Here is a 116,827-nt window from a genome sequence, read left to right on the forward strand (position 1 = left end):
CAGCAGGCGCCCGGCGGATTCGCCCTAGCGGTCCGGCGGGCTGAGTGAGGAGCCGGGGGTAACTCGGCGGAGGAAGCTGATGAAATCCTAGCCAACTCGCAGTGAGCTCATCCCGCCCGGGCGCCTCCGGAAGCCACGGGGCCGCCCGGCCTCCGCCTGGCCCGAGTGATAAAGCCCGGGTGCCGAACCAGGCGGGAAGTCCTTCCTGAAGTCTGCCCTGCGTGGGGCCTGCGGGAAGGGGCAAGGATGAAACAGAGAGGCCCGGGCAGTGGTTCTCAACCTTCTGGCCCTTCAAATACAGTTCCTCATGTTGTGACCTCCAACCATAAAATTATTTCCGTTGCTACTTCATCACTGTCATGTTGCTACTGTGATGAATCGTCCTGTCCATATCTGATATGCAGGATGGTCTTAGGCGACCCCTGTGAAAGGGTCGTTGGGCCGCCAAAGGGGTCGCGACCCACAGGTTGAGAACCGCTGAGAGAGGGGGGTCCCCTGGCTGTCTCCGCAGAGTGGAAAGTGAATTCTGAACATGGCTGTGGGAGTGAGGGCGTAGGGGGAGGGAGGTGGGGAAACTGAGGCAGAAGAAGGGGTGACAGACACAGAGAGGAGAGACAGCCTGGGCAAGGAGATGGAGGGACAGAGATGGAGAGAGGCAGAGACCGGAAGAGAGAGTTGGGGGAGACAAGGAGAGACAGAGATGGTGGAGACAGAGGCACGGAGAGACAGCGATGGGAGGCGGCGGGCAGAAACAAAGGTGGAGCGGGGGACAGGGACACAGAGGCGGAGAGACACCCACGGAGGGGCGGAGGGACCTGGCCCAGGGGCAGAGATGGGGCAGCAGGGGCCGAGGTGACCGAGGTGGAGTCGAGGGGAGCAGCGAGAGCAGGGGAAGCCAAGGAGGGGCGTCCGGGGTAGGGGGCGCCCACAGGAGCGGGCCCTGCGGGAGTTGGGGGCCTCTGCCGCCCAGCCCCAGCCGCAGCCCCAGCCCCAGCCCCGCGGCGCGGCCGAGCCCCGAGTTACCAAGTTACCGCAGGATTCGCCGGCTTCTCACTGGCGCGGCCGCAGCCAATCAGAGCGCAGCGCCGCTGTTCTCAGGCTGGAGGCCTGGAGACGCGCACCTTCCCCCGACACCGCGCGCACTGACACACACACACTCACACTCACACACACTCACGCACACACACACACACACACGCACACACACACACACACGCACGCACACGCACGCACGCACACACGCACACGGTCCCAGACACGCGGCATCGCCCCCCCCACGCAATCACAGTGACACACAGAGTGACATACACACGGTCCCAGGAACACACAGACACACAGCGTCACACAGACACCCCAAGTCGCAGGGACACAAATACAGTCCCGGGGCACACAGCACTGCCCAGACCCACAATCACAATACACAATGACACACACATGCAGTCTTGATGGTTTTAGTCCCTAGAAGACACAGTATCAGCTACAAACGTGATCACAGCGACACCCTCGTAAACCACAGTTTGTCCCAACACACACTATCACAATGACACACACAATCACAACAATGGATGATCACGGTGACTCGCTACACTGCACAGACACACAATCTCATTAATATGTCCGTGTATATAGTCCCATGGACACACAACATCACTCTGACAAACACAACCACAGTGACACACATTTACAATGACACGCAATCACAATGACACACAACACTGCAAGATGCACATACTGTATAACACACAATATTTCTGATGACAGTTATGCACGCAGTCCCCGTATACACAACATTGTCCACACACACACAATAGCTGTGGCACACATGCACATCTACCCCCTGACACACGGCAAAGCACAGGAACACACACCCTCATAATGCACGCAACATAACACAATTCCACTGACATACACAGCGACCCATGAAATCCCATGGACATATCGTACACACACCACCACCACCATGGCATACACACACAACCCCACTGACACACAGCATGACACAGACACAACCATCATGATACAAGCACATGGACACAGCAATACCCTGGTACATACAACCACACTAATACAATACAATGATACCCCATGTTCACAGACCTTCCTGCTAACACATCATTGCCACACTTATACAATCCCAATGTCACACCAACACGCTCACATGGACACACACCGTCTCACCCATGCACACCAGCACACCGCATAAAACAGCATGCTGACACAAACAACCCACAGACAGACATACCATCGCACTCACACACAAGACACCAGCTCGTCATCTGATAGCACACTGACACACAATCACAGTCACAACTGCCCATGACACATGGGACACACGTAACATGCTGACACACAACACCATCCCCCTGACACACCCAATCAACTGATGCACTGACACTATCATACACACAGCACCCTGACACAACCACCACCCTCCCTGGCATATGCCAACACCCTGACACCCAGCACACCCACTCCACAAACTTACAGAGGACTCTCCAACACCCAAACAGTCACACAAACACCCCCCCCCCTCCTGCCCTTGTCCCAGTAAGATGTGTGTGATGGTGATGTGGGATCCTGGGGGAGGGGATGCTGAGTGGACGTGTGTGTGTGTGTGTGTGTGTGTGGTGCATGTGCTCATGCCTCCCCCTCTCGGCCCTTCTCGGGGGGCGGGGCTGAGCGGCAGCCGCTGTTACCGGGTAAACTTCCCCGCCCCCCCCCAGCGCGGCCATTAGTCAAACCCCCTCTAAGATGATGTCATCGCCTCATTCTGGAGGCTGAGTAATCCTCGGCTCCGCCCCCCCAGGTACCGGGGAAGCGGCGGGCTGCACCTGGGCTCGCCGGGGCCGGGCGCGGGGGGAGCTGGGCGGCTTTGGGTCTCCCTGGGATGGGGACCGAGGAAGCCGAGCCTCCCCGGAGTGGCCCGGGGGCTCACACCAGGGACCCTTGAAGCTGGGGTCCCTGTTGGCCAACTAAAGGTTCTGGGGGACCGGATCTTCCAGACCCAGGGTCCTGGGCACCCCTGGACACACGTTGGACTACTATGAGAGGCTGGGTCACCTGGCCAGGTGTCTGGAGGGGGTGGGGTGGGGAGGCTCTGAGAGACTCAGGGCTTCGACTCCAGGGTCCTTGGCACTATGAGGCCTGGCACCCTGGGGTGGGGTGGAGGTACGTGCCACGGAGTAAAGGGAGTGGCTGTGGTCAGGCGCCTGGGAGATCAACAAGCTGGACCCTGGGGGAGGGGAGCTGGCGGGTGGGCACCCTGGGCCCGGCAGGTGGTCATCTGAATGAAATGGACTCCTGGGGTCTGGCGATGGCTGGGAGGGGAGGCCGGAGGGGGCGAGGGTCTCCCAGTATAAACACAGCCAGGGCTGGGATGCCGCTGGGACAGAGCCCGGAGACCCAAGGGCCTGAGTCCTGTTTCCGGTGGAGGCAGGGTGCTTAGTTCTAACTCTCACAGCATCAGACAGGCCTGGGTCCCCTTTCTGGGGGCACCCTCAGCCCTTGTGTCCTGGGGCTGGCAAATGAGCACCCCCTCGGGGAGGGAACTCACATCGTCTCTGTCACAGGTCAGGGAGTGCCTGGGTTCTTTGGGGAGGGAGGGGGCGCCCCTACTTTTATGGGGTCAGGACGCCTGGGTCCTTTTCGGGGGGGATCCTCAGTTCCTGTTTTCAAGAGCCACGATGCCTGAATCCTGTTTGGGGGTTCAGCCAGCTCCTGTCTTCATGGGGGTCAGGAGGCCCAGGCCTCCAGGGAGGGGAACGCTGGGTCCCCGTTTTCCCAAGGCCCACCCACCCCAGCGTACCTTCCCGGGGAGCGGGGCGGATATGGAGCCCCTGCTTCCCACCCATCCCCAGTGCCCATCCCCGTCCGACAGTGCGGGGCGGAGGCGGGAGCACCGCAGCCAGTCCGGACCTCACTCGGGCCGGCTGCAGGCTTGCAGGCCGTGCGCCCGGCAGCTCCCGGGGGCCCGGCTCCCCGCACCCCCCCCTCCCCGCGCCGAGGGCTCCCCCAGATCTGGGCATGCGGGCGGGCGCGGTAGCCACCAATGAGCGCGCTCGCCGTCTCCGGGAGCCGGGCCGGCTCTGCCCGCCTGGCATTGGGCACGCGGTGGGCAGCGGCGGGCGGGGCCTGGGGGGTCCTCGCGCCTGGTTGGGCCAGGCTTGTTGCTGGGTAACGGGGCGGCGAGTTTCCCCTGGCAACGGCGGCGGGTACCGCTCACTGGCTGGCCGGGAAGGAGGGGGGGCTCGGCGCAGGCAGGCCCCGCAGACCCCAGCAACAGCGCGCTGCCCCCGCCCCGCCAGGGAGCGGTAACCTTCACTCGCGCCGGCCTCTCGGACCCCGCGGACGCCGGCGCCCCCCGCCCAGCCCCCGCCGGCTCCGGTCCAGCCTCCGGGCTTCACAGTGGGGGAGTGGGGGGTAGGTGCAGGAGACCCCCCCTCCTCTCCGCGGAAAGCCAGGACCCAGGCCCTGCAGTGAAAAGTTAAGTCCTCCCCAACTCCCTCTCGCCGTGCCAAGAAATCCACTTTTCCAGAACGGCCCGCAGGAGCCTGGGGAGGGGCGCGGGTCTGCAGGGAAGTAGCTGGGACACTTCTTTCTCTAACTAGCACTTGGCACGGAGGCTGCTCCCGCCGGGGCACCGCGCCCCGTGCCTTACACAGGTGCACTCGTTTCACCTTCACATTTCAGGTTGGGTCCTATGGTGATCTCCTTTGCACAGATGCAGAAACTGAGGCACAGAGAGGGGAAGCGACTTGATCAAGACCAGCGTTTTGAACCCCCAGTGTGGACGTTTCATCACTTCGCTGTGCTGTGCACCCCTTTGAGAGGTGCTGCTATTCAAAATGAGAAGCTGTGCACTTCAAGCGAAACCCCACCGGTGGCTGGCCCTCGGGCCACGGGTTTGAACCCCCCCCCCCCAACCTAAGGGCCATAGTTTAAAGTCCTTGTTTAGACGCTCAGAGAGTCAGGAGCCCCCCTCTCTGGTAATAGGAATGCTGGGTAACGTGTATGAAGCACCCACTAGGCCCTAGTGCTTTATTTTTATTGACCTCCTCACTGCAAAATCCCCTGAGAAAGGGCCCTGTGTTGTCCCAATTCACAGATGTGGAAGTTGAGGCACGGAGACATGGCCACTTGCCCAAGGTCACACAGCCAGCAGATGGCAGAGCTGGGAATTTTAACTCCGGCCATCTAGACCCAGAAGCCTCCTTGGTGAGCTCAGCCTGTCGGCTGTGGGGGATGGGTCACAGCTGTGGGCCTGGTCCCGGAAGATAGTGTATCATCATTTGGAACAGGATCTGGACTAAATAGTGGGAAGGATCTTGACTGGTGACACTGCTTATGGCCTGGTGACTCTTGGCCTTTTCCTGATACCCCCTCCCCCCCATCCCCCTGCACTCCTACCCACCCAGTCAGATTCCTCCAGTTCTTCACACTCATTTTCTGCTCAGAAAATCATTCCAGCACATCTAGTCTACTGGTGTTTAGTCTTAGACTGGGCAGCTTGAGGGCAATGACCAGTGAGTGAGGGGTACTGGCCGGACGGTGAGCTAGCCCAAGGCTGAGGCCTGCCTCTCTCTTCACTTCATCACTGCCAGGCACAGAGCAAACACAATACCTAGTTGCACGAGTGATAAATGCTAACATTTATTAGGCGCCAACTACATGTCAGACAGTGCATTCAGTGACTTCCATGCATGATCTCAGTGGTTGAGCATTGACCTATGAACCAGGAGGTCACAGTTTGGTTCCTGGTCAGGGCCCATGCCAAGGGTTGCAGGCTCCATGCAGGAGGCAACCCATCAATGATTCTCTTTCATCACTAATGTTTCTATCTCTCTCTCCCTCTCCCTTCCTCTCTGAAGTCAATAAAAATATAATATATTTTAAATAAATACATAAAGCCGCATTTCTCAAATGCCTTTAAACTCATTCTTTAAAGTCAAAAATACACTTTGTGTTCTCTTTCGCAAAACAATATTTTCCTTTGACTTCATGATTTTTTTTAAAAATGACACTCTATTTCGTATTGTTTTCAGTCTGGTCAAGAGCCATTCAAGTTGCAGGTAGAAGGAACTGACTATTAAAGAGCACAGGGAAGTATTTGGGGGGAGAGAAATGTTCCGAATCTTGATTGAGGTGGTATACAAGAGTGTACATTTTTCACGCCTCACCAACTACCCTCTGAAAAAGTGAATTTTGTTGTGCGTACATATATCTCAATAAACTTGAATAAAAACAATAGGATCCACGAAAGTGATTTCACAACCCATGGTTTGCTCATGGCCCACAGTTTGAAGGAAGGGGGGATGAATGCATGAACGAATGAATGGGGAAAGGGAAGGAAGGAGGGAGGTCGAACCAGTCCCCCAAATCTAAAGTTGGGAGAGTTCAAGTGAGGTCTGCACATCCTGCGTCCCTTGGGAATTTGTAGGATCTGGCCCTGGTGGAAGCGAGCTGGAGCACCTGGGCAAGCCCACGATTGCTCAGGACTGGCACCTCTTCTTGGCCCGCTCAGTGCTAGGCGCTCAGATGCCACAGTCTGTGGTGACGTGGTTCGGGTAGGGGTGTGGCAGGGAGGGAATGGAGAGTTCGGGGGAGACAGAGCCCAGGGCCCTGGGGGAAGAAAGGACAGGGATGAGCCAGCCAGGCTGGGTGGGAGTGACCATGGGCAACTGAGAAGGAAAAGGGAATTGAAACCCACAAGACGGGGTGAGAGTCGGTGCAGGGGCTGCCCGGGCATGTTCGCGCCAGGTGCCTGGGGTTCCGTCTGGCCCTGGGTTCCCTGCCAGACCCGTGGCGAGTGTGACCCCGTGCGCCTGCTCCAGAGTGTGAGCCAGTGAGCAGCCACTTGTCACAGGTTGTGATTGTGACTGTGTGTTGGAGGCCAGTTCGTTTCTTTCCTTTTTAAATATATATTTTTTTATTGATTTCAGAGAGGAAGGGAGAGGGAGCGAGAGAGAGCTAGAAACATCAATGCTGAGAGAGAATCATTGGTCGGGGATGGAGCCTGCAACCCCGGCTTGTGCCCTGACCAGAATCCAACCATGACCTCCTGGTTCATAGGTCACACTCAACCACTGAGCCACACTGGCCGGGCATGGCCAGTTTCTTTCTGTCTGACTTGATCTATGTCTGTGAGGGTCAACCTTTTTTAAAAAATATATTTTTATTGATTTCAGAGAGGAAGGGAGAGGGAGAGAGAGAGAGAGAGTCACATCAATGATGAGAGAGAATCATTGATCGGCTGCCTCCTGCACGCCCCACCCTGGGGATCGGGCCACAACCCGGGCACGTGCCCTTGGCCGGAATGGAACCAGATCCCGTAGGCCGTCGCTCTATCCACTGAGCCACACCAGCCAGGGCTGTGGGGGTCAACTTTGGCCAGCGTTACTGTTTGTCAGCTGCGAGCTGGTGTGGCTGTGTCTGTGTGCGTCCCCGGGTGAGTGTCATCTAGGTCACGCTGTATGTCCAGGTACCCATGACAGCTGTGTGCGCGTGCGCGCGCACTCGCGGGCCCGCTCAGTGGGAATGTCACGAATGTGAACGCGCTCGGTCGGTGTGTGGTTCTGGATGCGCTCATCTGGGTGGGTGTCTGTGTGTACATATATCTGTGTGTGTCGTTCCCACTGGGCCCGTCTGCCTGTCCCGCAGGCAACTGTGTCAGAAGTCCGCCTGCGTCCCTGTGCCCGGCGTGTGTGTGGGCACCTGCCCCAGGTGAGTTGTGACTGTGTCTCCGCGCCCCTGTCCAAGGTGCGCCCGTGGGAGTCCCGGTCGCGCGTCCGATCGGCTGCTTCCCGCGGCCCTGCCAGCACGTGACTTTGTGTACCCCGGAGCGCGGTTCCGGGGTGTGTGTGTGTGTGTGTGTCTGTGGGTCCCAGTCAGTGTGTCAGTGTGTCAGCGTCCCTGTCCGGCTGTCCCGCGGCCGCCCTGGGCCAGGCCCCGCCCCGCCCCCGCTGCAGGGAAACCCCCCGCGCCGAGTTCGGGGGCGCGGCCCGCGCCAGCAAGTCCCGACTTGTCCAGGGCGGGCGGGCGGGGCCGTGGCGTCACGCGGGGGCGGAGCGTGGGACCCGCCGGGCGGGGCGGGGCGGGGCGGGGCGGGGCGGGAGCAGCCGAGCGGCCCAGGATCCGCCGGGCGGCCTGAGACGCGGCGCGAGCCACATGCGAGCGGGCGCCTGGCGGCCGCAGCAACAGGATCGGCAGCGGCGGCCACGACAGGGACGCGCCTGCGGCTCGAGCAGCAGCGGCGACAGCGACAGCAGCAGCCACTGCAGTTAGAGCAGCAGCAGCCGCCGCCGCCGCAGGGAGCGGCGCTTCGCGGGCGCGCCCTCCTGAAGGAAGCCGCCCGCCCCCATCACCGCCCCCTCTGGCGTGTTCATGCCCCCGGGGTGAGTGTGCTCACCTCGAGTCCCCGCGGGCCGCGATTGGCCAGGCCGGGTGGGCTCCCTGGAGGAGGTGGCGGGAGTGCACGCGGAGAGCACTGGGGGCGCACTGCAGCCCCACCGCCTGCCTCCCTCTCTCCCCACCCTCTACCCCCACCAGGGACTCTGGGTTGAGGTCGCTGGGCTGGGCTGGGGTCGCTGGGCTGGGCTGGGATCGCTGGGCTGGAGGCACTAAGGTCCAGGAGCGCAGGTGCCTAAGCGGTCTGGCGGGTTTGTTTACAAACAATGGGGTGCGGGCTCGACAGCGCCCCCTGGCGGTCAGTGCGGCCCCGGGGAAGTGAGTCGACCCCGACTGCCCCGTCCCCCGCAGTCCGCAGTCCGGGAGGGGTTGGGGGTGGGGGTACGGAATGGAGGGGCGGCCACACCCCGGGCGCGCACCCGCTGGGGGCGGCGACAGGGGGCGGCTTGCGGCCGCGGAGTCTGCGGCTCCTGCGGGCGGGGGCTGCGCCCCAGCAACAGCCGGTTATTGGCCCCGCGCTCGCCTGGCGGGCGGGGCGGGCGCACGTGGCGGCGGCGGGGTTGGGGGGCTGTGACAGCGCAGGGGGGCGTCTGGCCCCGCCGTGGGAGCGCGCGTGTGCGGGGTTGTGGATCTGCAGGTGTCTCGCCCGGGTGTGTGCGTGTGTCTGGCTCCGAGTTTGTTGCTGGGGTGCGCAGGGAGTGGTGGTGTCCGTCCGTCCGTCCGGGGGAATGTTGGGGCTGTGGCCGCTCGGGGTGTGTGTGCGCGTGAGTCCCCCGCATGTGTGTTTGTGTGGAGTGCTGTCTGTGTCTGCCCTGCCTGAGGGGTGGGCTCTGTTTATTGGGGTACCCGTGTGTGTGCTCTGTGAGTGAGAGTTGCCTGTGGATGCTGTTTGGGGGGGATTCTATGGGTCCGTGTGGTGGGGCGTGCTGGGCTGTTGTGTGTTGTTCTGAGTGAGCCGTGTCTGTGTGCTTCTCTGTGTGTCCTGCCCCGTGTGTTGTTTGTGTGTGCTCCTGTGTGGACTGCCTGTGACTGTGTATGTCTCCGGGGCATGTTTGTGATGAGTGCCTGCTGAATGTGGTGCCTGCTTTCCGTCCAGGTGTCTGTGAGTTCTGCATGGTGTGTGCGTGTGTGCGTGTGTGTGTGTGTGTGTGTGTGTGTGGTGGGGGGTTGTCTCCGCCTCTGTTTGGCTTGTATGTCTGGCATCGGTGTCTGGGAATTGAGGACCGCGTCTCTGTGGGGTCTGTGCAGTGCAGTCAGTGGGTGTTGCTGGCAGCCTCTTGCATGGGGCTTGTCTGAGCCCGTGTGTGTGTGTGTGTGTGTGTGTGTGTGTGTGTGTGTTGGGTCGGAGGGGTTTGTCTCTGCGATCGGCTGGCTCATGTGTGTCATGTGGGCTGCGTGTGTGTAGTGTTTATGTCGGTCACGTGAGACCACTGTTTTCTGTGGGAGCTTTAGGTGTGCGTGCTGCCAGGGCGGTGCGGGATTAGGGTTGGCTGGTGTGTGTGGTGTGTGTCCAGGACTGACAGTTGGTGATGGGGTTTTGAGGTGAGGGAAGGAGGGTGGGTGGATGTTCTCTCTGCTGTCGTGTCTGTGTGTCGTTGCTGGGATGTGTGGGGATGTGTCTGGGTCTGCTGACATGTGTCTGTGTGTGCCTGATTTACGTGTGTCCTGGGGGTCTAAGAGTTGGTGGGCACGTAAGCGTGTTTCCGTTGTGTTGGTCTGTGTGAGTCCGTGGGTGTCTGTTTTGTGTTGATATGTGTGTGCGTCCTGAGGTGGGCATGCCTTATCTCTTGGGTGTAGATGTGTTTGAGAAGTGTGTGTGTTTCTGTCTGTGCTTGTGTTGGCTGCATTGTGTGTGTCAGTGTGCGTGTGTGTCAGTGTGTGTGTGTGTGTGTGTCCATGGGCATATCAACAGTGGGTCAGTGTGTGAGATTCCGACTACTTGTGCATGGGGGAGAGAGGGGGGATGGGTTGTGCCAGGCAGCATGCATTGTTTGTATAGCTCTTGTGATGGTCTGTGTGTTTACGTTTGGTCAGTATTCCTATGTGTGTGTGTGTGTGTGTGTGTGTGTGTGTGTGTGTCCTGTGTACTGAGTAGCAATGTACGACACTGGGACAATCTCAATGTTTCTGTGCAAATGGGAGATGAAGTGGGAGGTCAGGCTGGCCAGTCCTGCCTGAGTCCGTGTGTGTGTGTGTGTGTGTGTGTGTGTGTGTGTTGGGGGAGCCATCCCAGTGCCTGGCTGCCCTCCATGTGTGCCCATCACTGTGTCCCAAAAGTGACCCCCCCTCCCCAGCCCATGTCCTGTTAGGTGAGTTTGTGTTATGGTGCCATCAACCCTCACACTCGCACACCCAACAGCCCCCTGCATCTGGGTCCCGCATCTGGCTCTTGAACTTGCTGTGAGAGCCAGCCTGTGCCGCCCTGTCCCTCATGTGTGCCCATCACCATGTGTTTGGGAGGCTGCGGAGCCCTGGGTCCCTCGGTGGGTGTGTATCTTGTGTGACCAGCACACATACCTCCCTCTGGGCCCAGTGTGCGTGGAGGGCGCCAGCCCTGCCCTGTGTGTGCCCATCGTGGTGTGCAGGAGTGGAGGTGCCTGTGGACCCTGTAGGGGGGTGTGTGTTGTGGGGCCCTGGTGACCCCGGCACTTGCCGGCTGACGGCACCCTTCTCTTCCTGTCCTGCAGGCCCCAGGGAGCACCATGGCCCGAGCACGCCAGGAGGGCAGCTCCCCGGAGTCCGTAGAGGGCCTGGCCCGCGACGGCCCTCTTCCCTTCCCACTGAGCCGCCTGGTGCCCTCAGCTGTGTCCTGCGGCCTCTGTGAGCCTGGCTTGCCGCCTGCCCCTGCCACCCCTGCCCTGCTGCCAGCTGCCTACCTCTGCGCCCCCACTGCCCTGCCCGCTGTCACTGCCGCCCTCGGGGCCCCCCGCTGGCCTGGGGGTCCCCGTAGCCGCCCCCGTGGCCCGCACCCCAATGGTGAGTGCCCACCCCACACGGGGACGTTGAGAGCCGGGAGAGAGACTCTGAGGAACTGGCCAAGTGGGAGCGGGTGGGGGGAGGTGGCGAGCTGGCCCGGCCACAGGGAGGGTGTGGCCAGTGTGGTCTTTGTGTTGCAAGAAGCAGGAAGACGGAGTAGGAGGCTGGGGGTGGGGGAGGCCGAGTGGGAAGTCCCTCCTGGAATCTGACTGCAGTCCCTGAGTGGCAGCCCGTGGCCTTTTCCGGGCCTGGGGCGACAGCTGCTTCCCAGCCCCGCTCCCCTCCCCTCGTCTGGGTGCCCTCAGTCCCCTGGGGTTGCAGTGAGAGAGCGTGTGGGCAGAGAGGGAGGATGGGCACTTCAGGACTTTGGGGAGGGGTCGAGGGTGGCCTTTGGCCATTATCTGGGTCTTTGGGGCCCTCTCTATGCGGCCCGCCCTCTATGCGGTCCAGGAGGAAGGAGGGGGGAGGGGCCATTGTGTTGGGAAAGTGGGCCTGTGTGTGGAGGGGTGAGCCTCCGGGCGGGAAGGGTTAAAGGTCCCCTGCCTGATGGGCCTTTAACCCCGTGGTGCCCGGCAGCCCCATCCCACCGGCACTCAGTTTTTTTTTGGGGGGGGGGGGGGGGAGACTGTCCCGGTTTCCCTCCAGCCCCACCCTGTCCCTGGAGCCCGGGGAGGCTCGGAGAGAAACTTCTCCAAACTCAGTTCCCTGGCAGTGAGGCAAGATGGGACTCGATTCCAAGACCAGAGTCTCAGGTGTGGAAACTGAGGCCCTGATGTTTGGCTGTAGGGATCCCCCCGGGCCAGGGCCTGGGGTGACAGGAGGAAGAGAGGTCAGAGGAGGGGGTGGGGCAGAAAGGCATCTCCCGCATCCCAGCCCCCTCACCCCCTCCCCGGCGGCGGGGGCGCCGAGCAGCCCTCCTGGCCTCTGGTCAGGGCCCTGCCACTTCCGGGGGTGTGGCCTCCCTGCGGTTGGACACCAGAGGGCAGGAGACCTGAGGCTTGTGACTCTGGGTGTAGTCAGTGCCTGTATCCCCGTGTGACCTTGGGCCACTTCTCAGCATGGGCCTCAGTTAGTCCATCTGTGAAATGGAGCAGGCAGTGTCTGCAGTAGAGGTGCTTAGTGGGGATCAGAGGAAGGTCCTCCAGGCCAACCGGGGCGGGACAGGCGCCTCCAGAGAGGCCGCCCCAGGACCTCTTCTCGCCCTATGGTGCCTGGGGAGACACATGTGGCTCTAAGAGCGGGAAACGGAACCCCTAGAGACGAGCCCGGGCGCTGGGGAAAGGGAGACGCAGGCCCCGGCTAACCGGTCCCTCGGGTGCACTTCGGGGCCCGCTGAGGTCATGGGCGTTGACCGTACCCCTCGGCTTTTCCCAGGTCCTCAGCCCTCGCTCTCGCCCGCGGAGCAGCACCACCTGGAATCGCCGGTGCCCAGCGCCCCGGGGGCCCTGGCGGGCGGCCCCACCCAGGCGGCCCCGGGCATCCGGGGGGAGGAGGAGCAATGGGCCCGAGAGATCGGGGCCCAGCTGCGGCGAATGGCGGACGACCTCGACGCGCTGTACGAGCGGCGGGTGAGTGCTGGGGGAGGGGTAGACGGCAGGTGGGACTTCCCGCCGGGAGGGGCGGCGGGCGGCCCCGCCAGATGTGCGGCAGCTGTTGCCCTGCGCGGCGGGGTCGCGCCGGGGACAGGCCAGTGGGAGGGGCGGCGTGGCCGCGGGGCTGCCGAGCGCCCGCGCGGCGGCTGGCACAGCCCGGGCCGGGGCGGCGGAGCGCTGCGGCGCGCCCGGGCCGCGGCCGGGGGACTGAGGGCGGCGCTCGCCCGAGCGGCTCATATATCCCGGGCTATTTATAGCCGGTGAGTCAGCAGCGGCGGCGCGGCCGCGCCCGCCCCGCCCACCCGCCGCGCGGCAGGCGGCGCGCACACCGCTCCCCCGGCCGCTCGGGGGCGGGGCCTAGGGCTCCTCCCCGCCGGAGGCCCCGCCCCCAAGCCCGCGGCCCCGCCTCTGATGAAAACAAAATATTGGAAGCCTGAAGCCGAGAATAGAGAACACGAAACATCAGGGCGTCCCCACGGCTCTGTCCGGCCCGAACACGACACCCGCACTGCCTGCTTATTCAAAGGAAAACAAACACCGGATGTTGTGAAGCCCCTTGTTCCCTCCGTGACCCCATCTCTTCCCCCGCTTCCCAAGGAAAACTCTTAGATTGGGGGTCCCATTCCTCTGCAGGTGTTGATTTTTTTTTTTAAATATGTTTTATTGATTCTAGAGAGGAAGGGAAAGGGAAAGAGATATAGAAACATCAATGATGAGAGAGAATCATTGACTGGCTGCCTCCTGCACATCCCCTGCTGGGACTCGAGCCCGCAACCCAGGCATGTGCCCTTGGGTGGAATCGAACCTGGGACCCTTCAGTCCGCAGGCCAGTGCTCTATCCACCGAGCCAAACCAGCTAGGGCCAGGTGTTGATTCTTTTACTCCGTATTTACCCGGCCACAAACCATGCTTAGGACTGTGGGGCGTTTTTGGCATAATATACGGGGTGTCCCCAAAAAATGTATACACACTTTAACCGCTGATAGCTCCATTTTGAAAGTGAAATGTATTTTAATAAACGCTTCCTTTATAATTATTCAAAGTGTGTGTATACATTTTGGGGGGGATGCCCTGTAGATATAGTGTGTGTTTCTCTCCAAACGTGGTCCCCTCTCCATTTATACATGAGCTTCACCCATATGGGCAGGAGAGCTTTGAGTCCCTCATTTTCCCTGGATCAGCATCTAGTGTCCGTGTTCATTTACCCATTGTTGGGTCTTTAGGAATTTTTTAAAATGTTTCAAGTTTGATTTATTGGCTTTCTTTTTGGCTGCCCTCCTGTGTCTCCACGGGACATGCCTGGGTGGTCTGCCCACCCTCAGCCTTAGTAAATTGGTGCTTGCTTGCTCACCCAGGTGGCTGTGGCGTGGAGCCCCCGGAAGCCGTGTGATGGTGGCAGGCCTTTTAACTGGTGCCAGTCTGAGGTGTTCCCTTTGCTGCCTCCTGCCCACAAGAGTTGGTGGGAAGTGATAAGGAGGCAGGTCTGGTACCAGGCACCCTACCCCAGGCCCATTAGGACCATCATTAGGATGGGTTTTTTTTTGTTTTTTTTTTTAAATATATTTTACTGATTTTTTTACAGAGAGGAAGGGAGAGAGATAGAGAGTTAGAAACATCGATGAGAGAGAAACATCGATCAGCTGCCTCCTGCACATCTCCCACTGGGGACGTGCCCGCAACCCAGGTACATGCCCTTGACCGGAATCGAACCTGGGACCCTTCAGTCCGCAGGCCGACGCTCTATCCACTGAGCCAAACCGGTTTCGGCCATCATTAGGATGGTTTATCTGGCCTTGTTCTCATCTCTGAGTTGGGCTTCTCTTCCCAGGTTGCGGGTGGGAGAGTGCTGTAACCTACCTTTCATTTTTACTGGTGGGAGTCTTGTGTCCAGCTTCCTTCTTCCCTAACACGAGCTGGGAGGGTCCTGGAGGCACCCCAAGTCCTCATGCTCTCCCTAGAGAGAGGGCAGGGGTCATGCTCTCCCTAGAGAGAGGGCAGGGGTCAGCTTTGCCTGGACGTACTTCTGTGCAGCCTCAGCGCAGGTGGTGAGCTGTTCCCAGCTCTCCTCCGTCCACAGATTGTTCTAGAATCGCTGACTGTGGGCTCCCTGCTCCCTTCTCTCCATCTCGCCAGCCTCTGAGGGGAGGGCAGGATGGGCTGCAATCCAGCCCTGCCGCTCAGCCCCATGGGACTTTGGTTGGGTGACTGTCTCACCCGGCAGTCGGTGACGAGATCACAGCTAATATGCACCGGACACTTGCTGTCCTTCCTCGAGGTGACGACATTGGCCCAGATGGGCAGAGGAGCTGGGATTTGGGCCCGACTGACAATAGCAGCAGCTGCTTCGCAGGGTTGTTTGAGGATGTAGCTCACTCGTAGACCCCCGTGCCGCCCTCCTCCCTGCCCTTGGACCTGACCACTTTCTACCTTCCTCTTCTCTCTCTTTCCCCAGAGGCAAGAGGAGCAGCAGCGACACGGCCCCTCGCCTTGGAGGGTCCTGTACAATCTCCTCCTGGGACTGCTGCCCTTGCCCAGGGGCCGCGGAGCCCCGGAGATGGAGCCCAATTAGGTGCCTGCACCTGCCTGGTGGACGTCGGGGACTTGGGGGGCAGGCCCCTCCCACAGCCTGACGCCCTGGCCAGCACAGGGGACATTTTCTGCACCATGTAGCATACTGGACTACGAGCCCTGCCTGTCCCAGGGGCGGGCCCGGGCAGCCACTCCAGACCCAGCCCCGGCCCAGCCTGGGGTGCACTGTCGGAGATGTGGACTCCTGGGTCCCTGGCCGAGAAGCCAGGGGAGAGAGGGCTGATGGACTCAGCGTCTGAAGGCGGCGGTGACCGAGGGGGTGGGGACTGAGCCGCCCGCCTCTGCCGCCCACCACCATCTCAGGAAAGGCTGCTGGTGCTGGCTGCCCGTTCCAGCTGCAGGGGGGACACTGGGGGGTCCCTCCCAGTGCTCCTTCACTTTGGGCCTGGCCTCAGGCCCCTGGTGCTTCCCCCCCTCCTCTTGGGGAGGGGGCCCGTGAAGAACAAATGAGCCAAACGTGACCACTAGCCTCCTGGAGCCAGAGAATGGGGTGCATCTGACGGCTGCCCCAGCCCGGCGCCCAGCCATCTTCCCTGAGCCAGCTGGCGGGTGGTGGGCATGCCTGCCTCACCTTCATCTGGGGGTGGCCAGGGGGGCCCAGACTGTGAATCCTGTGCTCTGCCCATGACCACCCCCCCCCCCCCATCAATCCATTGCATAGGTTTAGAGAGAGCACGTGTGACCACTGGCATTCATTTGGGGGGTGGGATATTTTGGCGGAAACCGCCCCAGCCTTAGTCCCCAGGGCGAAGCGCTGGGGGGAAGAGGGGAGTCAGGGAGGGGGAGTCTCAGAAGAGGGAGGAGTCTGGGAGTGGGGAGGGATGGCCCAGCCTGTAAATTACTGTACATGCGCTGCTGTAGATACCGGAATGGATTTTCTGTACATGTTTGGTTAATTTTTTTTGTACATGATTTTTGTATGTTTCCTTTTCAATAAAATCAGATTGGAACAGTGGATCCTCTCTCTGCTCTCCTTCCCCGCCCGTGACCTGGGCAGAGCTGCTGGGTCTGGCCGGGGCCCACGGGCACCCCTGTCCGCAGCTGCTCCTCAAGGAGCCGGGTGCCCTGTGTGAGCCCAGCCTCCTGGGCGCCTGTTCCGCTCCCACTCAAAGCAAAGTCCCGTGAGGGTGGGGCTAGGGGCACTTTCCCAGTGATCTCCCCCAGATACAGTAGGTCGTGGGGGCTCCGTATTTATTGAGTGAATGAGTGACCTGCAGCTCATTCAGCAGCACCACCGGGAGGAGTCCTGGGGAACTTGTCAGTAATGAGACGCTGTCCCTGCTCTCATGAAGGCACTAGGTGACACGGGAAGCAGCGACATAGCGAGACAATAGCGCTTCCTAAGGCCCAGCACACGGCCTGGCACCAAGAGCTGGTGTGGACCTAATATAAGAAGGCGGCCTGGGTTACCTTCCTGACAGCGGCACTGGCCCGTGTTCTTCTGTGTCCTCTCCGTGCAGGGCTGGCCCACACGTCGATGAGAGAGAATCGTTGATGGGCTGCCTCCCGCAAGCTCTACACTGGAGATGGAGCCTGCAACCTGGGCATGTGCCCTGACGGAGAATCAAACTGTGACCTCCTGGTTCATAGGTCAATGCTCAACCACTGGGCCATGTGGCCGGGCAACATTCGCATTTCTTATAATGAATTTCTGCTGGTGACGAATTCTCTTAGTTTTATCTGAAAATAGTACTTATTTTCACTGGTAATAGACTTCTACATTTGACTGTTTCCTTTCAGCATTTAAAAAAATTTTTTTATTGATTTCAGAGAGAAAGGGAGAGGGAGAGAGAGAAACGTTAATGATGAGAGAGAATCATTGATTGGCTGCCTCCTGCACGCCCCTTACTGGAGATAGAGCCCACAACCCCAGGCATGTGCCCTTGATTGGAATTGAACCCGGGACCCTTCAGTCCACAGGCTGATGCTCTATCCGCTGAGCCAAGCCAGCCAGGGCCTTTCAGCATTTTAAAAATGTTGTTTTGGTGCTCGCTCCGGAAGCACATATACTAAAATTGGAACTATACAGAGAAGATTAGCATGGCCCCTGCGCAAGGATGATACGCAAATTCGTGCAGCGTTCCATATTTTTTTTTAAAAAAAATGTTGTTTTGGGCCATGGCCAAGCAGCTCAGTTGGACAGAGCATCATCCTGCTATGCCAAGGTTGTGGTTTTGATCCCTGGTCAAAGCACAATCAAGAATCAACCAATGGCCCTAGTTGGTTTGGCTCAGTGGATAGAGCGTCGGCCTGGGGACTGAAGGGTCCCAGGTTCGAGTCCAGTCAAGGGCACATGCCTGGGTTTCGGGTTCGATCCCCATTAGGAGGCATGCAGGAGGCAGCCAATCAATGATTCTCTCTCATCATTGATGTTTGTATCTCTCTCTCTCTCCCTTCCTCTCTGAAATCAATAAAAATACATTAAAAAAAAAAGAATCAACCAATGAATGCATAAATAAATGGAATAACAAATCAATGTGTCTCTCTCCCCCTTGCCTCTCAAAATCAATAAATACAATAAATAGCACTGGCCAGTGTAGCTCAGTTGGTTGGAGCCTCATCCTGTGCACCAAAAGGTGGCGGGTTTGATTTCTGGTCAGGACACACACCCAGGTTTTGGGTTTTATCCCTGGTTGGGGCCTGTTCAGAAGGCAACTGATCAATGTTTCTTTCTCACATCAATGTTTCTTTCTCTTCCTCTCTCTAAAATCAATGAAAACCATATCGAGTGAGAATTAAAAGTGAAATAGATATATTTAAAAGATGCTGTTTCACTGTCTCCATTTATGATGAGAAAGTCAAGACCATTTGAATCCTAGTTCCTGATCCCATGTATGTTGGGTCATTTCGGATTGCATCCTGGGAGGTGATGTTGTAGACATTCTGGATCTTGTTATCGCCTCCCAAGGATGTGGCTGTTTTAGTTTCAGGGGACATTTGTGTTTGCTAGTCTGAAACTGTGGCAGTGGCCACGGCTCACCGTTCACTTCAGCCCTCCTGTCTGCCCCACGCTTCACAGTCCAGGGGTCGGCAGGAGTCTGGGCTGAGTTTACACACGCAACTTGTGTTTCTCCTCCCTTAGCATTTTCCTCCCCAGTAGCTCTGGTGACTCTGACTCCCTCCTCTGGTTCTTCAGGTCAGTAAGACTGGCTTCCTACCGCAGTCCTAGCTGCCTGGCGCAGAGCAGTGCCTCAGGCTAACGCGGTGGGACACACACACACACACACACACACACCAGAAGACTTACCTTGTGGCCAGCTCTTCCTGCAACTTCCAATTCCCCTCTCACATCCACCTGCCTTTGGCCACTCCCCAGAGCCATCTAATAGTTGTTCTTGGGTAGGGTTTCTGTTTTTTTGCTTTGCATTGTCTAGAATTTAGTTACTCACAAGCAGGGTTATCTGTTAGAAACTTACTCCACCGCACAAGAAACAGAACTTTGGTATCTTCTTTGGAATGAACCAAATCTGTCATATTTAGGAGGGAAAGCGGGGAGTCCTGCCGCACCACCCAGGTCAGACGGAAAGAGGCAGACACCCAGGGGCAGAGGCCACATTTTGTTAGCAAAGTCCAAAGGGGTGGTTGCTCTGGTCTGGGCGGCTTTCTCCCTTGGAACCGAGGTGCAGACCAGTTCTGCAACTTGGCAGAGCTGAGGCTGCGGACCTTGGCAGTGAGGCCCCCAGCTAAGCCCCTGCCCCTGCCAACTGCAACCTCTAGCAAGCTGACCCCAAACCACCTCCAAATGCTCTCCTGCAATGGCTGCTTCTAGAGATTTACTTCTCATTGTTCCTTTTTTTTCTTCCGTAAAAAAAACAACATGACCGTGTGCCTTTGTCAAACTTTCAATCCTGTGCTACATGCATGTCCTATCTGTGCAAACAACAAGTGAGTGGTACAATGCTACCAGCCCGCAGCCTTTTGGAAAGAATCACCATCTCAAATGCATGTATATACTCTGTAACCCGAGCGTCTGGCTTTGGGCAGTCTTTCCAAGTGTGTACAGTGAAAACAGGCTCAATGTCACTCAACAGCAGCCTGATTAAATAGCTTATGGTTCATCTGTGGTTTTGGAATTTGATGCCTGATGCACTGACAAGGATCTCCAAGGCAATGAGAAAAAGCAAGTTGCAGAAAAACATTTATAAATATGCATAATAGCAGGTAACATGGAGCAATTTCTACTCAGAGAACATAGTAATTCATTTAAGAGTTTAGCTGTGAAGTCAGCTGCTCTTGCCACATGGCCAACATTGAGCTGACAGGCTGTGACGCAGGGGGGGGGGAGTGGAATCTTTTTTACTCATATGCTGGTATGTATATGTGTGTGTGTGTATAATTTTTATTGATTTCAAAGAGGAAAGGAGATAGAAACATCAACGATGAGAGAGAATCATCAATTGGCAGCCTCCTGCAGGCCCCCCACTAGGGATTGAGCCCAAAACCCAGGCATGTGTCCTGATGGGGAATCGAACCGTGACCTCCTGGTTCATAGACCGATGCTCAACCACTGAGCCGGACGGGCTTATGCTGGTATATTGCTTGACAGTTTTAGTACAAACTTAAAAACAAAATCCACCTGCCCCTCTGGACCCAGCTGAAGGTCCTCCCCTCGCACCGGGGCTGCCCAGTGGTCCTCAGTGGTGACTGCTAGGCCTCCGGAGCTGTGAAGGCAAAGCCCGTCTCCTCGTCCTCACCGAGGTCTTAAGCCAGCCGTGGGCAAACTACGGCCCGCGGGCCGGATCCAGCCCGTTTGAAATGAATAAAACTAAAAAAAAAAAAAAGACCGTACCCTTTTATGTAATGATGTTTTCTTTGAATTTATATTAGTTCACACAAACACTCCATCCATGCTTTTGTTCCGGCCCTCCGGTCCAGTTTAAGAACCCATTGTGGCCCTTGAGTCAAAAAGTTTGCCCACCCCTGTCTTAAGCGGTGCCACGACGTGTTTCCTGCATGTCCCGCACGAAGGCCTTCCCTGCCAGCTGTTTGGGTGAAGCGGGTTCCTCATCTGCAATCTTGTCACAACAGTACCTACCCCCACGGGGCTGCTACGAGGGTTCAATTTAGCTAAAGCACAAGCATTTTGGAAAGCAGCAGGCAGGGCCCTAACCGGTTTGGCTCAGTGGATAGAGCCTCGGCCTGCGGACTGAAGGTTCCCAGGTTTGATTCCGGTCAAGGGCACGTACCTTGGTTGCGAGCACATCCCCAGTCAGGGGTGTGCAGGAGGCAGCTGGTCGACGTTTCTCTCTCATCGATGTTTGTAATTCTCTATCCCTCTCCCTTCCTCTCTGTAAAAAATCAATAAAATATATTTTTTAAAAAAAAGCACCAGGCAGGTAGTGTGACATGCTAGCATTATCATTAAACCCTTTGACCTGAAAACCACCACCTAAGCTTCCATTTTGCCACCTGTAAAAGGGCGAACAGGACACAGCTCAGTAAATAAACACATATTTACAAAAGAAACTGACCATGGCCCTGCACTGCAAGAACGTGGGGCTGTGACGGAACCCAGAGCTTCCTGCTCTAATCTTTCACCTGGTCCGCTGCCATGTTCTGCCTGAGCCCTCAGCACAGTAAGCACTGACCAGAATCTGGCAACTGCGCAGACAGAGCGGGGTGTGCAGTGGAGAAACCTGGCTGCCCCGAAGCCAGCCCGTTTCCCTTCACCCGGTAGCTCCGGCACCCCAACATGTGGCACTTTCAGGAGCAGAGCCTCCTTCCCACGTGGCTACATAGCTCCTGGAGGTCCTAGAAACCATGGATAACCACTGTGCACCTCCTGGAGACTCAGGGAAACCCACTTTATGATAATAATGATGTGTACTATGGGCGAATATGCAATTTGAAGAAACGAGAATAAAGATATTTCTTGCCTGGGGCTGGCAGCTGCCAGCACCACCTCCCTGATTCCCGAGGGCTCCCCTCTGGATGACTCAATCTCCGCCACGAGAGGTACCCGGCGGAAAAGTTTGAAAGCCTCAAAGATTCTACAATGACAATTTTGTTTTTATCCATCCGGACCCGCCTGCTCCCCCTTGTGACCAAGGCCCCACACTGCAAAGTAAAGGAAATAATTAGCTCACCGTTTCTAACACGGTGTGAAATTCACGCATCAATAACACCACTGACCTTAGTGCCTGACAGGCATGGGGCCCACAACGGGGCCCCTCCAGAAACGCAGCCCTCGCCTCACCCAGGGCAGGAGCAAAGGGGCAGGACTGAGTTCTACCTCCCAGAGACCAGCTCTCGTTCACCAGTGCAACAGGATTAAAGTAGGAAGGAGCCCTAGCCGGTTTGGCTCAGTGGATAGAGCGTCGGCCCATGGACTGAAGGGTCCCGGGTTCGACACTGGACAAGAGCAAGTACCCCAGTTGCAGGCTCGATCCCCGGTCCTGGTCAGGGAACGCATGGGTGGCAACCAATCGGTGTTTCTGTCTCTCCCCTTCCCTCCACTCTCTCTAAATATTAATGGGAAAATATCCTTGGGGGAGGATTAACAACAACAACAAAGGAGCCAATTTATTCATTCTAACTGGCCGGGCCCAAACCTCACTCATGTTTACATCGAGGAGGAACCACTCAGACGTGGTGTTCCGCGGACAGCTGACTGGTACCAGCCGTGGGAGTGGGGCATATTACTTAAGGTCAATTTCTAAAGGAGGCCACCGCCACGTTCACTCTGTGCAAGGCCTGGCAGAGGCGCTCCCCTAAAGGTGGCATCGGTGTCACGCTTTACTCCTTCCCCGATGCAGCTCCTGTCCCTGCGCCCAGCCACTAGCTCGCTGAATTGCTCAGCACACAGCTGGAACAGAGGCTTCCATGCACCTCTGTGCTGTGTTACCCAGAAAAAAGGTGGCAGGAACCATGTCGGAGGGGAGAAATCCTAGTCCTGTTAGAGTCCAGTGGAATTTCTTCAGGTTTCAAAAGGCAACTGCGGGGATCACTCCCTGTCAGAGGAAGTTTCAAATGTGGAAGAAAAACAAACAGATCCTAAAGCAAATAACTTTATTTCTACCATTCCTTCTTAAAGGACCATGGGAATCTAGAAAATATAAAAAAAATCAAAACACAAGCAGCTGCCACTCAGGGGTAAGAAGGACGACACAGCCCTTAAATGCAACAGGCTCTGCGCCACAGCAGCGCCGGCTGTGAACAGCACAGGCTCCTCCCTCCCAGCGGGCCCCACAGAACAGAATCCCCAGGGGCGGGGCCTTTAGAACAGTTTTCCTAATATTCAGCCCTAATATTCAACTGGCAAGGCCTCACCCGAATGCCCTAGAGGACCCGGTGCCGGTTCCTCTGTCCCGCAGCCCAGGCTGGACTCACTAATCCTCAACTAACACTCGGGACCCGCGCACCAGATGCCACCTGTTGTTTTTCAGGATTTCGAACTCCGGAGGAAATACACCCGCCTGCTATGTTTTTCCTCCCGGGGCACCTGTCTGCATTTGGAACTGCGGTTCCACTCGTGTTTCATGGGGCCTGGGCCTCATTCCCCCGAGGCTATGCTCCCCGCAGTGTGACAGCAGGCGGAGGAGAAGTCCAGGAAGGTGGCGAGAGGCTCCCACGCAACCAGGTGTGCTGATCCCTGGCGGGCATCCCTGGCGGTACCCAGGGGTGTGGCGATGCCGTGACGGCACCAGGACAGAGAGGCGCTGGAGGGCACCTGCAGGTGCTGCCCGCTCAGCGGAGCTGGCAAACAGTCCTGCTCGGTGCGGGAGGGAGGCCGCCGGGCCCTCTGCCCCCTCATGTGCAGCAGCTGTTGGTGCTCGCGAGGAGCACATCTGCACGACCTCATTGTTCACAGGAAAGGGTTTGCGTTGGTCCAATGACTTCACTCTTCTCTCGCCGAGAGGTGCCTTGGTGGGAGGAAGGGCAGGGAACGCAGGCGGGCACGCTGGGGGTCGGCATCTTCAGGGCTGCCGTGTGGTGGGTTCACTTGGGGCCGAGGCACTCCACAATCCCGTTTCCCTTCATGCCGTCAAAAAAGAAGAAGTTGTTGTGAGGTGGGTCCCTTTGAGACAGGGCCTGGGGAGAAAAACAAGAGGGTTCAGTTCACGTGCTTTAAAACGGACAAGATGGAGGGAAAAAACCCAGACCAGACCTTCCACCAGCGGTGTGGGCAGCGGTTTCTCAATGGAGGTCGATTTTGCTCCCCAGGGGCCATTTGGCCATGTCTGGAAACTTTTTTTTTTATTTAAATACAAGCGAAAGTTTATTTAGAGAGTCACAGAGGTAGAAAAAGTGAGCCAGCTGGGCTGCACAGGCTCAGGAAACAAGTTTCAGAGGCCAAAGAAGGGCCCCTGGAGTTTAGGAGAGAGAAGAGAAGGCAGAGGCAAGACGCCCAGGGGAAGGAGCAGGGAAAGGCTCCCGTGAGCTCGAGCATGGAGGCCTTCTGGATGGTCACGTTTCTGCGCTGGCCTTTGCCAGCGGTGTGCCCTTGGAGAGGTGACTTAGCTTCTCTGAGCCTTACTTCCCCATGTAAAGCACACGTAACAGATGTGCTATCCTAGGCACTGAGAGAGGTGAGCCCTGCTAGTGTGGCTGAGCGTCAACTCAGGCACCAGGAGGTCCCAGTTTGATTCTTGGTCAGGGCACATGCCCGGGTTGCAGGCTTGATCCCCAGTAGGAGACAATTGATCAATGATTCTCCCCTCTTCCTTCCCCTCTCTCTAAAAAAAACCCACACAACAATAAAAACGTTTTGTTTTTTTTTAAAGAAAAAGAGATGAGATCAATCAAAAAAACTTGTATGCATATATGCATAACCCATGGACACGGACAATAGTGTGGTGAAGGCCTGGGTCGGCGGTGGGCTAGATGGCCAATGGGGAGAAAAAAGGAGACATCTGTAGTACTTTCAACAACGAAGATTAAAAAAAGAAAAGCGAGGTGATCTACCTCAAATCCCTTCACCAGTGCCTGGCATGAAGGAGCAGCACCTGGCGAAGTGCAGGGGTAATTGTCATGGCTGTGACAGAAGGGCAGCGATTCCCTCCAACACACCTCGCTGCGGCTTCCGGAGCCCTCGCCTCCTGGCCGCAGGACAGGCCTGGGAGCAGCTCTTCAGCCACAGACACGATGACTGTCTCATGGGGTTAACAGAAGGACACGGCACTTTTTTTAATCCTCCCCCGAGGATATTTTTCCCACCAATTTTTAGAGCGAGTGGAAGGGAGGGACCCAGCACTTTTAAGGATAGAGTCAGACAACCTGAATTCACAAGCTGAGTCATGTGTGCACAGCTCTGGGCCCATACGTGCCGGTGACCTAAGGTTCTGAACCCAAACAGGGCTACCATCACCTTGGCCAGCTTCTAGCAGTGGGTCCCAGGGAGCTCCATGTTGTCACTCATAAGGTATGATCTCACTTACAAGGTTAGAAATTGCTCTAAACAGCCTGAACTTCTCCTTGAACTGAGAGCCAATCCCAATCCATTTCCTCATCTGTCAGTGGGGACAACTGTACCTACTTTAAGGGGCTATTCAGCCACCTGTCCAAGGAGATGTGTTAGCGTCTAACCTGCGTCAGGTGTAGTGCTAGATCCTGAGGAGGGGGCTTGGATCTGACAGGCTCGCTCCTGCCTGCTAGGGTTTCTGGGAGAATGAAATGTGACCAGTCTTGTAATGTTCCTGGCACAGAGCAGATGCTTAGTAAGTGGGAGCTGCTACGACTAATGGAGGCCAGCACCCCCTGCCAATGGCTGAGGATCCCAAGCCCTCAGCTGGGTGGAAGGCCCAGGAGCCCACAGCCAGAACTCCTAGAGCCTGGAAGGAACCCAACTGACGGGTTACAATGCGGCCTACCCTGGAGCCCGAGATGGCCACTGCTGTCACGGTCACCTGTACACTGAGTGCAGGGGCCCTACTGTGGACGGGGAAAGAAGGACGACTTCCACCTAAGGGAGCATGACACCGTGAGGACGTGGGCAGAACACATGGTGTCTGAAATGCAGAAGGAAGGAAACAGAGATGATTCCAAGGGGACAGAGTTTACATTTGTCCCCCACCTCCTAGTGTTCACTTTCTGACGGTCAGATGGTCTCTCAGGAGAGCCTACCGCCAGCTGACTGAGGGCTGACCTGTGTTAAGCAGGGGGAGTGGAGTGAGCGGTGGGGACCAGACAGCAGGGCACGGGGTGAACATGGGGCAAAAGGTAAAGTGCTTCCCAAGCCAGATGGGGGCAGGAGGAGATTCCAGACACGCCCAGCAACCGAGAATGCAGAGCGCTCTGGCTCGCTGGGATAAACAGAAACAAGATGCTGGCAACAGCTGTCCCCAGCAGGCGGCGAGGAGGGGGCTGCATTAGAGGTTAGGACTGGGATGCAGAGAAGCCGCTGCAAACAATCAGGTCAAGGCCACCTGCCTTGACCCCAAATCTCCATCCCATACGAAAAATCCAGGGAGCAGCTTCTCATGGGATGTGCAGAGTGAGCCTGGGGGTGCAAGGACAGCAGCCCTGGGTCCACACAGACGCAGAGCCGCTGGACTGGGTGTCAGTTTGGGACAGTGCCTGAGGTATGATGACCAAGTGGGGAAGAACACAGGCCCAGAAACCAGACTGCCTAGGCTCGAATCCTGGCTCCCCACTTCCCTGCACCTCCACCCCACTTTATACATCAGGGATCACCACACTTCTACCTCTGCAGCTGCTGGGAGGATAAATTAGTTCATCCATGTAAGGAACAGTCTCTGTATGGCACTGGTTATCTATTACTAGAGGCCCGGTGCACGAAATTTCATGCACTGGGGGGTGGGGGTGGAGGGTGGAGTCCCTCAGCCAGGCATGCGCCTCTTGCAGTCCTGGACCCCTGGCTCCTTACCACCCACTGCCGCTGCACTGGCCAACCGTGAGCCCGGCTTCTGGCTGAGTGGTGCTTCCCCTGTGGGAGTGCACTGACCACCAGGAGTCAGTTCCTGCATTGAGCGTCTGCCCCCTGGTGGTCAGTGCACATTATAGCAACTGGTCGATCTGCTGTTTGGTCGATTTGCACATTAGGGTTTTATTATATAGGATTATATAGGATAGGATTATCACTACAGGCCACAAGAATACCTACATTCCCATTCCCACCTTCTGATTCTCCGTCACTGCACTTTGTCATGGACCAGCACAACCCTGCCCACGGAGAGGACAAAACACTGCAAGTCCATGAGCACCTAGACCCTGACAAAGGCCACTCTAACGTCTTTGGGCAAATAGCAAAGTTCCCAGAGGAAGTAAAATTTTTTTGAGGGTATGCTATAGCTTTAGCAGCCCAAATGTTCTTCCAGAAGAAATGAAAAATGCTGCCCTAGCTATGGCCCCAGGTAAGACACTTCCCCTCGGAGAGTGCCAATGACAGCTACCCAACATGTCACAGGCCCCCCTTGCAGAGCCTGTGGGCTCCTGCACAGGCACAGGCACTGGTACTGGCTGTCCTCCTCCTCTGTAAATACTACGGGTCTACAGGTGGGATTAACAAGAAGGAACTCTGGGGCCATGGTGATGGACAGAGAAACCCTGTCGAGGAGAAGAGCATGGACTGGAGTCCCTCTCAGGGCCTCAGCAGTGTCCTTCCTTAAGAGGGCATCACGACAGCACCCACTTCCTAGAGCCAGGAGAAGAGAATACTTGGCCAACAGCATCAGCACCAGCCCCCTGGGCAGGTCAGCTGGGGTGGGGGGCAGTACTATCCAGCTCTGGGCTCAGCACAGAGCGGCACTCAGAGGTCATTTGCTGAATGCCCACCTGGATAGGCTGGAAAAGGGAAGGAAGGGGAAGCGCGGGGCATGAAACAAGGACGAGCGGGGTCAGAGAAACCAGGGAGCCCAGAGAGCCCAGCGCCCTCTCGGCACATCCACAAGGTGTGCGGGGGATGAACTGTCGTCTCCACAGCGACTGCTTACCTTCACGATTTCCTGGGCCAAGACCCCTCCAACCACTGCACACACAGGAGCCATCTCGGAGAAGCAGAACCTAGAAGGGAAGACAAGTGAAATGAACACGGAGGAACAGAAAGGGGTAGGACATGTAGAAGGGCCGGCAAAGGGCTGCCTGAATGAAACATCTGCCAGGGAGTCAATTCCGACAGCAGTGCTAATGCTGGCATCTAGGCATGAAGGTTAAATCCAGTCCAGGGGTTAGATGGTGGCTGGGAGACCTTTGAACCTTGGCAGGCAGGAGCTGTTTCACAACACTTTTTTTTTAGGTTAAAGGAAAGACTATATCTGTGCATCCTAAAAATAAGGTCCTTCAAATATCAGATGTGTCAGTGCCCCGGTCACATTCTAGCAATTCTATCCTTACCCACAATGGGCGGTGGGTTCCATATGCTATTCCCAGACACAGGTCAGCGAGAAGGCCTGTGTTAACATGCAGGAGGCATGGGAAATTTGGGATCTGATATGAAACTATGGGGATAGAAAACAGTCTTCACTACCCACATAGATGCCAGCCCTTCTTGGGCCAGAGGACAAATGTTAGCTGATACTGTCACCAACCCTTCAAATCACCCATCCTGGGGAGCTAAACCCTATCTCCCACCACTTCCCCGGTTCCTAGCCCTAAACTCAAAGATATTTCTTTTTTCTTTTTTTTTAAAAATATATTTTACTCATTTTATACAGAGAGGAAGGGAGAGAGATAGAGAGTTAGAAACATCGATGGGAGAGAAACATCGATCAGTCGCCCTCCTGCACATCTCCTACTGGGGATGTGCCCGCAACCCAGGTACATACCCTTGACCGGAATCGAACCTGGGACCTTTCAGTCCACAGGCCGACGCTCTATCCACTGAGCCAAACCGGTTTTGGCTCAAAGATATTTCTTAAATGAACAAACTGGGACATAGACAAGTTGCAGCTTCCCAAAGGAACCCTATGATCAAGAGACCACCTCCAGCCCTGGCTAGTTTGGTTCAGTGGCTAGAGCTCCAGTCTGTGGACTGAAGGGTTCCGGGTTCGATTCCAGTCAAGGGCACATGCCCAGGTTGCAGGCTCCATCCCCAGTGTGGGGCATGCAGGAGGCAGCTGATCAATGATTCTCCTTTTAACATATATACATATTTTTATTTCAGAAATGAAGGGAGAGGAAAAAAGAGATAGAAACATCAATGATGGGAGAGAATCATTGATCGGCTGCCTCCTGCACGCCCCCCACTGGGGACTGAGCCCACAACGCAACCCAAGCAAGTGCCTTGACTAGGAATCAAAGCATGACCTCCTGGTGCATAAGTCGACACTCGACCACTGAGCCATGCTGGCCGGGCTAAACATATACTATTTTAAACCAAGTAATATCAACTATTATTCATTCCACACTATAATCTGATGGATATTTAGACTGTTCTACATTGCAATCATACATCTGGGTTCTGATACATTTTGCCCCTTTAAAAAGGCTATTATCACAACTTCCACCTTCTACCCCCCCACCCCAACCCCAGCCAGGATCAGCACTCCCTCTGTTCAGCCAGAGGTAACTTTTCCTACTGTTTATCAAGGTCTATTATAGAACTATAAAACATAGAGAACTATCACAAAGAAACACTATCACTCAGAATTCTACTACTCAAAGATAATCAAATGGCCGAAACCGGTTTGGCTCAGTGGATAGAGCGTCGGCCTGCGGACTCAAGGGTCCCAGGTTCGATTCTGGTCAAGGGCATGTACCTTGGTTGCAGGCATATCCCCAGTGGGGGGGCATGCAGGAGGCGGCTGATCGATGTTTCTCTCTCATCAATGTTTCTAACTCTCTATCTCTCTCCGTTCCTCTCTGTAAAAAATCAATAAAATATATTTTAAAAAAAAAGATAATCAAATGCCAGAATTTCCCCTTTTATTAAAAAACAAAACAAAACACGTATTCTCCTGTGATCATGCCACACAATGTAATATTCTGCCTCTTCTCTCTTAAAAGTATATTATCGTGTCCTGGCCAGGTAGCTCAGATAGTTAAAATGTCTTCTCGATACGCCTAGGTTGCAGGTTCAATTCCTGGTCAGAGTACATGCAGGAATCAACCAGAGTGCATAAATAAGTGAAACAACAAATCAATGTTTCTCTCTCTCAAAACGATAAATTAAAAAAAAAATCAAATTAAAAAAAAATTAAAGTATATTATTATTATTATTTTTGTTCGTTAATCCTCATCAGAGGATATTTTTTCCATTGATTTTCAGAGAGTGAGTGGAAGGGAGGAAGGGAGGGGGAGAGAGAGAGAAAGAGAAATATAGATGTGATAGATGCTTCAACTGGTAGTCTCCCCACATGCGCTCCAACCAGGGTCAGGGAGCAAACCTGCAATCCAGGTATGGGCCCTTGACTGGGAATCAAACATGAGACCTTTTGGTGGGCGGGCCAATGCTCTAACCACCGAGAATACTGGCCACAGCTAAGTATATTCTCTTAACTAAATGCTAGCAAACCAAACCAGAAACATATGGAAAGAATTATTCACTATGACTAAGTGGGACTTATGTCAGGAATGCAAAGTTGGCTCAACAGCTGAAAAAAACACACCAATCAATGTAGTATGTCATATTAATTGATTAAAGGATATTAAACACATGATCATCTCAATAGATACAAAAAAAGCATCCACAAAATCCTGCACCTTTTCATGATAAAAACACTCAACAAACTGGGAATAGAGGAAAACTTCTGCAACTTGATAAAGGGCATCTATGAAAAAGTCATAGCTGTCACCGACTCAATGGTGAAAGACTGAAAGCTGCTTTCCCAAGGTCAGGAACAAGATACAGATGTCGGCTCTCACCACTTCTACTGGACATTGTACTGAAGTTCTAGCCAGGGCAGTTTAGGAAGGAGAAGAGAAATAAGAGACCTCAGATTGGAAAGGAAGAAGCAATACATATTTACAGATAACATGATCTGGTATATAGAAAATACTAAGGAATTCACAGAAAAATTACTTGGACTATTAAATTAATTAGCAAGGCTTACAGGATATAGAATAAATATACAAAAATCAATTGTATTTTTATACATTAGTACTGAACATTGTAAAAACGAAGTTAAGAATTCCACTCATAGCCCTAACCGGTTTGGCTCAGTGGATAGAGCATCGGCCTGTGGACTGAAAAGTCCCAGGTTCGATTCTGGTCAAGGGCATGTGCCTTGGTTGCGGGCACATCCCCAGTTGGGGGTGTGCAGGAGGCAGCTGATCGATGTTTCTAACTGTCTATCCCTCTCCCTTCCTCTCTGTAAAAAGTCAATAAAATATATTAAAAAAAAAAGAATTCCACTCATAGTAGCATCCAAAATAAAGTATTTAGAAATAAATTTAACAATAGATGTGTAAAACAAATTTTGAAGACTACAATATATACCTGGAGAGTATTATGCTAAGCAAAATAAGCCAGTGAGAGAAAGACAAGTATCACCTGGTATCACTCCTATGTGGAATCTAATGTACAAAATAAGCTGATGAACAAAATAGATCCAGAGACACAGAAGCACAGAACAGACTGTGGAATCTCAGAGGGAAGGTGGGGGCGGGTGGGTGGTAAGTGATCAACCAAAGAACTATGCATATATGCATACCACATGGACACAGACAATAGGGTGGTGAAGGCCTGGGTGGGGGGGCAGGGGCGAGCTAGAAGGGGTCCATGGAGGAAAAAAGGAACATACGTAATACTTTCAACAATAAAGATTTAATTAAAAAACAACAACTACAATATATTGTTGAAAGAAATAAATGACCTAAATAAATGAAAATATATCTCATGTACATGGATCAGAAGACTTAATAATGTTAAGAGCGCAATACTCCCCAAATTATATATCTGACAGAAATAACTATATCAAAATTCCAGCTGCCTGTTTTGTAGAAATGGCAAAATCCATCCTAATATTCCTATGGGAATGCAAGAGATCCAGAATAGCCAAAATAATCTTGCAAAAAGAAGAACAAAGTTGGTCCTGGCCAGATGGCTCAGTTGGTTGGAGTGTAGTCCCATACACCAAAAGGTTGCAGGTTCGATTCCCAGTCAGGGAACATAGTTAGGTTGCGGGTTTGATGCCCAAAGTGTGTACAGGAGGCAGCCAAACGATATTTCTCTTTCACATTGACGTTTCCCTTCCTCTATCTCTAAAATCAGTAAACATGTCCTCAGATAAGGATTAAAAAATAAAATAAAATAGAAAGTTGAGGAATTCATGTGTCCCAATTTAAAAACTTACTACTAACAAAGCTATAGTAATCAACATCGCATGATGTTGGCATAAAAATAGACACACAGCCCTGACCAGTGTGTTCAATGGTTAGAGAGCCAGCTTGCTCTCACATCGATGTTTCCTCCCCGCTCTCTCTTCCCCTCAACCTCCTCCCTTCCACTCCCTCTAAAAAGCAATGGAAAAATATCCTTGGGTGAAGATTAACAAAAATCAAAAAAAGCAACAAAACAAATCAAACAACAGACATACAGATAAATGAAATAGAACTGCGAGTCCAGAAATACATACATATATGGTCAATTAATTTTTGACCAGCGTGCCTAGACCACTCAAGGGGAATGAAAAAGTCTTTATAACAAATGGTACTGGGACATTTGGGTCTCCACATACAGAAGAATGAAAGGGAGCCCCTACCTCACGGCTTGTACAAAAGTTAACTTGAATATGGATCACAGACCTAAATGTGAAAGTTAAAACTGGAAAACTCTTAGAAGAAAACATACAGGAATAAATCTTTATGACCTTAGATTAGGCGGTGTGATACCAGAAGGATGTGTGAAAAAAGAAAAGTTGTATTTCATTAAAATTAAACTTCAAAGGATACCATTAAAGCCCGGCCAGTTTGGCTAAGTGGATAGAGAGAGCATCGGCCCATGGGCTGAAGGGTCCCGGGTTCAAATCCGGTCAAGGGCACGTGTGGGAGGCAACTAATTGATGTGTCTCCCTCACATTGATGTTTCTCTCTGTGTGTCTCTCCCCCTCACTTGCACACACACACTCTCTCTAAAAAAACCGATAATAATAATAAAAAGTAATGGAAAAATATCCTCGGGTGAGGATTAACAAGAACACACACACACACACACACACACACACACACACACCCCAACTAAAAAAACCCCCACACAGGATACCATTAAGAAAGTAAGAAGACAATCCACAAAATGGGAGGAAATCTTGTTAGTCATATATGAAAAGAGGACTTGTACCTAGAATATATAAAGAACTCTTGTAAGACCCTCCACCAGCAAAAGATTACAACTCACTTACTGTGATACTCGAGTTATTACGGTGGTCTGGAACCCTGAGCCCCCTATCTCTGAGGTATGCCTGTATATTATATTACTGGGAAAGGCAGAAGTACAGGAATAGAGAATGGATCAGCAATTACTGGTGGGGAAGGGGCTGACTACAACAAGGCACCACAAGGGAACTTTTTGAGGTGATGAAACTTTCCTATATCTTGATTGTAGTGATGGTTACATAACTCTATGTCTTTGTAAAAATTCATGAAACTGTAAAAATAAAAACAACACACACACACACACACACACACACACACACACACACACACACACAGAGCTCTGGCCAGCATGCTCAGCGGTTAGAACGCCAGCCCATGCACCAAAGGGTCTCGGGTTTGATTTCCGGTTAAGGGCACATACTTGGGTTGCAGGTTTGATCCCCGGCCCTGGTTGGGGTGAGTGTGGGAGGCAACCAATCAATGTGTCTCACGCTGATGCTTCTCTCTCTCTCCACCCCCCCCAACTTCACACCCTTCATTCTCTCTAAAAATCAATGGGGAAAAATATCCTCAAATGAGGATTAACAATAACAACAAAACACACATGGCTCATAGAACTGTGTAACAAAAATAAATAAATTTTGCTGTATATAAGCTTTAAAAAACACATGAGGAAACAAAAATGAATTTTAGCCCTAGCCAGAGCATAGGTCTTCGGACTGAAGGGTCCCAGGTTCAGTTCCGGTCAAGGGCACATGCCCGGGTTGCGGGCTCGGTCCCCAGTGGGGGGTGTGCAGGAGGCAGCCAATCAATGATCCTCTCTCATCATTGATGTTTCTATCTCTCTCTCCCTTTCCCTTCCTCTCTGAAATGAATAAAAAAAAGAAAAATGAATTTTACTGTATGGGAGTCTAAATAATGGAAATTAAATAAGACAAAACAAACATCTCAAGAAGCAACCAGACAAATCCAGAATATGAGATACTCTACAATATAACTGGACCGGAATAATAATAATAATAATAATAATAATAATAATAATAATAATAATACCAAAAAGTGGTAAACTGTTCTAGATCAAGAGTTGGAAAACTTTGTGTGAAAAATCAAACAGTAAATTTTTTTGATTTATAGGACATATGGTCTGTTTAAACTCTTTAAGTCTGCTGTTGCAAAGTTGTAAAAACTCTACAAAAGCTGTCACAGATAATACACGAGTAGGTATGAAATGAAACATTATTTACAAAAACAGGTGGCAAGCTATAGTTTGCCAACCCCTTGATTAAGAGACACAGAACCAAATGCAAGAGATGAATTTGGATGCAGTATATTAAAGCCTCGTGTCTGTATCATGCTCCTCTCCCCCAAAATAAAAGCAAAATATTAGCAACTGAATCTAGCTGAGCGGTATACAGGTATTCACTACTATACTAGTCTTTCATTTTTCTGTATGCTTGACATTTTCCATGGTAAATACCATTTTAAAAATTGATTTTAGAGAGAGGAAGGGAGAGGGAGAGACAGAAACAGAGAGAGAGACAGAAACATCAATCGGTTGCCTCTGCATCACAATCAGAGATTGAACCCGCAACCCTTGGATGTACGGTACGACACTGCAAGCAACTGAACCACACTGGCCAGGACAAAAAGCATCATTTTAAATCCATGCATAATATTGCATTGTCCTGCATTTCTATTTATTTATTTAATATATTTTATTGATTTTTTACAGAGAGGAAGGGAGAGAGATAGAGTCAGAAGCATCGATGAGAGAGAAACATTGGTCAGCCGCCTCCTGCATACTCCCCACTGGGGATGTGGCCGCAACCCAGGTACATGCCCTTGACTGGAATCGAACCTGGGACCTTTCAGTCCGCAGGCTGATGCTCTATCCACTGAGCCAAACCGGTTTTGGCTGCATTTCTTTTTAAAAAAATTTATTAACTGATTTTTAGAGAGGGAGGGAGGGAGGGAGATTGATTTCTTCTTCCACTTATTTATGCATTCATTGGTTGATTCTTGTATGTGCCCTGACTGGGGATTGGACCCACAAACTTGGTGTATCAGGACGATGCTCTAACCAACTGAGCTACTTGGCCAGAGCTATCAATAACTCTTTAATGCTTCTCCAATTTCTCTTTTTTAAAATATGATAATAAGTATGTTTTGTTCATAAAAGTTTGCTCAAATTATTTCTTTAGGGTATAATCTTACTGGTAAGGGGAAGAATTACTGTGTCAAACAGGGAACATTTTAATGATTCTTGATACATATTTCCAAAGTGTTAATTAAAAAGGTTGCACCTTTCCCCACCACCCTTGCTAACAATAAATGAGTCTTAAAAAAAAAAAATCTAGCCGAAGCCGGTTTGGCTCAGTGGATGGAGCGTCGGCCTGCGGACTGAAGGGTCCCGGGTTCGATTCCGGTCATGGGCATGTACTCGAGTTGCAGGCACATCCCCAGTGGGAGATGTGCAGGAGGCAGCTGATCGATGTTTCTCTCTCATCGATGTTTCTGACTCTCTATCTCTCTCCCTTCCTCTCTGTAAAGAATCAATAAAACATATTTTTTAAAAAAAATCTACAAAGGATTTTATTGATTTTACTTATGCTCTGATAGAAAATGTAAAAGACACAGTACCAGTGATCAGTAATTTTCCCTGGTTAATGGAATTACAAGTGATTTTCATGTTCACCTTACAATTTACTCTGTACTGATTTTTCCATAACATGTATATTATTCTGTATTTTTAAAAAACAGTTAAGTTCACAAAAGGACAAATTCATAAATGTATGAATCCATTTATACGAGATACCTAGAAGAGTCAAGTTTATAGAGGTAGGAGACAGAAGTTGCCATGGGCTTGGAGAAGACAGAAAGGGAAGTTAGTGGAAGGTGGTGGTGGTTGTACAGCAATGTGAATGTACTCAATGGTTAAGATGTTATATTTTATGTTGTGTATACTTAACCACAATAAAAATTTTAAACAGTAAAAGTTATATTTATATATATAATTTATGAATGTTCGTCATAAACATATATAATAGTGAAAAGATACAAACAACTTAAATACCCACTGATAAGGTGATGGCTGAATAAATAACCATGTGTCAGACAAGGACATGGATCTGTATTTTGACATAAATAGGCATGACATGCTGAAAAAAGAGGGTGATTGCATGGAAAATCTGATCTCATTTTGACTTTAGAAAGGAGAACACGTATGGGTAAATATACTCAGAAATCTGTGAGTCTAAACCCCAAAATGTTAGCTGTGGCTAGTTCTCAATGGTGGGACCGTGGGTGATCCTTTTCTTCCCTTCTACATTTTCTGGCAACAGGCATCTGTGACTTTCCTAATCAGAAAAGCAATAAAGCTCTCTAAAAAGAGAATAAATAAGGTCACATAAAGGACAGCGCAAGCACACCAGGACAGATGAGGGAAACGGAGACTTGTGCACAGCCTTCCCTACTCAAGTGCACAGCCCTGCTCCGAGCTGGCAGTGGGCAATCTGTGAGGGTGCCTGAGCGGCCAGACACCCCATCCCATGTCAGGCCTCGAAGAGCCACCAAACCCCTCTTACTTAAAGAGCAATAGCGCGGGAACACCTGAGCACACGAGGACCCGGACATGGGAAAGTGGTTTCCGCAGAGCAGGTGGGAGGGGAAGGAAGCACTTTGGAGAGAAAACCAGCCAGCAGCTAGTTAGGCTGTTAGCAGTTAGGTGGTGGCTTTCTTTTCTGCGGAGCAGGGCCGCGGCCACTTTCGAGACAGAGCCATGCCACTCACTCTAAATGCCCAAATTAGTCAGCTGGCTGCATACGCACGGCCAGGCGCGGGTCTGCTTGGCGGCCTGGTCTCCCTGGCAGCGTCTCCTGCAAACGGAGCCCTGCATGAGCCAGAGCAGGTACCACTTGCTTTCCACGTACTGTCCTCTCTTTACCAAGACATGCGTGCACGGCTGGGAGCCCAGCCTGCAGTGTCATTAGCCCTGAACTCCCCGTACAACTGACCAAAGCACCCCAAAGGCTACTGCTGGTCCTAAACCCGGTGGGGTCTGCTACTGCCTAAACACGGTGCCCAGACACGAGAAAGAAACGACAGGAGAAGGGACTCTGACTCACTTTATTGCTAGAAGAAAACCAAAGAAGCATGCTATGACCAGATTATATGGTGAGACTTGGGTGAGGTCTTGGTTGGCTACTTACTAAAACCTTGAGCAAGTGATAGAAAAGTCTTTCTGAGCCTCAGTTTCTTCATTTAAATGATGGGAAAATAATCACACCTCAAGGGGATATTGTGGCAATTAAATGTGGTAATGCATAGAACGTCTTCAATACGTGGTACTGTTGCCATTAGCTATATATATAAACCTTGGATGAGGCACTTAACTTTCCGGAACTTTAACTTTTTCTCACCTATAAAAAGAATTGTTGTGAAGAGAGAACATGTACATAATACATGCTCAATAAATTGCAGCCATTATTGTTACTCCTACAGGCTAGGCACAGCAAAGCAATTCAGGAACTTTTCCCTAAGACAATGAAAGAAAACAAGAGTCCACTGACGATCCCAGAACTGCCTGGAAGGGGCTCCTGGCCTAGTCACTGTTTGGACTTCTCCAATCAGACTGGTCACCAAGGTGAAAACCTCCAAGTGCCCAAGAGCGAGGATGCTGGGAACACAGTTGTCCTTGCTGCTGAGAGTAGACACTGGTGAGCCATCAGTGGAGGGCACTGGGGTAATATCTACCAAGTAATAAATCACTCTTCTGACTCAGCTACTATCTATCAATTTACCCTGCAGGTGCGCCTGCACACACAAGGCCATATACTGCAGCATACATGGTAACAAAAGCCTGGCCACACTCGAGGCTGCAGGGGACTAGTTCAGTGACCGCTACTGCTCCTGTGCTGGAATACTATACAGAGCTGGGGAAACGAGGGAGGAATCTATGTACTGACCGGAAAACACCCCAGAAGACACTGAAGTGAAAAAGGTACACAATAGAGCAGTGGTTCTCAACCTTCTGGCCCTTTAAATACAGTTCTTCATGTTGTGACCCAACCATACAATTATTTTCGTTGCTACTTCATAACTGTCATGTTGCTGCTGTTATGAATCGTCATGTAAATATCTGATATGCAGGATGGTCTTAGGTGACCCCTGTGAAAGGGTCGTTTGACCGCCAAAGGGGTTGCGACCCACAGGTTGAGAACCGCTGCACTAGTGCATACAGATTTTACACTACCTTGAATTCTGAACCATTTAACTACTGAACAAACAATCTGCACATCTCTTTCTCACACGCTGTGGCTACACCAACGGAGAGGCAGAGGCCTGCGAAGTTGGCAGAACGTGGCCCAGGGGGCTCCCCTCAGGGCTTTTGGTCTCAGTAAAGCACCTCCCCAACTTAAGGCAAATACGGAGATGTTTATCAATCCAGGCCAAACTAATAAATGCCGAGACCAACCTGACAAAGTCTTCAGGAAGCAGGTCAGGATTAACACCCAGGGAGTCAAGCACATCGTTTCGAATCTGGAGCAACAGCTCAGAATCTTCCCCAAAGGTATCACAACTAGGGTCTCTTCCCTTATCCGTGCGGAACTTCAGGAGCACTGGGGAAGGAAAAAGAAGGAGGTTAAAAAGCAAGTCTTTTCATAATAAATGCTTGTCGATGTGGAGAATTAAGTGGTTTTTTTTTTTTTCATTCTCTAGGAATTATACATTAATTAAAATGTGGGCCGAAACTGGTTTGGCTCAGTGGATAGAGCGTCGGCCTGCGGACTGAAGGGTCCCAGGTTCGATTCCGGTCAAGGGCGTGTACCTGGGTTGCGGGCACATCCCCAGTGGGAGATGTGCAGGAGGCAGCTGATCGATGTTTCTCTCTCATCGATGTTTCTGACTATCTCTCTCCGTTTCTCTCTGTAAAAAATCAATAAAATATATTTAAAAAAAAAAATGTGGGCCAAGTGAAAGGGAATACACGTTTCATTTATTCAACAAATACAGTCAGAAAGGCAATCAAATAATTACAAAGATAACTACCATGACTGCGATGAGTGCCAGGACGGTATAGCAGAGGGTCTGCACTACCCACACGGTGGTGCCGGGTAAGGCTTCCCCGAGGAAGCACGACTGAGTGAATGTGTTTGGGGAGAAGCGGGGAACTTCCAGCAGAGGGAAAAGGCCGACTCTGGCCCAGAAGAGAGGTCAGGGGCGGGAGGCATGCATTCTAGGCATCAGTTCAAAGGGCTGCTTCAGCCAGAAAGGCCAGCCAAACGCTCAGACTCATCAGACAGGCAAGTCATTGCAAACAAAACCTCCCTTAGTACAACAATTCATCAACCTCCAGAAACGAGTGTTTAATTTTGCTTTTGAACCAGAGAGAGGTTGAGGGGATGGCGGCGAATCAGAGCTACTGTGAAACAAGACTCTAACAAGCCTTGAACTTTTAGCCCAACCAGAAACACACGGGCAGGATCACGATAAGAGCCATCAGATGCCAGCCCTTCTCCTCCACTGCACTGTCCGCAATGTTCACCGCGAGCTGGGCAGGCGGTGCTCGTGCTCCCCACGTGCCCCCCACGGCAGGCGCACAGCGGTCTCTGGGGCACTCCTCCTCCTCCTTGTCACACAGACTGTGTATCAGCGGAGACGGAGACAAGTGGATCCCTGGCTGCTATGAGACAGCACCTCGTATCTGGAGGGGACTTTACAGTTTACAAAGCGCTCCCATTTAAGTTTCATCATTATTTGCGAACTGAAAAAGTGAACTGATTCGGCAAATTATACTCTCCATCGGTACAAGGGGCGCCTCCTAAAAATAAAGGTGGACTGAAAACTCAGGCAATTGCTGTGAGGCTCTTTAAAAATGCATTTGGAACTCACCCCAGAATAAGAAATGAGTCCTTCTTTCTACTTGTTTTCTTAAGACTCACAGAGTTCTGGTGATGAGCAGCCTGGGTTGAGAACCCGCTCCAAGAAAGAATACACATTCACTCACTCAGCCAGCAAGGCCAAGCACTCACCGTGTGCCCGGCAGACCCAGGCATTGAAGGTGCAAGGGAAGGTGAGTGAGTCTTGGTGTCTGCACATGTGAAGGCGATGGGGAGAGAACAGAGAATTCAGGAGTCACAACAGATGGTCCAAGTCTGAGAAGTTCATAAAGGGATTACAAAGTATTCCAAGAAGATCCGAAACCACAGAGGCCCAGGTAGAAGACAAGGCCTGCTCCTGTGCTATGCCATTCTCGGTGCCACAGCCAGAGAAAGGTCCCGGTCTGCTTCTCTGGCAACTTTCTAATGCCCAGGTCGGGCTCTGCACATCGCAGGTTTAAAAACAGGGGCGTGTGTATGTGTGCTCAGGACACCTGTTTTGGACACGGTTTGCCATCTGGAAACATGACTCTCCTCTTTTCAAGAACACAGCTCCTAGAACCCTCGATTGTACCGAATCACTTGGCAGTCAACTCAAGGCCAATGACCATTTGGATGCTGCTAAACTGATCTGCCTTCACCTGAGCTTAGCTTCTACCTCTGCAGATGTGTTGCTGGAATTCCATTTGGAGTAAATAAATGCAATCACAGAAGCTTTTGGGGGAGGGGGGAGGAGACTGCAGAAGAGGCAGTTAATCCCCGTTTAGACCCAACCTCCTGTCCAACAATGTCCTGTGAAGACAAAGGAATCTGGAAACCTGCTAGTCTAGTCCAGCCAAAGCAGAGGATACTCCGAGCAAACTGCACTGAACGTCAGCGCTGCTCCATCTATCGCTTCTGAGAGGACAGAACCACAAACCCAGAATGAGTGTCAGCGCTGCCTGAGCAGATGATGGACCAATGCCAAGTACAGCCGCTCATACTGCACAATTCAAGGCTCAGTGGCAACCACGTGGACAGGGAGGCTGCTTAATTTCAGGCCGTCAGGGTGGTGGACAGCAGTGGGGGCCCCACATGGTACCGCCCATGTGATGCTCTCATTTCTTTGTCACTGGGACAGAAGCATCAACTGTCATACGGAAGGAAGAAGAGAGGGTCATTTTTTCAGCTCTCACCACAATGCTTTTCATCTTTTGGCTAAATATAAGCCCTTGGAGAAAGCTCAGACCATCCTAATAGTAAAATCAACAGTGCCTCGTATGTGCCAAGCATTTTACATAATTAACACTCAGCCGCAATAACCTGGTGAGGTAGGGAGGTCCTGTTACTCTCCTTACTTTATAGATGGGCAAACTGAAGTTCAGAGAGGTTAAGTGGCTTGTTCAATGTAACTGTCAATAAGTATTAGTGCAGAAATGCCAACTCTGGCATTTAGACTGTGCTTCTTAACCCTAATCAAATCCAGGAGAAATGGCAGGACCATCAGGAATGCAGCCCCAAGGATTCCAAGCGGTCTGGCTCTTTGCCCCTCACCTCAGAGGACTCCCATTCAACCACATTTTTATGCATTTTCCAGATAGGCCCTGCCCTCTCTCAACTGGTCCATTAATTTTAAGTTACTAATTCAGTGGGTGAGAAGTGAAGGCGGACGCCATACGAAACCTTGCCCATCCATCTTCAGAGAGTAAGACCAGTTTCATCTCAGAAAGAAGTAAGATGGCACTAACAGGAGGAGTGAAGGCAGCCAGCAGTTGGCCCCGCTGTTTCTCTGGTGCAGGCCGCCTGGATGAGGGCCGGCAGGCTGGCACCAGCCAGATACCTCGCTGACCACATTTGAAGTCCTCTCAGGGCCTCTGGGAAGGAGGCCAGTCAGAAGGCCACTTATTTGTAGCAAAGCAAACAGAAGCTGTATTTTTCACTCTTTTTCGAATGTCAGCACTCCAGTTAGCGGGGGTGGGAAGAAGCCCATGTTCTGGACAGGCAGCAGTCTCAGAACTGACCCTAGCCCCTGACGAGTTCTTGCTTATTAAATTCTCCTCTTTGTTCTGCTCTCCACCCTCCCAAATAGCCAGACACACACACACATCAGTGTTGACTCTGCATTTCTGAAGAGCACCTCCCCACCAGCTTCCAGATTATAAAACTGTCCCCATTAAGATCAAACTCAGGAATGGAGAGCTGCTTTGCCAAAAGATGACTCACTGAATCGCATCAAAACAGTGCACAAAATGAGAGTCCCAAACCTGATTAACTTCATCTGAACCTTTTAATTAACTCAGGTTGCTGAAGTCCAGGAAAATGACATTTATTGCTACAGATGACAGGCTGGTGTCTCTGCTGAAGTCCAGGTCTTGCCCATGTAACAAAAAAGACAAGCACCTTTTCATGTACTAAAAGGAAAACTGTGTACATGTGATTAACTACTAATTCTGCAAAAAGAAATGAACTCAAATTCATATTTATTCTGAACCAGAATACCAGATTGCTATGACTACAGGAATTTGGAAAGCAGTATTATTAATCACTGTATTTCTTTAGACAAATATCTTATTGCATTTAAACAGTGTGATTATATTTAGCATAATCACTAAGGTCATCGGAAAAAATAGTATTTTTATAGGAAATAAAGTCAACGTTGCAAATAAGCCCCAACTCTATTTCTGTCCCCCAAAACAGCTCAATTAAAGGGGAAAGCTACATCTATATAAAAACCTCATTTGCCTGACTGACAACTAAGGCTTTGTGTGTCAGGTACCCCTGCCTCAGTCTCTGGCGCGCTCCAACCTACCGATAACCCTTCTCCCCACGCCGGCTCCCGTGCACTCTGGAAACGTCCTGGAAACCAGCTCTATTTCTGTGTTACATAAACTTCCAAGAAGATAGTTATCCTCTTAGACAACTGCCTATCTTCTAAGGCAAAACACTAGGTCTGATATGTAGTTAACTGTTCATTCAATAAGTACGTACTAAGCATGGCTTTGTGCCAGGCCCTGAGCTGGGCAGGTGGGAGCACAATGCACACTCTGCCCCCACAGAGCATTTGGTGAGGGTGGCAAATCCAAACTACTTATCCTATCTAATAAAAGAGAAACATGGTAATTGGCATATGACCGCTACCCTTCCCATTGGCTAATCAGGGCAATATGCAAATTAACTGCCAGCCAAGATGGCAGCCGGCAGCCAGGCAGCTTGAAACTAACATGAGGCTTGCTTGCTTCAGTGACGGAGAACTCCAACGTTCCCTGCCTGCCGCTGCAGGCCTCTGAGCTGCAACTCTAAGCAACTATGTAACAAATATAGAAGCTAAACAAAACCCGCCGGGCTTCAGCCAGCAGGATCTCAACATTGTAAGCAAAGGCCAGAAACCTACTTTCAGCAGTGGAGGCCTAAGAGCTGGAGCCAAGCCTCAAAGCTAAAGCTGGCCCAGAATAAAAAAAGAAAAAAGAAAAAAAGGAGTGGTTGGGAGCTTCAGTCACCCCCAGCCTGAAAACAGCCTCAGCCCCTCACCCAGACTGGCCAGGCACCCCAGTGGGGACCCCCACCCTGAAGGGTGTGTGACCAGCTGCAAACAGCCATCATCCCCTCACCCAGGCTGGCCAGGCCCCCAGTGGGGACCCCCACCCTGATCCAGGACACCCTTCAGGGCAAACCAGCCAGCACCCACCCGTGTACCAGGCCTCTACCCTATATAGTAAAAGGGTAATATGCCTCCCGGCACCAGGATCAGCATGACAGGGGGCAGCGCCCAAACCCCGATAGCCCTGCGGCTCTGTGTGTGACAGGGGGCGGGGCCACAACCTCCCTATCCACCCTGCTCTGTTCGTGACAGGGGAAGGCGCCCCAACCCCCTGATCGCCCTGCGGCTCTGTGTGTGACAGGATGCAGCGCCACAACCCCCTGATTGGCCCTGCTCTGTGCGTGACAGGGTACAGAGCCCCAACCCCTCTGATGGGCCCTGCTCTGTGAGTGACAGGGGGCAGTGCCCCAACCCCCTGATTGGCCCTGCTCTGTGCGTGACAGGGGTTGGCGCCGCAACCTCCCCATCGACCCTGCCTTGAGTGTGACAGGGGACGGTGCCTCAACCCCCCAGTCAGCCCTACCCTGAGCGTGACTGAGGGTGGCATCACAACCTCCTGATTGCCCTGCTCTGTGCATGACAGGGGGTGGCGCCCCAACTCCCCAATCGGCCCTGCTCTGAGCCCAACCAGGGGCTGCACCTAGGGATTGGGCCTGCCCTCTGCCACCAGCAGGTCGTTATCTCCCAAGGGGTCCCAGACTGGGAGAGGGCACAGGCCGGGCTGAGGGACCCCCCTCCCCCCCCCGAGTGCACAAATTTTTGTGCACCGGGCCTCTAGTAAGTTTATAAAAGGCGGGAACCAGAAAAGGAGCTCTGAGTTATGAGGGTAGAATGGGCAGTGTATGTAGCAGCCAGGCTCCTGGCCACGGGGCAGGACCACCTGCTTTTCTCAGGTGTCCCCCGGCCCCTGCCCCCACCAGCCCAAACACCGCTGCCTTCTCTCTGCGAGGTCCTTCCTAGAAATGGGCAGGCAGCAGAGTACAGTAGTGAGGAGCTCGGCTCTGGAGCCAGACTGACTGCCTTGGCTGGATCCCCTACTTTTCCACTTACTGTCACCTTGGGCAAGTGACAACGTCCCTGGGCTTCTTCTATAAAATAAGAATCCTAAGAGCACTTATCTTGCAGGGTTTAAGGATTTCGTGAACTAATCCACGTAGAGCACCTAGGACAGCGCCACGCACAGTGTAAGAGTTCAGTAAGTGCCAGCACTCCAGGATTGTGGCTACTCCTCCCCAGTCGCCATCAACCCAGCTTGCCTGCCCCTTGGAGCTGACATGCTTGTTTGTGCGGAACTTCCTTGGTTAACTGAGTTCCCACCACTAATGCAGCTGTGAGCTCTGGAGACTACAGGGACTCTGAATCTCCGTTTACCTTACACTCATCTGTGCAAATCCACTTGTACAAGGACTGGCCTGCTTCTCCCCCCTGGATGTTTGCTCTGTGGGGCAGAGACCGTTTCTATTTTGTTCACTACTATTTGGTTAATGCCTAACATGAGCGTGCCTCCTGGTAGGCACCAAGAAAGTAGGCTTCATGGGAAGCCTAAACGTTTGGGGAAGGAAGACAGTCACACGTAAGGGGCGAGGGCTCTCAACCAGGCCTACTCTTTTATTAATCGAATTGAATAGTTTCAGGATACCCAAGATGGATTTCTTATCAAGTATTTACAAACATGCTAGACATGGAATACCCACCGAGAAACAAAAAAGATACACAGCACACCACGTCTGCCCTCAGGAGGGAAACAAGATGGGAGTCCAGCTTTCAAGGCCATGCCTTTGGTCTAAAGGTGCAGAATAGCCAGCCCCCGGGCATGAGCTCAGGGAGGGACAGGGCTGAACTGGGAAGGCGGGAGCACCTCAGGAAGCCACTTTTCCGGCATCCGGTCATCTGTTCACCCCGGCGCCACAAACTACCCCCTTCATGTACCTCACCCTTAGTTTTTCTCTTTAAGCCAGAAACTTAAAAGTATGTGTGTGGCCCTGGGCAACGTGGCTCAGTTGGTTGGAGCATTATCCCTTACACTGAAAGGTTGCAGATTCGATCCCCAAGAGGGGCTCGTATGGGAAGGCAACGGATCTGTTTCTCCCCCCACCCCCCTTCGCTTCCACTCTCTCCAAATTCAATGAGCATGTCCATGGGCAAGGATTTTTTTTTAAAAATGCCAGTGTATTCATTCATTCATTCATTTTTTTCATCCACAAACATGTCTTGAGCACCTGCTCTCCACATTCAGTACAGAGCTGTGCTGGGGACCCAGAAGTGACCCAGATGGCACCAGGCCCTGCCCCTGAATGCAGAGCTCAGAATCCACGGAGAGCACACTCTTAGCCCCTGCATCATGGGCTCACAGCACTGGGGTCTCTCGCTCCAGAGCATCACTTCCAGAGTGGCTCCCCCGAAGACTTACTCTGAAATGCCCCCTTGGGCTCCAAGTCCTGGACACCCTTCAATGCAACCCAACCTATGACCTCATCATATATCAGCTCAAAACAGAGAACGAAAGCTGTCGCTTGTTATTTACATTTCAATCTCTTCTGAAAAGAATTTGAGGCAGCCAGACGAAGTTGTTGATGGGGGAAAGGAGAGTACTTTTTCTCAGAAATGACCTGAAAACAGATGCCATTTTTTGCCTACCAAATTAAAGACCAAGATTACTCAACCTAATCAAGAAGGCCAGGGTTCGGCTCTGTCACCTAGAGCTGGTGGAAGTGTGAGTGCTCTGCATACATGTCTTGAGAATGACATGAGAATGTGGTATTGAGGATCTTTATAAAAGGTCATTGCGGCTCTGGCTGATCTAGCTCATTGGATAGAATGTTGGCCTGTGGACTCAAGGGTCAGGGGTTCGATTCCAGTCAAGGGCATATTGCCTGGGTTTCGGGATCGATCCCTAGTGGGAGACATGCAAGAGGCAGCCAATCAATGATTCTCTTTCATCACTGATGTTTCTATCCCTCTCTCCCTCTCCCTTCTGCTCTGAAATTAATAAATACTTTTTTAAAAAGGTCATTGCCGCCCTAACTGGTTTGGCTCAGTGGATAGAGCATCGGCCTGCAGACTGAAGGGTCCCAGGTTCGATTTCAGTCAAGGGCATGTACCTGGGTTGCGGGCACATCCCCAGTAGGAGGTGTGCAGGAGGCAGCTGATCGATGTTTCTCTCATCGATGTTTCTAACCCTCTATCCCTCTCCCTTCCTCTCTGTAAAAAATCAATAAAATATATATATATTTTTAAAAAAGGTCATTGCCATGTTATTTATACTACAGAAAATATGGAAATAATCTCACATCCAATAATAGGGTGGCTTCATATGATACACTGACAGAATGAATATTATTCAGCTACTAAGATTATGTCTAAGCAGTTTTTAGTCAAGATTTTTGCAACATTTAGTTTCTTAAAAAGGCATTTGATATCCTACATTCAGAATACTTCTCTATGTATAACTGTTACCCTCCCCATTTTAAAGGTGGGAAACTGAGGCTTTGGAGAGGCTCAGGATCACAATGGACTCAAAAGTCAATGCACTGCCAACCTCTATGTTATACTGTCTCCATAGGAACAGAGACAAGACAGAAAACATGCTTATTGTTAAAAATCGCTTCAAATAGGTTTGGCTCTCCACCCTACAGCCCACAAGTTACCCATTAAGACTCTGCAGCCAAATGTTCTATTTCTCCTCTAAAAAGTGTCAAGTGGTTCCTGAGCTTAACTCTCACCTTTCAAGTAGAACATTCTGCCTAGTAAGAAAATATTGCAATTTACAAAAGAAGGGGACAAAAAATTCTAAATCGCAGAGGTGAATTATGTAGAGAAGGACAGCGCTCCATGCCCAGTGCAGGGCCCCTCACGGATCAGCTTGGCCAACTGCACCCCCTACTCAATAACGAGTCTGACAAAGCCCTCTCCATTCAGACCCACCCTGCCCGGTCACAAGCAGCAGGGAGACAGGGTCTTTTCTCCAGCCCAGCACTTGAGTGGCACATGACCTTGACTCTAGGCATCTGCTGCTCTCTGCCAACCACTCTCACCGAGGGAAGATGGCACAGGACATTCCCGTGACTGTTGTCTGACACTCAGAGAAAAGATGCGAGGCTTTAAACAAGAATCGCAGCTGGGCTTGGGGCCCGAGAGCTGCTCAAACAGGCTAAAGCCGGGGGTGGGGGAGATGTGGGCCTGCAAAGAAAAAACAAGGCAGGTTGCTGACAATGTTGCCCATTATTGCAATCTGGTCTCCTTGGGCCTTAGTTTCCCATCTGCAAAAGTGGATTAAGAAAATGTCACAAGGTTCTTGTGAAGTTCAGATTTGAAAAACGGACATACTGCTATTAGTGATGCTAATAATTAAAAGCTGACTGAGCGCTCTGAAATATGCAGTGTTCGGTGATGCTTCAACACTTTCTGGGTGTGGAGAACTTGGACAAATGACTTAACCTCTCCAAGACTCAATTTCTTCTTGTGAAAATGGGATGATCACAATAAGATCTGCTCTCGCGAGGGCGCTGTGAAGATTTAATGTGATCATGATGCACAGAGAGTGCTAATCAACACTTAGCAATACACAATGTGTCAGATCTTCATTCAGTCCCTGGGCCCTATGAGTCGGTGCTCTCACCACTCTACCTGCTGATGGCTGAACGGCACTGTGGGTCACCTCTGCCCTCCCCTCTCTGCATGACCGTGCCTCCTTCCTTTCTGAATGACTGTGGTCTGCCTTCTCTCTACCACTGATAGATAAAGCAGTGGCACCAAACTAAAAAAACCCAAAACCACTGTTTTTTCTTTCTCCCTCCCTACAAATTATTTTTAAACTCTGTGGTCATGACAGCAGCAAATCAACAAGTGCTCAGCTGCTGCCCCATTATCGGAACCCATTTCCCTGTGGCTGTCTCCTCCTCAGCAGCTCTTGTCATTGCTGGGGCCAAACACCCCCTGGGGAACACTAGGTCCAAACGGCGATGGCTGCCTTCGGCCTGGTTTACAAAGGTGACAAGTTCTAAAATAAGAAGCTCCTTCTGAAGAGAACTGATCACCAAATCAAGCTGAGGCCTGGAGACAAAGCCAATTAAAAAAAAAAAAAAAATCATAGCTGAAACCGGTTTGGCTCAGTGGATAGAGTGTCGGCCTGCGGACTGAAGGGTCCCAGTTTCGATTCCGGTCAAGGGCATGTACCTGGGTTACGGGCACATCCCCAATAGGAGATGTGCAGGAGGCAGCTGATCGATGTTTCTCTCTCATCGATGTTTCTAACTCTCTATCCCTCTCCCTTCCTCTCTGTAAAAAATCAATAAAATATATTTTTTTAAAAAATCATAAAAACAGGGAAGTTGGGAGTGTACTGGGGGCAGGCAGAATTGAGGAAGGAGGAATTAAAGAAGTTCCCTAAAGTCTACCTACAACAATTAAAAAATTATAAAGTGTCCGCCGACAGGAAATCTTGCAAAAGAATCCATGCAGTGGTGAGGTATAAAATGCTAGAAAGTTCTGGAAGAATATGCAAGAAATGGCAGTTTCCTCTGAGGTATCTGAATATTTTACTAAGTTGCCTTACCTTTACTTACAACTTAGAAAAGGAAAAAATAGAACTATTTCTAAGGCTCTCCTGTACATGACCATTGGGAAGAGAGGACTGCCAAAAATCTCCGTTTCGCCGAAACCGGTTTGGCTCAGTGGATAGAGCGTCGGCCTGCGGACTGAAGGGTCCCAGGTTCGATTCCGGTCGGGGGCGTGTGCCTGGGTTGCGGGCATATCCCCAGTGGGAGATGTGCAGGAGGCAGCTGATCGATGTTTCTCTCTCATCGATGTTTCTAGCTCTCTGTCTCTCTCCCTTCCTCTCTGTGAAAAATCAATAAAATATATTAAAAAAAAAAAAAATCTCCGTTTCTATGAGAAAACAGAAGCCATGAAGTGGGGGGAACTTGCTCAAGGCCAGGAAGTATATGGCAGAGGTGGGACCTAAACTTCTTTCTTCCAAATCCAAATCTGAAGACCTCAAGGCTTTGGTGACTGAGAAGGTTCTACTGGCAGGACAAAGCAGACGTGAACTCCAAACTCATTTGACTAGATTTATGAACCAAGAACAACCGGTCATCTTAGAAAAGATACAAATTCCCCCCAAGGAGGGCCCCTAGGCTGACCTCGAGAACTCTAGCAGAGATAGGAGCCACTGGTTAGTGACGGGCCCTTGCTGCCTGGAGACAAGGAGTTAAAGGAGAGCGGAAGTGCTCCCCAACCCTGTGGATGGTTTAGGCAAAGTCCTGCAGCCAAGTCTTGGAGTTTAGAGATACTTCCTGTCTTTCAAGTGTGGCACAGTGGGAAAGGTCATGGTCAACTATGCAAATGAGCACCACCTAGATGGCTTTACACAGGCCTCAAATCCTATCCTATACAATAAAAGCCTAGTATGCTAAGTGTCCAACCGTTCATTTGACCAGTCGCTATGAAGCGCACTGACCACCAGGGGGCAGACGCTCTGACTGGTAGTTAGCTTGCTGCTGGGGTCGGGCAGATTGGGACTGGGCGAGACGGGCTGGACACACCCTGGAGCCCTCCCATGGTCCCTTCCCGGCCCCAGTTGTGCACTGGGCCTCTAGTCCTATATAATAAAGAGGTAATTAATAAAGAGGTAATTGCAAATTAACCCTCACGCCCTTACAAGATGGCTGCCTACGACCAGGCTGGCAGAAGGGGGGGGAGAGACGGACAGGCAGTAAGGGGTGACCAGGCTTGGGGGGTGGGGGGAGCAGTTAGAAGTGAACAGGCCGGCAGGGAGGGGGCAGTTGGGGGTGACCTGGCCAGCAGTGGGGGTCACTTAGGGGCGATCAGGCTGGCACACAGAGGCAGTGAGGGGCAATCAGGCAGGCACACAGAGGCAGTGAGGGGCGATCAGGCAGGCAGGCAGCTGAGTGATTAGGAGCCAGCGGTCCAGGATTTTGAGAGAGCAGTCGGACATCCCCCAAGGGGTCCCGGACTGAAGAGGGTGCAAGCTGGGCTGAGGGGACATTCCTCCCCACCCTCCCCTCGTGCATAAATTTCGTGCACCGGGCCTCTAGTAAATTAATAAAGCCTTAAGTTAAGAATTGGCAAGATTCATCCTGGCCAGAGCTGCTTGATGGTTAGTGTCTGCCCAGGCACCAAACATGTACCTGGGTCGTGGGTTCACTCCCCTTCCCCAGTTGGGGCATATGCAGAAGACAACCAGTCAATGTGTCTCTCTCACTCACTCCTTCTCTCCCTCCCACTCTCTCTGAAAAGCCATGAAAAAAATTGATTAAAAAAAAATCGGCAAGATTCTCCAAACAGGACAGGTGATCACAGCAATCAATCAATCTACATCTACCAAGCCCTGTTCTGCGTCAGGCCTGTAATGGACAGTCAAGAGATGAGGAGCTATGGTCCCTGCCCTCAAGTCAGTCCTGTTGTCCAGAAGGTGGGATGGGATTTCAGAGGAAGAAAACCCAACTCAGACAAGTGAGTCAGGTTTTGGAGGTAACACCAGAGCTGAGCAGTAAAGATAAGAGGGAAGGACCAAAGCAGGTATTCCCGGGGGAAGAAATATGAACGTGTATAGAAATGAGATTGACAGCATGAGGTGACAGATGTTTGGGGAATAACAAATAGTCTGACATGAGTGTAGGGTTCAAGGAGGGCAGAAGGGATGGAATGAGAAAGAAGTCAGCTGGCCCTAAGTCTGGGATGTTAATCCAGCAAGTCTAAATTGTATTCTGAAGGCAAAATAAAATCATGGAAGGGTTTTAGTTTTTCAGTAGACTAGTCTGGTAACTGAAAATGGAAAATGGGAGGCAGAGGGCAGCTGGGAGGCAATCAATCCTCTGGAAGAACTCCGGGCACATGAAGAGGAAGGACGGAGGGGTCTAGGTTGAACTTCATAGAGTGCTACAGATAGTGCTTGCCTAGGACTCTAAATGAACTTGATTAATGGTCTGCAGAAGAGAAGATGGGCAATGGTTGGAAGGAAACTAAGTAACAGCTCAATTTGGAGCATTGGTCCAACAGACTCATCCCAGCTCCAGATGCACATGGGCGGCCCATTAGAACATTTCCTGGTTTATCCTTAACCCTTATCCTTAATCCAATCCACAACCAACCTCAGGGGCAGCAGGAGAAAGTGCCTCACCAAAGGCCACCACGGGAGGTCCTCTGCCCCTCTAGGTCCTGCCTCCAAGCCACTGCTTGTATTCCTAGTAAGGTCTTACCCAGCTCTAGACAAAAATTGAAGGCCTGTTTGCAGCTGGAAACTTGTTTATATGCAAATACACCCCCTACAGTGGGCCTAACACTACTGTATGCCAGAGGAAATACTTTTTGCAGAGCAAGGGCCCAAGGTGGACGCCATCCCGCCTTGCTCAGCAGTGGGGTTGTACTCACTATACCTCTTGCCTGGTTCATCAAGGCTTTGTGTTTCCACTCGTGGGGCGTGGGATTTCTCCCATGGCAGAGCTCTCGCGGCACCCTGGCAAATCTGGGGAAACCTATATGGCTCCTTTCCAGAAGAACTGTACACAAAGAACACCAGGTTAAGACCCCCCACCCTCTATAGAGATGATGAGGATACACTGCTAAATGGGTCCCCTTCCCATGGACCCGGTCCAGATCGGAAAGCCCTTTGCAGGCATTATTCAACCGGTCATCAAATATCAAGGTTGTCCCAGGTGCTGAGAACTGGCTTTTTTTGGTTATTTTAAATTTTATGTTGAATAATTGTAGAATCATAGAAAAATTATACAGAATCCCCAAATAACTGCATTTAGATTCCCCAAATGTAAATATGCTACCACATTTGTCATTATTTCTTTATATTTTTATCTATACATATACATTTTTCCTGAATAATTTGAAATTCACCCCTACATACAAGAACATTCTCTTACATAACCATTATCAAAATTACAAAATCAACACTGATATGAGTATTCTCATCTAATCTACGGACCTTTATCAAATTTGACCAATTGTCCCATTAACGCCCTTGAGAGCATAAAGAAAAATCTTCCCAGCTCTCAGATCCACTCCGGGATTCTACATGCCATTTCATTATCATGTCTCTTCATTGGCCTTTTACCTGAAATGGGGTTCCTCAGTCCTTTAGGATACTTTGAAGAGTACAGGCCATATTTTTGTTTACAGAATATTCTTCAATTCGAGTTTGTCTGATGTCTCTTCATAATAAATTCCGACTACCAACCCTGGACAAGAATTCCTGCGTGGTGCTGTGTCCTTACACACTTGGACAGGAAACCCTGTGTGTGTCTTTCTCAGTGCATACTATCAGCAGGCATGAGATCCATTTGTCCTATTCTTGGAATGCTAACTTTGATCTCTTGGTTGAGGAACAATCTGCCAGTGTTCTCTAAAGCAGCAGTCGCCAACCTTTTGGACCTCATGGACCACCGGTTGGCGACTGCTGCTCCAAAGGTTTCCTTAAACCAGCGGTCGCCAACTTTTCAGACCTCACGGACCACCAGTTGGTAACCACTGCTCTAAAGTGTCTCTCAGTATTAAAAAGCATCTTGGGCCTGGCCGGTGTAGCTCAGTGGTTGAGCATCAACCTATGAACCAAGAGGTCACAGTTCGATTCCCTGTCAGGGCACATGCCCAGGTTGCGAGTTTGATCCCTAGTAGTGGGTGTGCAGGAGGCAGTTATCGATGATTCTCTCATTGATGTTTTTCTCTCTCCCTCCCTCTTACTCTCTGAAATCAATAAAAAAAATATATGCCGTAGCTGGTTTGGCTCAGTGGATAGAGTGTCGGCCTGCAGACTGAAAGGTCCCAGGTTTGATTCCAGTCAAGGGCACATGCCTGGGTTGTGGGCTCGATCCCCAGTGTGGGGCATGCAGGATGCAGCCGATCAATGATTCGCTCTCATCATTGATGTTTCTTATCTCTCCCTCTCGCTTCCTCTCTGAAATCAATAAAAAGTATATTTAAAAACGAAATATAAAAATAAATTTAAAAATATGTATTTTTAGCCTTAGCTGGTTTGGCTCAGTGGATAGAGCATCTGCCTGTGGACCAAAGTGTCCTGGGTTTGATTCCGGTCAAGGGCACGTACATTGGTTGCAGGCTCCTCCTCGGCCCAGGCCCTGGTCAGGGCTCATGCAGGAGGCAATCAATCGATGTCTCTCTCTCACGCCGATGTTTCTCTCTTTTCCATCCACCTCCCTCCCTTCCACTATGTCTGAAAATCAATGGAAACAAGATCCTTGGTGAGGATTAAAAATAATAAATAAATAAAGCATCATGGGAGGAGACAACTGTCCTGTTTACAGCACACTTTCCCATTAGTTTTAGCATCCATCAATGACTCTTGACAAATAATTTTTAGCACTATGGTGAAAATACAGATATTTTATCTGTACCATTCCTGCTTCATTTATTATTCTACTGTAAAACAAAAGAACTTTCTCCTTTCCCCCATTTATTTACTTGTCAGTGTAGACTCATGGGTTCTTATTTTATTCTATGGGTTATAATCTATTACTACCATTATTTATTTGATCCTTTAATTGGCCCAAAAAGCTGGCTCCTGGGTCCTGTTGACATGACCCACCATTCTTTGAGCACTTCCCTATTTTCTGGCATAGCAGACATTCCAAGCTCACCTATAATTTTCTTACCCCAGCCCCAGAATCAACCATTTCTCCAAGGATCCCTGTTTTCTTGGATACTAACAATTATAATCTGGGTATGAAGTGGGTTCATTGCTATTGGAGTGTCTTTGCTTCTAAGCCCTCTCAACAAGTGCTAGAAAATATATATGTATAAATGTGAAAACATACATACACACAACTATTTCTATAGCTACAAATAAAAAACCATGGCTTCACCTGATGACTCTAATTCCAATCCAATCCCACAGGGTTCCTTCTAGCCTTTCCCACTTTCCGTATTTAGAGAAACTCCTTTTTCTGGCAATAAACAAACAAACATTATCCACAATACACAGGGTGGGGCAAAGTAGGTTTACAGTTGCTCGTATGGAAAATAATAATTAATCACTAAAACAAGAATAAACTGCATTTCGCATACTTACAACTGTAAACCTACTTTTGCCCCCACCCTGTACTTACCTATTTATTTGCTCAATTCTAGAATACATAGTTTCAGAATTACTAACCCATATCACTGTGAAAAACAAACCTACTAACCAGAATTCAGTATTTGTTTATAGTTTTTTCTCTTTAGTACATGGGTTAGTTCCTTTTTTTCCTGTAGTAATGCCGCCATTTGACACACAGGACTTAATCAGCCCTGGCCGGGAAGCTCATTTAGAGCATCGTCCCAATACACCAATGTTGTGGATTTGATCCCCAGTCAGGGCATATAGAAGAATTAACCAATAAATGCATGAGTAAGTAGAACAACAAATCGATATTTCTATCAAATTAATTAAAACCCTTTTTTAAAAATTGTTTCAGGTATTACATATGTCTCCGTTTTCCCCCAAGTGAACACCCCCCCGGCCACTCCCACCCCCAAGGGCAAGCCCCCACCACCCTAGTGTCTGAGTCCACAAAATTTTTTAAAATAGTAAATCAAGGCTTTGACACCAGACGTGAGTTCCGTTCTCCTGTGGCAATGGTCTCCCGCTAACTGGCTGACCCTTCTGAAACCTGGGGCTTTACAGAAATGAGGCAATGCCAGCCACGCCTAGTTATTCTGATTCGGTCAATCTGAGCGAGAACCAGGGAATCTGTATTTTACAAATGTTCCCAGAGAAGCACTGGCTGTAATATAAAAAGCCTAAAAGCAGGGCCTGATAATCTCCTCTGGCCAGTTCGCACCCAGCTCCAGTCTCACGGGGACATGGTGCTAGCAGTGCTGCCTGCCTTGCCTACACGTCTGCTCCTCTGCCGGCAACGGTCTCGCCTCTCTTCACCGCCTCGCAAATACCGAGCCTTTAACACCCAGCTCAGAAGTCTCCTCCTCTATGAAGACTTTCCAACTTCCCAAACATGGCCACACCCTCAGTTCCCTGAGCTCCCAGAGTTTGCTTTTGATTATGAAATAATCCGCACACTGAAAAACAGACCAGCACAACACGACAGCTTTTTCCATTGCCCTGTTACAGCGCTCCTCGAGAGAAGCAGAATGATCTGTGTTTGTCTTTTCCACTGGCAACAAGAATTCCTCTTCCTCCTCTGATGATTCCCAGGCACGGGATCTGGCACACAACACAAGGTGCTCAAAAATGTTTGGTCTAAGATTATTTGCAGCTTTAACCCTGTGGCTCAAAGATGGCCTAGGTTCTTTTCCATGAGTCTTCAGAACAGAGATGAAGAAGGACTCTGTACTAAGTAATTCTCATTTTGAGATGAAGTCCATTTCTTCCTGCTCTGGACTAAACCTGCCTGTTATTGTTCATGCTGGTAACTGAATGCTGTTTCCATACCAGACCTGATATTTTTAGCACTCCTGTTATGATAAACTCACACTAACCTCAAAAAGAACAAATCAAAGTCAACTTTTTGCCACAGGAAACCAGCTCATGCTTAATGTTTTGCAACATGCCATGGGAGAATAATAAAAAGATGAGACCTTTTGCTCACAGATGGCGAGGCCAACGCTCAAGATAGTGGAAAAATGCAGCAGGAAGCGCTCAGTCTGGCCACTATCTTAGTAAGTAAACTGGAAAAACACTCAGCACCCAAACAAGGCACACACACGCACATGGACGCAGGGCAGCTGCTTCCCCAGACGCTGAATCGTGGACGGGGCAGTAAGAGCCATCCACATGTGAGGCGGGCTGGGGCCAGGACGGCACTGGAATCCAAAGCCTGCTGGGTGCCCGGGGCAGCAGACAGGTGAGAGGATCCTGCGGGGTCACCAGTGGGCCGGCTGCTCTCCCTCCAGAGTGGAGTAAATGACCAGATAAGGAATACCAGCCACTCATGCCAAAAACACTTACCAAGCACCTACTATGTCCGCCAATGGTGAAACCAAGGCAGGTTCCCTGTAAGGTATTCTCAGGTGCGCATCACAGCCAAACACCTGTCCTCACTAGGAATTCCTGAGGCAGGTGGATCAGTCACATTCCTAGAAAGGTCTGGGGAACAAATTCCCAGGACTGGGAAAAACTAAAAACGATTTATGTGACTTTCAGGATGAGACTGGTCACAAAACCTGTCTGTACACTTAAAATGGGTAAACTTTCTGTTTATTTATCATACCTCAATAAAGTTGTTAAAAGCATAAAAATAAAAAATACAGAAAAACAAGACACACTTTCACTGACTATTTAGAATGAGAAGAGATTTCAGAGAGAGGCTGGCTATCATAGTCCTCCCATTTCTATAGGCGAGGAAATAAAATCCTAAAGAGGCAAACTGACTTATCTATGCCCAAGGTCACAAAGACAGATGATGGCAAGTGTATTTGGCAGAAGGCAAGTTCACCTGTGGAAGCTGCTATGTCCTGCATAAGTCCAACAAGGTCAAATTACAGGAGAATCTCAGTTCTATGAATGGCTGAGTAGAAAACTGAAATAAGTATTTCTCTGAACATGAGAATAAGGTGCCCGACCAGGGTAGCTCAGTGTTTGAGTGTAAACCTATGAATCAGAAGGTCATGGTTCGATTCCTGGTCAGGACACATGCCTGGGTTGCAGAGTTGATCCCCAGTGTGGGATGTGCAGGAGGCAGCCGATCAATGATTCTCTCATCATTAATGTTTCTATCTCTCTCCCTCTCCTTCCTGCTCTGAAATCAGTAAAACAGTAAAAATTAAAAAGAGAGGACGGGAAGGGACGGGCTGTGCCTGCGAGAGGATCAACATGCCTTTGGCGAGATTTACTACACCCATCCTTGGAAGAGGGAAAGAAAAAACATAACAAGAAACGGCTAGTTCAAAGTCCAAATTCTTCTTTTATGGATGTAAAATGTGCAGGTTGCTACAAGATCACCACGGTGTTCAGCCACGCTCCGACGGCGGTTCTGTGCGTAGGCTGCTCAACAGTGTTGTGCCCGCCGACGGGAGGAAAGGCTAGGCTCACGGAAGGGTGTTCATTTAGAAGAAAGCAGCACTAATGACCCACACAGCTTCCTGAATTTGGGTTGTATCACAAAAAGCCTTATCAGTTTAGTAATTCTAGTTAATCTACCAGGATAATGTAATTACATTTAATTTTGTAAGTATACAACAGTGATCTCCTATTTTGGTATCAATTTTTCAATAAAGTTTTGATTATGGAAAAAAAAATTTTTTAAAGAGCTCTTTTCCGGTTTTTGCAGCGCAAGGAACCATGAGCAGCGAAGTCTCCCGCGACACCCTTTACGAGACAGTGCGGGAGGTCCTGCACGGGAACCAGCACAAGCGCTGGAAGTTTCTGGAGCCAGTGGAGCTGCAGATCAGCCTGAAGAACTATGACCCTCAGAAGGACAAACGCTTCTCGGGCACCGTCAGGCTTAAGTCCACGCCCCGCCCCAACTTCTCCGTGTGTGCGCTGGGGGACCAGCAGCACTGTGATGAGGCCAAGGCCGTGGACATCCCGCACATGGACATCGAGGCGCTGAAGAAACTCAACAAGAATAAGAAACTGGTCAAGAAGCTGGCCAAGAAGTACGATGCCTTTTTGGCTTCCGAGTCTCTGATCAAGCAGATCTCACAAATCCTGGGCCCAGGCCTGAATAAGGCTGGCAAGTTCCCTTCCTTGTTGACCCACAATGAGAACATGGTGGCCAAAGTCGATGAAGTGAAAACCACAATCAAGTTCCAGATGAAGAAGGTGCTGTGTCTGGCAGGGGCTGCTGGCCATGTGAAGATGACAGATGATGAGCTTGTGTACAACATCCACTTAGCTGTCAATTTCCTGGTGTCATTGCTCAAAAAGAACTGGCAGAACGTTCAGGCTTTGTACATGAAGAGCACCAGGGGCAAGCCCCAGCGCCTGCACTAAGGCCCAGCTTAATAAACCATACTGCCACCGTTAAAAAAGAATGAGTTGATGTGCTCACAGAGTCAGCTTAATGCTTACAAGCTGAGGTCTCTAAGCTGCTGGCAGGAACCAGGGGATGAGAACATAAGAGTATGTCGCTTTACTTCCAGAACCTTACTTAGTCCACCAAGCAGTCTAGCAGGCAAAACTGCCCCTGGTCGGGAATCACCACATCATGGTAAACTCAAATACCAGTTGACCAGCATGACTAATTTATAAGCAGCAGCTATACCCAAAACCTTTGCAAAAGGACAACTACTATTTACTGAGGCTTTCTATGCGCCTGGCACTGAGCAATTAGCTTCTCCCAAAGGGCTGACCCGCTGCTCTCTCTGAACTCCAGGCAGGAGGGTGCTGCTGTGACTCCAGTTAGCACTTCCTTGCTGAACTGCCCCAGTCCTTAAAGGGGCTATTTTCTGAGTCCTACGCTCACATGCAAAGACTCATTCCTACTTAACCCATTTCATTATTTCTATACAAATGGATATTACGTGCTTCAAAATAGTTCATCCCCCAACTTTCCTTGTCCCCAATTGGGTCAACACCATTAATTACTATGGGAAGAGCTTTACTCATAAATAATGTAAAGATAAACTTCAGCCCTGTCTGATCTCCTTACTAGTTTATTAAGGAGGCTTTATACAGCTTTATGTATTTCCCTTTGGAGAGCTAGCACACACTTCGTCTGTGCTGACTTGGAGGGGGAGTTCCTGGAGTCTGCACAGACCAAGGGAAGGAAGGAAGAGGGATGCAGCTCCCCTCTCTTCCCTGGGGAAAGAAGACCAAATACTGTCTAAATGCAACCAAAAATGCTTGGTAGATTTTACAAAGAAAAGCTACATCTCCACCTCAGAGTCTCCCTGCAAAAGGGTGATGGTTCTGCAGAGATACTGACTCTTGCAGGCCTGGGTGAACACATGGTGCCTGGGACAGGTGACTGAGGGCCTCCAATACCGTAGCTGTGCTACATGAACTGGGGCGTGGAAAAGGAAGTAAGTTGGGAGGCACATCCCCAGAAGGTCAAGGTGATTTTTCTCTCTCTACTTTTCTGGCATTTTCTGCAGTAAATATGAGCTATTTTTACACTAATTAACAAACTGGTACTTTTACATGTGCTTGCAGTGTAACGGAGAATGAGTCACCTTTCTCTCTCTGTGCCTCAGTTTCTTTGTCTGTAAAAAAGGGTTAGTAACAGTATCTAGCCCCACAGCTTGTGCTAAGCTAAGCACTCAATGTTAGTGATTATTTTTAAAACAACACTAAAAAAATTACTTAAAAGTGCCAAGCAGAAGGAGCCAAACAATACTTAGCTAACAGCCCCTGCCGCCCCCCTACCCTCCGCCCCAGTAAGGAGGGAGGGAGGGAGAGAGGGAGACCTTTCAGGAGAGGAAAACTGGTTTGGGGGCCAAGGAAGAACTCTGTAGAGGGAAAAGTGGTGCTGAGAAAATGTTTGATTTATGACACTGTTATCTCAGGATCAACTTTAGAGGGTAGGTCACTTCAACAAATAAAAAAAGAGATTTGAAAAAAGCAAAAATGATTAAGAAACCAGACCTCCATGATGGTCCTCGTCTCCATTCACTCAGATGTGTGGCCCCTGAGAATCAACTAAAGAGGAACCTAACTCGGGGGCGAATATCAAGAAACCATCTGGACTCTGCAGCCACATATGCAGAAATCAAAGCCCAAGGCGCTCCCGGCTCCCCGGAAGCCTCGAGCCCTCACCTTGAAGGAGAAAGTAATCCGAAGTTGTGCGCTTCAGAGCGGCCTTTGCTTTGTCGCTGCTCCAGTCCACTTCCAGGGCTTCTTTAATGGAGCAGAAGACCACTTTCTGTTGAAAAAAAGGCAAAACAGCTCAGGGATAAACTATGCCCGGCTTTAACTCACAAGGCAGTACAGCTCTTCACCATTGAGAGAAATGTCATTATCTAAGGTTTACTGTTCATTAAAGGAAGCTGAGGCCACTCAAATCCAATAAACGTTTATTAAGCACTTACTGAGTGCTCCTCTGGGCACTGGGACACAGCAATGAATAACATACTCCCTGCCTTGAAGGAAGACAGAGCAAAGCAAAAGCCCTAATACCATTCTGGTTCTTTCTTTTACTGGTTGCATTTACACTACAGAAATAAAAGCGAAGAAAAATATGTGTCTAGAGATATTCAATAAAAGTTTTTTTTAATAGTAAATAAAAACGAACAAAAATTAATAAATGTTTCTCAGTAGAGGAATGTTTGCTGCTGCTGATGGATGACAATACTAATAAGTAACAGCAAGAAAAAGAATAACGGGCCCTGGCTGGTTTTGCTCAATGGATAGAGCGTTGGCCTGGGGAAAGAAGGGTCCCAGGTTCGATTCTGGCCAATGGCATATGCCTAGGTTGCGATCCCCAGTGGGGGGCATGCAGGAGGCAGCCAATCAATGATTCTCTATCATCATTGATGTTTCTCTCTCTCTCTTCCTCTCCCTTCCTCTCTAAAATCAATAAAATATATTTTGAAAGAAAGCTATAAAAAGAAAAAAGAACAACGGGGATGAAACGAAAGCTGCAGGCTATGGAAATGGAAATGGCATTGGCAAAAGCCCTGTGGTAGGGGAAGTATGGCTAAAACCTATTAAACTAAACCAAATAATCTTGGAAAATGCCATAATATATACTTTAAAATGTAAACAATTAAATATGAATGAGAAAATGGTTTCCCTTTCCTGAACAATTCCATCCAAAGTCATGTACTGGGACTGAGGAAGGGCAGGAAAGAGAGAGAGTGTGTGTAGAGGAGCTGGGGACCTGGCTGGAGGAGACAGAGCATGATAAGAAGGGCTTCCCCAGGGACAGCAGAGAGAGAATGACTATATCCACAGACTGGCTGCAACTAGTAAATATACTGAGATTCTGGGAAGCCAGGCTTCTCAATGTCAGAGAAGAGAATTGGAAATATGGGGAGAAAACTAGAACGAAGTCTGTGGTTTTGGGGATAAACTCATTTTCAATGTATGGACAGATAAAGAAATAAATGTAGATGCAATTCCCTGAAACAAGGAAGTGCTCAAAGAATGATGGGGACATGAAACAGAAAACAGGACACAGCTTAAGGAAGTACCCACTGGTCAAATCTGGAACAATTTGAGGGTAAAAAGAAATAATAATAGATTGCAACACTTAAAATAAACTAGAATCTATTAGTCCACAGACCTAAAATTAATCAAGTTTAATGAGGAATGGGATATTTACATATTTTCAAAATACCTCTCTATAAAATACATATTAGTCACACAGGGAAAGAGGAATTGTATTCAAAGAAGTCTGGCAGACATAATCTCATTCAAATGATGAAAGTGAACATTAGCAGTAAAGGGCATATGGAAATCATGCGCCAGACCACAGAACGTGATGAGAAGCATCCGTACCATGATATCTTTGCCAAAATGTGTAGCTGGAATCTAATCATAAGGGAACATCAGATGAACCCAAACTAAGGGACATTTTACAGACTAACTGGCTCGTAATCTTTAAAAGTGCCATGAAAATCTAGATGCACGCATGATCCTGAACTGGACCCTTTGCCAAAGGGACATGACTGGGGCAACTGGCAACACTTGAATGGGGTCTGAGGATTAGACAGTAATGATGTAACTGGATGAGTTTCCTAATTTTGATGGCTGGGTTGTGGTTATGAAGGATGACTTGTTTGAGAAAATACAAACTGAAATATCTGGGAATGATGGTTGGGGCATTATGTTGGCATCTTACTCTCTGACAATTCAGGAAAAAATGGTTCTCAGTACTGGTTACTTTTACTGGGTTTAAGATGGATGTGTATAAATAATTTCAAACTTACAGAGGTATGGGTCCTCTCTTTTCTTTCTCTACACACACACACACACACACACACACCCCGGCATCGTACAAATCCCCACCCCCCTCGATATTTAAAACAGACAGGCGGGGGGGGGGGGGGGGAGAGGGAGAGAGAGAGACTGACTCAAAACAACAAGAGTATAATTTAGGAGGCTTACTAAACCAAGATCTATCAGCTACCAGGCAATTTACATAGCTTACTAAGGACCAAAATGGATATTATAAATGAAATTCCAAATTGTTAATGAAGATTAAACACACTTGAAGTTTACTTTTTCTTTTAATCCTCACCTGAAGACACGCTTAGAGAGGAAGGGGGGGAGAGGAGAGGGGGGAGAGAGAGAGAGAGAGAGAGAGAGACATCGATGGGCTGCCTTCCATATATGCCCAGACCTGGGATGGAACCCACAATCCAGGTATGTGCCCCAACCGGGAATCTAACCAACAACTTTTTGGTGCATAGGATGACCAACTGACCCACATCAGTCAGGGCAAAACAGTCAAGGTTTTTTAAAAAAAAGTGTTTTTATTGATTTCAGAGACAAGAAGGGAGAGAGTGAGAGAGAATCACCGATTGTCTGCCTCCTGCATGCCCCCTACTAGGGATCAAGCCCGAAACCTGGGCAGGTGCCCTGACCGGGAATTGAATCATGACCTCCTAGTTCAGTGATGGCAAACCTATGACACGTGTCAGAGGTGACATGCGAACTCATTTTTTGGTTGATTTTTCTTTGTTAAATGGCATTTAAATATATAAAATAAATATCAAAAATATAACACTTTTACTATGGTTGCAAATATCAAAAAATTTCTATATGTGACACGGCACCAGAGTTAAGTTAGGGTTTTTCAAAATGCTGACATGCTGAGCTCAAAAGGTTCGCCATCACTGTCCTAGTTCATGGGTCCATGCTCAACCACTGAGCCACACTGGCCAGGCAATAGTCAAGGTTTTAAGATGGCTTTCTGCCTCTGAGTTGGTAAACAAGATGTCTACGGTGCCCTCAAACCTTTGGGTCAATGGGTCTGTTTGACCTCAAAAGATAAGTCATGTAGTCAGCCTACTGACCTTTAGTGCCTTATACAGGCTGCCAGACCCTTCTTAATGAGCTTTAAACACAGATCAAGCCATCAGCAGTATGCTGGGAATGCTATCATAATGAGGAAACAAAGTTTTATCAGATTTGAAAAACTACCAAGACCGTAATTCAGAGGTTCTGTAGTTTGCCTCACCGGGAACAATGCTAACAATCCACTGGTCCGTTAGGCCACTATTGGATAATGAATGAGAAAAAGAAGTTGTGTTTTAGTCTCAGCCCCACCTCTAACACTGGGACAAGAGTACAAATGAAAACCCATATATCACGTCTACATGTTTAGTTATAAATCAAACTAGCAAGCTACTAAGTCAAAGATATTGTATTCTCCTGCCTTAATAAATATACCTTCTCCACAGCCATCTTGGAAGATCAGGTTCAAATTTGGGATTCTCACACTCCTTGGGGTTCTCTGCCAGGACGAGGTGCACCGGGAAAGCTGTCCCCCAGTTTTCCCTTCTCTTTTAGCTTTGTCCTCTAAGCTCGTCCTTTCCCACCAAATTCCTTCCCAGGGCGTAGGCATGTAGACACTGTGGTAAAGTCAGCACTCCAGAGGCAGTTCAGGGAGGAAGCCCAAAAATGCCTGGGAAGCAAGCCTGGGTTGTCTGGGTAGAAAATTCCAGGGTCCCAGGTGTCCAGAATGTGGTCTAGAACTGAAGGCAGAAGCTATGGGCTCCAGTGGACACATCTCCTTGATGCCATGGAATCCTCACGCTATGAGAGGAAGAGCTGGAAGGAGGACAAACTGGGACCTTCTAGAGCACTAGGGCCAAGGACAGAGGCCCTTTTGCCTCCCAAAGTCTAAGGACAGAACCATCCCAGTTTTGACACTAAGTTGTGACCCCAGGCAAATGAATTTACCTCTCAGGCCTGACTGTGGCAGACAACTTTTCGGATGTTCCCTGGTATCTGGGGAGGAGGCCCACAGTGGCCCTATCTGTAATATGTACTAGCCCTCCAGCCACAGGTGACAGAGCCAGTGGAGGGCCCATGGCCCAAGACTGACCAATCGGAGTCTTTATCCGGGGAAGTGAGAATTTGAAAGTTGGAAGCAGAGCCATATTAATGGCAGGGCTCTTAAGAGACAGGCCAAATTCCTACCACCAGCTGCCTGGTTTTTTACCCTTCTCGGATCACAACAGTTATTCAATGCTTCTTGTGTTACTCCAGCCTGCCTCCAATTAATGCCCCCCCCCTCCTTGTTGTTGTTAATCCTCACCTGAGAATATTTTTTCCACTGCTTTTCAGACAGAGTGGAAAGGGAAGAGGGAGGGCAGAGGGAGGGAAGGGGGGAGAGAGAGAAGGGGAGAGAGAGATAAACATCGACACACAGATGTGAGAGACACATTGACTGGCTGCCTCCTGCAGGCACCCTTATTGGGGGTGGGAAGGGAAAGGCTCCTGCAACCCAGGTACGTGCCCTTGACCGGGAATCAAACCTGCAACCCTTCGGTGCATAGGCTGACACTCTAACTAACCATTAGCCCTGGCCAGGGCTAATGTCCTTTTTTGTTTTCCAAATTACCAAAAGTCTACTATCGACTTTCACAACAATTAAAAATAAAACAAGCCGAAGCCGGTTTGGCTCAGTGGATAGAGCGTTGACCTGCGGACTGAAGGGTCCCAGGTTCGATTCCGGTCAAGGGCATGTGCCTGGGTTGCGGGCATATCCCCAGTGGGAGATGTGCAGGAGGCAGCTGATCGATGTTTCTCTCTCATCGATGTTTCTAGCTCTCTATCTCTCTCCCTTCCTCTCTGTAAAAAATCAATAAAATATATTAAAAAAATAAAACAAAACTTAACCAAGTCACCTAATTTATAGTAGTTCAGGTGCAAGAGGCGATGCCTGTGTCACTCAGCTCACCGGCACTGAATTTATAGAGAAAACACACTCGACTGTGCTCTCAGGGAATGAAGGTTCTTTCAGGTGAAGCGCCCAGGACAGTGTCTGCTGAGCAGTAGCATCCATCTACCTGAATGAACACACTAAGACGGTAACTTCCACATCTCATGTGGCCCTTCCACTTCTCCTCCCTTGGCTCCTGGACCCCTCTGACTAGAATGCTTAACGCTTCGCCTCTGCTATCCACTCTTTCATGGGAAATCCTGAGCCTTAAGGATTTCAATCTCATAGTTCAGTTAAGACTAGTGACGAGCCCTCTTACACTCACTCTTATAGCTTCCGGAGGTAGGGACCACAGTGAAAGACACAGCACCGAATAGATTAGATTTTCAATAAATACTTGTGAGCTGCTTCTCATTTGCCAAAAATCCCAACAGTAAATATAAAAGGTGAATTCTCCACATGGCCTATCAGCCATCAAGTTATGGGGTTGTGCGAGGCCATTTAGAAGTGTGGGAAACTGCAGTGACCTTGCCCATGTAAGAGGAGACTGGTTCAACAGATCACAGCAAGGCAATGTACACCTGCTCTCCAAAGTAGATGTAAGTCGGGAGTGCGCCCAAAAACACATTGAATAAAAAAAGCAAAACACAATACATGTCATACATATTAGGTCATTCATTATATGCCTTATAAGTATTCATATATATGAATTAGTACTCCAGCTTTATTAAGTACACATGCACAGAAAGTGTTCTGAGAAGAATGTTATAGTCCTTACAGGGGAACAGGGTTCACATTCTCTCAACTTGTTCTGTGTTTCCCCGCCTGGGATTGTGAATAAATTTTACTTTTTAAATCAGGCTGAACATCTGTAACATGATATAGTTCTGGATATAAAATAAAGTTGAGCCCTGACCTGTTTGGCTCAGTGGATAGAGCATCAGCCTGCGGACTGAAAGGTCCCAGGTTCGATTCCGGTCAAGGGCATGTACCTTGGTTGCGAGCACATCCCCAGTGGGTCAATGGGTCTGTTTGACCTCAAAAGATAAGTCATGTAGTCAGCCTAGTGACCTTTAGTGCCTTATACAGACTGCCAGACCCTTCTTAATGAGCTTTAAACACAGATCAAGCCATCAGCAGTATGCTGGGAATGCTATCATAATGAGGAAACAAAGTTTTATCAGATTTTAAAAACTACCAAAAACTGCAGGAAGCAGCTAATCGATGTTTCTCTCTCATCGATGTTTCTAACTCTCTATCCCTCTCTCTTTCTCTCTGTAAAAAATCAATAAGATATATTTTAAAATAAATAAATAAATAAATAAATAAATAAAGTTGAATATAAATCAGCACCAAAACAACTTTTAAAACTACAAACTTCACCTGGCCAGTTTGGCTCAACTATGAACCAGGAGGCCACAGTTTGCTTCCTGGTCAGGGCATATGCCCGGGTTGCAGGCTCAGTCCCCAGTGTAGGAGGCAGCCAATCAATGGTTCTCTCTCATCATTGATGTTTCTATATCTCTCTCCCTCTCCCTTCCTCTCTGAAACCAATAAAAATATCTTTAAAAAAAGAAACATATGCATACCTTATTTAAAAAACAATACACTACAGGTTTCTAGGTCTACTTTCCATACCTATTCATGGGAGACTGTAGTTTTTAAAAAGCACTCTAACAGCAGATTTTTGTGGATGACCTGCTGCTCTCCCATGCTGCCAGCAGTATTGGAATAAACGGCTCATATGATTCAAAACAAACAAACAAACAAAGCACTCTAATAAATGACAACCACAACCGGAGACAGTTTTCACACTTCACAGAGTGGCAAAAGGGCCTGAAGCTAGCACACATTACTGTTGTACATTGTTGGCTTTGAAAGGTAAACGGATAAAACTACTCGGGAGTAATTTAGCAGGCAGGGTCTGATGAAGGTGAAGATGCACACATCCCAATTTTCACCCTAAGTATCTGCCCTGGAGAAAGCACACAGGTGCCCAAGGAGGTTAGCTACACCCACGAAACACTGACTGTGGCCACCCAATTTGTAACAGCAAAACTTACAGACTGAATGCCCATCAAACAGCAGAATAAATAGTGATCTATTCATACAACAAATACCCTACAGCCGAGAGAGAGACAGAGAGAGAGAGAGAGAGAGAGAGAGAGAGAGAGAGAGCGCGCGCGCGAGAGAGAGAGAGACCTGCAGTGCTGTCCAAGAGAACTTGCTGTGAGGATGAAACATCTTCTGTCTTTGCAATACGGATGCCAATAGCCACGTGTAGTTACCAAGCGTGTGAAATATAGTTAGAGAGGCTAAAGAAGCAAATTTTTCATTTTATTTAATTTTAACTAATTTCAATAGCCACATGTAGCCAGTGGCTACCAACATGGACGGGGAAGCCCGGGAACTACAGAGATATAACACTGCTCTTAAAAGGCAGGTGGCGGCATTCACAGAATATGAATCAATCCTTAAAAAGTTAAAAAGCACACCAAACAATTCTATATTGCTGGGAAATACATACGTAGTAGAAGAAATGCATGGGAGGGAGAACCACGATGGAGGACAGTGGTTAATTACGTTGGGAGAGACCGTCAGGGGTGAGCCCTCACCACAGTGGTAATGCTTTATGCTCTAAGTTGGGTGATGGGCACATGGTTAGCTATATCCTTCTTGACTTATACCTACAACATCACACAATAAGTTCTATTCCACTAGTTAGACTTACGAACACATGATAAAACACCATGCCAAGCAGGGCTATATCCGCCCTTTCAGGTACATTAAGTCCACACAAATGCCTGCAAGCCAGGTGAGGAGAGAGAAGCACACAGATTAGTACAATAGTACTGGAAATGTTTTTGTTTTTAAGTTGAATAGTGTTTTATTGTTATGTCCCAAAACTTGCATTGATGTGGCATGATTTTTATGCATATCTCCCCCCCTTCTCTCTCTCTCTCTCTCTCTCTCTCTCTCACACACACTCTCACACACACACACACACACACACACACACACACACACAGGATTGTGCTGGATTCTAGGAAGAACCCTCTTTTCTCACCCCTAGAGCCCAGAAACTTTCCCCTTGTGAGACAGGGCACCACCAGCACCCACCCCACACTTTACAACCATCAGATTTAAAAAAAAACCTGCTATCTGAATTCCACCAACCTTTCTGCAGTTTGCACCCTGCCTTTCCCTGCCACCCCTCCCCCAAACCAAGTGATTCTGACAATTAGCAGCATTTGGGCCTGAAGGCTCTGGTCTAGGCAACTCAATGACTTCTACGGATTTCTAGCCAAGCCCCTTGTCCTGTTTGGAATTTTGTTCTTGGCTTAGCTCAGAAACCTAAACTGCCCTGACTGTGGATAGAGCATCGGCTTACGAACTGAAGGGCCCCAGGTTCGATTCCGGTCAAGGGCATGTGCCTTGGTTTCGGGCACATCCCCAGTAGGAGATGTGCAGGAGGCAGCTGATCAATGTTTCTCTCTCATCGATGTTTCTAACTCTCTATCCCTCTCCCTTCCTCTCTGTAAAAAATCAATATTATGAAACCTCATGTACTACAAAGTTAATCCATTTAGTTGATCACAGAGAAAGTTAATTCAACAATTCTTTTTTAAATGACAATAATCTGCTCTAAAGCTATCGTATTGTATTGCAGGAAGCACAGACATTTCCTGGATATGACCGTACCAGGCACTGTCTCGGAGTACAGCAGTGGACAAAACTGCCCCTATGGAGGTTAAACTCTAATGGGAGAGACACTGACAAGTGATTTGAAGAGTAATCATGGTTACAAATCAAGATGCCACATAAAGAGGAGGAATGAAGCTAGTCAGTCATGAGGAATGTTTCTTTAAGGATGGCAGTGAGAGGAGGATGACTGAGTTGTCAACAAACTGCTCAGGAAGGGGGAATCAAAATAATGAATCACTTCTCCACCGTGGAATTTCACAACTAATTCATGAGAGGAGTATTAACAGTGCCCAAATTAGTCACCCTCTATTTTCAGAAGCAGAGGTAAAACTAAATCTGCATTTCTTAGCATGTCATGAACAAATCCTACTTTATGATTAGTTTTTAAAGTGCGACTAGGCCCAGGGCAAGTAACCACCATCGCATCTACTCCTGTCTGGCAGCCCCTAACAATAAAGAAACATGAGCAGCAAATGGGAATGGTAACAATACTGTATCCCACCACCCTCATAACAGTTCCCATTATCCTAGACACTCCCAGGGGAATCACCTTGTAAGTCCTAGGGTGAGCCAGTGCCCTTAGCCTCTGTCTGCGCTCTCCCACCTGCTGCTCTCACAGAGCTGTGTGACCTTGGCAGGTCATTTAACTTTTCTTAGCTTCAGCATCATCTGTGAATGGTGACAACAGGATTGTGATTCCCTGCACCCAAAACACTGCCTGGCACACAGTAGGCATTTTGCAACTCAAAGATACAGAAAGAGCTGGCTGTTCTGGAGTGAGGAAAGCCCGAGTCACATCTGTGCTTTTGGTTGATCCTGCTTCCTAGGACTGGTCCTGGCTTCAGCGCCTGGCAAACTGGCCTTCACACGCCAATTCTAACAACTCTTTCTCTGGGAAACTTTCTTTTTTTTTTTTAAATATATTTTATTGATTTTTTGTTACAGAGAGGAAGGGAGAGCGATAGTTAGAAACATCGATGAGAGAGAAACATGGATCAGCTGCCTCCTGCACACCTCCCACTGGGGATATGCCTGCAACCAAGGTACACGCCCTTGACCAGAATCGAACCCGGGACCTCTTGGTCCGCAGGCCGATGCTCTATCCACTGAGCCAAACCGGTCAGGCCTCTGGGAAACTTTCTTAACACTTCCTCGCCACAAAACCATTACTGTACTCTCTCCTGCATCCACTGTGCATCAGGTTTGTGCCCAAGACCCAATTCTGATTAAATCTGTTACACGACTTCTCCTGGGCAGCAAAGGAAGCAAACAAACTACTGAGCACCCGTCTCCGGGCTATGGACTTCCCTGCTGCTGTACTTATCATGATGCACATGTGCTAGAAAGGCCCCGTGTCTTCCTAGACGGTGTGAAAACCACAACCTCTGTTTTCCCTCTTTGTTTTTTAACTGTTTCTAATTTAGGAGCACAATGCGTACCTTGAAGCAAAAGTGGCTTTACAACATTTGGACCCTCACCAGAAACCTTTCACAGGAAACAGGAAGTGGCTGCTTCCCCACCCCCATCCTGCACTCTGAGCATAACCCAACTAGTGATTCCATACAATTTAGGCAAAAGGACAGAATCTGAATCAAAGGATTTTTGAGTTGGAGGAAAACTTCCACACCTCAGAGCGGTCTCTGCCAAAACGGAGGACACTTGTCGGTACAGGGTGACGAAGTCCTGGCCCAGACCGTGCAGCCCAGTCCTTCCACCGCGCTCGTGGGGAGGCCGCACAAAGGCAGGGTCTGGCATCCCGGGGATTGTCATGAGGAATGCACTGAATGCCTCGCAACCTCAAGGGCTCGAGGTTGGAATCCCGGCCTGAATTGTCCAAGGGAAACAGCTGACTAACAATGTCAGCTGGGCATATTTTGATACCTTCAACTTCGGCCCCATGTAGGAAGGGGCTGCACAAAGAGCTCTGTGACTGAAGAGCCCTAGGAATGGTACCCGAAGGCCTCCCAGCGCCTGTCAGGGCTGCCGCATTCTCCTCATAGCTAGATAAAGTGGCTCCCAAAAGAGGTTTCCAGATCAGCCCCAGTGGGCACCACCAGAAGTGACTCCCGGGAAACTTCCAGCTGTGAAGGGCTAACAAAGCCAGGCACTCTCTATTTGAATGTGAAAGACCCGCCTCAATCAAAGAAGCCCTTAAGCCATAAAACCCTTCACACCAAGGCCAAGTGTCACACTTGTAAGAGGGTGTGATTTATAAATTGACAGCACCCACAAAGCTGCTTTTGTACTCCTCCCTTAGTTAACAATTTATCTCCCCCCACCAAACTCACGGTGCTATTCAGATAAGGCTTGACTGGGCCTCAAGAAGAAAGAAAGGAAGAAAGAAAAGGACCCAAGTTTTGGCCAAAACACCAATGTTCACTCAGGATAATTATGGTCCTATGAATAGACACTAAAATTAGGGCTTAATAATTCCTCTGTATCACACTCACAGCATCAAACTATTCCAGTACAAACATAAAGAGCAAGAAAGAGAAAATCTCCAGCGAAGCCTTGCTGGAAACTTGAAGAGTTCCACTTCTGTGGTTTCTGCAGTCTCTTTTGTGGTTTCTGTGCTCTTAGAATCCCCCCTTTAGAGCAATTTTAACTCAATGCTCTGACCAGCTGTTTTTCTTTCTCAACATTTAAATCTACAAAGCAAAGAGTAAATATGGGCTTGGTCGTATCTTTCCTCTCAGTTCGACAAAACCAATTCTGACCACTTCACCTGGTTTTCCCACCACAAGATTCCCTCTCAGATTCCACGGCCAGCTAGAAACCAGCGTCTCTGATTCCCTTTCCACTACTCTTCTTAGAAAATGTATTTAAATTACCGCACCAATTCCAAGTAGAATCTAAGTATAAATTTAAAAGTATACACCTGATAACATTGGCCAACCTTGAGGCCTTTGTTCTTGAAAGATTTGGTGAAACCAAAACAAAGCTTTAAAGAAACAAAACAATTCAAGTTTAAACTGTCTTCTGCCCACTTAGGACCTTACTAAATTGTCTACCAATCTCACCTTTCTTTAAAATAAAAAAAAACAACAGACAAAACAAAAGTAATGCTCTTTGGCTCTGGCTGGGTAGCTCAGTTGGCTGGAGGGTTGTCCAGATACACCAAGGTTGCGGCTCCATCCCCAGTAAGGACACATATAAGGACCAACCAATGAATGCATAAATAAGTGGAACAACAAACTGATGTTTCTCTTTCTAAAATCAACTAAAAAAAATTCATGGCCTTTGCTCAAAAACAGTCTTTCTGATATTACTACACACACCAGGAGTCATATTGGTGGCCCACAGACCATATAAGTCCTGTAAACATGTTCTCTTTAGCCTCTGCTGTTGACAAGAACAACATTGGTGACTAGGTTGCCAGTATTAAAAAGTTTGAGACAGAGCATTAAAAAAAAAAATCTACATTTTTTTAAAGTATATTTTTATTGATTTCAGAGAGGAAGGGAAAAGGAGAGAGATATAGAAACATCAATGATGAAAGAGAATCACTGATTGGCTGCCTCCTGCATGCCCCACACTAGGGATTGAGCCCGCAACCTGGGCATGTGCCCCTAACCAGGAATCGAACCGTGATCTCCTGGTTCACAGGTCAATGCTCAACTACTGAGCCACATTTCTGATTGTCTTAAAAATCACGCCCTACGCCGAAACCGGTTTGGCTCAGTGGATAGAGCATCGGCCTGCAGACTGAAGGGTCCCAGGTTCGATTCCGGTCAAGGGCATGTACCTTGGTTGCGGGCACATCCCCAGTGGGGGGTGTGCAGGAGACAGCTGATTGATGTTTCTCTCTCATCGATGTTTCTAACTCTCTATCTCTCTCCCTTCCTCTCTGTAAAAAATCAATAAAATGTATTTATAAAAAAAAAAAAAAAAATCACGCCCTAACTGGTTTGGATCAGTGGGTAGGGCGTCGGCCTGTGGACTGAAGGGTCCCAGGTTCGATTCCAGTCAAGGGCATGTACCTTGGTTACGGTCACATACCCAGTGGGGGGTGTGCAGGAGGCAGCTGATCGATGTTTCTCTCTCATCGATGTTTCTAACTCTCTATTCCTCTCCCTTCCTCTCTGTAAAAATCAATAAAATATATATATATTTTTAAATCACATCTGGCATCCTGGATCCACACATCCCCTCCTAGCTCAGCTGGCTGGCACTAAGCAGCAGCTACCCCCCTTTAAATGGGACAAGCACTGGCCCAGTCTCCCCAGACCCTCCCTCCAAGCCCCCCATGCTGGCTTCCCTCCTATGCCACTGTAACTGCCTGTTCCCATGAGGCTCAGTGTTCATGACCCTCCCCCCACAGTACACATACCTTTTTGACCATAGTTGTCTCAGATGAATCCAGTTTTGCTCTCTTGGTATCAGGGCCATCTTCTACTCCTTGGCTGACCTTGGCAACTTTGGTCTTCTCCCTAGAGGGTAACAAGGGAGGGAATCCAGTTCTACTCTACGAATCACGCCGTTAGAACAAATAGAGCATTACCAGCTCACAGAATGGGATGTTGGTTAAGAGCCAAAGTTTTGGAGTCAAACAGTTCTGGGTTCAAATCACAGGTTGGCCACCGAATACCTGACGAGCCAGTCACCCACTATGTGGGAGTAACAACTGCTAACAAAAGATTCTTGTAAGAAGAGAAATAACATACATTTCTTAGCATACTGCCTAGTAAGCTCTCAATAAACTTTGTGAACGTACCACTTGAATCATGAATTACTCTAACTGAATCCCTCCCCTCTGCCATGGGGAACTCACATTAAAATAATCTGGACTGCTTTCCTCTATGACTTCGTTATTCATTTATAATGTGTCCAAAGAACTAGATTTTCTAAAGCCACAAAACGTTGCAGTTATGGGAGATCCTGAACATGTTTGTCCTTCCCCCATGTCAATTTTACAGGCAAAAAACCTGCAGACCAGAGAAATTTCAGTGACTTGCCTGAGAAGCTGAACTAAAGAAAGTTCTTGACTTGATAGGAAGCTCACCTGCACACAGCAGGGACTCTCTTTACCTCTCAATCTTTACATCTCATGGCAGAGAGGGGGTGTCAGTGGTCAGAAAATTACAACCAAAAAAACCCCAACTCATGTAGTTTTACAACACTGGTACCATCTTTCATCTAGAAGCTACAAGTTCAAAACATGGCAGGTCCCATCATGTGAGAATCACCACGGTCTGCAACCGCAGTGTTCAAAATGAGAGGACAGGGCTGCTGGTTGCACAGAGCAGTCTTTGGACCATGGAGCCTTTTATTTCCAAGGCAGGTTTTGGCTGAGTGTGCCTCCAGGGTTGCCCATCTAACATATTTTGTACTAATTTTACTATCTCTCAACCTGAAAAGTTTGACCTGCTAAGCTGGACAAAAATGTTTACAATCCAAAGAAGTCTTCCCTAAAAGCGTGCTTCACCCCCTGAAATCCAGAGTGATCAAATCCCCAGGTGATGTACTTCAATTGCCTCGAACACTGCTTTCTTTATGCTTTAAATTAGACCATCATTGTGGAAGGCAAGGTCCCCATTTCCTACAATGCTGAACACACAATCTATGTATCAGAAGCTGTTAATGAATTGGCTTCCCAATGTTCTAAGTGTTATAGTAAAAGACTTTCCTTAATGGTTCATTTTCTAGCAGTGAGTAAAATGACACTTTGAAAATGTTATATTCTCTCCTCCTCTCTCAACACTTACTCTACAAATTCATGCTCTCCAAGATTGGCAAATGTGTATCCGTGGTAGCCAAAAACATCTCCTGTAAAGAACTTGATGCTATTTTTGTGGCAGATCTGGTCAACTTTAATTATGACATCCCTGGAGCAGCAAGTCAGACATACCTGCAGAAAGAAAGAAATTGGCTGGGTGTGAGTTCTGCAAACCGTGAATCATTGTCCTGATGTCTAAATAAATCTTAATGAACAGTCTCACTAGGCATGTCTAAAGCCAGTTTCAAACTGGTACAACAGGTTCCTTGGATCCTATGGCTAGAAGACAAAAGAAAAGTTGCAGGTTTCAGTGCGTAGAAAATGTAAATTATGAGACGGTTACTTTCTGCAACCAAAATGAAATGTGTTTAACTAGAAAGTAAAAGCCATTTAATGAATTTGTTTCCCCTGATCCATGAACACATATAAACCACATTTCATGGGTTTCCATGAAAAGAAAAAGACACTAATAACCCAAGTGTAAGTTATTTCTAAGTGATTAAATATATTAAAATCTGAATAAGCTACAACAAGGAGCAAGACCAGTTTTTAAAATTGACCCCTAGTCACGTTTAAATACAAGCGCACTTTTCCCCCTTCTTTTGATTAATGTGTTAAGATAAAAAAGATAACCAAGTCCTGTTGAGATTATTTTTCCATGTGAAAACTTTATCTGAATTTAAGGACAAAAAAAAAAAGGGTTATAGACCAAGTGACCTTCCATTCAGACTTAGACAATGAACTGGTGATTCACTCAGTGGAATTATCAATGCTGCTCTGAGGCCTGTAGGTTCTATTCCAATAAGTTAAGGGATTGGAAATGGCTAAATTTCATGGCATAAAACACCATCATTTCTGGAGAAGCTTTGTGATCACGGCCAAGAAGATAACTTCTAATGTAGACCTTTTTCATTTGAACATAGAAAGTTGGAGAATAAATTACAAAAGGATATTTTCATTTGATAGAACCTCTCTGCTGTTGTCTGGCAGGCAGACTACTGAAATAACACTCATGGAGAAATACGTGCGTCTAGTGTCATTCAGAGGACACAGCCTCCCAAGGAAAAATCAAATCTAAAAAGGTGAGACGACCACGACTGAACAGGCAATCAACTGACCAAATGGAAACATACAGAGTCACAAGTGGCTAAACCCAATTCCGGACCAGTCAAACATGGCCCGTGAGGCAGTCTCGCCTGCCCCGTGCACATGCATTATACAAGCAACTGGCCCCACACTTCAGTTCTAACAAAGCTTCCAGTTGCTAGAAGGTTGAGGGACACCTAGAATAAATCAAATGTGGTTGCTATGAATAAAGGAATGAAGAGAAGACCTTCATCCACATGGAAAATGTGCCAATATCTGGAGTTATGAAACAGAATGAATTAAAAAGAAAAAAAGGACAAAATGCACAGATGATCCATCATTTCAAGCCCATATTTGAACAGATGCGCATATGAAATATAGCAGCGTGAAAAACAAACTACTCAACCCGAATTCTAACCTCTCGTATAATGGGCCTTTCATTTAAAAAACAAGTAGATCATCTGTGACTATTTCACAATTTTTCAAGCTTCTTGCAGGGTACAAGGAACCATGTCTGAAAGGTCACAGGCACTGAAACAGAATTTAACTTGTCCTTTCACCTCTGCAGAGATTTGGCAGAGAAACCAAGTGAGGTTGGATATGCCTCATTTGGCTTATGACTACAGTGATTTTGTCTAGATATCCATGGCAACATGGTCAAAGTGGCTGTGAGAGAGACAGACCAAGATCAGGTGTGCTCTTTTTAAAGACAAAACACAAGCTGTAGTTTGGTATTTCTAACCAAAAAAATGACTCTGCTACAGAAATTAATCACCAACTTGTTAAGTTTTCAGGAGAAAACATTTGCAATAATATGTATCAAAGCCATGTGCAAAGATTCTGGAAGGAAGACAAACACCAAGGATGAAACCTGGTCTAGGGGGACATATGCCCAAAGAATAAACCAAAAGACAGCAACTCACAGCTAGAGCAGACCCAACATACTGGATCCACCTGGCAACACGTTCAATCTACTGAGGCGGTACAGCAAACCTACAGAACAGGACAGCTTATAAACTTACTTGGGAAAAAGCTCAGAATTCGAGATTCTAATGCTTTAGTGTACCTACAACACACACCATTAGCGCTTTAATTTCCCCAGATCAGACACTCTCTATGAAACTTACAGCATCAAATTGAGTGAAAAATGACTCGGGCTTCTTTTCTATATTCTCAGTGTCCACCTTCACTTCCACCATGGGGTTGAGATTCTGAGCTCGCTCCAAACAGGCTTCGGCCCTGTTTCGACCAAGAGACCCAGTACGGATCAAGAACTGAGCTCCAAGGTCTTCTGGCGATACCTAGGAAGAAATTTTTCTTAAATACTTAAATTTGGAGAAAATCGTATCTCAAAGACAATGAACCTTTCCCTTTTAAAGGATAACTAAAATACCTACCATTTGATTGCATTACTGTTCCTACAGGACTCTGCCTGATGCAGACGCCCTATACTCTTTGCTTCTGAGGCTTTGAAACAGACATTTAACTTTTACTGGGCATTGATGGTTAAAGAGCACCCCCTTGTGTTTATAAAGAAAATTCACACTAAACAGAAAAGTCCATGCTTTCTTCTTCAACTTAGGTTTGTAACTGCTATCAAAATGATGTAATTATTAGTGGTAAGCATTTACCAGATACCTACCATGTGCCCCACTCTAAGCATTCAGAAAGAAACATAAGTAGTTTAAAGGATGAAGTCCCTTTCTACAGTGGTTTAAAATTAGACCAGTGCAAATTTCAGACACAATTAAGAATGCTTGAGCCCTAACCGGTTTGGCTCAGTGGATAGAGCGTCGGCCTGCGGACTGAAGGGTCCCAGGTTCGATTCCGGTCAAGGGCATGTACCTTGGTTGCGGGCACATCCCCAGTGGGAGGTGTGTAGGAGGCAGCTGATCAATGTTTCTCTCTCATCGATGTTTCTAACTTTCTATCCCTCTCCCTTCCTCTCTGTAAAAAAATCAATAAAATATATATTTTTTTTTTAAAAAAAAGAATGCTTGAAATAAACTCTTAAATTCAATGAAAACTCAGAGGAGGAAAGATGAGTGGGGACTGGAGCAGAGAGATGATTTCACCCATAAGGCTGGATGTACCACAGAGAGCCTCAAAGCCAGGTAACATAATCACATGACAGTTCCCACTGGGATTACAGACTCCATGTTGTTCACAAAGCATCTCTCCCCAAATCAAACATCTAATTTAATCATTAATCTCTAGATGTGACTTCGTCACCTTCACCAAGACTGGGTTCCCTCCTCCCCTCCTGCCAAGTTCTCACAGCACTGCCTCACTACCTTTCCTTCAAGAAAATGAGCCGGTCCTTCTCCCATTCAAGGCCAGCCCTCTAACAGGATCCTTGACCCATTCCATCCCACTTCTTCAGAGATCTCATTATATTATGAGAAGCCACCCACCAGAGGTGGGAAACCTTTTTTCTGCCAAGGGCCATTTGGATATTTATAACATCATTCATAGGCCACACAAAATTTCCAACTTAAACATTAGCCGGCTGTATTTGGTCAAACATTTAATTAATTCACCCCCAATGCTTGGCAGAGCCAGACCAAATGATTTTGAGAGTTTTACACGACCCACAGGCCAGAAACCTGCTATACACCATAGTGGCTAAGGGCAAGGCTCTGAAATAATTCAGGCAGGAATCAAATCTTTTGTTCAAATGTGACTCAACCACTTACTGTGTGACCTTGAGTAAGTATGAGGGAATCACAGGTCAAATGCAGATGTTAATAAAAACAATGCACTTACTAATTACTCTAATACTAATTATAACTATCCATACTCTGTTCCCTTGGCCTCTCAGACCCTGGCTCTCCTCCTCCCTCCACAGACAGTCCAGCCTCTACATGGGTCCCAAGATTCCATCTCAGAATCACTCATCTTTTCACTCTGTGTAACACCATAAACCAACTCAATGCTTCTTTTAATTCCTACCAGAATTTCCTGGTATTTCTTAAATCACTCTTACCCGTACAGATTTCTTCCTGATCTGAGCCTTGTATTGAACTAACTGCCCACCAGATACTTCCTCCTGGATATCCCACAGGCCCTTCATATTTGACTCTTGTATTTGTCTCTGTTGATAAGCCCATCAAACTGCCCATCCAGTCATCCGAACCAGAAACCTGGTGTTCAAATCCTTGGTATTTCCTCGGTAGCCGTCATCTGCTAAGGTGGCTAAGAGCATGGGCTCTGCCAGGAGTCAGACTGACTGAGTCATTGTCTCCCACTAACTAGTGTGACCTTGAGTGGGCCAGTCCTTCACTTCCTTTTCTCAGTTTTCTTACAGGTAAAATAGGGATGATAAACTCTACAAGTGAGAGTTTTGCTGACTAAATGACACTATAGCCACAGCTCTTAGAACAGTGTCCAGCACCTTCAGTAAGCGTCCACTGTTGCAAGATATTCTTTGTTTTTCCTTACGAGCTCATATACAATCCTATCAATTCTACTAAGTTTTCCTCACCTCTGTGTGCTTCCTGCCCTATCACCAATACCGTCACTCATATCCTTTTCATCTCACCAAAACGGCTAAAGCAACCTTCTAAGTGGTCTTTTACTCTTTATCTTGTGCCAACCATAGTAGATACAGTAATTAGTCATCTACCCAAAGTCCAAAGCTGACCAGGTCACTCCTCCCCACATTGGAAACTCCTCAATGAATCCTTATCACCCACGGGTGTAAGTAAAAGCTCACAGCGGGGCTTGCCAGCAGGCTCTTCAGGACTTGGACCTTACCTGCAACCTGGTCCCACCTCCCACCATTTTGAGCTTCACACTCTAAACATTCCACACTGCTTTCTATAGTCTATTTCTCCCCTGCTGTTTTGTGCCACTGCTAATGGCCCCTGCCTGAAATACAGCCCCTCGCCTTGATCAATCTCTACTGTTCTTTAATACTCAGCTCAGATCAGAACTCCAGGAAGACTTTTATGTCCCCCTATCACAACCTGAGTCAGGGAGCCCACTCTGGTTTCTGGGGGAAAATTGAGAATGGGAACCAAATACCTATAATACTTCAGGGTAGCAGAAGGGGATCTTGGATGCTTATTGATGTAAACAAAATGAAAACCTCTAAGGGGCAGAAAATAACATCCTCATTTTATAGATGAGCAAACTGAGTCTCTGAAAGGTTAAGTCCTTCGCTCACCTTGAGGAGGGAGGATCTGAACTCAAGTCTGCATGATTCCAAGGCTTCTGCAGTATGTAGCACTGTCTGCCTGGGATTTTTCTCGTCATGGGGAAGGCGGGGAAAAGGGGGACACAAGCAAATTGCAAAGGGCAGAGGAACCACAGTGTTCATCAGCTATTAGATTTATGAGATGGGGGTCAGGGAGGGTAACTTGACTGGGACCAGGTTACATGAAGCCAGAGGTTCTCTGCCCTCCCTGACTGTCAGGCTCACCTGGAGGCCTTTTATTTTAAAATAACTCCCCAAAGATTCTAAAGCACAGATGGGACTGAGAACCTCTGTGTGAAGCCTTGAAACCAGTCAGAGGAGTCAGGCCTTGCATTGGAAGGCAGTAGAAGGCACTCTAAGTCCTCAAAGTAAAGAGGTAGGGATGACAATCAGCCTGTTCACGTCAACACTGGGTGGCCTTCATCACTGGACTGAGGCAGTGACAGGACCATAGCACACACCCCTCGCTGTTAGATTATCGTTCCCCATTCTTGGATTTCTCCGACCAGATGAGGAAGTCAGCATCCCCATGTGGTTTCATTTATTCCACACCAAGGCCTCCAAGTTTAGGAACCATCCTTCCTTGAGTCTCTAACTCTTAACTTCTCTCGACATTACACATTAGTCTAGATGAGGTGTTCCTGCCTCTAGGGGGCACTGTGGTTGGGGAGAGGTCAAAGCAGCAGGTCCTCAGACTATTAAATAACCTGAAAGTTTGCTTGCTGGAATTTTCCTTCCTTAGGTTTTATTTTTATTTATTTTTTTAACCTTCATCTGAGGATATTTTTCCATTGATTTTTAGAGAGTAGAAGAGAGAGAGAAAGACAGAGAGAAATATCGATGTGAGAGAAACACATCAATTGATTATCACCCCGACCAGGGCCCAGGCTGGGGAGGAGCCTGCAACGAAGGTATGTGTCCTTGACCAGTATCAAACCCAGGACCCTTTGGTCTGCAGGCCAACGCTCTATCCACTGAGCAAAACCGGCTAGGGCTTAAAAGGTTTTAAATTCAAGTCAAAAATCAATATATGACTGATATTAAGAAAGCCAAGCCCTAACCGGTTTGGCTCAGTGGATGGAGCGTCGGCCTGTGGACTGGAGGGTCACAGGTTCGATTCCGGTCAAGGGCATGTACCTTGGTTGTGGGCACGTCCCCAGTGGGGTGTGTGCAGGAGGCAGCTGATCGATGTTTCTCTCTCATCAATGTTTCTAGCTCTCTATCCCTCTCCCTTCCTCTCTGTAAAAATCAATAAAATACATTAAAAAAAAAAAAAAAAAAGCAAGCAAGCCAAAACACGCCCTAGCTGGTTTGGCTCAGTGGATAGAGTGTCAGCCTGTGGACTGAAGGGTCCCAGGTTCGACTTCAGTCAAGGGCACTGCCTGGGTTGTGGGCTCGATCCCCAGTAGGGGACGTGCAGGAGGCAGCCGATCAATGATTCTCTCTCATCACTGATGTTTCTCTGTCTCCCTCTCCCTTCCTCTCTGAAATCAATAATAATATATTATTAATTAAAAAAAAGAAAGCCAACTCATGTTTCTTTTCATATTGCAGTAAAATTTTTAAAAATTAATGATTGCAGCCCTGGCCAGGTGGCTCAATTGATTGAAGCGTCATCCAGTGCACAAAAAGGTTGCAGATTCCATTCCCAGCCAGGGCACATACCCAAGTTTTGGGTCAATCCCCTGTCAGGGAGTGTACAGGGGGCAAACAATCAGTGTTTCTCTCTCACATCATGTTTCTCTCTCTTTCCCTTCCTCTCTTGCTAAAATCAATAAAAACAGTGCTAGCGGGTTTGGCTCAGTGAAAAGAGCATTGGCCTGTGGACTAAAGGGTCCCAGATTCGATTCCAGTCAAGGGCACATGCTCAGGTTGCAGACTTGATCCCCAGTAGGGGGCATACAGGAGGCAGCCAATAATTCTCATCATTGATGTTTCACCTCTCTTTCCCTCTCCCTTCCTCTCTAAAGTCAAAAAAATATATATTTTTTTAAAAAATAAAAATATATCTTTTGGGTGAGGATTACAAAAAAAGGTATTTGAAAAAAGTTAAAAAATAAAAAATTCATTAACATTTATTTTTGTCCATAGAGGCTATACCTCATACTGTGTACTATTATATAATGTGAGACAGGACCCCTCTTCATTGCCCACAAATTATAGGATGGGACAACACAATCTTTAAAGTATTTTACCTAAAAAGACATGATTCCTGGAATTTGCTTTAAAATACTGTCAGGCCCTGACTGGTTTGGCTCAGTGGATAGAGCATTAGCCTGCGGACTGAAAGGTCCCAGGTTCGATTCCAGTCAAGGGCATGTACCTTGGTTGCGGGTATATCCCCAGTAGGAGATGTGCAGGAGGCAGCTGATTGATGTTTCTCTCTCATCGATGTTTCTATCTCTCTAGCCCTCTCCCTTCCTCTCTGTAAAAAATCAATAAAATCAATAAAATATATATATAAAATAAAATACTGTTGAGTGTTGACCTATGAACCAGGAGGCATAGGTTTGATTCCCAGTGAGACACATGCCCGGATTACTGGTTCAATCTCCAGTATGAGGCGTGCAGGAGGTGATCAATGATTCTCTCATCGTTGATTGTTTCTGTCTGTCTCTCCCTCCCCCTTCCTCTCTGAAAGCAGTAAAAATATTTTTAAAAAATATATATTTGTAATAAAATAACATACTGTCAAAAAATAGACAGGGTGAAAGATACTAGTAAATTTCTTTAAAAATCAACAAAATATTGTTATCTGGAGAAGCCAAGTAGATGGGATGTCAAATATTATTCTCTCTACTTTTATATATATTTGAAAATTTCTATTTTAAAAAATTAAAATGCCACTGAGGCATGAGAATGTAGAGTAAGAAGCAGTTATTTTCACTGTAGATAAAAGACAAATCAGAGGAAAGCTACACGGGAGCTGGGCACTATTATTATATCATCAATTAAATCATATCATTCTAGAGGCCAGTGCACAATCAGGACCAGCGGGCCGGGGGAAGGGACCATGGGAGGTTGGCTGTGGGAGTGCACTGACCACCAGGGGCAGCTCCTGCGTTAAGCATCTGCCCCCTGGTGGTCAGTGCGCATCATAGCTACCAGCCGGTTGTCTAGTCATTAATGGTCGCTTAGGCTTTTATATATATAATTACTAATTATTGGATGCTTTGCTTGTTATGTGCAGGCACTATGCTAAGCAGTCCAAATACATCCTCTCTGATCCAATGTTTCCCAAAGTAATGTCTGCAAACCATCTACAACAAGATCTCCTAGGATAACTTTATTTTTTTGAATTTTTTTAAAAAAAGTACTTTCATAGATTTCAGAGAGGAGGGGAGAGGGAGATAAAAACATCAGTGATGAACCCCTAGCTGGTTTCGCGCAGTGGAGAGAGCATCAGCCTGTGGACTGATGGGTCCTGGGTTTGATTCTGGTCAGAAATACATGCCTGGGTTGTGGGCTCGATCCCCAGTGGAGGGTGTCCAGGAGGCAGCCGATCAATGATTCTCTTTTGTCATTAATGTTTCTATCTCTCTCTCCCTCTCCCTTCCTCTCTGAAATCAATAAAAATATATTAATACTTGCCTGTCAAAAAAAAAAGAAGAAACCATCACTAATGAGAGAGAATCATCTATTGGCTACCTCTTACACAACCCCTACTGGGGATCAAGCCCACAACCGGGGCATGTGCCCTGACTGGGAATCGAATCTTGACCTCCTGGTTCATAGGTTGACGCTCAACCACTAAGCCATACTGGCCGGCTATTTTTTTAATTTTTAAAAACTGAGTTGAGATACCTTTTAAATGTATTTATTCCTGAGCCTGGTCTCAGACTTTTTTTCTAAAGTAGAATCAGTGGAGGGTGAAGGACTATCCCATGACAAAGTCCCCGGGCAATTCTATATTTTTAATTATTCAGTTGATTTATAAGCACAAATTGGAAAGCTACTCCTCTACCCCTCAGGATCACTCTCCAAGAGAGAACTTAACTCCACGTACAGATAAACAAGCTCAACAAGGAGACAGGAGTGGTGGTGCTGAAATTAAACGCAGTGCTAGCACCATCAGTCTCCAAAGGCTACAGTTCCATTCATGCCAGCCCTCCTTTCACAGCCCTGAAGGGGCAAGTAGGAACTCCCCAAAACCCCAAGTGTTTATAGCTAAGAGGGGAGACTGCTTTGGAGAGTGATGAGGTGGCTGCACATCTCACCTGTTCGTGATCCAGCATGGTCAGTCCTTTCACTCCTGCCAGGATGAGATTCTTGGCAATTTCAGCCCCGAGCCCTTTCATGCCGACAAGAAGCACCCGGGAGGCCCGCAGCCTGTAACACAAACATTGTTAACTGGATTACAGAACAGCAGAAACTCGCCAAATCATTGAAGAACAAAACAGGGCTATAATTTTAGTTTTCATTCACTGCACTGAAGCAGCACAGCCTCAAAACTAGAAAAGAGATGCTCCAATCCATCCTGCAGAGCACATTCATTCAACAAATACTTGTTGAGCACCTATGCCAGGCTCCTCTCTAAGGTGTGGAAATAAATCAAACATAATCCTCGCCCTTCTGTAACTTATACTTTGTGAAGAAAGCAGATAAATAAGAGAGTATATAGGGTGGGACAAAAGTAGGTTTTACAGTTGTTCATAGGGAAAATAATACAAAATTAATAAGTAATAATACAAGAATAAACTGTTTCAGGTACTCACACTGTAAATTTACTTCTGCCTCACCCTGTATATTATGCCAAAAAGTGATGAAAATCAAGCATGATGTGATCAAGACTGATGGAGGATGTTATTTTAGTCAAACTCATTGAAAAGGCCTTTCTGAGGTGCTGAGCACAAATGAAAATGATATAAAGGATGAATATATAGATATTTGGGAGAAGAGCATTCCAGGCAGAGAAAACAGCAAGAGCAAAAGCCCTGAGGCCGGAGTTCGTGGCATGTTTCAGGGAGAGGAAGAGCAGTGAGCAATGGGGAAACTGATAGGAAATTAGGTTGTAGACAGAACCAGGGGCTACATCATGAAGGCTCTCACAGGCATTGTAAGGTTTCTGGATTTTATTCTAAGCCTGATGAAAAGCCATGGGGTAGTGGGGTCTGGAGGGGAAGAGTATCACAGTTAAGGTGAGAGGATGAGGGCTTAGACTAGTATGATAGCAGAAGAAGAGGTGGGAAGGGGTACTATTTAAGCCATAACACGCAAAAACGTGGCAGCATGAAAGAGGGTGTACCAAGGAAATGTTTGGATCATTCTACATATAAAGTGACAGAAGACACGGCTAACAGAAGGTAGTCAGAGGTTGGGCTATCCCAAGAAGTCTGGACTTAACTCTGAAGTCAGTGGGAGACAGTATATAGGTCTACAATATCTTATTTGAATTCCCTTGGAGGGGAGGAAAACATACAAAATTCCCATATATAGTGACAAAATAAAGGCACAAGCTCTTTTCAATGAGGAAAAAAAGAAAAAATCCCTTGAAGCACAAGTGTTTCAGAATCACAATTTTTGATTTGAAACAGGAATAAAGAATATGATGTCATATAGGGTCCTAAACTAATGGAGTCATCACTTTGTAAGGTATATAAATGTCTAGTACTGTTATACACCTTAGACTAACATAAACTTTTATGTCAACTGTAATTGAACACTAAATTTTAAAAAAATACAATAAAAAAAAGTGCTCATTCATTGACATTATAAAAAGGAAATAAAAGAGTTTACAATGTAGCCGAAACCGGTTTGGCTCAGTGGATAGAGCGTCGGCCTGCGGACTGAAGGGTCCCAGGTTCGATTCCGGTCAAGGGCGTGTGCCTGGGTTGCGGGCACATCCCCAGTGGGAGGTGTGCGGGAGGCAGCTGATCGGTGTTTCTCTCTCATCGATGTTTCTGACTCTCTATCTCTTTCCCTTCCTCTCTGTAAAAAATCAATAAAATATATATTAAAAAAATATATATATATGATGTAAAGAGAGCAGGGTTTACATTGTAAACTCTTTTTTATTTTTTTTATTTTTTTATTTTATTGATTTTTTTACAGAGAGGAAGGGAAAGAGACAGAGAGTCAGAAACATCGATGAGAGAGAAACACCGATCAGCTGCCTCCTGCACATCTCCTACTGGGGATGTGCCCGCAACACAGGTACATGCCCTTGACCGGAATCGAACCTGGGACCTTTCAGTCCGCAGGCCGACGCTCTATCCACTGAGCCAAACCGGTTTCGGCTACATCATATATTATGAAACAACCCCATCAGGATCTTAGACAGCACTCTGTAATTAAACGCCTTAATATTTCTGCAGCAAATATATGATTATTCACACTGAAAAGGATAAGTAAGAACTAAGAACAGCCTCACATAAATTCAAGTTCTTTCTCCTGGACAATGAGTTTGCTCTTAATTTATGAAATGAGTCCATTCTCAACAAGTATTGGGAAGAACATGCAGAAGCTATGTTCCAATGGTTCTAATAATTATGGATGCTGCATGTAGACTAGAAGTCTTTAATGAGAATGGTGGCTGAGTCCTGTGCTGGTTCTTGGTGCTAGCAGATTCTGGATTTTCTTCGCTGATACAGTCAAAAGGATAAGATGGGGAAAGAGGGAGAATATTGACAATATTTCCCTCAAAGGGATATGTCTGGGTCTCAGTTTCTCCATTATTGCTTTCAATCTATGGGCCCTTTCACTGCCAATCACAGGAGAGCAGACAGGACTTTCAAGTGACAATTCCACTTCACCAGAACAGGAGACAGCTGAGAAGAGGGCTTACAGGAGACAATGAGCAGGTCCTTTATCAGAGATGTAGAGCATCATACCACCGGATGGGAGAAGGGAGGAAAACTATTTGGCTTTCCAGAGGAGCCCTAATCCCTCAAGAATCAGCAAATGTAATAGGCAATGTTTCCTAAAAGAATATAGTACATGTCAAACCAGGCATCTACCTGGCCTCCTTGCGCAGAAAGGTTGAGCACCCTTGCATTTAGCTGTACTTTCCAAGTCTCTGCTATCACTGTGAGTCTAAGAGCCCTCCCAGCACCTGGCCCTGACTCTGCTGCACCTGGAACTCCAGGCTCTACGTTCCCTTCCAGTCGGAGTGAGAGGGCTTTCTGCTGTCTGACTGCTCCAGTACCGCAAAGATACAGCCCTGCTCTCGTCTAGGAATCCGTATCTTCAAATATTACCAATGGCCTCCTAATCTCCACACCTACTAACTTCTCAGGCTCTGTTCTCCTTGATATTCCTTCAGCAACAGGCATTACCGATCACTCATGCCTCTATGTATGAAGACTTGGGTTTAAATTCTGGCTCTGTGAGTTCCTACCTGGCTGACCTAGACAATCGCTCTAAACTTCAGTTTATCCACCTGTAAAATGGGGATACTAATTCTGACTTAATGGTTTTTAATCTCAACAACCTGGTAAAATGTGTATACAAAGCCATCTAGCATAATCCTTGGCATGTAACAGATGCTCAGTTTATGTTACTTGAATTTATTAAACTTCTCCCCAATCCCATTGCCTTAATTACAAATGGCTCAGTAAAGGATTCATTCTGATTAAAACAAAAAACAAACAAACAAAACACACACACACACACACACACACACAAAAATAAATAAATAAATAAATAAAAAATAAAACTCACAAAGAAATCTAAAGCTGGCATTTAAAGCCATTCAGTTATTGGCTAGCTCTGACTTCTCCAGCCTTACCTCCTGCTACCACCAAATTACTTTACTTAATCCCAAACATGCCCTCAGTTTTCCACCTGCAAACTTTATTTTTTTATATGCCTATATTTTTATTGATTTCTGAAAGGGAGAGGAGAGATAGAAACATCAATAATGAGAGAGAATCGCTGATTGGCTGCCTCCTGCATGCCGCTCCACTGGGGATCTAGCCCCCAACCTGGGCATGTGCCCTGACCGGGAATTGAACCGTGACCTCCTGGTTCATAGGTCGATGTTCAACCACTGACCCAAACCAGTCGGGCCACCACCTGCAAACTTTAAATCACAATATTCCACACACCTGAAATGCACCTGTTCTTCCTCTCTACGCCCAGTCAAGCCTTTCCCCAGACTTCAAACCCCAACTTGAGTGCCATTTCCTCAGCAAGTCTTTTCTTATGACAGACTCGAATACTCTCTCCTCTGAATTCAGAGCAAATGCCACATATAAATGCCTCTGATAAGTCACATTATAGCCACGTGTCCTTTCCATGATCCCTACATCCTGTGGAGCTCTTCAAACTCTGCGAGTTTTTTTTTTATTCAAGTGGCACCACCCCTGACCTTCATGCTTATGTTGTTAATCCTTAACCATGCCAGGGGCCCCAAGATTACAGCTTACTTATGGCTCAATTACATGAAAAGCACCTAAAATAGTACCTGGCATAGAGTCAGCATTTAATGAATGTCAGCTATTACTATTCATACTCTGACACAGCAATTCCCCTTCTAGGAATCAACCCTACAGAAATGTTCAAGTGGTCACAAAAGTCAGGTACAAATATATTCACAGCAACACCATCCACTTGCTTCCCCCTACCTCCACAGTGTCTGGTCTGAGCCACCATCGTTTCTCGCCTACGGAACTCAACAGTCCCCTACCCGGCCTCCCTGTTCACACTGTCCCCATCTCAGGCAGAGATAGGGCCCTGGCATTAGTTGTTCTCTCCAAACTTTTCACATGACCCATCCTTTAGGTTTCAGCTCAACTGTCACTGGTCACCTAATCCAAAATAATGTCCACTCCCTCTTCAATCTGGAATTATGCTAATTGCTTATGTTCATTGCCTGTTCTTCCATTAAAATGTTCACTCCAGCCTAGATAATAGTGACGATTATAAAATGTAAACTCCAGAAACCACTACATTCCTAGCCGTTATGACTATGCTTGGCACTTATGCTGTTGCTCAAATAGCTGTTGAATTAATAGATATACCAAAGCAAGCCCAAGTGTCCATCAGCAGAAATACATGTCTGGCATGTAACTGAACACTCACTATGGCCAAGCACTGTTCCAATCTCTTTGTTGTTTAATCCTCATGACAATCTTATCAGCTGGGACCTTGTCATCACTATTTTACAGCCGAGAAAACAGACACAAAGTCAACTAGCTTAACCAAGGTTACACAACTAGAAGTGGCTAACATGAGCTAGCAGGTAAGGGCAACAATAAGGTAGAGCTATTGAGATGGTAGCTCTGGATAGATGAAGATGGTGGCATAGGTAAACACCTACACTTGTTGCCTCTCACAACACATCAAAATTACAAAAGGCAGAACAACTATCATCCAGAACCGTGGGAAAGCTGGCTGAGTGGAAGTTCCACAACTAGAGGTGAAGAAAGCGTATTGAAACTCGTAGGGGGTGCAGAGGTGCGGAAAGGGCTGGCTATGCGGCTTTTTTAATCGGGAGGGAGATACAAGCTCCTCGCTTGTTCTGAACTCCAGTTCCAGGCGAGACTCTGGGGGACCCAGACACATACGGGGAGCAACTGGACTGTCTGGCGTCAGGACAGGAACGCGAGGGTGGCTTTCTTTCAGAGGTGCTCTCAGCGATCATTGTTCCTGCGCAGGGACGCGAGGATGCAGGGACCTCTTCAGTTGCAGGGTTGACTGGCAGCCATTGCTGTATGCTCCGCCCTGGTGATTCCCTGAGAACCTACCCCACCCAATTTACAACCCCAACCAAGCTGTGCGAAGCAGCTTTTGCATATTAATAGCCTGTCCTTTCTCAGCCTAAAACCTGTTAAACAGGCAGCAGCTGGGTCAGGGAGCCCCACAGCAATCAATCCAGCAGCAGCAGCCTGCCTTGCTACACAGCTAAGCCTCGTCTGGCCACTTGCAAACCCAATACAAAGAGGAGGAATCTGTAGATCTCTCTGTAGCTCTTGCTGGGTGGCCCCAGGCAGTGGCTGACTTTGCACCTCCTTGGAGATCCAAGAGCCATTGTACCCAGTGGTCAGTGTGAGACCATACCTGATTACAACTCTTCACATCCATGAGACACTCTCAAGGGGCAGACTCAGTGAGCACCAAAGCCCCACTGAAGCAAGTTCTGCCCCATAAGGGTGTCTCCTGCACAGCAGCTCTTCCTTTGTAGATAGAGCTGGTCCTCACAGCCAGTTGGCCTGGAGGTCAATTCCTCCCAGTGATACCAACAGCAATCAAGGCTTAACTACAACAAGACTGTGCACACAGCCCACAAAGGGGTGCACCGAGAGTGTCCACCTCAGGTGACTGGGAAGGCTGAGCCACTGGGCCCTACAGGACACCTACCACACAAGGCCACTCTATCAACTCAAGGAGACTTAGCAGCTACCCAATATATAGAAACAAACACAGGGAAGCAGCCTAAATGCGGAGACAAAGAAACATGTCACAAATGAAAGAAATGGATGAAAGCAAACTATTGGATATAGAGTTCAAAACCACAGTTATAAGGTTACTCAAGAATCTCCTAGAAACCTCCGAGGAACTTAGTGAGACCTTTAAGGATCTTAGTGAGAATGCCAAAAAAATGGAAAAGGACCAGTCAGAAATTAAGCATACACTGACTGAAATAAAGAATAATATACAGAGATTCAACAGTAGATTAGAGGATCACAAGAATCAAGTCAACGATTTGAAATACAAGGAAGCAAAAAAACACCCAACCAAAAAAGAAAAAAGAATCCAAAAATATGAAGATAGTGTAAGGAGCCTCTGGGACAACTTCAAACGTACCAACATCCGAATTATGGGTGTGCCAGAAGAGAGAGAACAAGATATTGAAAACCTATTTGAAGAAATAATGACAGAAAACTTCCCCTACCTGGTGAAAGAAATAGACTTACAACTCCAGTACGCGCAGAGAACCCCAAACAAGAGGAATCCAAAGAGGACCACACCAAAACACATCATAATTAAATGCCAAGGGCAAAAGACAGAGGGAAAATCTTAAAAGTAGCAAGAGAAAAACAGTTAGTTACCTACAAAAGAGAACCCATACGAGTGTCAGTTGATTTCTCAACGGAAACTATGCAGGACAGAAGGGAGTGGCAAGAAATATTCAAAGTAATGAATAGCAAGGACCTACAACCAAGAATACTCTACCCAGCAAAGCTATCATTTAGAATTGAAGATCAGATAAAGAGCTTCAAAGACAAGAAAAAGCTAAAGGAGTTCATCACCACCAAACCAGTATTATATGAAATGCTGAAGGGTATTCTCTAAGAAGAGGAAGAAGAAGAAAAAGGAAAAGATAAAAAATTATGAACAATAAAGTGACAACAAATACATATCTATCAACAAGTGAATCTCAAAATCAAATGAATAAAAAATCTGATGAACAGAACTGGTGAATGTAATATAATCAGGGGCATGGAAAGGGAGCGGACTGACAATTCTCACGGGGGAGGGGGTTTGGGGGGTGTGGGAAGAGATTGGACAAAGAGCTTACACCTATGGACGAGGACACACATGCACACACACACACAAAATGGAAAACTAGGCAGCCAAACTAGGCAGCCATTATAAATAAGAGAGACCTGGCTGGTGTTGCTCAGTGGTTAGAGGATCATCACATGCACCTAATGGTCTTGGGTTCCATCTCCATTGGCGGTATGTATGGGAGGCAGTCAATTGAGGTTTCTCTCACATCAATGTTTCTCCCTTCCTCTCTCTCTAGAATCAATGAAAAAAACAAACGTATCCTCAGGTAAGGATTTAAAAAAGAATAAGATAGCCCTAACCGGTTTGACTCAGTGGATAGAGTGTTGGCCTGCGGACTGAAGGTTCCCAGGTTCGATTCCGGTCAAGGGCATGTACCTTGGCTGTGGGCACATCCACAGTGGGGGGGTGTGCAGGAGGCAGCTGATCGATGTTTCTCTCTCTTCAATGTAACTCTCTATCCCTCTCCCTTCTGCTCTGTAAAATATCAATAAAAAAAATTTTTTTTTAAAGAATAAGATAATGATGGCAGCCTGACTGGTGTGGCTCAATGGTTGAGCATCAACCCAGGAACCAAGAGGTCATGGTTTGATTCTCAGTAAGGGAACTGAGTTATGGACCCAATCCCCAGTAGAGGGCATGCAGGAGGCAGCCAATTGATGTTTCTTTCTCGTCGATGTTTCTATCCTTCTCCCTTTCTCTCTCTATAAAAAAAGAGAGAGAATGATGGCAATTAACACTTATTAAACAGTGACTGTATGCCAGGCACTATTCAAAGCAACTTATATGTGTTATCTCTGAACATAGGTGCTATTGTTATTCTCATTTTACAGATAAGAAAGCCAAAGTGTGATAGACAAAATAGTGCCCCAATCTCTGGGACCTGTGGATAAGTTACTGTACATGACAAAAAGAACTGAACTGATATTGTGATTAAATGAAGGGTTTTGAGATGGAAGATGATCCCGGATTATTGGAGTGGGTCTAAGTAATCATAAGAGTCCTTATAAGAGAGAGGCAGAAGTCAGGCAGAGGAGATGTGGTGACAAAAGCAGGGGCCATAGTCAGAGAAGAGAGATTTGAAGATGCTACACTGCTGGCTTTGAAGATGAAGGAAGGGGCCACGAGACAAGGAAAGCAGTGACTTCTAGGCACTAGAAAAGTCAAGCGCACAGACTCTTCCCTAAAGCCTCCACAGGGAGCAGAACCCTGCACACGCCTTGATTTTAAGCCCACCACTGAAAATGGTTTCAGACTCTGACTGCCAGAACTGTAAGATAATTTGTGTTAAGCCACCAAATTTGTGGCAATTGCTACAGCAGCAACAGAAAATACATGGAGCCCTGGCCGGTGTGGCTCAGTGGATAGAGCGTCGGCCTGCGAACTGAACAGTCCCAGGTTTGATTCTGGTCAAGGGCAGGTACCTTGGTTGCGGGCATGTCCCCAGTAGGAGATGTGCAGGAGGCAACTGATCGATGTTTCTCTCTCATCGATGTTTCTAGCTCTCTATCTCTCTCCCTTCCTCTCTGTAAAAAATCAATAAAAATATTTTAAAAAACACATTCTTTGTAATATTTAAAAAAAAAAAAAGAAAAGAAAATACATGGAGGCACAGTTGAGGAACTTGCTGCAGATCACACAGCTACTAAGAGACAAAGCAGCCGAAACCGGTTTGGCTCAGTGGATGGAGCGTCGGCCTGCGGACTGGGGGGTCCTGGGTTCGATTCCGGTCGGGGGCATGTGCCTGGGTTGTGGGCACTTCCCCAGTGGGGGATGTGCAGGAAGCAGCTGATGGATGTTTCTCTCTCATCGATGTTTCTGGCTCTCTGTCTCTCTCCCTTCCTCTCTGTAAAAAATCAATAAAATATATTTTTTAAAAAAATAATAATAAAATAAAATAAAATAAAAGACAAAGCAGTCTGGCCGGTGTTGCTCTGTTGGTTGAGTATCATCCCATGCCCCAGGAGACTGCTGATTCCATTCCCAGTCAGGGCACATGACCCGGGTTGTGGGCCTGATCCCCAGTAGGGGGTGTGCAGGAAGCAGCCAATTGATGTTTCTCTCTCATTGATGTTTCTATCTCTTTCTCCCTCTCCCTTTCTCTGAAATCAATAAAAACATATATTTTTTAAAAAGGCAAAGTAGATGTCAACTCAGGCAACATGTGCTCTTAAAGGTATATTGCCTCTCAATATCACAAATAAATGTAAAATTACATTGTGACATATTGTATATATACGTAGTCCACTGGTAACACAGTGGCAGTAATTACCATCCACAGAGGACTCATTAAGTACCAGGCACTGAGCTAGGTCCATTACATGTAGAACCTGAAACCTTGACTAGTTCTTCAGCATTTTTCTCTCTCCAATAAAAGCATACATGCTCTAAACCAGGGGTCTTCAAACTTTTTAAACAGGGGGCCAGTTCACTGTCCCTCAGACCGTTGGAGGGCCTGACTATAGTTTAAAAAAAAACTATGAACAAATTCCTATGCACACTGCACATATCTTATTTTGAAGTAAAAAAACAAAACGGGAACAAATACAGTATTTGTATTTGCATGTGGCCCGCGGGCCGTAGTTTGAGGACCCTGCTCTAAACATTGCACAACATTTCTCTTCCTAAGAGTCCAAAGGGGGCTCCACAGACCTCGTGGGGTAGGCCATCACATTTCCATAGGAAGGATCCATGTCTGCCTTGAGAAAGGAAAAAACTAAGGCTCAGAAAGGTGTCCAAGCTCTCACAGCTAATGGGTGGTCTGAGTTAGGATCAGAATTCAGCTCTGACCATGATCTATGACTTTTTTCTCTCAATGTCTCTCCCATGCTCCCTGTATACAGTTGGTTCTAAATAAATATATGACTTACTCTCCTTTCTTTGACTTCTGCTCCCATATGAATATCTTTTAAATTTCTGGGAAGGGAGGAACCAGAGCCTTTATATATAATCTTTGAATTCACACACTTCAAGTTAAGTCAAGTAAATGAATTCCATTCATGATTAAAAACTCTTAAGCCCACCAAATTCACATTCAAACCACCCTTATTGAGAGTCTAATACAGTGGGGCCTTGACTTACGAGTTTAATTCGTTCCGTGACCGAGCTCGTAGCTCAAATTACTCGTATGTCAAATCAAAAAGTGAACGAGTGAGACACGTGATGCTGGGCTGATGTTGTGGTGTTCACTGTGGCGTTCGCTGCGCCAACTAGAGGTGGGGTACCTGAAGCTGGCTCGTAACCCGAATTTTAGCTCACAACTCAAAGCAAAAAATCGGCCGAGAGACGGCTCGTATCTCGAAAAACTCGTTAGTCGGCACACTCTTTAAGTCAAGGCCCCACTGTATGTGAGTGAGTCACGCAAAGACCTAGTGGCAAGAGGCTATTTCAAACAGGGTAAGCACAAAGCCCCTGAGGACACAAAGAGCTCTAGCATATTTGAGGAACGGAAAGATTCAAGTAGCTTTCATGGAATGTAGGCAAGGTCTGACAAGCCAGAGCATGAAAGGCAAGGATTTTTTAAAGCTTTGGATTTTACTGAGTGAACCAGAAATGATCACTGGAAGGCTTTAAGCAGGACCCCTAATTTAAATTCATTTGGCAGCTGCGTGAAGAGTACATTATAGCCCTAGTCCAGTGGTCGGCAAACTGCGGCCCCTGAGTGTGGCTCTTCCATAAAATACCACGTGCGGGCGTGCACGTACAGTGCGACTGAAACTTCGTGGCCACACTCAAGGGGCCAAAGAGCCACATGTGGCTCGCGAGCCGCAGCTTGCCGACCACTGCCCTAGTCGGTGTGGCTCAGTGGATAGAGAACCAGCCTGTGGACCAAAGGGTCCCAGGTTCGATTCCAAGCAATGGCACATACCCAAGTTGCGTGCAGGAGGCAGCCAATCAATGATGCTCTCTGACCATTGACGTTTCTATCTCTCTTTCCCTCTCCCTTCCGCTCTGAAATCAATAAAAATTAAAATAAAATAGAAAGAGAGAGAGAGAACAGGGGAGACCAGTGAAGAGAATGCTGAGGTGATCTGAGATGATGGGTGTGGCTTAGACTAAAAAATGAAGGGCCCTGGCTGGTGTTACTCAGTGGTTAGAGTGTCGGCCACGCAACAAAGGGTCTCACATTCAATTCCCCATCGAGGGCACATACCTGGGTAGCAGGTTCAATCCTGTATGTGGGAGGCAACCAATTGCTGTGTCTCTCTCCCACTGATGTCTCTTGCTCTCTCTCAAACCCCCCTTCGTCCCTCCCTCTCACTCTCTCTAAAAATCAATGGAAAAATATCCTCAGGTGAGGATTAAGCAAAAAATAAAAGGAGAAAAAGTTAAGAAAGGTAGATGAGATAAAGTTTGAAGCAGAGCCAGCAGGACTTCCCAATACATTGGATGTAAGTATAAGGGACAACGAGAAACCAAGAAGTAGGTTTCTGGTCTGTGCTACAGGATATGGTAAAGCCATTGGCATTTGGCAAATTTGACCACTTTCTCTTTCTAAAAATAGCCCCTTCTTCATTTAACAGTATGGTACTTTTCATTTAAATCTACAATCCTGCTCCATCCAACTGCCCATTCATCATATGTACTTATATGTCTTGTCATAATCCATAACCTAAGACTGCTCCCCACTGTGATCCGCTTCAGCAAATCTGTTCCTCCTAGTCTTCCTCATCCTTCTGAAGTCCCCACTCAATCCACTGACTCATGCTTTACACTTGCCTTATTTATCTCAAGCTATTTCCTATGTAGTTTCCCTTCTTTTGTTGCTGGTAATTTATACTTGTCAAATAACTGTAACTATAATTTTCTAACTCCTTTCTGTGCTTAGGCACTACTCATGCATTATCTCATTTAGTTCTCCATAACCTTATAAAGTAGATTATATTATCTCTACTTGATAAATGAAAAAACTGAAGCATAGAGAAGTTAAGAGATGTATCTATCCAAGGTTACCTAGGGGGAAGGGGGGGTGCTGGGAGGAGGAGGTAAAGGGGGATAAAATGGGAGATATCTGTAATATTATCCTATGTAATAAAAGCCTAACATGCAAATTATCCCCTCGACCTGGAGTTCAACCAGGAATTCGACCGCTTCCTATGACGTGCGCTGACCACCAGGTGGTCACTGACATGGCGGGCATGACTGACGTGGCTGCCGGCCTAATGGGCACCGAGGAGAGCAGGGCCGTGGAGGGATGGTGGAGCAGGTGAGTGGGCGGTGCCATGCCAAGGCGGGTGTGAGCAGGGCCAGATCGCCCGCCAATATGCCCTGCAGATGGTTCCCAGCAGTGCTAGCGGGGAGGGGGAGAGGGGGCAAGGGGAAGGGGGGTGCCTCCTCCTAGCTCCCAGGCACTGAGTGAGCCGGGCGGGGAGGCCTGGCCAAAACTGATCACCCAGCAGACAGTGACCACCCATGAGGATCCCGTCCCACACCCGTGCGGCCTCTTCTGGGTGAGCCAGGCCACAGCCACTGAGACCACGGGGGCCAGTCGGGCTCCCCGTGGGTTCACACAGGAGCTGGTCTGTGAGGCCGGCCGGAAAAGAGCGTACTGCCCGCCCGGCTTCTGTGTCGCACCGCTGGGCAGCCTAGAGGCCCAAGCTGCACCCCGGCACGCAGCGTCCTGCACGCTCACTGCATCTCCGTGTGGGGACTCGGGTGCTGTGACTCAGGTGGAGGGGGGCACACAGGGGCCCAGGGCTGCTCAGGGCCCAGAGGTCAGCTGGGACCTGACCTTCCACACCAGATGCATGCCGGCCAGGCCTAGGGACCGCACCATGCTTGAATTTCGTGCACCGGGCCTCTTGTCCACAATAAAAAATATATTGCCCTAACTGGTTTGGCTCAGAGAATAGAACGTTGGACTGCGGACTGGAAGGTCCCGGGTTCAATTCCGGTCAAGTGCACATGCTCGGGTTTCGAACTCGATACCCAGTGGGGGGCATGCAAGAGGCAGCCAATCAATGATGCTCTCTGATCACTGATGTTTCTATCTCTCTCTCTCCCTCTCCCCCTTCCTCTCTGTAATCAATAAAAATATATTAAAAAATATATATATTTTAAAAATAAAGGTATTCAAGGTTAAATAACTAAGATGTTCTTGAGCTGAGATTCAAACTCACCACTATCAACCACTAGAATAAATTAGTCCTTATATGAAACAACCAGGGGGGTAGGGGAGGCCAGGGGATTGTCAAGGGCAGGGGGAAAAAAGGACACATATGTAATACCCTTTGTAATACTTTAAGCAATAAAAAAGAAAAAAAAAGAAAAAAGAAACAACCAGTACCCAGTACATGTCCAGTAGCTTTAATGGCAAATATGTGCCTATGGAACCAAATGAAGTTCCTCTGAACAGCATAGGGTAATTAGTGATTGAAAATAGGGAAGTTTTCCTAATCCCTTTCTCGTAAAATCAAAATTTCACAGTTAAAAAAGCCTTAAAGATGTCACACTCACCCCTCCTTTTGCAGATGTGGAGCCAAGAAATTGTGTGACTCACCCAAGGGCAAAGAGCTGTTTAGCAGAGATGAGGATTGAAGGCAGGTCTTTTGACTTCTTGGTCAGTGATGGCAAACCTATGACACGCGTGTCAGAGGTGACACGCGAACTCATTTTTTTGGTTGATTTTTCTTTGTTAAATGGCATTTAGATATATAAAATAAGTATCAAAAATTTAAGTCTTTGTTTTACTGTGGTTGCAAATATCAAAAAATTTCTATGTGTGACACGGCACCAGAGTTAAGTTAGGGTTTTTCAAAATGCTGACACGCCGAGCTCAAAAGGTTCGCCATCACTGTCCTAGGTCTTTGCAATGTATAGTCATTTCATTCACTCGACAAATATCTAAATATCTACACACTTGTAAGCACTGGAAATTTAAGAGACCAGTACAAACCCACATTCTAATTATTGGACATTTATAAACTGCTTGCCCTAATGGAGTTTATAATCTACTTCCCTCTTTCCACTCACCCTCCCTTCCTGTCTTAGATATGGGGATAAATCACTGTTGAGTGGGAGAATCAGACATGCCTTTGCTGTGAAAGGCAGTGCCAAAACTGTGGAAGCACACTCTGAGAGCATACACAGCTGCCAGCTTTAGCATTCCCCTGTATGTTAATTTGATTGAAAGAATGAGCCCCTATGGTGGAAAATGAGCTGCCATGGGAATAGCAGCGAGTCTGAAGTTAGAGGCTACAAATCCAATCCTCCGCCTATTTACTTGAGTGTGACATTGGAAGAGTTGGCTCCCTTCTTTGAACCTCATTCATAAGATGGGCTGTGCGCCACAGCAAGACGCAAACTCACGTGCAAACTGCCAGGCAATGGCGGAGAGGACAGCAAAGTAGAGAACCCATGCTATGTAAAAGAGGCGGCCTCAGCCCTAGCCGGTTTGGCTCAATGGATAGAGCATTAGCCTGTGCACTGAAGGGTCCCGGGTTCGATTCTGGTCAAAGGCATGTACCTCGGTTGCAGGATCAATCCCCAGCCCTGGTCAGGGGCCGTGCAGGAGCAACCAATCGGTGTTTCTCTCTCTTTGTCTCTTCCCCTCCCTTTCACTCTCTCTAAAAATCAATAGAAATGCCTTGGGTGAGCATTAACCAAAAAAAAAAAAAAAAAAAATTTCCTATTTTTCAAAAGAAAGAAATCTGCCCAGCCAGTGTGGCTCAGTGGTTGCACATTAACCTATGAACCAGAATGTCACGGTTCAATTCCCAGTCAAGGTACATGCCTGGATTGCAGGCTCAATCCTCAGTAGGGAGCTTTCGGGAGATAGCTAATTGATGATTCTCTCTCATTATTGATGTTTCTATGTCTTTTTCCCTCTCCTTTTCTCTCTGAAATCAACAAAAATGTATTTTTTAAAATAAAGCAATAAAAGTTCATCACTCGCCGAAACCGGTTTGGCTCAGTGGATAGAGCGTCGGCCTGCGGACTGAGAGGTCCCAGGTTCGATTCCGGTCAAGGGCATGTACCTGGGTTGCGGGCATATCCCCAGTGGGAGATGTGCAGGAGGCAGCTGATCGGTGTTTCTCTCTCATCGATGTTTCTAACTCTCTATCTCTCTCCCTTCCTCTCTGTAAAAAATCAATAAAATATATTTAAAAAAAAAAAAAAGTTCATCACTCTAAAAAAAAGCTGTTAAGGTCAGAAGTAGGACCTAACTAGAAAACCTCATTAAAAAAATAAAAATTTTAAAATGACAGAAATCAGAAACTCTATATGAAATCTCCAGATGGGAGGGGGGAGGGTAACATTTCCCCCCAACTTTCATTATTAAAAATTTCAAACATAAAAAAGTAGAAAATAGTAACATTTTGCTCTATAGCAGTGGTTCTCAACCTTCCTAATACCGCGACCCTTTAATACAGTTCCTCATGTTGTGGTGACCCCCAACCATAAAATTATTTTCGTTGCTACTTCATAACTGTAATGTTGCTACTGCTATGAATCGTCATGTAAATATCTGATATGCAGGATGTATTTTCATTGTTACAAATTGAACATAATTAAAGCATAGTGATTAATCACAAAAACAGTATGTAATTATATGTGTGTTTTCCGATGGTCTTAGGCGACCCCTGTGAAAGCGTCGTTCGACCCCCAAAGGGGTCGCGACCCACAGGTTGAGAACCGCTGCCTTAGAGGCAAGTCAATCTGCTTTGTGGAGCATCCTTCCTGTCTCTACAAGGCGCTTTCCACTCCAGAGCCCTGCTATGAGACTCAGTTGAAAAATGGCCATGAGAGCACTTTAATAAGTCTGTAAGGTTGTCTCCAAATAGCTTCCTAATTACAGATAGCCCCTTCCTTCCCAGGACCCTCAGCCAACCCTTTCCAGATTCTTCACAGGCTTCAGTACATCTCTACTCCTTCAGAATAACTCCCACCTCCCAAGAATTCCATATCCTTCAAAGAGCAGTCCCTAAAACCAATCAACCCACCTGTCTTCAGGCCAGTCCCAGTCATCCCGGAGTTCTGCCTCTCACAACCCACACTGACTCCTTCAGCAAGTCCTGTCCCCTCTGTCCTCAAAGATGTCCAGAATATGTATCTGACCCTTCTCTAAAGTTCCAAGCCCCATTACTTATGTCTCCAGCGGATTACTGTAGTAAATATTGCAGTAGTCTCCCAACTGGAACCCCTATTTCCACGTCTGCCCACTTCAACCTATTCCCCACACAGCAAGAATGGTCCTTTTAAAATGGTCCTTTTAAAAAATCAGATCATGCCACACCTATTCAAAACTCCCCAGCACAGAATAAAAAATACAAAAGCTAGTCACTCATTTGGTTCCAGCCATCCCGTGTGACCTGCCAAGCGTGCGCTGGCCCCAGGATGTCACACTTGCCGTCCTGTGGCAGGAAGGTCCTCCCAGGTGGCTCTTCCCTTTCATACCTGTCAGAGGACCTCCCTGGCCACCCTATCCAAACAGCTCTCCGCTTCACCATCCTTTATTGAGCCTCTTATCCTGCTTTATTCTTCTCCCTTGCTCTTGCATTACCTAACAGTCGATTTTTTAAAAAATATTTTTATTTCAGAGAGGAAGGGAGAGGGAGAATCACTGATGGGCTGCCTCCTGCACACCCCCACTGGGGGCAGAGCCCGCAACCCGGGCATGTGCCCTTGACCGGAACCGAACCCGGGACCCTTCAGTCCGCAGGCTGACGCTCTATCCACTGAGCCAAACCAGCTAGGACCCAACATTATTTATGTTTGTTGCCAACACTAGAGTGTAAGTTTCATGTGAGCCAGGAGTTTGTTGTTCAGGGATATATGCTCCATGCCTAAAACAGTGATTGCGGAAGGTGCTCGATAATTATTTGACCAAATCAATCACCTCTTCCAAAGACCTCATCTCTGGTAACTATTCCTCAGCACCCCCGGGATGTATGCCCAACCCCCGCGTCCTGTCCTCTCAGGACACATCCCCATACCTCGACACGAGCCTCCTCTGCAGGTGCCTCCAGCCCCCCTGGACTCCTAGAGCCTCTCACGACTCCCACTAAAAGCCCTGGCCGTTTGGCTCAGTGGGTAGAGCGTGGACCTGCGGACTGCGAGGTCCGGGTTCGATTCCCATAAAGGGCGCGTGCCCGGGTTGCAGGCTCCATCCCCAGTAGGGGGCGTGCAGGAGGCAGCCCATCAATGAGTGTCTCTCCTCACTGATGTTTCTCTCTCTCCCCCTCTCCCTTCCGCTCTCTGAAATCAATAAAAATAAATAAAAGACTCCCACTAAAAATAACTTACCCCCAAACGCTCCAAAACCCTCCTTCTCCCAGATGGGCCCACCCACCCCTTAGAGGCCACAAGCATGTAGGGTGCACGTTAGGTTCGCCTGTCTCCCCAGCGTCCAGGTCCCCACGATCTAGGAATGAATGAACACGCCGCTCTTTTCACCCTTTCCAGCCATTCCCGGCCCCTCCTAGTTCCCAGCCCCCACCCCCGACCTAAACTCCAGCATCACCCCCTTTCGGGCTGCGGAGTCCCTAAGTTCGAATCCTCCTGTTCCCTTAGGACTCCCCCATCACCCCCTCCCCGCCCCCCAAAGGCCTCCAATCCCTCAGAACCGCCCTCTCACCCCCTGGGAAGTCCTGGCTTCCCATACCTTCCAGAAATATTCCCAAACCAACCCTCCCAGCCCTCTCAGGCCGGCTACCCTCCCCGGGTACAGAATTCCCGCCTCCCTTCTTCAAATTAGACCCTCCCTCTCCCTGAGGGCCGCGAACGCCTCAGGCCAGACGCCCCCTCCAGACCCTCAGCCCCACAGGCTGCACCAGTCTGACCGTTTCTGGGCCTCCAATCCCCAGAGACGGATCTGCCGGTCATACTGCGCCGCTTCCTCCTCGCTGATGCCGCCGCCAGCCTCCTCCTTCTCCACCATGGCGCCGGCTCTCGCTGCCCGAGCGCAGGTTCTGCTCTCGCCAACCGCCAACCGCCGCGCGCCGGGACGCATCTGCGCCTGCGCTGGAGACCGCGCCTGCGCAGTAGCTCCTCTCCCCCGCCGGTCCCTGCAGCCGGCGACCACGTGGACCGTCCCAGCTTCAAAGGCAGGCCGGCCACGGCTGGTCACGTGACAAGAGTCTCCAGCCCAGCGGTTCTCAACCTGTGGGTCGCGACTCCTTTGGGAGTCGAAGGACCCTTTCACAGGGGTCGCCTAAGACCATGGGAAAACACATATATAATTATATATTGTTTTTGTGATTAATCACTATGCTTTATGTTCCATTTGTAGCAATGAAAATACATCCTGCATATCAGATATTTACATGACGATTCATAACGGTAGCAAAATTACAGTTATGAAGTAGCAATGAAAATAATTTTATGGTTGGGGGTCACCACAACATGAGGAACTGTATTAAAGGGTCGCGGCATTAGGAAGGTTGAGAACCACTGCTCCAGCCCGCCCAGACCAAAAGGTAGCTGGGTCTATGGCCCCCACGAGAAAAGGAGACTGCTATGAGATTATTCATTCAGCAAATATTTATGGAGCGCCTGCTGCAAACCCGGCATTGGGTTTTTGAAATAGAATGGCGAATAAAATAGACAAATCCTGCCCTCATGGAGCTTATCTGATGTTGAGGAGGGCCCAAGATAAAATCAATGTAAATTAGGCCATGCTTAAATGCTTTGGGGAAAAATAAAGCAGGGTATGGAACTACAGGATGACAGGAATGGCCAGGGAAGGCCTCTCGGGGAAGGAGACATTAAGCAGAGATCCGAAGAAATAAGCTGTACACATAACTGGGAGAAGACGCATTTCCTGGCAGAGAAAACAGCATGTGCAAAGGCCCTGAAGATGAAGCGTGCTTGCATGGTTTAACTGTGGAGAAGGCATGGTGGCTGGAGCAAAGTGAGAGAGTGGCAAATGGTAAAAGATTAAAACATAGATTAAAAAAAAAAAAAAAGCAAGCCCTCACTGGTTTGGATCAGTGAATAGAGCTTCGGCCTGTGGACAGAAGGGTCCCAGGTTCGATTCCGGTCAGGGGCACATGCCTGAGTTGCAGGCTCGATCCCCAGAAGGGGGCGTGCAGGAGGCAGCCAATCAATGATTCTATTTCATCATTGATGTTTCTCTCTCTCTCCCTCCTCCCTTCCTCTCTGAAATCAATAAAAATGTGTTTTTTAAAAAACACAAATATCACCAGCACCGGTTTGGCTCAGTGGATAGAGCGTTGGCCTGCGGACTGAAGGGTCCCTGGTTTGATTCTGGTCAGGGGCATGTACCTTGGTTGCAGGCACATCCCCAGTGGGGGGTGTGCAGGAGGCAGCTGATCGATGTTTCTCTCTCATTGATGTTTCTAGCTCTCTATTCCTCTCCCTTCCTCTCTGTAAAAAAATAAAATAAAATATATTTTAAAAAACACAAATATTTATTATCTCATAGTTTCTGTGGGTTGGGAACTCAGGAGCAGTTTGGCTGGGAAGTTCTAATTCAAGGCCTCTCATGAGGGTCCGGTCAGATGCACACTTTGTCTGCAGTCATCTGATGGCGTGGGGTGGAAGAGCACCTTCCAAGGTGACTCACTCACATGGCTGGCAAGTTGTTGTTGGCTGATGGCTGGGGACTTCAACTCCCCTGGCCAATTTCTGGGTCCAGACCTTTAGAAATAGGCAGGCTCCCCTTAAAAAAACTATGTGACGCCAAAACCGGTTTGGCTCAGTGGATAGAGCGTCGGCCTGTGGACTGAAGGGTCCCAGGTTCGATTCCGGTCAAGGGCATGTACCTGGGTTGCGGGCACATCCCCAGCAGGAGATGTGCAGGAGGCAGCTGATCGATGTTTCTCTCTCATCGATGTTTCTAACTCTCTATCTCTCTCCCTTCCTCTCTGTAAAAAATCAATAAAATATATTTAAAAAAAAAAAAAAAGCTATGTGAGCCCTAACTGGTTTGGCTCAGCGGATAGAGCGTCGGCCTGCGGACTGAAGGGTCCCAGATTCGATTCCAGTCAAGGGCATGTACCTGGGTTGCAGGCACATCCCCAGTTGGGTGTGTGCAGGAGGCAGCCTATCAATGTTTTTCTCTCATCGGTGTTTCTAACTCTCTATCCCTCTCCCTTCCTCTCTGTGAAAAATCAATGAAATATATTTAAAAAAACAAACAAAACAAAACTATGTGAACCAGCAATTCCACTCTTAGATACATACCCAGAGAAATTGAAACAGGGCCCTAAACAGATACTGGTATGCCAATCTTCATGGCAGCATTATTCACAATCCAAAGGTGGAATAACCCAATCCATTCATCAACTGATGAATGAATAAACAAAATGTGATCTATCCAGACAATGGGCTATGAGTCAGCCATAAGAAGGAATGAAGCACGGACACATGCTGCAGCATGGATGACCCTTCAAAACATATGGTATGCCCTGACGGGTTTGGCTCAGTGGATAGAGCATCAGCCTGCGGACTCAAGGGTCCCAGGTTCGTTTCCGGTCAAGGGCATGTACCTTGGTTGCGGGCACATCCCCAGTGGGGGGTGTGCAGGAGGCAGCTGATCGATGTTTCTCTCTCATCGATGTTTCTAACTCTCTATCCCTCTCCCTTCCTCTCTGTGAAAAATCAATAAAATATACTTAAAAATATAAATATATGGTAAGTGAAAAGCCCAGACACAATAGGTGACAAGAAAAGAAATAGGTAGTGATGATGGTTGCATAATATTGTGAATGTACTTAATGTTAATGAATTGTACACTTGAAAGTGGTTAAAATAGTGGGTTTTATGTTATATATATTTTTTTAATTTTTTTATTTTTTCATAAATCTTTATTGTTGAAAGTATTACATATGTCCCCATTTATGTTATATATTTCTTACTACATTATTTTTTAGTTTTAAAAGATTTTAAAATTGATTTTGAGAGAGAGAGAAAGGGAGAGGGAGAGAAAGAAACATCAATGTGAGAGGGAAACGTGGATTAGCTACCTCCTGCACGCCCCCTACTGGGGATCAAGCCCACAACAGGGAATCAACCAGCAACCTCTCCAGTGCATGGGACAACCAACCAACTGAGCCACACCCGCCAGGGCTCACTAAGTTCTCTCGATCATCGTTGTGGCCCATTGCATTTTGCAAAAATGGCTATGACAGCCCTAGCTGGTTTGACTCAGTGGGTAGAGTGTTGGCCTTCAGACTGAAGGGTCCTACGTTAGATTCCAATTAAGGGCACGCATCTAGGTTGCAGGCTCCATCCCCGGCCCTGGTTAGAGCACGTGCAGGAGGCAACCACATGAATGTGTCTCTCTCACATCACATCGATGTTTCTCTCTCTCTCTGCCTCTCTCCCTCCCTTCCACTCTCTCTAAAAATCCATGGGAAAATAGCTTCAGGTGAGGATTAACAACAACAACAAAAAATGGCTAAGACAGGCCAAGCCGGTTTGGCTCAGTGGATGGAGCGTCGGCCTGCGGACTGAAGGGTCCCGGGTTCGATTCCTGTCAGGGGCACGTACCTCAGTTGCGGGCACATCCCCAGAAGGGGGTGTGCAGGAGGCGGCTGGTCGATGTTTCTCTCTCATCGATGTTTCTAACTCTCTATCCCTCTCCCTTCCTCTCTGTAAAAAATCAATAAAATATATTTTTAAAAAAATGGCTAAGACAATATCTCCCATCCTACATAATCTTATAACATTCCTTTGAAACTTCTCCCATTGAGGGGATGGGTGGGTCTATGTTCATTGCCTTTCCTTGAAATTGGACTGGCTTTGGTGACTGACCAAAAGAGTGTGGCAATGGCTTCTCGGCCTCATGTGCAGGACCTGTTCTTATCAGTTTAATATCTGATACGTCCTCTATCCCAGGACATTATATTAAGATATAATCTTAAAGGCACAGATATTCTTTTAGAAAATGAATGCAAACCTTACCCATTTAAAAGTTTCAGGCTCACTGGAAGTGAATATTTTTTAAAATATTTTTATTGATTTCAGAGAGGAAGGAAGAGGGGGAGAGAGATAGAAACATCAATGATGAGAGGGAATCATTGATCGGCTGCCTCCTGCATGCCCCCTACTGAGGATCGAGCTTACAACCCGGGCATGTGCCCTTGACCAGAATTGAACCCCGGGACCCTTCAGACCACAGGCCTATGCTCTATCCACTAAGCCAGACCAGCTAGGGAAGTGTTAAGTATACTTATTTAGATGGTTGTGAGACCAATCTCTAGAACATTTTCATCTTGCAAAACTGAAACTCTTTGCCCACTAAACAACTCCCCATTTCGCCCTTCACCCAGCCCTGGAAACCACCATTCTACTTCTGCTTCCATGAGTTTCACTATTCTAGATACTTCATATTAGTGAAATCATACAGTATTTGTCTTTTTGTGACTGTCTTATTTCACTTAACATCATGTCCTCAAGGTTCATTCATGTGTAGCATGGATAAGATACTTCCTTCCTTTTTAAGGCTGAATGTATTCCATTGTAAGTATAGACCATATTTTGTTTCTGTTCATCCATCGGTAGGCATTTGGGCTGTTTCCACCTTTGACCATCATCAATAATGCTATGAACACGAGTGTACCAATATCTCGTTGAGATCCTGTATCAATTCTCTTGGGTTTGTAGCCGTGGGGCAGTTCATTTTTCAGCAACAGCTGATCAGAACAGCTGCCGAAAGTGAGACCTTGGAACTCAAAAGGGGTGGAAAGCAGTTGCTTCCTAGATGAGGCTCCTGGGTTTAAGGATTACATAATTACCTCCGCCCAGGTGCCTGCTCGCCATTAGCCAAGGCAGCGGCTCTCCATCCCACCTGCACATTAGAATTATCTGGGGAGCTATTCAGTAAATATGGTGCCCAGGCCCCACCTTCAGAGACTCTGATTAATTGGTCTGGGGTGGAGCTGAGACATTGGGATTTTTATAAAATGCTCCCCAGGTGATTCTAAAATGCAGCCGGGGGGAGAACCATGGAGCAAAGATCTGTGTGCTGCTTCATTCTAGTCTCAAGTCTTTTCCTGTTCTTCCTTTTCGGACCGCAGAATTCTTAAGGCTGCTTAGAAGACATCAGATTGAGCTCTGGATGTCTCTCATGGCCCTGTACCACTTTTAGTCACACTTTCTTTTTTTTATTGATTTTGAGAGAGAGAGAGACACACACACACACACGTCGGTTTGTTGTTCCACTTCGTTATGCACTCATTGGTTGATTCTTGTATGTGCCCTGACCATGGATTGAACCTGTAACCTTGGGGTATCAGGACGATGCTCCAACCTACTGGGCTAGGGCCTAATCACACTTTCTGAGTCATTCTGTAGACATGGGCTGCCAGTTAGAGTAGGGGCTTATGTGAAGTATATTTATTTAGATGATTGTAAGACCAATCTCTAGAACATTTTCATCTTGCAAAACTGAAACTCTATACCAGCGATGGCGAACCTATGACACGCGTGTCAGAGGTGACAGGCGAACTCATTTTTTTGGTTGATTTTTCTTTGTTAAATGGTATTTAAATATATAAAATAAATATCAAAATGTCTTTGTTTTACTGTGGTTGCAAATATCAAAAAATTTCTATATGTGACACGGCTCCAGGGTTAAGTTAGGGTTTTTCAAAATGCTGACACGCCGAGCTCAAAAGGTTCGCCATCACTGCTCTATACTCACTAAACAACTCCCCATTTCACCCTTCACCCAGCCCTGGAAACCACCATTCTACTTCTGCTTCCATGAGTTTCACTATTCTAGATATCTCATATTAATGAAATCATACACTGACAAACGGAGATTTAAAGACTAATCCTTTTTAATAAAAATGCAATACCTATAGTAAAATATATTTCATTACACAGATAGATGGATTTTCACCCATACAAGGTGTTAAGGGTAGAACTGTGCCCCCCCCGCCAAAAAAATATGTTCAAGTTCTAATCTCTGCTGCCTATGAATGTGACCTTATTCAGAAATAAAGTCTTTGCCAATGTAATCAAGTTAAGATGAAATCATTAGGGTGGGCCTTAATCCAATATGACTGGTATCTTTTTTAAAATTTATTGATTGATTTTATTGTTTATTATTTTTTTTTAATATATTTTATTGATTCTTCACAGAGAGGAAGGGAGAGGGATAGAGCGTTAGAAACATCAATGAGAGAGAAACATTGATCAGCTGCCTCCTGCACATCTCCTACTGGGGATATGCCCACAACCAAGGCACATGCCCTTGACTGGAATCGAACCTGGGACCTTCCAGTCCACAGGCCGACCTCTATCCACTGAGCCAAACCAGTTAGGGCTATTGATTGATTTTAGAGAGAGAGGAAGAGGGAGATAGAAACATTGATTTGTTGTTCCACTTATTTATGCATCAATTAATATGTTCTTGTATGTGCCCTGAAAGGGAATCACACCTGCAACCTTGAGGTATGAGGATGTTACTCTAATCAACTGAGCTCCCCATCCAGGGCATGACTGGTGTTGTTTTGTTGTTGTTTTTTATAGTAAAGGTGGAAATTTATTGAAGAATAAGTACAGATTCCCACGTGGGGAGAGGGAAAGAGTCCCACTGACTTCCTGTTTCCATGGTTTATAAAGGCTGCAGTTCCTGTGTCCTGACATCCCCTCTGATTGGTCAATATTCCCTTTCGAATTGGTTACTATAGTGACTCCTGAGGCCCTCCTCCCTCATTGTCCTCCTATTCCTTCTGCGCTTTCTTCCTTCTTCTTTATTTTGTAAATATAGACCTTTTTTGGCTACTTCCAGTTCCCTTGTCTTTTGGAAATGTAACTTCACCAGGCTTCCTTGTGTTATGGAAATGTACCTTCTCCCAGTCTGTAGCCCTGTGTTTTTTTCCCCCGGGACCGCAATTATAAAAATTCCTTAAACCTGCCTATATTCCCCTAAAATTCCTGTCTCAGTACCCCCTCCAATTAGGAAACCCCAACTGCCTTTGGGGACAATGGACACTGATCTATCTGGCTGCTTCCTGCTGGCAAATGGGTTGTAGTTTGGGGGGCAGGCGGCAGTCAGAGTCCCATCGGAAGTGGGCTAACTAAGGGTCCACAGATGATGGATGCAGCAGCCTTCGTCTGCGGTTCTATGTGAAGGACCATTTGTAGCTTTAGGGCTTTGAAATGGGGGGATATGAAACAATAAGAAATGGTTAAAGATGAGTTAAAACAATATAAACCAAGGGCTGAGAAGGGGAACTAGGTAATAGGGGTGGCATTATATCTTTAATTGGTTCCCAGTGGTGTCTTTTTTTTTTTTTTTAATTAATTTCAGAGAGTAGGGATGAAGTATGGTAGCAATCATCTCAGGTAGAAACTATAGTTTAACTTTAACCCTGCTGTTTGGCTTCTGTACTTATTTGCTTTGTTTAACAATAGAAAAGCTACTTTGATTTCCTGAATTGTATAAATCATCCCATTTGATTGAATGCCTTATTGATTGTAACGTGACTATCCCATTGATTGTGATATTACTGGTTTTAGAAAGCACATTCCTCTATACCTGGGAACCAGGACAGCACAATTATCCCAAGACCTGAGGGTTCCAGATAATGTGTCCCTGTCAACTCAATGGTCCCAAGACCAGGACAGCACAATTACTCTAAATTGCCTCGATGGTTCTAGATAATGTGTTCCTGGCAACTCAGTGGTCTCAAGACCCGAAGGCTCTAGATAATGTGTTCCTGTCAACCCAGCAGTCCCAGATAATGTGTTTCTATCAACTCAGTGATCTGGAGACTCAAAACTGTAATTAACATGCTTAATTCTGCTTCTGTAAACTGCTTTTTTCGAACCAGGTTCCTCATTCCAAACCCTGGGATGTAATCAATACCTTTGTGATTTTTGCCTATATAAACCTGGAGTTGCAACCATCTTATTACTATGAGATTTGGGAAAGCAAAATGGCCCCTCATAGTCCCGGATTGCAATAAATGTGACTCTTTAATTCGACTTCTTGAGGCATCCTTCTGTGATTCGCAGGGTACATTACAACAGGGAGAGGGAGAGAGAGATAGAAACATCAATGATGAGAGAGAATCATTGATCGACTGCCTCCTTCACAACCCCTATTGGGGATTGAGCCCACAACTCAGGCATGTGCCCCCACCAGGAATGGAATTGTGACCTCCTGGTTCATGGGTCAATACTCAACTATTGAGCAACATTGGCTGGCCATGACTGGTGTGTTTATAAGAAAAGGGAAATTGGGCCGAAACCGGTTTGGCTCAGTGGATAGAGCGTCAGCCTGCGGACTGAGAGGTCCCGGGTTTGATTCCGGTCAAGGGCATGTACCTGGGTTGCGGGCACATCCCCGGTGGGGGATGTGCAAGAGGCAGCTGATCGATGTTTCTCTCTCATCGATATTTCTAACTCTCTCTATCTCTCTCCTTTCCTCTCTGTGAAAAATCAATAAAATATATTTAAAAAAAAAAAAGAAAAGAAAAGAAAAGGGAAATTGGGATGCAGACACACAGGGAGAAGGCCATGTGAAAGTGAAGGTACAGACTGGAATGGTAGATCTACAAGGTAGAGAATGCCAAGGCTTTCCAGAAGCTAGGGCAGAGGGGCATGGAATAGATTTTCCCTTCCAGCCCTCAGAAGGAACCAACCTTGCCAACACCTCCATCTTGGACTTCTTGGACATCTTTGGAGTCTCCAAAACGGTGAGCCACCCTGTTTGTAGTACGTTCAGGATGTCGTTGGAATAGATTAATTCATGGATGAAGAATAATGGATATCAGGTTGTCCTAGCATTGGAAAAGGGACAAATATAGAAAACGTGGCGGCTGGAATGAATCCTGTGGTATTCTGTTGGAATTAGTTACGAGTATGTCTTAGTTTCCTAGGGCTGAAATAACAAAGTACCAGAAGCAATGGGGGTTTAAAACAACATAAGTTTATTGTCTGAGGTCTGGGGGCTTAGAGATGAAGGTCTGAGCTCTCCGAAGGCCCTGGGGAAGGAATCACGCCCTGCCTCTTCTAGCTTCTGGTGGCTGCCAACAATCTTGGCATTCCTTGGCTCGTCCATGCATCACTCCAAACTCAGCCTCTGTTGTCACACCGTGTTCTCCCCATGCGTGCACCTCCTTGTCTTATGACACTAGTCATATTGGATTACGGGCCGGGCCAGCCTGCTTCACTGTGACCCCATCTTAATCTGATTAGTGATCTCTTCAATGCTTCTATTTCCAAGTAAGGTCACATTCTGAGGTTCCAGGAAGGCCATGAATCTGTGGGAAGGAGACACTATTCAACCCAGTACAGGTGCAAGGGTATATTTTAAATATATAATGAGCCCGGCCAGTGTGGCTTAGTGGTTGAGCGTCGACCTATTGAACCAGGAGGTTGGTGGATGGCAGTGAGGAACTGAGTCTGGCTGTGGGTTTATAATTGCTGAAGTTGGGCGCTGGGTATATGCAGGTTCACTTTATTGAATTCTCAGTTTAAAGTTCTGAATCCAGAGCTGTTGCCCTACGCTGTGATACTTCCTGATCTCAGGGGAAAAGGCCAATGATAAGATCAGATAACCTCTCTGGGCAGGAAAGACGTTTAGAAGTCATGAAATGACCGGGCAGCAGAGGGTTATAGTGAATATCTTTTGCATAAGCCTTTGGAAATAAACACTTATGCTGCGTTATTACAGTGAAGTGTATACATGGAACATAGAAAAAAAATAATAAAGGAGGTCTAACTATTTTGAAGAGCTAAAAATAGACCTGAAGCATTAAATGATTAATTCATAGCTTGACCTTGAAAGTGACCCTGAAGATCCAGGGCAGGCAGTCACCTGTAATTGGTTAGGGAGTGACCTGAACCACTTCTTGTCAGTATGCAGTAGTTCATGTGAAACGATCACTCTGGGAAAGATTCCTGAAAATGCAGCTCCCTGCTCTCGAAAGTATTTCCTCCTGCACGTCTAGCTCATTAAACATCTAAAAGAGTCCTTTCTTCCTCCCAGGCGCATTCTTCCACCTTTCCCCCTCCCCGCTCCTCCCCCTTCCCTCCAGGCACCTCACCATTACCCTCCTCACTCCCTAGCTCAAGGGTCCTTCCTTTTTGCCTGTATAACTTGTTTCCTCAGCCCATTTCATCTATGAGCTACTTCTTCCACCTCTGTAATTTTGTAAGTAAATGTGCTCTAAAATAAGTAAGTAAAAATAAACCAATAAAAGTGTCCTTTCTCTCTTCCCCCTTATGCTTTCCTAAAGCTTATAAGGAAAAATGTAATGTAATGGTATAGTGCAGTGGTCGGCAAACCGCGGCTCGCGAGCCACATGCGGCTCTTTGGCCCCTTGAGTGTGGCTCTTCCACAAAATACCACGTGCGGGCGCGCAGGTACAGTGAGACTGAAACTTCACGGCCCATGCGCAGAAGCCGGTTTTGGGCCTGGGCGAGTCTATTTTGAAGAAGTGGCGTTAGAAGAAGTTGGGGGTGTTGGATGGGCAGCGCGGGGGAGGTACATTGTTTTGAGGTACCTTCCTGAGGTGGACCCCTTCCAAACCTCCCATCCACATTCGTCTATCTGAAGCAAGTATACAAGACGAGTGTGGATGGGAGAGTTGGAAGGGGTCGACCTCAGCGAACGTACCTCAATCAGATTGAGGACGTTTTTAGCAAAGGCCAGCTTAGGAGTACCCTAATTAAGTTAATCACAGTGTACCTACCTATATAGTTTAAGTTTAAAAAATTTGGCTCTCAAAAGGAATTTCAATGGTTGTACTGTTGATATTTGGCTCTGTTGACTAATGAGTTTGCCGACCACTGGTATAATGTAAAGTTTGGGAGTAGATATGTTTTTAAACTTCTTTATTGGGTTGAAAGTCATGTGGCATAAAATTAACCACTTTAAAATGAACAATTCAGCCCCAGCACCGGTTTGGCTCAGTGGATAGAGCGTCAGCCTGTGGACTGAAAGGTCCCAGGTTCGATTCCAGCAAAGGGCACATGCCTGGTTTGCGGGCTCCATCCCCAGTAGGGGGCATGCAGGAGGCAGCCAGTCAGTGATTCTCTCTCATCATTGATGTTTCTCTGTCTCCCTCTCCCTTCCTCTCTGAAACCAATAAAAATATATTTAAAAATAAATAAAAAAATAAAATAAAATGAACAATTCAGTGGCAGTTAGTACACTCACCATGGGCAACCACCACCTCTATCTAGTTCCAGAACATTCCACCCCCAAAGGTGATGATATACATTTGTAGATTCCCAAGAATCTGACCATGACTTTACTATGCACCCAATTCCAAAAGAACTGAAAAAGTTCAGCATTACAGATTAATCTAACTTCGTAGAAACTGTTATTTCCATTATTTAAGAACTACCGTTAACTTCGGTCATTAGGTGATCATTAAATACCATCGTCATGTTGCAGGGCACTCTATTATTCCAGGTACCTGTTCTCTAGTGCCAATGACAACCCACTCATTACTGTGATGCCCAGAAAACTCCCCTGAAATTTCCTAAACACCCCCGAGAAAGCAGTACTGTCTCCCTTGAGAACCAGTTGATAACCAAAACTCATTTCCCTCAATAATTTCCAGAATGGACTCTAGGGGGCAACATCACCTCCTTAAGAATCAGGTAGAAGGATCATCTAGCTTCTAGCGCTGAACTTCATCACTCCCTAACTCCCCAGTACATTGGATCAGCAAGGAGGAAAGGGGAGAGAGTTACTGGGTTGGCAGTCAGCAGGATGCAACACGTCATAATGCTTCTCTTTAGCCAATGGTCTCCTTTCCACGGGCCGACGCTCTATCCACTGAGCCAAACTGCCGAGGGCAGCATTTTGACTTTTCTAACAAGGCTCCATGGAGCAGATAAATAGATTGGCAAGCTTTTCCCATGTCTTTTGCAATGCTATCTGGAATCAAATTTTTTTTTTAATTGATTTTTCACAGAGAGGAAGGGAGAGAGATAGAGAGTTAGAAACATCGATGAGAGAGAAACATCGATCAGCTGCCTCCTGCACATCTCCCACTGGGGATGTGCCCGCAACCCAGGTACACGCCCTTGACTGGAATCGAACCTGGGACCCTTCAGTCCGCAGGCTGACGCTCTATCCACTGAGCCAAACCGGTTTCGGCTATCTGGAATCAATTTATTGACCACTTCCACACTTAGCTTAGCCTAAAGGCCGAGAGGTGATATCAACCCTTTCTTCCCAATCATTTGTCTGCATCTCTTGGGTCATGATCTATATCTTTTCTTCAGGATTTGGGAACTGTTGGTGCTGAGCAAAAGAGGTCCTCCAAATCCGATTGTTGCATTTTTCAGCCAAACCTACACAGAATAGACAGCAAATAACCATCAGTAGTCTCGACCTCAACATGAGCGTAACGATAGTCTAGTGGGAAAAAGATACAGCCATTTTTTAATTCTGGGGTATATTTCGTCAAGGGTAAGACCCATGCCATAGAAATTAGACAGTTTTTGCACTGAACATCTTTAGTTATGAGCTTGACTTTTCTAAATGCAATTCCATCATTCTGCAGGTCAGCCAGGCTCACCTCAAAAACACAACCCTTGATGCAATTTTGGTTCCTTGAATTCTCATGGCTAGTGTTTTTCCAACATTTCTCACATTGAACATAGCTGGTGTGTTCACATCATACCACTCTTTCTCAGAAAATGGATCAACCACTTTCTTCCTGGCCCCCTTTTTCCCCATCTTTTGTAAGATGCTTGTTCTTCTTCTTCTTTTTTAAATATACGTATTTTTATTGATTTCAGAGAGGAAGGGAAAGGGAGAGATAGAAACATCACGATGAGAGAGAGTCATTGATTGGCTGCTCCTGGCACACCCCCTCCTGGGGATCAAGCCCGCAACCCAGACATGTGCCCTGACCAGGAATTGAACTGTGAGTGACCTCGTTGTTCATAGGTTGATGCTCAACCACCGAGCCACACCGGCGGGCAAGGTGCTTGCTCGTTCTTGCCAATTGCCATAGTGCTGCTCAGAGAGCCAAAAGGCCTCAAGGGCCATTTTAAATAGTGCTGTTAAGAACATCATTGTCGCCCTAGCCAGTGGTCGGCAAACTGCGGCTCGGCAAACAGTGGCTCGCGAGCCACATGCGGCTCTTTGGCCCCTTGAGTGTGGTTCTTCCACAAAATACCACGTGCTGGCACGCACGTGCAGTGCGATTGAAACTTCGTGGCCCATGCGCAGAAGCCGGTATTTTGTGGAAGAGCCAGTATTTTGTGGAAGAGCCACACTCAAGGGGCCAAAGAGCCACATGTGGCTTGCAAGCCGCGGTTTGCCGACCATGGTCCTAGCCAGTTTGGCTCAGTGAATAGAGCATCGACCTGCAGACTGAAGGGCCCCAGGTTCGAATTCCAGCCAAGGGAACATGCCCAGGATGTGGGCTTGATCCCTAGTAGGGGGCATGCAGGAGGCAGCCAATCAATGATTCTCATCATTGATGTTTTTCTCTCTCTCTCCTCTCTAAAATCAATTAAAAAATATATATATTTTAAAAAGAACATTCTTGCCCTAACTGGTAGGGCTCAGTGAATAGAGCATCGGCCTACAGACTCAAGGGTCCCGGGTTCGATTCCAGTCAAGGGCACATGCCCGGGTTACAGGCTTGATCCCCAGTAGGGGGCGTTCAGGAGGTAGCTGATCAATGATTCTCATCATTGATGTTTCTCTTTATCCCTCTCCCTTCCTCTCTGAAATCAGTTTTATATATATATATATATATATATATATATATATATATACATACATACATATAATATTCTTGTCATGTCTTTTCGTATGCATTTCTGTTAGGTATGCATTTGGGGTGGAATTGTTGAATCAGTGTAGACCAGCGGTTCTCAACCTGTGGGTCGTGACCCCTTTGGCGGTCAAACGACCCTTTCACAGGGGTCGCCTAAGACCATCCTGCATATCAGATATTTACATTACGATTCATAACAGTAGCAGCATTACAGCTATGAAGTAGCAACGAAAATAATTTTACGGTTGGGTCACAACATGAGGAACTGTATTGAAAGGGCCAGAAGGTTGAGAACCACTGGTGTAGATATATGTTCAGCTGTAGTTTATGTGGCCAGGCTATTTTCCAAAGTGGTTCTAAGGGAATTTCCGTGTTTCATCTCTACTCTAGTCGCTTTCCTCCCACACCAGGCAATTCTCCAACTGGCCGATACCAGCCTTGGCTATTCTAAATAAACTTGGAAATAGCCCCCTGGAAGTTAATTCAAAATTTCACCATACATTTGGGAATAGAAGCAGTCTTGTGTTGGTTTTGCCCTGTAGTTGTTAACTGATCAACCCTCTTATCTCTTCCTTCTACCCTCTGGCCTGCTTATTTTAATACTAGAGGCCTGGTGCAGGACATTCATGCACTGCGGGGGGGGGGGGGAGGGTGTCCCTCAGCCCGGTCTGTGCCCTCTTGCAGTCTGGGACCCCTTGGAGGATGTCCAGCTTGTTTTGCTCCCACCTCCGCCGCCCGGCTTGTTTTCAGCCGCCTATTGGTGGTTAATTTGCATATTGCCCTGATTAGCCAATGGGAGGCGTAGCAAAGGTACAGTTAATTACCATTTTTGGCTATTATTAGATAGGATAAGACATCTTGGAAATTTTTTCTTGAGATAGACACATTGATTGGTTTCCTCCTGCTGGTGCCCCCACTGGGGCTGGGGATTGAAACTTGACTGGGAATCAAACCCTTGACCCTTTGTTCCATGGCCAAAGCTCTAACCACTGAGCAACTGGCCAAGACACCCCCCC

At 47.7% G+C, this 116,827-nt stretch overlaps 4 protein-coding genes, 1 non-coding gene and 1 pseudogene across 10 annotated transcripts; 5 read left to right on the plus strand and 1 right to left on the minus strand.

The window, feature by feature from the left end:
- Nucleotides 1–8,113: 8,113 nt before the first annotated feature.
- On the plus strand, nucleotides 8,114–16,515 carry BBC3 (BCL2 binding component 3). Of its 4 annotated transcripts, none has more exons than XM_036302954.1 (4): nucleotides 8,114–8,390; nucleotides 11,091–11,379; nucleotides 12,754–12,947; nucleotides 15,424–16,515. In XM_036302954.1, exons 2-4 carry the CDS (start codon nucleotides 11,106–11,108, stop codon nucleotides 15,538–15,540), a joined length of 585 nt encoding a protein of 194 aa, XP_036158847.1. In that variant the 5' UTR covers nucleotides 8,114–8,390; nucleotides 11,091–11,105; the 3' UTR covers nucleotides 15,541–16,515. The 4 variants fall into 4 exon arrangements, with proteins under 4 accessions (XP_036158847.1, XP_036158846.1, XP_036158843.1 ...); XM_036302950.1 differs by lacking the exon at nucleotides 8,114–8,390 and adding an exon at nucleotides 8,994–9,053; XM_036302953.1 differs by lacking the exons at nucleotides 8,114–8,390; nucleotides 12,754–12,947 and adding an exon at nucleotides 8,401–9,053 and having other exon boundaries at nucleotides 11,091–11,223; nucleotides 15,424–15,555.
- Nucleotides 16,516–17,545: 1,030 nt separating this feature from the next.
- Nucleotides 17,546–17,652, plus strand: LOC118652844. The gene has a single exon (XR_004966713.1). It is a non-coding gene; the product is annotated as a U6 spliceosomal RNA (small nuclear RNA).
- A 4,899-nt stretch (nucleotides 17,653–22,551) lies between these two features.
- On the minus strand, nucleotides 22,552–102,089 carry SAE1 (SUMO1 activating enzyme subunit 1). 3 transcript variants are annotated; one of them, XM_036302861.1, is made up of 9 exons: nucleotides 101,919–102,089; nucleotides 83,904–84,015; nucleotides 76,616–76,789; nucleotides 74,392–74,534; nucleotides 73,017–73,116; nucleotides 59,905–60,010; nucleotides 38,242–38,386; nucleotides 27,452–27,521; nucleotides 22,552–23,591 (listed from the first exon to the last, which is right to left on the minus strand). In XM_036302861.1, exons 1-9 carry the CDS (start codon nucleotides 102,086–102,088, stop codon nucleotides 23,499–23,501), a joined length of 1,113 nt encoding a protein of 370 aa, XP_036158754.1. In that variant the 5' UTR covers nucleotide 102,089; the 3' UTR covers nucleotides 22,552–23,498. The 3 variants fall into 3 exon arrangements, with proteins under 3 accessions (XP_036158754.1, XP_036158755.1, XP_036158756.1); XM_036302862.1 differs by lacking the exon at nucleotides 101,919–102,089 and adding an exon at nucleotides 91,236–91,259; XM_036302863.1 differs by lacking the exons at nucleotides 22,552–23,591; nucleotides 27,452–27,521 and adding an exon at nucleotides 39,800–39,858 and having other exon boundaries at nucleotides 38,248–38,386; nucleotides 101,919–102,088.
- On the plus strand, nucleotides 56,167–57,271 carry LOC118652818 (40S ribosomal protein S27-like). Its single transcript, XM_036302972.1, has 2 exons — nucleotides 56,167–56,201; nucleotides 57,010–57,271. Exons 1-2 carry the CDS (start codon nucleotides 56,167–56,169, stop codon nucleotides 57,269–57,271), a joined length of 297 nt encoding a protein of 98 aa, XP_036158865.1.
- Nucleotides 57,487–58,155, plus strand: LOC118652772 (60S ribosomal protein L10a-like). The gene has a single exon (XM_036302864.1). The coding sequence runs from the start codon at nucleotides 57,487–57,489 to the stop codon at nucleotides 58,138–58,140; it is 654 nt and encodes a 217-aa protein (XP_036158757.1). The 3' UTR covers nucleotides 58,141–58,155.
- Nucleotides 102,090–105,870: 3,781 nt separating the features above from the next.
- Nucleotides 105,871–106,044, plus strand: LOC118652843 (annotated as a pseudogene).
- The last annotated feature ends 10,783 nt before the right edge of the window (nucleotides 106,045–116,827 follow it).

This window comes from Myotis myotis, unplaced genomic scaffold (genome assembly GCF_014108235.1).
Source record: "Myotis myotis isolate mMyoMyo1 unplaced genomic scaffold, mMyoMyo1.p scaffold_m19_p_34, whole genome shotgun sequence".
NCBI classification, from domain to species: Eukaryota; Metazoa; Chordata; class Mammalia; order Chiroptera; family Vespertilionidae; genus Myotis; species Myotis myotis.

Coding starts and splice junctions, on each gene's coding strand:
- BBC3 (XM_036302954.1), top strand. CDS start 11,106: ATGGCCCGAGCACGCCAGGAGGGCAGCTCCCCGGAGTCCGTAGAGGGC. Junction 11,380..12,753: donor CCGTGGCCCGCACCCCAATG/GTGAGTGCCCAC, acceptor GGCTTTTCCCAG/GTCCTCAGCCCTCGCTCTCG. Junction 12,948..15,423: donor ACGCGCTGTACGAGCGGCGG/GTGAGTGCTGGG, acceptor CTCTTTCCCCAG/AGGCAAGAGGAGCAGCAGCG.
- LOC118652818 (XM_036302972.1), top strand. CDS start 56,167: ATGTCCGCCAATGGTGAAACCAAGGCAGGTTCCCT. Junction 56,202..57,009: donor GAAACCAAGGCAGGTTCCCT/GTAAGGTATTCT, acceptor TGTGCCTGCGAG/AGGATCAACATGCCTTTGGC.
- LOC118652772 (XM_036302864.1), top strand. CDS start 57,487: ATGAGCAGCGAAGTCTCCCGCGACACCCTTTACGAGACAGTGCGGGAG.
- SAE1 (XM_036302861.1), bottom strand. CDS start 102,088: ATGCGTCCCGGCGCGCGGCGGTTGGCGGTTGGCGAGAGCAGAACCTGC. Junction 74,535..76,615: donor TTTTCACTCAATTTGATGCT/GTAAGTTTCATA, acceptor TTCTTTCTGCAG/GTATGTCTGACTTGCTGCTC. Junction 73,117..74,391: donor GGAGAGCATGAATTTGTAGA/GTAAGTGTTGAG, acceptor GTTACCCTCTAG/GGAGAAGACCAAAGTTGCCA.